Below are 106,946 nucleotides of genomic sequence, written 5' to 3'. Positions count from 1 at the left end.
TCTTGAGAGCTCATACATTTAATAGGATTTAAGGAAAATTCCAAAACAGAACCTAAGCTCCAACACCTGAAGATGACAAAGGCAACATCACTCAGCAATGTAAGCAATACAATTTTAATTCTGACCAGTGCAGCTACAGGCCCTCTTCTTTCCACTGTTCTGCTGGCATTAAAACATGTCGATATGACATCTTCAGGATAAAAAACAAAGGACACAGAAAGAGATACATAGCATTATGATACAAATGATAAATTATATTTATACAGTAAATAGTGTCAATAGTCAGCACAAATTCAAAAAAGCAGCCTGCTCCAGGATTATGAAAACAGTTTGGTAAATATTTCAGTTGTAACACTTGTAAAAAGTAAGCAAGGTTTGTGTGAGATTCCACTTGTGAAAAATAAACCATATAATTATTCCACAATCTGTGCAATATTAATACATACAGTACACAATTAGAAATAGTAACAGCAAAAGGGAAGATGGAGAATATCATGAGCTGTACTTTGTGTGAGCTCAGAAAAACTGTAAACAGCACAAGATGGAACCCACCCACCCAAAGCCCCCCCACCCCCGACCGGCAGGGTCCCCCTTCCCTTTCCCCCTCCTGTCCTAGGCCTCCTCCAGCACATACTGTGTTTTTCTATAGAGTATAAAACTGATCGAATAAATAACTGACGACCTTTAGGGTTCAAAGTCATACCAAGATTTTTTTTTTGCTTTTTGGTTTTTTTTTTATACAAAAGAATTACTAACACTATTTGAACTTCGGTCAATTTGACCAGTAAGGCTATTTTTGGGTCCCTAACATATCTGACCAAAGCACCTTATTGGGAAAGTTAAAATCCAAGAGGGGAAAAGAAAAACAAAACAAAAATTTCATTTAATTAAAAAAGAGGGAAGGAAGGTGGTTAAAGGAGAGGGAAAGGGAGAACTCACTTACATGATGGCCCATCAGAAGAGAGTAGCATAAGATCCTAAAATGGCTTTAAAACTTCATCACAAAGAACCTTTTTAAATCAGCTAATCCTGCCCTGGTCAGCCACCTCTGGCAAACACTAAGCAAAAACAGCTGAAGCTTTTCCACAGATCCAGGCTGGAAATGAAATAAGTTGCCCTGGAACTTACAGGAAGAATCTTGTTTTCCCATCTACCTTCACCTCAAACTGGCTTCTTGAGTAGCTCACAAACACTGCTTGACATAATTGCTTAAGAATGAATGTGATTTTTCTTGTCCTAGGAGATAAAGTAGTAGAGATTATTCAAAGTGGCTTGGATGAATGGTCTCAAATAAGAGCATGCAAGTAATTATTCCAGACTCACAGCCTTCTATTCCCACCACTACTATTTTCAGCTATAAAGCTCAGTTACTCTCCCCGATTCTAAGAGAAAATTATTTTGAAAAAAAAAAATCCCTAATACTCTTATAAATATTATGTGACTAAAAAGCCACTGAACTTGTAAGGACATATTTAAAACATACTAACAGAATTTTTTAAATTGAGAATTAATTTATGAACAAACCCAAAGAATAAAGAGTGAACCTTCTTGCCACAGCTCAACTAGAAAGTGCATTTTTCATATGCCAATACCAAGACCTAGAAAATTTCTACTCTTAGAAGTGAGTTGCTTCTGGACTACAACAGCTAACTTCAGGGGATAGTAGGGCAGGGCATAAAAAAAATTAATGCATTTTTGTTGATAATATAACATATTTTTTTCTCATGTAAAATCTCAGATGAGCATTCTTAAATCTGCCTTTATATATATATATATATATATTCAAAATTCAAAATTCATAGGTAGAGGGATCAGTATGTGTTAATATACACATTTTTAATATTTTGAGGACTCTGTAGGACTGACACCAGTGGCTATAGTAAAGTTTGGACTATTTTCTGAACCTCAGGTAAAGGGCACAGCTCAATCCCCTAGTTGCTTACTATACCTTCCTTCTGTGTCATGGTATTTTAGGTTATTTCAATATATACAGTTAGAGCACAGCTGCAAATCTAGTTCTGACATTCCCCTGCCTCTCTTCCCATTAAGCAATGTTCTGACAAGAGACTTAGTTGGGTCCAGAACTCTAAAACATGCACCTCTGAATGTAACTTGTGGAGTATTGGAAGGTGGTGAGTGAATATAATTATTGCGGGGAAAAGACTGGCCACAGTAGAGAAAATCAGTTTTGTATACAAATGTCATTAAATCCTCTTTAACTCAAGCAAGGATTAAGATAGATGAAATAAAAAATAATGCAGAGTTAAAGATGTGCTGTTCAATTCAAGTTGTAAAAAGAACTAACTGTTAATCTGGAAAGTGCCCTTTGTAAAAAGTAATTAGTTGATAAAAATTTAGAGTCACATTCATACATTAGAATTTTTTAAATTTCAGGTTGTTGATATCATAGTAAGAAAAATAGCCTCTCTCAAGATCTACCTACAAAGGCTAAAAGTTGGTTCAGTTTGGAAAACTACCAAAAAGGGGAAAAAAGGAAAAGGCAACTTGAGGCTGATTTTTTAAAATAAATGTCATATTAGTAAGTGTAATCAAATTACCATCTTTTTTTTCTATAAAGTCTCAAGAATTTGTTTTAATTTTTCATTATGAATTGTTGTTCAAAGTGTTATAGTGTTTTTCTTTCTTTTAAAATTCCCTTACAGAAACAGAGGTAAAAACCATAAATAAGAACATTTTAAACCATAAAAATGACACCTGCCAATATTTTAATTTCAGCCAGACCTGATAAAATTCTATCAAAACTAGACAGTTAAATAAGAACCACATTATAAAAATGTTAGCAAAAAGGACTAGTAGATAATTTTGCAAACTCAAATAAGAAACTGTACTAAAAACAAAATATGTGCAAAAGTATACAAGAATAACTGCATATAGCAAGGTTAAGCCTGAATTAGTTTTAAAACTTGCCCTAGTGAATTTAATGCGAGTTGTTTCATTGTATTTTTCTTTTAACTCACGTGTAAGTCAAATAAAAATAAAATACACACAAAACTTTCAAAGAGTCACTACTGGACAAGCACAGAGCGGAAGCCTCATGTAGCACAAGTGTAGCATGCCACCCCCAGAAAGTTCACTAAGAGATCCCATAGAGTAGTGTATAAGATTAACACTGCAGACATCATATCTTATGCCTGACAGCGTAAGAACTCTCAAGTGAAGTTTTGGAGCAAACCTGCTTTCCGCATCCAAAGTTATGAGAAGAAAGTGGCATGATTTTGTGTTGCAAGGTTTGATGTGTAAATCTGGTCTTCTGTATGCCCAACTATTCTCCTAAGAATAAGGACTATGGGTGAACCAACAGTCAGGAACTGTAGAGTTATGTGCAAAAAGCGGTCACTAGCACTCTGTCTTATATCTCCAATGATTAAGAGAAATGACTAATGCAGGGGACAATTTTAGAATACAGCACATTGTTCTGACATTTGTCAAAAAGTATAGAGGGAGATGAAATGGTGGGCTTTCTCCCTGGAGGGTGCTGATAACCAATACAGACAGATCAATTTCACTTCTGGGTCATCAGAACATGCCTGATGAACTGAAGTTAGGGACTATCTGCCAAGACTAGAGTTAGATGAACCAGTGGAGGCCAACTCTTCCCAAAGTCATGACTGTAAACCACAAATTTATGTTCAAATCTCTTGCACATCATTTAGTCCAAACAGAGTTTTGTTCATTTTAATCCAACGAAGACTTCAATCTGCAAAATGTTCTGGAAAGGAAGCTCTGTTCATCTGGGATGTTATAAAAGGAAAGGGTTGGTTGTACTTGTAGACTGGGATGCAGGTGGAGGAATTCCTGTACTATGAAGAGGTTGGGACATAGATCCTGACAGGGTTATCCCTTGGCCCATTCTAGTCAGAGACGTCACATTGCCCAAAGATGGTACTGGTGCCATTCCAACAGCTACTGGTGCCATGGAAGGCAAAGGTATTGGCTCCATGTTCATTGATGACATAGTACTGAAAGAAGGACTTGTTCCCATGATGGGGCTTGCTCTCATCTGATTTAATGTCAGGGGCTGAGGCTGATTCACCTGGAAAGGATTGATTGGAGTTGGTGCTGTGGAAGAACCTATTAAAATGGAAGAAATTCAAGATTAGTAACTCTTTGAAAGAAGGTACTGCCCATTGCAGAGATCTGGAATCATAAATATGTAACTTTCTTTGAGAATAAGGAAGAAAATAGATACAAGATCTCTCACTAAAAGTGAATAGCAATCCTTGCTACTAGGGAGGCTAAGGTAGTTGCTTGAATGTGGGAGTTCTGAATGTAGAACTAAGTCTGGCATCATTATAGTGAATCCATGGGAATTGGGGCCATTATGCTGATGAGAAAGAGGCAAATTGTTCAGATTAGAGACAGAGAAGGCCAAGGCTACTAAGGCAATCAATCAGCTGTGATAGAAGTCTCAGAGAAGTCACTATGTTTTCAGCTTGAGAAAGGGAGACCCAGTTTCAAAAAAAAAAAAAAAAAATCAACAATAACCAAAACCAAACCCACACCCACCCCAACTACACCTAGATTCACCACAAATGAGTTTTATTCTTCAAAGAAAACACCTTAGCTACACAAAGCTGGCAAAGTTAATAATGCATTCATAAACTGAATCTTAGACCTCTCAGAAGCAATTTAGTCAACCATACTTGAATAAGAATCTCCCCTACACACCACACACACACACACACACACACACACACACAGACACACATATATATCTATTATCCATTTTGGGCTTGTTTGAATTACAGAGGGCTACAGTTTATGTGTTAGCACAGGTTTTGAAAAAATCCTGTGGTGGAAAATCAAGATCTGTGTGCTTTTATAATTTTTGGCATGCATTTATTCTCTATCTTCTAAGCATTTCTTAATTTTTGTTGTTGATCTGTAGTGTTAACTTTTGAAGTTTATGTACTTTATTTTAAAAGACTACTATATCACTTTTGGAAGTCTCTTGGTGTTTAGATGAAGTGCAGATGCAGATTTCAAAAATAGCAGTACATTTAAAATGCAACTCTATTACAGATTAGACACTAAAATACACATTCTTCATTTCTTAGAGGATTAAACTAATTCACTTATTAAGTTTTAAAAAGAAACCTAAAACACAAATACATACACACACACATCCAGCAAGTGGTCATTCAACTTTTGCATTAATATCTCCCAAGAGATATTAATCCACTCCCTCTGGAGGCAGTTCATTCTACTGTGGATATCTCTTAATTTTTAATTTTATTTATTTAAAGCAATGAGGTTAAGTGATTTGCCCAAGGTCACACAGCTAGGCAATTATTAAGTGTTTGAGGCCAGTTTTGAACTCAGGTTCTCCTGATTCCAGGGCTGGTGCTCTATCCACTGAGCCACCCAGCCGCCCCAAGTTTCTCTTTTTATCAGGCATGGTTTTGCCTCACTACTATTTACACTTATTCTTAATTGTGCCTCAAGGGACAAATCTATGTGACAGCTCTATACCAAATACATGAAAACGGCTTTCTTTCCCCTCGAACTCCTCTCTTTTCCATTCCCTGAATCTGAACCTTATATGGCATAATTTAATGGCCTTCTGCCAACACAGCTAGCTTCCTCTAGCTATTTTATCAATGTCTTCCCTAAAAAATGTGGCATTTAGAACTGAAGATAATATTCTAGATATGGTCTGACAAGAACAGAGTACAGTTGGATTTTATCATCACTCTAGTCCTCCCTGGAAATTATTTTCAAGTCAAATTTCTATTTGATTACTTAGAGATTAGTTTACAAGCCACAGAAGAAATGTTCTGCCATTATTTTATAGCTACATTTTGGGGGGATATAACACAATTAAGAAAGGAAGGGAGAAGAGAGAGAGAACACCACCTTAATGAGGTGAAGTTTGTTCTAAAGGCAGATGAGGAAATCCCATACCATTACAGAGTTGGGCAGAGGGGAATGATGACATATAGATGCTACAACTACCTCAGGGATCCTTATGTACAGATTAGAGAGGCAACCTAGATTATAAAGGGCTTTGAATCATATGAAAGAAATGGGTGTGTGTAGCCTAGAGAAGACTAGGGATGTGTGTGTGTTGGGGGGGTAAAGATGATAGCTGTATGTGAGTATCTGAAGGTCTTTCATGTGGAGGAAGGATTAGACTTTTTCTGTTTGACCATAAAGAATAGAACTAGACAAGTAAAGGAGTGAAAGTTACATTGGTCAACATCTAGAGTAGTTGTCAGGAAAATCTTAACTGGAGTAGTCCAAAAGTGGAATGGGCGTCCTTGAGAAGAGATGACCTCCTTGACCTGGATAAAACTTGTCAGTTATGTTATAGTAGGGATTCCTTTTGTCAATGAGTTTAATTAGATTTTTGCTAAGCTCCCTGCCAACTTTCAAATTCTAACATTCCCTAATAGGATTCCCCAACCCTGATCTCCAGAATCACCTTCGAATGGCTTTCAGCTCTTTCAAAAATATTGACTCTCAAAACAAAAAGATCTCTCTCGAGTTCAGTTAGAATAATATGCATAGGCTTCTCTCTACCTCAAACTAACCAAACCTAGCTCAGGTCTTTTTCCAGGACTATCTCTATGTTCTTTTACTCTATCCTCTAGAACTACCAAAACTTCTGAAACTAATTATCATGCCACTCGGGCTTAAAATTTTTCCTCTCTTCCTATTGCCTATAGAATAAAAAGATAAACTTCTAACTTTTTAAAGTCTTCTACAATCTGGCTCCAATCTATCTTTCTAGTGTTATATTATTTTTCTCCCTTTCACATACTCTGTTCTGAATGAACCATAGAACTAGTTTTTCTTGACACCTCTGTCCATTCCCACAGGCCAATTGCCAATGTGCAGAATGAATGCTGTTGTCCTCTCTGCCTTTTGGGGTTTTTGATCTTAAAGGCATAGATCTAGGCGACCTTTTCAGTAAAGATTGACCTCATCTCCCCTAAGTGTTGGTGCAGTCCTCTTCCTCAGCCTTCCTAGTAATTTATTATTTATATTTATTCTGCAAATTTCACTAGAATTTCAGTTCCTTAAATAAAGGCAGAGACTTGATTGCTTTTTTCTTTTTGCTCTAGCACATACCACAGTACTTTGTACAGAGCACACCTAAAAAAATTGTTAAGTTGAATTAAAAACTATGCCTAAAATATCATTCCCAAATGTCTGTGCAACTTTCCAATGAGATTACTTTAAAAAATAAAACTCATTTGTAAGGAGAGATAAAATATTTGGCATAGTAGGCTTTAAATAAATGTCTACTTTATAGTCACACCCCATATATATCCCATTACCTGTAACATTCATGTATGTGGATAAATTCTAGTGTGTTTGCTTAAAAAAAAACAATATAAAATAAACTGTCCTCTAGATATAGGCAGTTCATGTCTTTACAAGGCAGGGCAGAGGGGAAATTATGTCATATAAGACCTGCACTGCTCCAGCTTGCTTCCTTCCTTCCTTTCTCAGTGGAAAAAAACATGATGGTGAAGTAGATGGGAGCCCCTGTGGACAATCAAGCTCAGATAGCAGACTGTCTACTTCACCTCTTTTTTGCATTTGTTAAAGTAACCAAAGAAAAAATTGCACAGAGATTACCAAAAGACTCAGAAGGAAAATGAGATAATTTGCCTGAAATTCTCTCTCTTTTTTTTTAGATAGCAAATAACAAATAAATTATAAATACTATGGCATGGAATTATTCTAAACATTTCAGTATTTACAGTGCCTGACAGACACATAGTAGGCATTTTCAATAAATGTTTATTGATGTTTAACCCAAATCAAATCTTCTAAGCATTTGCTCAAATTCTGTATAAAACTATAGCCACTGGCTATTGCAAAGCTATCTTCCCCAAACCCACCATCATCTTCACCAGCACTGACATGTACATATCTATTTGTCTCAGTTCTATGGAGCTAATTCAAATTTCTAAGCCTTCATTTTCCTTTTCTTTTGGCAGTATTTAATATTCTTTAATATCACCACTTCCTTATCCTTATCATTTCTTGGTTTCTGTGAATACTGCTCTTTCCTAGTTCTACTTCTAACTCTCGGACTACTTTTCCATCTCCTTTGCTTTTTTTATCTTCTTTTTATACTTTTTCCCTCTGGAAATACGTCAATTCTTGCACATTCAATTGTCATCTCTAAACAGATCACTCAAACTCAAATTTATATATCTAGTCCTATTCTTTCTCCTGTGGCTTCAGTTCTACAATGCTGGCTCTAGTTCCAAAACTCAGGTAGTCATTTCCCAAAGAATTTTCATAAATGGAGAAAGAGACACAAATTTGAGCTTTGAATTACTATAAGATAAATGCCAAATAACTGTGAAAATTTAAATAACCCTGTTTGAAAGAAGGGCATATCATGAATAGAAAGGTCAGATTTCTTGAGCCTTGCTCTTTAGCTCATAAAAGCTCAACTAATTCTTAGCATTAGAATGATCCAAGACAATTCCAAAGGACTCATGATGAAAAATGCTATTCACCTCCAGAAAATGGAGTCTGAATGCAAATCAAAGCACAGCGTTTTTCATTTTCTTTCTTTTTTTCTGTTTTCTTTCACATGACTAATATGGAAGTATGTTTTGTATATTGCACATATGTAAGATATATCAAATTTCTTACCTTTTCAGTGAGGGAGGAAGAAAAAAGAAAGAAAAAAGGAGGAGTACGGGGGGGAGAGAGAGAGAAAGAATTTGGAACTTAAAAAATTTTAAAATGAATGATAAAAATTTTTACATGTAATTGAGAAAAAAAGTAAAATATTATTTTAAAAAGATAAGTTCTTAGCTTTGATGCCTTACTCTGTTAATACATCTTCACGTATTTAACAATTATTAATGTCTTGGTTAAGATTTCTTCTAGAATCCCTTATAGGTGGATTTGCTTCATTTTAATTTGGCAAATATTTCTCCAATGACATAATTAATTGAATCAAGAGAACAAATTCAGCAATGTAAGGCTAAGCAACCAAGACCATAATGTGATTGAGGAAGATATGCAATAATTCATGGCCAGAAAGCAAGAGTGGAGTACTGTGGTCTACATTTTATGTGGCCTAGAGTACAAGTAAGTATCTATGACCAGAGTGGCAAGTCCATCTTTAACAGTAATATACCAAAAGACCTCCAGATGGAGTTGTGACTCCATCAAGGTATAATCTTTTCTATGAGGGGGAAAAAAGGGAGATGCAGTTTATAGATTACAGGATTGTGAACTGGATGGGACCCTCAGAGATTCTCTAACTCAAACTCAAACTCTCATTTTTTTAAGATGTGGAAACTGAAGCTCCAAGACATAAAGTGACTTGTCCCAAGTTTGGAGAACTGATTTCCAATTCAGTTCTTGTTCCACTTTATCAGAGAGCACCAAGCTTTAAAAAAAAAAAAAAATTTCTATGTTTCTGGACTTTAGGTAGAATTAAAATACTTTATAATGAATTCTAGTAACATTTCTCTATTCAAAATAAATTTTAAAACATTTCAAAAAAATGTCTTTTACAACACAATGTACATTAAGCTTTTTTTTTTTAGGTTTTTGCAAGGTAAATGGGGTTAAGTGGCTTGCTCAAGGCCACACAGCTAGGTAATTATTAAGTGTCTGAGAGCAGATTTGAACCCAGGTACTCCTGACTCCAAGGCCAGTGCTTTATCCACTACACCACCTAGCTGCCCTACATTAAGCTTTTTTTAAAAAAAGCATTTGATTCCATGGTTTATGGATCATGGTCACTGAAAGAAAAAAAGTTTCTCACTAAATTAAAAAAAAATTGAAAGCTTTGTTGGCTCTTGAGAAAACAAAATTAAAATTTACTTACAGCTTTGTTTGCTTTTGAGTAGTTGATAACAAGGGAATTTTGAGTTGGCATGCTAACCATTTTTTAAGAGCAAAGCAAAGAATAGGGTAAGAAAACAGTCTCTTGGCCCAACTGTGCAACAACATATTTGCCATTTAAAGGGCTAAAACATACATACCTGGAGCTAAGAATGGATTCAGTGAAGGAACAGGCTGTGATGGCTTGGTTATTAGAGAATCCAAATTTACTAAGGCTGCATTGGGACCCAAGAAGGACTCTGGTGTTTTCCGAGCTCCACTATGTTTGCCTGAGGCCAAATTCACAGGTTGAGAATCAAAGAGATCTGGACTTGATGTACCGTTGTTTTGGGATGGCAGAGAAGAAACTGATTCAGCTAAAAAAAACAGAAAGAAAAATTGGAATGTTTAGGTACAAAATTGGAGGCAGATATATATATACACACACACATACACACATACATATATAAATCCACACATACATATATCCCTTAAAAACAGAACCAATATCACTTACAGAACCTTCATAAAGTGTGAATAAAGACAAATGGTTCTCATGCAAAAATATTTTAAAATTATAAATTGTACAATAGAGATTTCAATTTAGTTTTATTACTTCACATTTAAGCAAAAACACATAAAACTTTTAGTCTGAAACTAACCTATAAAAACACCTGAAATACCTTTTTAAAATATAACCTCCCCCTCCTCCCAAGACCACAAGGAGTGGAACCTTCCATATAAATGACCTAGTTTATTTTTACTATGTAAACCCTAGTTTATGAAAGCCTTGCAGAGATTTCATAACCACCTAAGATATAGGTCCCTAACCTATTCCATACTTCTGATTGCCATTCCTCATAGATATTCTGCTAGGGAGGGGTAAGGGTGACAAGGACATAAAAAAAGATGAAAGTTGTCTGTTCTCTTTTCTGAGGTAGGACACTAATTATATAAGACTATCTTTTAAGATACCTTTGGACTTTTTGAGTTTCTACTTACTATCTGGTGTGCTTCTAAGATACCATTCTAGTCTTTCTTCCCATTTCCTTCCTTTCTCTTTTTTCCAAACTTACCTTCTACTAGAGAAATATCTACCCTCCCTGTCACATACGCACAAGGATATTTCTCCTTTGCCCAACCCTAGTGATGGCAGCAGTGGCTGCTGCCCCTTCTTCTGTGGAAGTGATGGTTTGGGGTCTACAAAGGAAGGTACTGCAGTGACAAGTCATGCTAGGAAGTAGCAGGGTAAAAGTGTTTACTGAGGTGATATAATCCTTGAGCAGCATGAGGTCAAAGGTGGTAGGAATACATGTAATGTTCATAGGCAGAAGAAAGTAAGGGAAACTACAGCAGGTTAGTTAATTTGGGGGAAATTTTATTTGGGTAAACTGAACCCAAGTGTTAGTTGTCTGTTAAAACCCAAACCAATTTTTTCTTAAAAAAACAAGAGCTGGGGAAGGAGGGGAACAGTTAGGATTTCTACCTGAGCCACTATTTGCCAAAGTGGCCTTGTAGGTGTTGTAGAAGGTCTTGGTGGCAGCCAGCAATTTTGAGTTAAAGGGAACAGCTCTGGAGGAAGGCTTGCTCAGGTCTCAATGATTTAGGGTGGTTAACAAGGCCCTGGTACATGTGAGCAAGGAGCTTCTGCAGTACTAGAAGAGAGGGTCCATTGCTGGGTACAAGGGAGAACATGACATCCACACTTTCCAGGTGGGTTTGGGTTACTGCAATCATAAACGAGGAAAGGGGAAGAGGAAAGAAATGAGGGCCAGTTTAGGTAGGAGAGAGATCAGAAAGTAATCTGCCCTGTCCATTTTTTACTTTGATTATGGGCTTTACTGGGTGACCTAATCACTCTAATATTTATGGATTCCATTTGCCTAAAGAAGCCAACAGAGGCATCTCTCCAGGGTACCATAAGACTGGTGATGGAAGAGATGAGAGAAAATGGTACTATGATGCAAAGTGGATTCAGGGCCTTGGATAGGTATGATCTGTGGTTTGGTCTTAGGAAAGATGGGGGGAGAAAAAAACTGAAAAATGCTTCCCCAAGCAGGAGCTCACACTTCCTGAAAACACTGAATACAAACAAGTCAGGCAATTTTTGATGAGTACAAGGTTGATTGGGATGGAAAAAACATATCTTTTAGCATCTAGAATTGGCAATTTATTTGACTACGTAAGAATAGTAAGTAATAATATACTTATGTAACACTTCAAAGTTTGTAAAGTGCTTTCCTTAAAAAGTTAAGTGGGTAGAATAAGCATTGCTACAAAGTATGAAGAATAAGCTTAGTAGTTAAATGACTTGCCCCTCGCTAAAGAGTGTTAGAAGCAGGAGTAAAACCTAGGTCATTTCCAACATTAGATCAAACACTCTTTCTCGCACGCCATCCAACTTCTCAAAGAAAAAGTCTTCTCGAATATGTGGCCTAAGCAAGAATCAAAGAAATCTTTGGTGCATTTGTCACAGTGGGAACAAGCTAGAGAAGAAAAAGAAGTAATTTCTGAGGCAGATAAAGCAGGGACTTTTTTTCTGACTCAATGAAATGTTATTTGGAGATTAGAGGAAGAATCTACAAAAGCATCAAAGGATAGGGAAATAAAAAAAAACGGATGTAAATCATATAATTGTGACTTGTTAAAAAGCCATTAAAAACATGATAGCAAAGGCCATACTCTGCTTGTTTGTGACTTCTATAATTAGAAGCTTTATAGCCTCAAAACAAAAATGTGCAACATACAAAGGTTTTTTTTTAGGTTTTTGCAAGGCAATGGGGTTAAGTGACTCGCCTAAGGCCACACAGCTAGGTAATTAATTATTAAGTGTCTGAGGCCGGATTTGAGCTCAGATACTCCTGACTCCAGGGCTAGTGCTTTATCCATTGTGCCACCTAGCCACCCTGCATACAAAGTTTAAAAAGATGAAATACTCCCTTCTGAACCCTGAATTTTTTTCTTTAAGCATAAATTAAAATAGTTCCAAATAAATATTATTAGGGGGATAACTAACCCTGTGTCCATCACTGTGTCACATACCTGTCTTTTTAGAAGTCCGGAGGTTGTCAAATTCGGAAAAGTCATCTTTAAGTGTACCATTCAAGTTATTGAAGAGATCAAAAGATCCTATATTAAAGAAAAGAAACTGATAACTAAATATACAACAATGGGGCTTTTACTTTTCTATATGTCAGGGCTGATCTTGACTACAAGCAGAATAATCAAAAATTTACATGGTATACTTGGAAAAGCTTACCCCCAAATATTGCCCTGCCAACAACTCCTACAAGTAAAGCACTTGAGTATTGGGGAGAGAAGAGAGACTAGAAGAAGAAAAAGGAAAGAAAATTAAAAAAAAAAAAAGGAACATGAGTAAAAAAGAACAAGTAGATCTGATTTGTAGTAGGAAGGAGGGGAATGAGGGAGTTCCCTAGGCAGTCAAAAGGAAGCATAAAGGCAATAGATCCCTAGGAGAAGTGAAAGACAAACAATTCTACAATCTGCCTAGCCTTGAGTAGAATTATCAACACATACCCATTCCTTTCTTTACTTGGATGTTGAAAGAATTGAGAATATTTATGAAACATACTGAGCTGGGAAAAAAGGTATTCTATAAACATAAAGGGTGGTGAGATCATTGTAAATGAGTGCCAAAATGTGGCATGTTGTGAAAGACAGACCTGGAACTCTGCTGTTCTATGGTATATGCCATTCAACGTATAAATAATGGTGAGCCAAACTTAAGAAACCAACTGTGTTTAGACATCAAGGAATTCAAGGAATAATAATAAATAAAAAAACCCTCAAAACTCCAACAAAAACCATGAATAAAATAATTCAAATGTAAAATTAACATTAAATTCCTTAACATTTCAATTTGGCAGCTGTGTGGTAAAACAAGTCAAGTACTGTCATAAAGTCTTACCAGAAGTGGAAACAGTTTTGTTAGTAGATGTTGGTCCCCAAGGATCTGTGGTAGATTTTGCTACTCCACTAGTTGACTGGGAAGGTACCCATGGATCTGTGTTCTTTGGAAGTGACTGAGCAGAGGATCCAGCAGACGCCCTCCATGGGTCAACAGGGACAGCAGGATTGGCACCTGTAGAAAGAAAACATTGCTGGAATTCAGAGAGACTCTCCTCTATGAAACTTAAAGCCTCTGGAGCTGTATATAACTGAATCTCTGTTCTATGGTGTGAATAAAATAACATGTTCCAAGGCTGTCACAAAAAAGAATATTAAGTAGCTCATTAGAAAACAGAAACTTATCAGGAGATCCATTGTCTCTTCCACTGGCATCAAAGCTGTTTGAGAGCAGGGATTGTTTTCACCTTTGTCTCCATACAACTTAAAAACCTGGGAGACAAGTGTTTAATAATCCCTCTTGAGCTGAATGACATTACCATATTATTCTGTCAAAAAAAAAAGTATAAAACTCCACAATACTCTTGAAAATTTCCCAACTCTAGCAACAGTTTATGAATGTAAAAAAATCTGAGTTATTTCCTAACATTGCCTAGTCTAATGCTTTGGAAATTAAGAGTACCAGATTCAAATCCTGTCATATGTGTAACTGGACAATTTGTTTAGCTTCCCTGAGTGTCAGTTTAATCATGTCTGACATGAAAGAGTTGGATTATAACGTTTTTGAAATTCCTTGAAACTCTAGATCAAAGTTCATTTCAGTGAGTAATTCACCCCACTTATGCAAAATCTGTCTCAAGAGAAGTGTCTTGGGACAACTGAATCCATAGCATGTTAAATTCACCAGGGAAGAGTATTTGCTAAAGGAATCAACAATTTTATAGAGACAGTATACCAGGTCTTCATTTATTTTTGACAGGGAGAGGAGAGTGGCTATCATGATAGCAGCAACTCCTTTCAGTCTCTGAGAAGCCCAGAGAAATAGTTTCCTGAGTCTTGAGCTTCTGGAAGCATAACAAATGGCAGTAATGAGAATCATGGCCACAAGTGCCTTTCTCTGCATTCCTGCACTAATTCACCACCCTCAGAAACATCCTCATCACTGTCTGTCTTGTCACCAATGGAGCTTCATTCCCCCCCCCCCAAGGTTATGAAGTTATTAAGGAATCAAAGATTCTGTCTTTGAAAATGCCAAATGGGGCAGCTAGCTGGCGCAATTGATAGAGCACCAGCCCTGGAGTCAGGAGTACCTGAGTTCAAATCCAGCCTCAGACACTTATTACCTAGCTTTGTGGCCTTGGGCAAGCCACTTAACGACACTGCCTTGCAAAAACTTAAAAAAAAATTAGTAAAGAAGTTGGTCATCCTTTAAAATTTTGTCAGCTTGCTCCTAAATTATCAGTGTGGATACCTAAGCAGGGATTGACAACCAGCTGAGAACAAGTATGGAACAAGGGCTAAATATGTGTTTATGGTAGAGAGGAAAAGGCAGAATGAAGAAAAGGAGACTCTGTATAATAAGGAGGGTTTGAAAGGCAAACTTTAATTTGTGATTTTGCCTATTTTTGCCACACCTACACCAAGCTATAAGTAAAAGAAAATAAATCTCACAAAGGAACTAGAAAGGTTAGGAGAGAAATACTACCTAAGCTTAAAATGAGCCAAAAATGTATTTTCAATTATTAACAAAAACAAATCCTTAAAAAAATTTTTTAAATACCAAGTAATCTTTAAGTTTAGTTCCCTTTGCTCTTAAAGCAAAATCCTACTTGTCCTCATAAGCATAAAGAAATGATAGTTTTATCTTTCTTCCTTTTCTGCTCTATTACATCTTTTGAAACTCTTCTAAATTCTTTCCATCTGGTACTTTCAAGGCCCTCCCTTCAGAGATATTATTGCCTTTCAAGGTCAAGAATTCTCCCCAATTCCCTCTGGTGCATTTAAAAACAAAAACAAAAATATCCAGAGTTTCAGAATCCGTAAATTAAAACCAGAATCCCATATTGTAAAAATCTATTTGAGCCTATTTTCATCTTAATGGTACAAATGTATATTTAAATAAATCTCACTCTGACAAAAAGTATAATGATATAATTGACAGAGCAACTGAGGGAAGGGGAGATAAACAAGGTAGAGATTTGGGTTTTAATTTCAATTCATCTCTGACTTGCTTTGTATTTTCTTTAAGTTTCCTTAGCTGTTGGTCATGATGTCTAAGACTCTGACTTTCCAATTCCAATATACTAAGAAATCTCATATTTATTTCTCTTCAAACCCTAAATCCCTGTTTTGGAATTTTCCTTTCTTTTGAACCTTTGGATTCATATAGCCCAGACTTAAATACTCTCTGGAATTCTTTATTTAGTAGAATGTTTTCCTAAACAAAGAGTAAACAGCATCACTCCAAAAAGGCACATTTTCCTACATCAGTCTCAGAATTTCTCTCCAGAGAATCATAAAATCTCAGAGTTAGGACCCTTAAAAGTCACGTGGTATAATTTTCTACTCAGCACAGGAATCCTTAAACATGCCAAGAGTTCAACCAGTTTTTGTTTTTTTTTTTTCTTATGGACTGGACCTGTGATTTCATTGGGAAAAAGTTAACTCCTGATTAGGAACCAGCTATTAATGTAGGTCTTCATTTATTCTAATCTCACAGATTGGGGGCACTGATAAAACTGATTTGCTTAGGGACTTACAGCCAAGTATGTATTGGAGCTGAGACTAAAACTTAAGTTCTTCCTGGCCTTGAGCGAAATGTATATCCACTACAAAACACTGTCATAGTCCAATTTTTACCACTAATCTAAAGAATTGTCTAATTCCAGTGCCAAAACTCTTAATTTTGTTATACAAAGACTTTATAACTAGGAACTCTTGGATTTCATAGTTTTAATGGATAGATATTTATCTTCCAAGTGATAGCCATTGAGGTATAATTTCAATATTCAAGACTTACCTTATAATTTACTACTACTGGTCATTCCAGTTTTTTGAATCCCCTCCTTCCTGCATTTCTAGCACTTATGTCCACAATATGGTGCGCTGGAAAGAACACTGGACATGGAGTAAGGAAGAATTGGTTCAAATGTTTTTTTTTAATTATCTAAATTGTATTTTTATTATTTTTGTTTAACATTTCCCAATTACATTTAATGTAGTTTGCAGCACTCAGGCTGAATTAGATACCTCTGGGATTGAATTATACAGTTTAAGTGATTATATATTTAGGTAGACTTGAAACTGGTTTAATGACTAGATCCAGAGAGCTAATGTCAATTTAGGGGGAGGTTTCAATTCAAATTGCCCTATCCTAAACCCTGATAAAATGAGCCTGGAATAAAAGGACCAAATTTGATCACTGATGATGACTATGTGACCTTCCTGGGCCCGAGTATTTTCATCTTTAAAATGAAGAGGTTGAACGAAATGAGTCTCTAAGGTCCCTTCCTGCTCTAGGTGTGATTTTACTTAGGAAACACCAAGAATAGCAGAAGGACAGCCTAAATTGCTGCAATCAGTACCCATATGTTAAAAATCCTAGAAGAAGCACTATGGAAAGTTAAATAAATTTATGGGAAGGAGGCACTACCCATATAATCCACCTAAGCATAAACTATATAATCAATAGGCTTGAGAGAACCACTTAAGGTTTTGTCCACAAGGTAATAACTAAATTAAAGCTCAACTTAAGGAGGATTTATCTGGCAGTATATTCAGGATGGATTATGAAATCCACCAAGTCCCAAGTAGTTAGAGCTTCTACAACAGTAACAGGAAATGTTTGCTGGTTGTCAAAGAAAATTATGGGGAGAGAGAGGTGATAAAGAACACTGGAAAAACCCACTGGAGGGCAGCTAGGTGACACTGTGGATACTGGCTCTGGAGTCAGGAGGACCTTAGTTCAAATCCAGCTTCTGAAACTTAATATTTGCCTAGCTGTGTGACTTGGGCAAGTTACTTAACCCCATTGCCTTAAAAAAAAAAATTGAAAAAACAAACAAAACACTGAACTGTGAATCAAATCTGACTTCATTTCCCAATTCAGCCACTAAGTCACAACACAAGTCTCAGCCAAATCACATCCCCTCTCCTAAACCAGTCTCTTCACTTTTAAAAGAAGAGGTTGACATAGAACATACATTAGGGTTTCTTCATTCTATTTTTCAGTCTAGCGAAGTCTATGGATCCCTTTCTCCAAATAATATTTTCATATTAATTTAAGATAACACTGACATTTCAGTTAGAGGTTCATGAAAATAGATTTTTTTTTTCTGATTCAAGTTCATAGAAAACTATCTTTCAAAGTATTCCAGGTTAAGAACTCTTATTGTTCTAATCCAAAAGGTCTCCTCAGAGCATCTTCTAGCCACTAGTTTTCCCATGGCTTTGAAAGTAGATGGAAAGTACTCAAAAGTTTTATTTACATTCTACTGCATACCTCCATTGCCCTGGGAAAAAGAGATAGGGCTATGATTATAGGATTGAGCTGAAATTTACTTTAAGGAATCATTCAAATTACAGAAGAAACTGAAGTTCAAGGAAAGGGAAGTGAATGACCCACATTTGTCCCTAGCTTCTACTAAACATGCTACTGAGAAGTACAGGTTCAAACCCTGAGCTCTGTAAGTCTGGTTGCTTCCAGGATTCTGTCCATTTTACAGATGAGGCAAATGAAGCTCAGAGAGGTGACAGCAACAACTAGCAAAAGGCAGAGCTTAACAGGTAGGCCTAGGGCAGGGTTCTGAGAGGTCATGACATCTCCCTACTGGCTGAGGTGGTCATTACCTTTTGTATGTTCCCCAGGAACATTTAGCATTTCAAGCCTATCAGCCATATGACTTTGGTTAAATCACCTTCTCCTCTCTGAACCCCAAATGACTAATACTTTCAGTGGCTCTACTTTCTATACAATTTCATGTGTAATAATTCTTTAGTTATTTGCATGAGGTAGCTAGATTGTGATGTAGACAGAAAGCTGGAGCTTAAGTCAGTAAAACATTGGTCCAAATCTTGCCTCAGACACTAAACAATCTTCTGATATCTTACTCTCCAATATGTACTCTGATCCAGCAATATTGACCTCTTGGTTGTTCCATAAACACACTCCATTTTGGGCATCTTCTCTGGCTATCCCCCATGACTGAAACAATCTCCTCTCCTCTACTCCAACTACTGAACACTTTGACTTCCTTTAAGTCCCAACCAAAACTCTGTCTTCTACAGGAAGCCTTCAGCAATTCTTCCTAGTTCCAGTGCCTTCTGTTAACTATTTATTTATCCTGTCTATAGCTGACTTTGTACATATTTTCATTCTCTCTTTCTCTCTCTCTCTCTCTCTCTCTCTCTCTGTCTCTCTCTGTTTTTGCAAAGTAAGGGGTGAAGTTAATTGCCCAAAATCACACAACTAGGTAATTTTTTCTTAAGTGTCTGAGGCCGCATTTGAACTCAGGGTCAGAGCTCTAACCACTGTGTCACCTAGCTGCCCCAGTATATATTCTCTTGTTGAGCTAGCTCCTTTACAGGTGAGCTCCTGGAGTTCAAGAACTGTCTTTAGCCTGGCACATAATATCTGCTTAATGCACACTGAGTCACTAAAGGGGGTGACCCTAGGGCAAGTCACTTAAACCTCACTCAGCCCATTTCATCATTTGTAAAATGGAGACAATAACAGTAACTACCTCACAGGCTTATGGAGGGGATAAAATATAAAATGGTACATCCTGCAAACCATTAAGTTAATCTTAAAGCTAATGCATAAATTTTGGATATTACTATGTACAAATACTCAGTCTCACTTATTCCTTTTAATCTGCTATAATCAAAGGTTGCTGGGCAAAACATGAATAATCAAACTAATGAAAATTCAATAATCTTAACTTTATAGGCAATAAAAACAAAGTAAACAGGCTCTGTAACTTCCCAAAACAACTTCCCACTCTTGATATGCTTTTGTATTCTATCCCCAGATCTTAAATCATTTTCATTCATTTTGGACCTTGACTCCACATCTCTCCCACAGGCTTTGGGATGCCCCACCCACCCATTCACTTCAGCTTCTGGCTGAGTTTTAGGTGATTTAAGTAGCTAGAAATCTGAGCACTAGCAAAGTATGAAATGACTATTTCTATTTTTAATCATTCTATGAATTCCAAAGGCAAGAAATGGCAGAGTGGTCTGCAGTACAGCCCAGTATGTACAAAAAATGTTTATTACGGATAAAACCTAAGTTAGAAATAGTGTGGTACAGGGATGAGTTGGTCTTAGAATCAGGAAGATCTTTGGATTAAATCATACTATAGGTATGTTACCACAGGCAAATCACCCAATCTCTCAGTAACTCTCTTTGTATTCTTTCTGAAGCTCCAGGTGATTTCCAATCTGTATTTCTGTACTGTTGCAATTGATAAGAGCATTGGCCTTGGAGTCAGCAGGACAGGAGTTCGAATCTGATCTCAGGCACTTAACTCTTACTAGCTGTGTGACCATGGCCAAGTAACTTAACCCTGACTGCCTCACATCCAGGACCATCTCCAGTCATCCTAATTTATATCTGGCCACTGGACCCAGATGGCTCTAGAGAGGAAAGTGAGGCTGGTGACTTAGCCCAGCATACCCCTCATTCAAATTCAATTCAAGGGTTGTTACCTCCCTGATGTCATAGCCTTGTTCAAAAATGAAAGACAAACATTATCCAAAATGGGAACTCTATTGATGAATTTTTTATCTGAACCAAAAAAACCCCCAAACAAACAAGAAATCCCCTCCAAAATCAGCATACCCCTCATTCAAATTCAATTCACAGGCTTGTCACCTCCCTGATGTCCAAAAATGAAAGCTATATAACATTCAGTTTACATCAGTGTATGGCATGGAAACAATGTAGAGACTGTCAAGACAGACTGGGGGGGGGGGGGGGGCAGGGAGGTGTGGGGGGGGGAAATTGTAGAATTCAGAGCCTTGCAAAAAATGATGGGTACATATTACTATTGTATATAATTGGGAAACAAATAAAATGTCAAAAGACTAAAAAAAAAAAATGAAAAGTAAACATTATCCAAAATGGGAACTCTCTCTTATTGATGAATTCTTGATCTGAACCAAAAAACCCCCAAACAAAAAAAATACCCTCCAAAATCAGCAGTAATCTATTCATAAGGAATCAGTTTTCTTTGTTGCCTCATTTTGCCCTATCTTTTATCTTCAGTTATATATTTACAGAGACAAAGAAAAGGATGAGTAAGAAAGAATGTTAAAAGCAGGAGAAACTCATAGGAAGCAATAAGTCAAAAGAATGGGACTTGATGCAAGAGGTCACTATCAAGTAAATAAGAACACCTGCTGCATACTAGGCTAAAAAATGGCCCTCTGTGCTCTTTTCTTAAAGCAGGCAAGGGGGAGGGGCAGATGAGAAATGGGAAGAAATTCATGTGTTTTCCTCAACAGGAAGGAGGACCGGAACTAACCAAAGACCTTCTGAATCACTATGTTGTTAGCTCACTTAACAGCTGGCGACTTTGCATTTCTAGAATAGAAAAGGAAATGCCACAATGACCTGGCTGACTCTGACTTCCTTTATTCCAACCCTTAAATTCTCCTTCAATTGCATTTGAGCTGAGTTATCTTCCATGATGTAATGCAAAAAAATGCTAATGATATTCCTTGTCACAAATAGTAGCTTTCAAAACATCTTTTGTTCTTTCATGAGCAGAGAGAAAAGAGAGAACAGTAAAACTAAAATCATTTATGAAGAGTTCCACTAATCTTTATAATTTATTGTATCACAGAAAAATGAAAAAGAACTAAAAAGAAGCTCAGTAGTGGGTTTGTCATTATTTAGACTCAGAAATTCAACATCACAACCTCTTAGGCCATTTAACATAACTGATGAGATGAAATAAAGGATCATTATGTGCTATAATGAAGTTGGGAGTCATAAGATCTGCCATGGATGATTTTTACTACTCTGAGGTTTTGAATATAATTTTTCAGTTTAAAAAAATAAGACTTTAAAATTGATCCTAAAAACCTCACAACTTCAGGAAGCCTTAGCAAATGAATTAGAATTCAGAAGCAGTTTGCCATAATGAATTGTACATCAGATTAGAACTCCAGAAAACAGATTATAGTTCTTGTGTGTTATTACATGCTATGTGACCATAGGAAAGCAGCCACTTCTCTTGGATCTTAAGTTTCCCAAAACGTATTAATGATAATGATAAGATGGGTAGCCACAGTTTAAAGGCACTAATAAGCTGGGCAAGAATTAAAGGTTTTGAGTCTGTATAAGACTTCTAGTCTTTGTGTATGAAATTGGGGGGAGGGGGAGATCAGATTTATTCTCTTTGGCCTAAGAAAACAGATTGCAAGGAGACAAATTTAGTCTTGATATCAGGAAAAACTTCCACAAGAAATGTGGAACAGACTACTTCAGGAGATAATAGATTTCTTCTTAAAGAAGTTTTCAAATAAAGGCTGAATGACTGCTTTGTGGCTATGTTATACTGAAGGGATTCCTTCTGGTTGGATAGCTTACTGAAGTCTTGCCAACTAAAATTCTGTGACTTTATGTATCTACTTTCTACTGCTTTAGATGTATTCTCTCCAAAGAACTTAGGCATTGTTTTTGATTGTCAATCCCTAGCTCAGTGGCTGGCATACAGCAATAGTGGTGCTTGCTTGATATAATGCTCAAACGAGTTTTAAAATATGAAAGCATTTAAGTTGTTACATACAATATAAAACTGATCAGAATTAAGGTTAGACTTTCAAGAGAGTGCTCAAGAATTAAGTAAAGGTTACTCTGTGCTGTGCAAAATACACAATAACTAGGTAGGAAAAATACAATATTTTTGTTAGGCATGTGTGTCAGCTGTCAACACTGGTGACTTAGTGTCTTTAGTGACTTTTAATTAAAATATTAATTAAAATTTAATTTCAAAATTAATTAAAAGCATCTCTTCTTGTCTGCTGGGCAATCTGGTATAACCCAGCTGAGTTACTGCAGGAAATTGGGCACCCTCGACCCAGCTAGTAAAAAGTCTAATTTTTTTTAAGCATTGTTCTCTGGATCTAGGCAGTACCAAACCTCCCAATCAAGGCAGTGAGAATTGATACTTTATGATTCATGCTAGAGGGGTGAGGAAAAACTTCTAGGGAACTGGAAGTTAGTTGATGTTCAAAGTCTTTGCTTTGGCAAGAAAAGGTTGTTTTTATTCTGTGGATGACTCCCCTGCCCAAGCATGATTTTTTTTGAGTTTCCCGCAGACTTCTTCTTTTAGTGAAAAAGGGAAGCACTGGGGTCATTACAATAGACATATGGTATTTCACTAATAATAACTCAGTTATATAATGCTTTATGGTTTGCAAAGTGCTTTCCTCAAAACAGCTATGTGAGTTAAGACAAGTTTTATTATTCCTGTTATATAGATGAGAAAGACAAGGCTCCAAAAAACTTACTGTCTTGTCCGTGATGATATAGCTAGTAAATATCAGAGAGGGGGTTTAAATACAGGTCTCATGATTCAAGATCCAAAACTCGAATGCCTCTACCATAGGGACTCTTCTAGAGAGTCTTCTTGGTGCTCTCTTGACACATTCTACAGCCATAAGGTCACAGGCCATTCCTCCAGAATGACACTAATTTTGTTCAATTAATTTTCTTTCTGTCTCTGTATTTTTTACCAATTCTTTTTGTCCCCATGAGAACCTACTGTTTTGGATAATGTCTGTCCTTTTTAAACTTACCTACTTTCTATGGACGGCACCATTCACACCCCAAGAAAAATAAACCAAAAAACCCCCCATAGAATCTGAATGGATACTATTTAAAAACTCTTAAGATTTTTCCTTACTATCCCTTGGCTTTCTTTCTTTTCCCTTAGTTCTAATTCCTCATACACAAAATGACTATTTTGTAAACATGTTAAACACAAATATACATAACACAACTTTCACCAGACTATTCCTCACTGAGGGGAGATGAGATGGGAAGGGAGGGTGGTAGAAAAATGTGTAACTTATAAATATGCAAGTAGATGAATGTTGAAGAACTTTCATAGCATTTAACTGTAAAAAACCCATTATTATTATTATTGTTGTTGTTGCTGTTGTTGTTATTATAAATTCTACATATCTTGCTACATTACATTGATTTCTTCCTTAAAAGTTCTTTCTAATTTCTGTCATTTCTTTTACTGCTACTCTGAAACCATTCAGGAAGATATTTGGAGCTGTGGCAAGAAACTAGAATCTAAAAGAGTAATGGTCATTTAGGGAGTGGCTGAAAAAAATTAAGGTATATTAATGTAATGGAATACTATTGTGCTGTAAGAAATTATGCTAGGGATGATTTCAGAGACCTAAGAATATATAGGAACTGATGTGGAGATAAGTGAGAACTGTTTCTATAATAACAGCAACACTGTAAAATTAAATATCTTCAAAAGTCTTAAGAAGTAATAAAACCATTGACCAACCTCTATTCCAAAGGACTAATAGTGAAGAATATTATCCATCTCCTGACAAAATGGTAATGATTCAAGAAAAAGAAAAGATACATTTTTTTCTTGGACATAGTTAATGTAGAAATTTGTTTTTGCTTGAATATATATGTTCAAGCAAAAGCAAAAAAATATTAGGAAAGTTTGGGTTTTTTCTTTTTTTTTCCTAATGGAGGGCATGGTGGAAGTGAGAGAAAATCAATTTTTTGTTAATTGAAAAACTAAATTAAAAGAAGTTTTAAAAAAAATCTGCTCTCTTAGGCACACACTCCTGAGAAAATAGATCATGGGTGTTTCCTGATGCTACAAAAGAAATTTAATGAAATCACATAATTTTGGTACTTGAAAATAGTAATTTAATTTATGCCTTATATATAGGATTTCCCTTATCAATATACCTGACAGGGGAGCATCCAATTTCTTCTGGAACATTTCTACCAACAGGAAGGGAGCTAACTTATTTTGCAAGACAGTTCATTTTGTGATTATTTTCATTTATATTATAGAATGAGGAAATTGAGGTTCAGAGACATTGAGTAATTTTCCCACATGCAGAGTAAGACATGTTGCTGAGACTAGAACTTGGGTATTGCAACTACTTGTGCAATATTCTTTGCATTATCTATATACCAAGTTGCATGACTTGTATTAGCAGTCATAACACACTGCTGATTCATAATGAATTTGCAGTCAACTAAACTCCCCAGGTCTTTTGTATATGAACTTTCCAATGACAGGTCTCAATTTATGCCTATGCTGTTACTTTCCTTTACATTACTATTTTACCTATTTATATTAATTCCTATAAATTAGTTTGAACCTCTAATTCTAATCTGACAAGACATTCTTGAATCTTACTTCTGTCACTCAGATATTTATCAGAGAATAATAAATCAACTATTTCTTTTAGGTTTAAATTATCTGCAAATGTGACATGTGGCTTTCTAGACCATTATCCAAGTTGGAAATGAAAATGTTCATCAATTCAGGGTCAAGGAAAAAAATCCTATGTTGTGCCATCAGAGACCTTTGTAATAGCTCTAGGATCAATTATAAAATCTTGGGTTTGGCTTTTAAAGCCCTTGATGATCTTGCTCCTTCCGACTTTTCCAATCTTCTTACACTATAAGCCTCTCCCACACTTTCTGATACTGTGATACTGACCTTCTTGCCATTTCTCAAACAAGACATCCATCTCCCAATTCTGAACATTTTCACTGGCTGCTATCCTGCCTGGAAATTTCCTTCAGCTTCTTCACCATCTCCTGTATTCATTCCCTGGCTTCTTTCAAGTTTCACTATCACCTTTCTCAAAAATGGAGGCTAGGGGGTGGCTAGGTGGCGTAGTGGATAAAGCACCGGCCTTGGAGTCAGGAGTACCTGGGTTCAAATCCAGTCTCAGACACTTAATAATTACCTAGCTGTGTGGCCTTGGGCAAGCCACTTAACCCCATTTGCCTTGGAAAAAATCTAAAGAAAAAAATTTTTTTTAAAAATGGAGGCTAACAGATTCAGTGATTTGTTCTAGGTCTGAGCTAACTTTGCTTTTGATCTAGCCTGAAATAAAAATACAGGATCCTCCTAAATTATATCCTGTTTTTATAGTTGTGTGTGTCCATCATTAGAATGTGACCTAGGAGCAGCTAGATGGAGTAGTGGATAGAGCAGTACCTGGGTTCAAATCCGGTCTCAGACACTTAATAATTACCTACCTGTATGGCCTTGGACAAGCCACTTAACTCCATTGCCTTGCAAAAAAAAAAAAAAAAAGAATGTGACCTCTAGAGAGTGGAGACTGTTTTTTTGCCTTCCTTAAAATCCCTGGCATTAGCCCAGTGTCTAGGACATGATAATAATATAATTAACAAGCATTAATAAATGTTTGTTAACTTGACTTCACCTACAAGTTGAAAATGCCCATTAATATCTGAATGAGCAGTTTGTCTTCACTGCATCTACAGGGATGTCATGAGAAATTTATTCATGTATTTGGCTACAATTAACATATCCAGAAACATCTGGTGGCTCAGCAGATAGAACACTGGGTCAAGTTTAGCCTCATACACCTACTAGCTCAGACCTAGAACAAATCAATGAATCCATTAGCCTCCATTTTCTCAACAGCAAAATGAAAAAAGTAGTAGCACTAAACTTCTCCAAAGTGCTTAGCAAAGTACAATATAAATATCTTCTCTTATTCTATCTATAAAATTCTTCTAAATAATGTTTATTGCCTTGTCTAGTACAGTAACTATTACCAACAAAGGAAATGAGTTTAGGTTATCATGTCTTGTTGTTAGTGTACCCATGCTGATGTGTATGTAGTGTGATACCTATATCTTTTTGCTTCAGTGCTTACAAAATATTTAATAATCTTTTCAAAAATTTTATTTAAGATTGATCTTGATGCACTGTCAACACAACAAAAAAGTTTTCATGTTTAAAATTGAATAATAGCACTAGGGTTGGGAGGCTAACTGCCAAGAAAAGATAGTATTTTTATTTCAGGGTAGATCAAAAGCACAGTTAATAACTTTATAATATTGCCATACACAACTAAATATAGTACAACTAACCACATGATACTATGCATAAATCATGGGTATTATTCTTGTAAATTTTCTACTTCCTATAAATGTTGCGCAAAAAAACAAAACAAAACCTGGGGTTAGTTCTGAATACAAGGGAACACTTGTCATAGGGAGAAATGAAGAGTTCAACTAAGCAATGTGTTCTACTCTCTTGGGTTCACCATAAACATCCTAAAGTGGGGGGGAACATTGGAAGAAAGGAACTTTATTTGCTGCTTTTATCTGAATTTGGAAAGTCAGGTAATATAATTTCTAAAGTGGAAGAGAACCATAAAAAAAAAAGAAAGAAGCATCTAAGCAAGACTCACGATGATAATCAAACAAACTAGAAAAAAGGGTATTGATAAGAACGATACAGCTTGTTAAAAAAAATACTAGAAAATACATGTTTATCTCTATGAGGTTCAAATAAATAATTCTTGTTGTTAAGTAGCCACAGTCAACTTCCAAAACAGGCCTTCAACATAACTTTTTGGGGTCATGTAAAACATTTCCATAATAGTCATGCTGTGAAAGAAAATACAGACCAAAACAAATCCCACTACCCTAACCCAAAAATAAAGTAAAAAAAATTATGTTTCAATCTGTTCTTTCTCTGGGGATGGATAGCACATTAGTAGTAATGTTAAGTAACATCATTGTAATGATTCAGATGACTAGTACTATTACAATTTCTTTATCTAAATTGCTGGTTGAAATATCTGAGATAGATGAGATAGATGAGACAGGAGAGAAACTGGAAAAGAATTGTAGACTAAGCAAGCCATTACTTCCTTCCACTAGGAAAAATAATAACTAAATGAAGACCGTTTTCAAAATGTAAAGAAATATATGTTTAAAATTATAGTCAACATCACTAGTTTTTTATTTTATAGTAACTGATTAGATCATTTCAAACTATTAATCATGAACCACTAAGTCAGTTTAAAAATTATGAACAAAGCAAGTCAATTAAGAAATAAGAGCTAAAAAGAAACTTGTTAAAAACCCAAGCCCTTTTTAATGTGCAATTATCAAATATGGCTAAAGGTCTTTTTTACCAAATGATTGCCAAGGGTCAGAAGTAGTTGATGTTGTAGTTGCAGTTCCTCCCCAGGGGTCAGTTTGGTTGGGTACAGTTGATGTTCCCCACGGTTCTTCTTTCTGAGGGGCAGCAGCTGAGTTGGGTAGGGCATCCATCAAATCCAACAGAGTATTATGCTGTGGGGGAGAGAAACCAATGCTTTCTTAGTCCAAACAAAACTCACAAAAACATCCAAAAAAAAAAAAAAATGAAACAAAATAAAAATAACTACTCAAACAAACAAAAAAAAAACATTGGTAGAGCTTTTGCTAACTTCAAACTTCATTAAAGTGATTCTTGCTTACAGAAGATAAAATTTTTTTAATGAAAACAATTCCATAATGTCTAAAATGAAATTCTACTAAGCTAAATTCAGGTAATTATAATTTTAGAAAACAATTATATAACCTAGTTAAATGTCAGGACCAAATGAGTATAAAGGCAGAGAATTTTTCACAAATTATTATTATTACTGAATTGCTAATTTTACCTCTTTCTTTCTTGGAATTTTAACAGTGTCTCTACGACTTTCTTCCAGAGCCATCTGTAATCTTAGATCATCTCCCCGTCTGAGACGTTCTTCCTAAAACATACAAGGACATTTGGAATTGATTTTATTACAATAATAAGTGACAACATTTAAGTTTTAAAAAACCTTATTCATATGAAGTTACATTTTTGCAAAGATTTGAGGACCATGATTTTTTGCCTCATGGAATTAAGACTTAGATGTTCATTGTGTTACCCCAATTTATCTGTTAAAGATTATTATTTTGATTATATTATTATTACTATTTTGAGTTTCATAATTTTTCCCCTAATCTTACTTCCCTCCCCCTATCCCCCACAAAAGGCAATTTGCCAATCTTTACATTGTTTTCATGGTATACATTTATCCAAATTGAATGTGCTAAGAGAGAAATCATATCCTTAAGGAAGAAACATAAAGTAGAAAAGATAGCAAGATCAGACAATAAGATATCAGTTTTTTTTAAAGTTAATAGTCCTTGGTCTTTGTTCAAACTCCACAGTTCTTTCTCTAGATACAGATGGTATTCTCCATTGCAGACAGCCCTAAATTATCCCTGATTGTTGCACTGATGGAATGAGTGAGTCCATCAAGATTAATCATCGCCCCCATGTTGCTGTTAGGGTGCGCAATGTTCTTCTGGTTCTGCTCATCTCACTCAGCATCAGTTCATGCAAATCCCTCCAGGCTTCCCTGAATTCCCATCCCTCCTAGTTTCTAATAGAACAATAGTGTTCAGGGCAGCTAGGTGGTGCAGTGGATAAAGCACCCACCCGGAAGTCAGGAGGACCTGAGTTCAAATGCTGCCTCAGACACTTAATAATTACCTGGCGGTGTGGCCTTGGGCAAACCACTTAACCCCATTGCCTAGCCAAAAAAAAAAAAAAAAAAGAACAATAGTGTTCCATCACATACATATACCACAGTTTGCTAAGCCATTCCCCAATTGAAAGACATTTACTTGACTTCCAATTCTTTGCCACCACAAACAGGGCTGCTATGAATATTTTTGTACAAGTGATGTTTTTACCCTTTTTCATCATCTCTTCAGGGTATAGACCCAGTAGTTTAACCCAATTTACCTGTATGTTCATTGTGATACCCTAATCTTATCATTAGTGACTTTGATTCCACTTGTTCAGAGACAGCTCTAGGAAATATTAAAATAGGTTAAGCTTGTTTTTTTTGGCATCCTCTTGTCATTTGTTTTGTACCCTTGTTCCTCAACCCTGTACCACTTAACTTCCCCACTAAACCCCTATGTCCCATTTGACAGAGCTTACTCTTAGATATAGCTGAAAAGCTTTAAGCTAAGCAAAATATCCTGCCCATGAGCATTCTTTGATGTCCATCCAAGGACCAATGCAATGGACAGTATTCGTTTAGAATGGATCATCAGAGAGTATTAATGTTACAACTCTATCTTAAAATGCAGGCTTAGGGAGGTATGCCTAATGTCTGCAATAAATCTAAATGAATAAAGAATGACTCATTTAATAGGGCTCTAATTCCCTTGAAAAATTACCCTTTAATAGGAGAAATTTAAAATACTTTACCAATTAACTTATTTTGGAGGAAAAAGTATTATCTTTTTTTGTAACAATGGTTCTAAAATATGATCTTGACTGTTTTTTTTTCTTTTTGCCTTTTCTCTCCTCAGGACTTACTCACAATCCTTACCTAGGTGCAAGCTCCCTTCCAGACAATTCCCATACAGTGGGGCTATGGGAATTATGAACACATGATCAATAGAAACAGAATCCTAAAACGCCTTCATTACAGAAGTTATGATGGCTCCTTCCTTTGTAATTTCATGTTGCCTAGAATACCATATGTACCCAAAAGCATGTAATAAATAAGTAATAAATTAATGAATGAATAGGTAAATAGATAAATAGATGAATGAATGAATAAATGAATAGATAGATAGATAGATAGATAAGCTGCTCAGATAACTGACCTGCTCTGCAACTTCTCTGCTCATTGCTAATGCGAGCTGTAGCTGAAGTTCCTCTTCTCCACTTGTCTGAGGTCGGGCCTGTTCCAGCTCTGAAGAAACACGAGGGGAGGTAGCTGTTGAAGCAACAAGACAAAAGTTACCACAGGCAAAAGATCATAAGGTGATTTAATGCAACCTACTTTTGTCCCCATTCCAAGAGATTTGCCAAATCTTTAAAATATAAATAAGTTTATAAAGAAAGTAATAATGAATCTCAAACGGTAAATACAGATAGTAGATGAATATGGATATATGTAAAGTACCTATCAAAGAATAAAAAGAATAATTATTTTTAAGATCATTAATCTTCACAATAAATAACAGTCACATGAGGCTGAAGGAAATATACAACTTCAAAAAGATTAAGGGTATTTACTTATGATAAAATCTACTTCCTGAAAGAATGAACAAAATAACCAAGCAATCAACAAGCACTAATAAAAGGTATCTTCTATATGTCAGGAACTATTTTAGGCTCTCGGGATACAAAGACAAAATCTGAACAGTTTCTGCCCTCAATGAGCTTACATTCTATCATGTGAAACTACATGTGTATATGAAGAATAAATACAAAATAAATGGGTGGTGATTTAGGCAGATCGGGCAGTGGATAGATGAGGCAAAAATATTTATGTAGAAGTTGAAGACTGAGTTCAGTCTTGAAGAAAACAAGATATTCTATGAAGCATAGGGATAAGTATATTCCAGGCAAATGGAAAAGATGGTGAAAAACCACAGAGATGGGACATAGAGTATCACAAGAAAGCCAGTGTAGTTAGACTAAAGAGTATATAGGAAGGGGAGAATCTTTTAAGATACTGAAAAGGTAAGTCTGGAATCAGATTGCAACAGAAGAGTTTGTTTTTTCCTAGAAGCTATAGGGAGTAACTAGAGTTTATTGAGTAGGTGAATCACATGGCCTGAGCTGTACTTAAGGAAAATCACTTTGGCAGCTGTATAGATGATTAGCAAGAGGAAAAACATGGCAGGAGACCATTAGGAGGCGACTGCAATAGTTCAGATTCTTAAAGGTGAAGAGGACCTCAACTAAGGTAAGTTTTGTGTATAGTGAAAAGGCAATGGAAACTAGAAATGTTGTAAAAGTAGACACAATAAAATTTGGCTATGCAGTATAAGAGGAAAGTTGAGGAAAATGCCGAGACCACAACCTGGAACAATGGAATGGTAGTGATACTCTTGAGAAAAATTCAAATGTGGGGCAAATTGGAGGTAAGAGATGAGCTGTTAAATAGACTAAGTTTAAGCTGTCTAAAAGGCATACAATTTGAAATAGGTAGCTAGTGATACTGGATTATAACTCAGTGGAAGAAGGTTGTATATATGGATCTGTCAGTGACAGAGATAACTAAGTTTATGGAAGCTGAAAAGGTCAGCAAGTGAAAGTATAGAGAGAAGAGAAAAAAGTTCCTAAAGAGCCTTGGGAAGCATCCAGAGTTAGGAGGTATGATAGCCAGCAAATGAGAACAAGAGTCAGTCCCCTAAGGGAGAAAAGAGGTAGTATCTCAAAACCTCAGAAAAGAGGGGCTATCTTCAACTCCAATTATTGAACAAATTATAGAACTCAAATTTGACTATCCTCATCATCTCATACTCAGTATCATTAAAATCACTCGTTTTCCTCATAAACTATTAACTCATAAACTAACTCATTTTTCTTAGTTACCACCATTCTTTGGGTTTCTTGAAATCAGGCTTCTTTACTCTCTCTGTCTAAAATTCATTTGAAATGTTTCATGAAATAATCTATACCAATTGCATACCACACCTTACTATATACACTCTCATTTAAATGCAACTTAAATTACTGCAACATTCTAAGTTACCTACCAGCAGTCTACCTCCCGCTATGCTAGTCCATTTGGCAAATCACTATTGGAAATAAAGATTGCTGTCCCCTGTTTAAGGTTCCTAAATGTAGAAGTGCTTTTCTTCTCCATAGGCATCAAGCAGACATTTTATTCAAGTCACACTCGCCTTTCTATCCCTCTCAAAATCTTCCCATATACTACAATTTTTCCCCCTTAATCTCTTTTGCTTATTCTCTTTCTACCTTGAAAGATGGGGAGGAAACCAAATTAGGAGAAATTTAGGTTTGAATCCTGCCTCTGCCCGCTACTAGTTGTGTGACCAAGACCCTTTATAAAATTTCCTAAGTTAACCTGATTGCTATAACTTGCTGCCTCTCATAGTTTAATGTCCCACCTCAAGGAAGCTGTGAGCTGTGAGAAATCAGTACTATTGTAGGGAAGGTGACTAACATTCCATTCTGAAGGTTTCCTTAGATCAAGGCTACAGGAAGACTTGTTTACTTTTAGACATAGTCTTGATCTCCTTCATACTTCTGGGCCTTGAAGTTTTTGCTGTGTCAAGATTCTATGCTACTTAGCTAAGTAATTCAGCTTACCCTTAATTGGCAAATCTACCCCCCTTTGGATGGGGCTCAAAGAACTCCTTCTTAGAAAAAATTTGGGGAAGCAAAGGATGGAATTGTTAGGAGGCACAACTGTGAATAATCATTAACTCACTTGAAAAAAAACAGGAATTCACCTAATAGATTTTGTGATGGACCCAGTCCTTGCATGAATTTGAGTAGTATTCATTCAGCCCTCACAGGGAAAAAAACCCTCCTCAAGTAAAGACCTCAAAAAAGGCAACAATTTAGCATCATCTCCCTAATAGTGCTCCTGGGAAGGGGAGGTCTTGGCTGGTGAACCCATCAATACTGATGAATAAGGGGTGAGTCTCAATAAGAAGAGGTTGTACATGGAAACAATGTAAAGACTAACAGACTGCTTTCTGGTGGGGGGGGGGGCAGGATTAGGGGAAAAAATTTGTAAAATTCAAAATATCTTTTTTATTTAAAAAAAATGGTTGTAGGTATCTTAGCTACCCTACTATAGATGACCCTAACTCTTGATTGGGACTGCTAACTGTGTTAGAATCTATCATTACTGCTTATGGTCCTGATGTTTCTAATTGCTGCCCTGTTCCCTACTGAAGTTTTCATTGAGACTCACTGTAAATTGCCCCAGATATTAAGATTTTTTAAAAAATTTTATATTGTCCTCCACGAACTACACTGCTTCTTTGAACTTCATCATGTCCCAACAAGAGCTATTTCCTAGCTAACCTCCCAAGAACACCATCAAAAATACCTTCTTGAATCAGACCCATGGTCCACCTAACCCAAGTTTTTGCTTCTTACAAAGGTTCACAACTTTGGTATCATTTGTTTCTTCATTTTCCATGTGTGATTTTTTTTTGCTTGACTTGTACTCCAGGGAACATCATGCCTTCCCCAGGAAGGAGCTGATCCCAGAAATCTTATCACCATGAAGATTAACTTAGTTTCTGATATTCAACACTTTCTCAACTCCTTCAAGCTGCCTGATTAGAAAGGGTTGGAGGATAAAGCAATAAACTACTCCCAAACCTCAGAACTTTCTGAGTAACTTCTCATTTTACATCAGTGTTTCTATTTGGTTTGGAATCCATAAAATATCATGCCCCTTTGTAGGGTATCCTTTAGTGGCTTCTTCCCTCTATCCCTTTTAGCATTCTTTTCTATATTGTCTTATTCCATTTGACTGTAAAGATCTTGAGGGCATGAACTTTTTCTTATTTATATCTGTAGCACATAGCACAATGCTTGTGTATCCCTATACTTAATATTGGTTTGTTCTCTTTTGGTCCTTCATTTTCGAAGAAGACCATCATGAAGGTAATGCCATGACAAGCACATAAACTTGAATGAGTGAGGGGGATGTGCTAAGTTGTTAGCCTTACTTTCTCCTCCAGAGCCATCTGGGTCCAGTGACCAGATATGAATCAGGACAACTGGAGATGGCCCTGGTTGTAAGAAATAATATTAAATGACTTGCCCAAGGTCACCCAGCTAGTAAGGGTCAAGTGTCTGAGGTCATATTTGAATTCCCTTCCTCTTGACTCCAAGGTCAGTGTTCTACACACTATACCAACTAGGTGCCATTCCCTATACTTAATAAATGTTTCTTTTTTTTCAGATTTTGCAAGGCAATGGGGTTAAATGGCTTGCCCAAGGCCACACGGCTAGGTAATTATCAAGTGTCTGAGGTCAGATTTGAATCCAGGTACTCATGACTCCAAGGCCAGTGCTCTATCCACTACGCCACCTAGCCACCCCTTAATAAAATGTTTCTTGACTGACCAATCTAATTTTGTAGCCCAGGTGAATGCAAAAGCAAAGAAAAGTATTATCTAATGTATATTTAGTAACTACATCTTTTTAAATCCTTTCTTACAACTAAAATTTTTAAATTGAATTCTTTGAACCATTAATGTCTTATTTCATTACTTTCCAATCCCAAGCCTGAATCATTAGCATGAATTAAAACTAACCCACAATAGAGTTCTGCAAAAATTTTATCTTTTATTTATTCATTCTCCCCTATAGTATCCCAAAATCTCAGGACACAAAGCTGGTATTTAGCAAATATCTATCTATACAACCTATGTGCTATTTAATTCAAATACATATGCCATAAGTGCCAAAAGTGATATCAAACATTATATAATCTTCCCACTCCGTTCCTGACAGAACTTTTCACTATTTAAATACATGAACTTTTCTACAGCAATTCCTAGACATGAAATCACAAAAGGACAAAACAACCACACCCCTGTAAACTGAGAAAGATAACAAAAGAAAAAAAGTCAATATTGGAGGGGTTGTAGAAAGATAGGCACATATTATAGAAAGATAAGCATTATTGGTGAATCTATGAAGCCCTAATAATCATTTTTGAAAGAAATTTGGAATTATGCAAATAATGGGCCCATATCCTTCTAAAGATCCTATTAATCCTAAAGTAATAGAATTAATCTCTTAAACCCCCAAGGAGGCCTCATAACACCCAAAATATTTAGCACAGCTCTTTTTGTGTTAGCAAAGCAATAGAAACAAAGTAAAGGAGCCCACTGTTTGGAAAATGGTTAAACAAACTGTGGTACATGAATATAATAAAGTATTACTGTATCTCTGTAAGAAATAACGAATACAAAGGAACATGGAAATATCTCCATGAATAAACACAGTGAAGTAAGCACAGTCAAGAGAGCAATAAAAGCGAAGACTACAGCAATGTAAACATAAAGAATAACCACATAGTGAATGTTGTAAAATTGTAATGAATAAGCATAGTTTGAAAGGGCTATTAGAAGATGCCCTCACCTCACATTTTTGACTGAAGAGATAATAGTTCATAACACTGAATAGATCTTTCTTTCATCTATCTATCTATTTTTAAGGCAATGGGGTTAAGAGTGGCTTGCCCAAGATCACATAGCCAGGCAATTATTAAGTGTCTGAGACCAAATTTGAACTCAGGTCCTCCTGACTCCAAGGCCAGTGCTTGATCCTTGTCAGCACCTAGCTTCCTCCATTGAATATATTTTCAAACTTTTTTGATGCACTGATTGGTCATGCTGATGTCTCCTGTCTTTCCCCTTACTATATGGGATGTCTCTCTGAAGTTAAGTGGGGCAGCATACACACTTTTTGTAATTCCTCTCACTAGAAAGAAAAAGGCCGGTAGATCACTTGAGTTTGGGAATTTGTGCTATACAAAAGGGCTAAAGCTGAGATATCTTCACCAAGTGCAGCATCAATCTGGTAATACCCTAGTCTGGGTCACCCCAATCTGGTGATAAAAGAGCAAGTAGGGACTGGTGAGAGTACCAGGCTAAGGAAGGATGAGCTCACATAGGTCAGAAATGGAGGTCAAAATTTCAGTGTATGTCAACAGTGCAGTGAATCCCATGTATGGCTGATGCATTTCCAGCAAGAGTAAATCTCGATAGGGAGAGCCAGGCTTTAAGAAAAAAAGGAGGGAGAGAGAAAATATGCAGGAGTCGAAAAAGGAAAAAGGAGTTAATAGGGAAGGCAAAGTTGGGAAATGAATAGTCACAAAAAACCTTAAGTTACAGAAGACAGATTAGAAAGGGAGCATTAAAAGAAGGCAAGGCTAAGGCCCATTAATTTAAATCTGAGGATAAAGAACGGAAAAGACAAAAGAGTAGACTATTCCAAAAAGTAGCATTAATCCTGGTTTCTTCCACCACCTTTTTTCCTTATAATTTGAGGCGGGGATAAAAGAGGAAAGAAAGAAAACATTATATGAATTTATATGATGCAAGAAAAAACACAACTATTTCAATAATCATAACTATGAATAGCATGAATTCAAAGAGGAGAGTAAGAGACTGGAATCCAACAATGTGCAGTTTACAAGAAACCCACTTGAAACATAAGGACTCACAAAGAGTTAAGTGAGTGAATGAGAATCAAAATGAATATATGTATTTCTCAACACATTAACAAAAGCTGAAAATCTCAGAAATAAATGCAGAAAACCAAATATTAAATATATCTTACTGGGCACAACATAATAAAAATTATCACCAATAAAAGTAACTAAAAGATTGTGATGGGGCAGCTAGGTGGCGCAGTGGATAAAGCACCGGCCCTGGAGTCAGGAGTACCTGGGTTCAAATCCGGTCTCAGACACTTAATAATTACCTAGCCATGTGGCCTTGGGCAAGCCATTTTACCCCATTGCCTTGCAAAAACCTAAAAAAAAAAAAAAAAAAATTGTGGTAACCACCAATCTCAGAGAAATACATGATAAAAAGGGCTAAGCAGGAAAATATTATGTTTAAAGATACCATAAATAGTAAAATAATATCAATATGAAAAGTGTGTGTGTAAATACACCAAATAACAAAGAATCTAAATAAAGGAAAGGCTAAATGAACCAAAGGGATAAACAGACTGGAAAACCTTATTTTTAATGTGCCCCTTTCGGATTTAGATTAATCTGAGTTAAAAGTGCTTACTATGTGCCAGCTACTATGCTGAGTGAAGATAAAAATACAAGCATGAGGAGAAAACAATAAAGTTGGAAAGGAGGTGGGTCAATATGTCATGGTGTAGAAAGTGTTTGGCATGGGATCCAAGTTTGGGATGGGTGGGTAATGGTGAGACAGGCCAAACTATAGGAAACTATAGGTGACTGGAAAGGTTAACTGTAAGCTCTCTGGCAATCAGTGAATGGCAATCAAAAGGAATATATATATATATATATATATATATATATATATATATATATATATATATATTTCTCAGTATATTTGCAAAAACTGAAAACTCAGAAATAAATGCAGAGAAACAGATATATTAAATATTTCTTACTGACCATGACAAAAAAATTTATCAACAAAAGTAACATGAAGAAAAATATTCAGATTTAAATAGTATAACCCTATGTAGGTTACATTATAAAAACAACAAGAACATTCTATCAATGGAAATGGTAATATACCAAAACTTTTAAGACAAAGTCAAAACACTGCAAAGCAGATAAATTTATCTCTTTAAAAATAATTTTCAACAAGAAAGAAGCAGGGGCAGCTAGGTGGTGCAGTGGATAGAGCACCAGCCCTGGAGTCAGGAGGACCTGAATTCAAATGCAGCCTCAGACACTTAATAATTACCTAGCTGTGTGGACTTGGGCAAGCCACTTAACCCCATTGCCTTGCAAAAAACAAAAAAGAATAAAAAGAAGAAGCAAAAGATTAATGACTTAGGCAAGCAACTTTAAAAAAAAAGGGGGAAAACATCCAATAAAGCAAAGAACCCTAAAAATAAAAATGCTAAGAACAAAACAAATAAAACTGAATTCATTAACAAAATCAGTAATTGCTTTTTCTTGTTTGCATTTACATGTAGAGATAGTTTTCATCATTCTTTTTTTGTAAGACTGAGTTCCACATTTTTCTAGCTACCTTTTCTCCTCCCACCCCCCACTGACAAAGAGAAGAATTGGATTTTTTTGCAAGGCAATGGGATTAAGTGACTTGCCCAAGGTCACACAGCTAGATAATTATTAAATATCTGTGGCTGGATTTGAATGAAGGTCCTCCCAACTCCTAGGCCAATGCTCTATTCACTGTGCCACCCAGCTGCCCCCATTTTTTTAAGAATAATAAAATAAACACTCTATTAGCTAATTTCATTTTTTTAAACAAGGATGCCCAAATTACCATAAAAAGGAAGACAGAGTTCATAACAGATGGAGCCAAAAAGACAAAGAACTGAGTAGTCCTTTATGTTGTTTTTTTTAAGAGAATAAAGAATTAAAAAAGAAAGGAAATGGAATTTTTTTTACAGAAAAAGACTAGAATATCAGTTTCACACCTCAAATGCCTTGAAAAATTATAATCATTTCCCCCCAGGAAAAACATCACTTCACTATTCCCTACTGTAAATACCATTCAACAATACCAGCAGTTAATTGTAGATAATTCTGAATAGAAACACACTAGACAAATGAGACCTCTCTTATCTTCTAAGTTTATTGGCAATCTTGAATTTACTATAAATATTTTTAAATGTTCTATTAGCAAAATGAATTGCATTTAAAAGATGCTCGGAACTATACCATAAATGGCCTAATATATTAAAAGAGAAGTTCCATGAGAATGTCCTCATTGTTACAATTTTAGTCAATTAATATAGTTTTAAATTTCACTGGCATCAGTATTCATAGTCATCAGCCCTTGTATATCAGCTGAGCACTACACAACATGTCTTAGTTGCAAGGATTCTAGCATAAAGGTTATTGCCTTAGTAACAGTATCTTTATCACACAAAGAACCTTTTATGCCATTGCACATGACAGTTAACTCAGATGTTTATGTAAGATGGGCCTGAATAGATCAATTCTGACCTATTAAGCCCAGCTTTGTAATTGTTTTTAAGAATTCTAAGGTTCATTACTCTCTACACTACATGGAAAGAATAGTCTAGAATAGTTGTTACCACTGGGATAAATGTTATTGGCCTGATTTCTCCCTAACCCACTCTCTGGGGAGTAAAGAAAGCTTTTCCAAGTTCAGCCAATCACTAAAAGATTCAATCTTCTCATCTCTTTCTGCTACCAGTTATGAGGACTTCTATACAATGTTTACTGATGCTATATTTTTTCATGACTTAAAACCATCTGGAAACTGCTAAAGGCTTCAATTTCTATAATTAAGGAATGATTAAAAATTGCAGTACTATTATTTACAGTTTAAAAATCAAAAGAAAAAACTAAAGATATTTTTTCTATTTTTCTCACTAACATTAATTTATTCAGCAATAAAAGACCTCCAATATTATACCAGACATTTTTTCATATTTAGGAAAATTTTTTTTCTATCTGATCTCTACCTTTCAAATTCAAGAGAGATATATCCTTCATATTATTTAATTTGAATTGGGTCACTTATTTGCCTACTTATCCACTAGATACTTACTTTCAAGATCTATAAATTCATTATTGAGAATATTGCATCCACTGATGAGAGTAAAATAATTCTCTATTCCTCAAAGAGAGTTTAGTTTTGTTCCCTTCTTTAAATCTTAGGAGTTTGTGAGCTATTGCAGTCCAGGTGAGATGTGTGTTTGTTTATACATACATAAGTTTATGTATATACACACATTAAAGATATAATTGATATAACTATAGATATATCATCAGGTGATAACCTTCTATGGATCTGGCTAAACCAAATCTCAAATGACAGACTCATTGCACTGGGCCTGTACTTGAAACCTTCTTGAGCTTTGCTCGAACCCACTAGAATTTGTGTTTTGCTAACAAATCCTTTGAAAACTCATCATTATCTCCATTCCCACAAAATGAGGCGCTAGGATGAGAAAATTCAATGGCTTCAAAGTACATTTAAAGACTACTGATTTCTGCCTTAGTTCTTTCTTTCCAAGGCTAACCCCTCCACTTGTTCAAGTAATCTCATTCAATCCATTTCTCCAATAAATTGCCCCCACTGACATCCCCCATTTTTTCACTTATTTTCAGTTTCTCCATCTCTATGGACTCATTCCCTATTGCCTACAAACATGATCTTATCTCCCTCATCCTGAAAAAACCTTTTTTTTTTTAGGTTCTTGCAAGGCAAAGGGGGTTAAGTGGCTTGCCCAAGGCCACACAACTAGGTAATTATTAAGTGTCTGAGTCCGGATTTGAACTCAGGTACTCCTGACTCCAGGGCTGGTGCTCTATCCACTGTGCCACCTAGCAGCCCCCCAAAAACTTTTCTTGATCCTTCTATTCCCATTATCTAGTACCATATACATGTCTTCTAACCTTTGTAGCTAAACTTCTCCAAGAGCTAGTTAGCATCTCCACTTTCTCTCCTCTCACTCTCTTTTACAATCCTCCTTACCATCTTACTTTTGACCTCATCATTCCACTGAAATTCTCTCCAAATTACTAATGATTTCTTAGTTGGCAGATCCAATGGATCTTTTTAATCAATTCTCCTTCTCTTTCACCTTTCTTCAGACTGGAGGGTAGTTTACTTTCTCCTTGATATTTTTTCTCTCTAGGTTTTTGGGACATCAGTCTCTCCTGGTTCTCCTGACCATTCCTAATTTGCTGAATACTCTTCCAAATCATGTACCCCATTCCTCAGTGTTCTGTCCTGGGCTCTCTTTTTTTCTCCCTATAAACTACCCTCACTTGATCTCATTATTATGGCCTGTATTTCACTAGCATTCTCTTGAATACACACACCCCCTTCTCTACTCTGCCTCAACTCTAGTTGTTTCATATCTGGATGACTGCAACAGTATGCAGGTGGGTTGTCCTGCCTCAAGTCTCTATTCTAATCCATCCTCCATTTGATCTTCTCAGAGTGCAGATGTGATCATCCTCCTATGAAATGGCTTTCTATTGCCTCTAGGATTATATATAAAAGGCACTGAGATTCAAAATCCTTTAATCCTAGCTCCCCCTACCTGTCCAGTCTTCACACCTTACTCCCTGTTATATGTTCTTGGATTCAGTGACACTGACTTCCTGGCTGTTTCAGGAACAAGTCTCTTCCTTAAGTCCCAACAAAAAAAAAATTCTATTTTTTAACTGGATTAACTTCTTAATCCTATCTGTTAATTATTTCCTATTTATTCTGTCAGCTTGTTTTGTACATGTTTGTTTGTATACTGCTCCCCTTAGTGTGTAAGGTCCTTAAGGGCGGGGGAGTCTTTTGTCTCTTTTTTAACTCCAATACTTAGCACACTATCTAGCATATAGCCGGTACTTAAAGTTTATTGATAAGTTCCACAAACAAAAATTGCAATTCATAGTTAAAAATTTACAAAACACTTTCTCCAAAATAAGCCTATGAGATAGATAAGTAGCAATCAGTACTTCTGTTTTTACAGGTGAGAAAACTAACCTCAGAAGTTAGCTAATTTGTCTACAGTTAATTAGTAACTGAAATTGGGATATGAACCTAGGTTTTCATACTTCAAATTTGCTGCTCTTTTACTGTGTCATACTGATTCTCAGTTACTCCATGATAAGTTTTATCAATTTTAGCTAATTTTGCATTTAAAAAACAACACAGTAAAGGTGACAGAAAAGGAAATTCTGTTTCCTCTTGCTGAGTTTGGCAACTTCCCCACAATGTGGTTAACCAACATTTCCTATTCATGCATCATTAAAGAGGATACCTGAGGATGTGACTTCATTGAGCTAAAGTACCAAGTACCTAGAACTGTGTTCCGCACACAGTAATCCCTTAATAAATGTGAACTAAATTGAAAACCAAACCAACTTTGAATGAAAACACTTCTATTAAAATGAAATTGTAGGTATGGACTAAAACTGGAAAAAAATAAAGTAAAAGGCCAGCCACATGAATTCAGTAAAACAATATTATAAATGCATGTAAAGTCTAAAACATAAAATACTTTATTTGAAAAAAATTAGCTTTTCCAAAAAATAAAACCTATTGTCTATGTATATCATTAGTCTTCCCTTTAATCTGTGCTCCAAAAAGAGCTGAAGATATAGATTTTTAAAAATTATTTCTGAAATTAAAGTTGGAAATTTTAAAAGTTTCAATCTAACCTAACGAAAAAATAAAGAGCAATACCATTCCCACACAAATAAATGGTCACAGAATATGAACAAACTTTTCTTAAAAGATTCACATGAAGGAATGCTCCAAATCTCTAATAATAGGAGAAATACAAATTAAAACCTCACACCTTACAAATAGTCACTAGTCAGTACTGGAATAGTTGTACAATGACAGGCACACTAATAAAACACTGTTAGTGAAGCTATGAACTGGTCTATTTTGACCAAAAAGTCATTTTAGCTGCATAATTCCAAACTATTTTCCAAAACTGTTGAACCCTTTGAACCAGATACCCCATTACTGGGTTTTTATATCCCAAGGAAGGCACTGACATGAAGAAAGTCCTCATTTACACCAAAATGGTTGATAACTACAAATTAGAAACAAAGCAGACGCTCATCAAGTAAAGAGGGCTAAACAAACCTGAATATAATGCATTATTACTGTAACCATAAGAAATAAAGGGTGTAATAAATAAAGAGAAGCATGGAAAGATCTATATGAAATGATGCAGAGTGAAGTATGGTCAAGAAAAAATACTCATATTAACTATGACAATGTAGATAATAAGGACTACTACTGTATTCTAAAAAATAAAAAATAAATGTAAAAAATTACTAAGTTCAAGTAGGACATGAATGAAATCCCTTTTGTGGTCCATATTTTAATCAGTTGTGCTGATTTTTTTCTCAATCTTAAAAAAAATTACAATTTATTATGTAAGATGGCTCTCTGAATGAGTTAGAAGGGTATTTGGAATATTTGGCCCTGAAGTCAGGAGTACCTGAGTTCAAATCTAGTTTCAGACACTTATTACCTAGCTGTGTGGCCTTGGGCAAGCCACTTAACCCCATTTGCCTTGCAAAAACCTAAAAAAAAAAAGTTAAGGGGATAATTTTATTGAGTATTACTTTTTTTTTCCAACAGTGTGTTATATCAGTCTCTGAATGATTACTGAAGCTAAAATGTTAAAAAGCTCTATTATACTAAGAAGCAAATGTGACAATTAGATATCACTGGTAAGAAAAGCAGTTTCAGTGGAATGATAAGGTTGGAAGGTGAATTGTAATGAGCTAGAGAGAGGAGAGAAAGTATCTACTGGAATGGCCTTTCTGAAATTATATTATGATTACCTTTGTTATTAAATTCTTTTAAGGGTGCTTTTTAAAAACTTCAAATAGTAAAGCCCCACTAATTTATAATAAGAAGAAATAAGTTAAGGAATTAAAAATTAAGTCTATCCTACTTTTTTTGCTGAGAACTATGATTTTTATCAATATCAGGGGCTCCTAGGGAGGAACTTTCCACCCACACAAACTGGCACTTTCTCTACCATTTATAAAACTATTTGGAGCACTGAGTTAAGTAGCTTGTGCAGGGATCAGTCAGTATACAGCAGAGAAAGAACTTTTAAACCCAAAACTTCCTGATTCTGAGGTCAACTCTCTATCCACTATACCATGCAGTCTTTCCCAAAATGTTCAAGATGACTAGATGACCTTCTAGATTTAGAGCAATGATCTCAAATGTCCCATTGAATTCATCTCTGAATAAGCTTCTCTGTCTCAGTAGAAGATAATTCAGTTAAAACACCTTCTGCATCCAAGGTTCTGTGGCTAGGGAATAGAGGTAGTATGCTACCAGTGGAGAGAACACTGTCTGGAGTAAGAGGTTCTTGCAATCAAATGCTACCTCTGAAAACTAACCTGTATGATCTTAGACATATCACTTGACCTCCCTGCTTCATTTGTAAAAGAAAGAAATTGGACTGGGTGGAAACTGAGGTTGCTTCCAGTTACACCACAATCATATTACTCACAAGCTGGAAAGTTTGGAATTATTTGACTTTTCTCCCTATCCCCCAGCCTGGAGCAACCCTTTCCAGGACATTCCTATTGCTGCCATCCTAGTCTTAGTAACTGAATAGAACATCTTTCTGTCCTTCTCTCCATTACTGTAGTGCTGGCTGTCAGAATGATTTTCCTCAATTGGCATTCTTACCATGATTCCAAGCCAAATTCTCCTTGCCATGGTTTTAATTTCTATCATCTTAACCAGCTTGAGGTCCAATCCTGTTCCTTTCAATTCCCATTTCTTAATGGCCCTAATGAAAACATTTTAATAATTTCTAATTCCATGAAAGGTAGATCATTAATATAATAATAATAATAGACCTTCAAGATCATCTAATAAACCTGCACCTATCTTTTCAAATGTACCTAGTCTCTGACTGAAGAATTCAATGAAGGGAAACCTATGTCTTCCTGAGGCAGTCCATTTCATGTTAGCTCATAACTCTAAATTTATGAAGTTGCTCCTCACAAGTCTAAAGCTGCTTCTCTGCAAAATTCCATTCAGTGCTTCTAGTTTTTCCCTATGGTCACACACAAATCAAATACTTCCATAGGATCACCCTTCAAATACTAGATCATTCCAAGTATTCTTTTCCTAGTCTCCTTTAACCAAACCACCCATGAGCACCTGCACTGCTCTCTTGACCCTAAACTGTCTTCTCACGAGCACTCTCCAGCTAGTCTCTTTCCTAAAGTATGGTACCCAGAAAATGAAGTGCTCTAGATGAGTTTGCAAGAGAGTTTTGTCCTATACACATGTCTCTAAATTTAGTCCAGGTTAGAATTGGTTTCTTTTGGTTTCCCTATCATATTAACTTCTCATATGCCTCACCCAAATGACCTTTTTTCAGTGGAACTGCTGCATAGTCTTATATTTGTGAAGCTGATTTTTGGATCCCAAGGGGAGAAAAACGAGCATCAAAGTTGAAAGGGATCTCAGTTGTCATTTAGTCCAATCTATACCTGAATTAAGAATTCCTTCCAGGGGCGGCTAGATGGCACAGTGGATAGAGTACCGGCCCTGGAGTCAGGAGTACCTGAGTTCAAATCTGGCCTCAGACAATTACCTAGCTGTGTGGCCTTGGGCAAGCCACTTAACCCCATTACCTAGCAAAAACCTAAAAAGATTCCTTCCAAGAAGTAGAACTAACAAATTCAGTCAGAGAACCCACTAACCTCCTGAATTTCATAGTTCTATTAAATGCTATCTCATTCCATTCAATTCAATCTTTCTCCAATTCAATAAATCCATTAGGATTTGGGTTTTTGAAAATCTGAATTCTACTATCCATTTTATTAGCTATCCCTCCACTTCTTAAATAGTTAGGATAATTGGCAAACAAGTCATCCGTGCTTTTATTTAAGCCAGTAACAGGTGCCTAAGTGTTCTCCAGGAGATCTAGGCTCCCAGAGCAACTCTTTAGGTCTGGCCAACAATCAATAAGCTTTTATTAAGCACCTACTACATTTAAGGAGAAGCAGCCAAGTGATGCAATAGACAGAGTGTCAGGCCTTCAGTTGGGAAGATCTGCATTCAAATTCAGCCTCAGACACTTACTAGCTATGAGTTTATACTTTTTCTATTGGTGTCAAACAAATTTCCTGCCCAGTTGTCTACTGACTTAGAAAACTACAAACTAACATTATCTATGTTGTATTTATTTTTATTTTGTGTTAAACATTTCCCAACTACATTTTAATCTGGATAGGCCATAATAGACTTCTGTTCTCTAGCATTCCTCTGATATACTAGTCTGTGGCTCTCTCTATGCATATTTGTGATTTCATTAGTATGACAAAGTACTGGTGAGAAAATTCCCTCTAATAGAGTAGAACAGCACCTTTTCTAAAACCAAGGTCTTAGATAATTGTCTGGCACTCGAAGATTAGGTAACTTGCAAAAGTCACTTAAGAGACATACAACCAGGGCGGCTAGGTGGTGTAGTGGATAAAGCACCAACCTTGGAGTCAGGAGTGCTTGGGTTCAAATCTGGTCTCAGACACTTAATAATTACCTAGCTGTGCGGCCTTGGGCAAGCCACTTAACCCCGTTTGCCTGGCAAAAACCTTAAAAAAAAAAAAAGAGACATACAACCAATATGTAACAGCAAAGGAGATCTGAATCTAACCAAATCTTCTCACTCTGAAATTGGTTTTCTCTGCATTTTACCACACTTCCTCTTACCATCCAGTTGCCCTATGAATAAAGTAAATTAACTTAACCTACCATGGGATGTTTTTAAAAAGCCTTGATGAATTTTTCACTCCTTTAGTAATCAATACTCAATACCCATCCTCTTAATATGTTTTAGAATTCTGACAGAAATAAAAATCAAGTTCACTGGTCTATAGCTTACAGACTCTACCTACTTCCCTTTAAAAAAAATTAGGATAACATTTGCCCTTCTCCAGTTCTGTGGCATCACTCCCATTTACAAGGATCATGAACAATGGCTTAGCAATCACATTTGCCAGTTCTTTCAAGGACTCTAGATGTAGGTCATCTGAGACTGGTGACTTGAATTCATTGAGGGCAGTTAGATGCAAACACTCTCTTGATTTATCTTGGTTTTTGCTTCATATTAACCATTTTTTTGTTCCTTTTTAGCCCAAAGATTATTCGCTTTGGAAAGTAGTAAAACAAGAAAACATAATGAAGTCAATCTCCTTATCATCGTGTCCCATCCACCTTGAACAGTAGTCCTAGTCCTTTTGAGTCTTTTCTTCTCCCCTTTGTAGGTTTAAAAAACAATGAACCAGGGGAGCCAAGATGGCAGCAGAAGATCCTCTCTTAGATGCTCTCTTTCTAATATTTCAAAACTTATAAAATAAGGACTCAACTAAATTTTCGAGAGACAGAACCCACAGAGGAATCCAGTGAGGCAATTCTTGAGACCAAGGTAAACTGGAAAATAGTGGAAAGGCCCCACTCCACAGGGTTAGAGGGGTGGCCACCAGACTTCAGCCTTCCAGATGCAGCCCCAGAGCACCTGGGAGCTGAGGCAGTGGGGGCAGTTTCCTGACCTACACCCCAGGAAGCACCAGGCACAACTTGGAAGATCAGCAGGGGGGCCTCTGCCAGAGTGAGGGCATGAAGACCAGCCCTCAGGGCACTCAGCAAGCAGCCCAGATCCTGGAACCAGAAGCAGGTGGAGCCCTAAGCAGGAGCCCCCAGGCAACTTAGCCTTGAGTGATCAACCTAGGTAAGGGAGTGGAGAGAGACTTCCAAGGTCTGTTCTCTATACTTGAAAGAGGACTCTGGGGCTCTGACCATATTCAGATCCTGATCACAGTCTAGCCGCGCCATAGAATAGCAGGCCCCCCCCCCCCAGCCCCGTGGCAGAGGGGTGCGTTTGTGGTCATTCACAGACCAGGAGGGAAGACAGAGTTTCACACACAGAGATCCTTGAGGGGGGGTGGGGTGTCCAAATAATACTCAAAAGCTCAGGTAGCACCCCAAAGCCAGGCACAGGCCAGGAAAAGAGTAAACAGAGAAAAAAAGAGGAATACCATTGACAAATACATTGTCTCAAATCTGGCCTCGTTTGCCTTGCAAAAAGAAAAAAAAATACATTGTCTATGATCCCAAGAAGGATCAAAATACTCAATCTGAAGATGAGGAAGTCCAAGCTCCTGCATCTAAAGACTCCAAGACAAAAATGGAAATTGGGCTCAGGCTATGACAGAGCTCAAAAAAGATTTTGAAAATCAAGTGAGGGAGATACAAGAAAAATTGGGAAAAGAAATGAGAGATGCAGGAAAAACATGAAGAAGTCAGCAGCTTAGTCAAGGAGATCCAAAAAATGCTGAAGAAAATAACATGTTAAAAACCAGCATAGGTCAAATGGATAAAACAGTTCAAAATGTTATTGTGGAGAAGAATGCTTTAAAAAGCAGAATTGGCCAGATGGAAAAAGAAATAAGAAAACTCTCTGAGGAAAACAAATCCTTCAGATGTAGAATGGAATTGAGGGAAGCTGCTGATGTTACAAGAAATCAAGACACAATACTTCAAAACCAAAAGCATGAAAAATTAGAAGAAAATGTGAAACACCTCACTGAAAAAACATCTGGGGGGTGGCTAGGTGGTACAGTGGATAGAGCACCAGCCCTGGAGTCAGGAGTACCTGAGTTCAAATCTGGCCTCAGACACTTAATAATTACCTAGCTGTGTGGCCTTGGGCAAGCCACTTAACCCCATCTGCCTTGCAAAAATCTAAAAAAAAAAAAAAAAAAATCTGATCTGGAAAACATTCAGGAAAGGTAACCCAACCCCCAGGAATATTATAGCCAAGTTCCAGAACTCCCAAGAGAAAATATTACAAGCAGCCAGAAGGACACAATTCAAATTATCATGGAGCTGCAGTCAGGATCACACAGGACTTAGCAGCAACTACATTAAAAGCTTGTAGGACTTGGAATATAATATTCCAGAAGGCAAAAGAGCTTGGAATGCAACCGAGAATCAACTACTCAGCAAAAATGAACATCCTCTTCCAGGGAAAAAGATGGACTTTCAATGAACCAGGGGAATTTCAAATGTTCCTGTTGAAATGGCCAGAGCTGAACAGAAGGTTTGATCTTCAAATACAGGACTCAGGTGAAACAGAGAGTGAAGGAGAAGGGGAAAATATGAGGGACTTAGAACTACATGTATTCCTACATAGAAAAATGGTACCAATAATATTCATATGAACCTTCTCATTTAATAGAGCAAGTAGAAGGAGCCTTTATAGATGAAGCACAGGAGAGAGCTGAATTTGAAGATATAATAAAGTGTAAAAATGGAGTCAAAGGCTAAAAGGGAGATGTAATGGGAGTAAGAGAAAGGAGAAGTGGAATAGGCTAGATATTTCATATAATAAGATTTTTTTTATTACAATGAGCTATTGCAATATGGAAGGGGAGAAGGCAAGGGAGAATGAGGGAACCTTTGCTCTCATCAAAGGTGACTAGGAGAGGAAACAGCATATATACTCAATGGGGTATAGGCATCTAGAGTAAGAAGGAGAGAAGGGGGAGACAAGGGGAAGGGGAGAGACGGGGGTGAAGGAGGAGAGGGTGGACCATGGGGAGGAGAATGGTCAGATATAACACATTTTCTTTTTTTTTTACTTCTTGCAAAGGGCTGGGATTGGATGGCCTGTCCGGGACCACAGGGCTGGGTGGATGCTGGGCCTAAGGGGTGGTATGTGGGCTCAGGGCCTCTTGGCCCCAGGGCTGGGGATCTGTCTGCTGTGCCTACCGCACATTTAAGAAGTGGGACAGAGTGAAAGGAGAGAGAAAATATAGTATATGGTAGTGGGGAACTACAGTAGAGTGCTATTTTTTTTTAAGTTTTTCCAAGGCAATGGGGGGAGGGGTTAAGTAGCTTGCCTAAGACTACACAGCTAGATAATTAAGTGTCTGAGGCCAGATTGGAACTCAGGTACTCCTGACTCCAGGGCAGGTGCTCTATCCACAGCACCACCTGGCCACCCCTAGAGTGTTATTCTTTTGTATTTATCTTTGATCACTGATATTGGTTCAATCTTCTATACTTGTGTTTTTAAAATCTATATTTCTAGATGAATTCCCTCTATAGATCTCTATAGATCAGCTTTCTTTTTTCCTCCTCACTGGAATCACTGCTCCTTCTGTCTTCACAATGTCATTCCTGAGAGCTTTCTATTCTTCTTAAGACAACCTTCCCTGTAAAACACTAAGGGGTAACTGGATCCTAATTATTCCTTCTTTAACTCCTTGGGAAATAGGCTCTCTCTCTCTCTCTCTATATATATATATAAAATCAGGACATACATACAGTTTCATCTCCTCCATCACAAGCTCTATGATGGAATAATTATTTGCTCCCAAAGTTCTCATTGTTTCTATTTTAGTAATCAGCAACATCTCATTTGTCAGGATCAAGTCTAGAATAGCATTCTTTTTTTTTCACCTTTTAAAGAATTAAACTAACATGAAGGGAAGTCATAAATCATTATATCTTTGATTTTTATATCTGTATCCAGAACATTTAGTACAGATCTTGAAACATAGTAAATACTTATTAAATACTTCTTCAATAATTGATAATTTTGTTCATTTGCTCATTATAGGCTCTGCTTTTGGGAAAAAGTGTCAGCAGATTTATAAAAAATAATAGCTAAACTTAATATAGCAATTTAATGTTTGCAAATGCTTTATAAATATTACCTCATTTTTTTTTGCAAGGCAAATGGGGTTAAGTGGCTTGCCCAAGGCCACACAGCTAGGCAATTATTAAGTGTCTAAGACCAGATTTGAACCCAGGTACTCCTGACTCCAAGGCCAGTGCTTTATCCACTACGCCACCTAGCCGCCCCCTTATATTACCTCATCTGATCCACACAACAACCCTGGGAAGTAGGTAATATTTCCATTTAACATGAGAAAATTGAAGTAGACCAAAGTGTTAAGTGATATGCTCTGGGTGATACACATAATAAGTGACTGAAGTCAAATATGAACTCAGGTTCTCCTGATTTTGGAACCAGTAATATCAAGATATGTCACTGGAAGGGGTAGCGAGGTAGCGCAGTAGATAGAGCATATACCCTGGAGTGAGGAGGACCTGAATTCAAATCTAATCTCAGACACTTAATAATTGCTTAGCTGTGTGACACCTTGGGCAAGTCACTTAACGCCATTGCCTTAAATATAACTTTTTTTTTAAAAGATACATCACTAGATACTTGAGTCTCTTATCACTATTGCCTTCATGCCAGGTTTCTCATGTTTCCCAAAACTCATCTAAATGTAGAACTAGACTACAAAGCATTCAAGTAATCAAATGAGGGGGGCATCTAGATGAAAAATGGGCCTAGAATCAAGAAGCCCTTATTCACAATCCAACCTTGGGGGCAGGTAGGTGGCACAGAGAACAGAGCTCCAGCCCTGGAGTCAAGGGGACCTGAGTTCATTTATTTATTAATTTTAGGTTTTTGCAAGGCAATGGGGTTAAGTGGCTTGCCCAGGGCCACACAGCTAGGTAATTAATAAGTGTCTGAGGCCGGATTTGAACTCAGGTACTCCTGACACTAGGGCCGATGAGGACCTGAATTCAAATCCAGCCTCAGACACTTAATAATTACCTAGCTATGTGACCCTGGACAAGTCACTTAACCCCACTGCCTTGCAAAAGCCAAGAAAAATCCCGCCTCATCTATTTATTAGCTGTGTGATCCTAGATTAGTCACTCAACCATTATTTGCCTCAGTTCCTCATCTGTAAAATATAGCACCCATCTCCCAAGGTTGTTATGAAGATCAAATAAAATAATAGCTATAAAGTGCTTAGCATGGTGCCATTATTATAATCCCTTAATTTTAAAGATAAAGCTACTGAGGTCCAGAGGTTAAATTATTTGCCTAGTATAAGATAAGCAGTAAGTAGAAAAACTAATGATCTCTTTATTGTTGTCCCACAGGGCCTATATTACTAAACTTTTCTTCTATTTGAATTCCATCTATCCTTCAGGTCATATTCAAGTTCTACTTTCTAAGAGAAAACTTTCCTGGAAAAATCAACTTCCCCTCAACCATTTGTTCCTTCTTTAAATGATTCTTGAGTAAAAAGTCTGAGCCGCAGTACTTTTTAAAATAGCACTAGGGCGGCTAGGTGGCACAGTGGATAGAGCACCAGCCCTGCAATCAGGAGTACCCGAGTTCAAATCCGGCCCCAGACACTTAATAATTACCTAGCTGTGTGGCCTTGGGCAAGCCACTTAACCCCATTGCCTTGCAAAAACGAAAAAAAAATGAAAAAAATAAATAAAAAATAAAATAGCACTAGCATTATTATTGTTATTATTGTTATTACTAACTCTCCAATCATTTGTTTTATAGGCTAAAACTTAAGCTCCCCTAAAGAATTTTTATCTCAAGTCTTTTCAAAATGCCTAGCAGAGTGTTGATGCTCAATCAAATAACTTCCTGACTGACTGCCAAACACAGAGTTCATTCCCTGTCCCTAGACCAGCCACATACATGCCACTAAAATTTCTACCTTGGCTTCCAGGTCAAGTCGGGGGTTGTCACCACCAGGGAGTACTGAAATAAAAGTCAGATATACAGAATTATCAAAACTTCCCACTTAGCAGAATCTAATTTGATTTTACTACAACTAATAGTTGGTTCTTGTCCCTTTTATTGTTTCGTTTTTGCAAGGCAATGAGTTAAATGACACAGTTGAATAATTATTAAATGTCTAAGGTCAAATTTGAACTCAGGCCCTCATTGACTCCAGGGCCAGTAATCTACCCACAGCATCATTTAGCTGCCCCTTATCCTTTGTTCTTGAAGATCAACAAAATGACATCACTAGATTAGCATCAAGTTACAATGAGCTCAGAATGATCTACCACAGGTCGGGCACAAATTGTCCATGTGAACACCTGAGGTGGTTACTCTAAACTTTCACATCTCATGTTTCTTTGAGGTGCTTGAATTCTGCCTTGCTCGCAGAGTGCAGCACCCTCTCTGATGAGACTAGAATAAAAGAAAACTACAATTTAAATCTAGGTTAATTTCCACTAAATCTAATAACAACAAAAAAACTAAATATGAACACTTACTGGATAAATGTTTATGTACTGTACAATTCTGTGGTTTTGGGGGGGTAGGAAGGATATTTTGATTTTTTTGTTTGTTTTTTTCCTTGTTCTTTATTTAATATTTATTTATTCTCATTTTGTACAAATGTTTTTTATACATTAATAAAATATTCTTGTTTAAGATTAAACAAAATACCCCCTCCCCCCAAAAAAATTATGGACTCGCTTGAGCGATAAAGGGGAGAGAGAAAAAAATTTAAATTTAAATTTAAAAAATAATAGTAATAATTGTAGGTATGGACAGGTGGCGCAGTGGACACAGCACCAGCTCTGGAGCCAGGGGCACCTGAGCCCATATCCAGCCCTGTACACACAATCACCCACCCAGCTGTGTGACATGCAAGCCACCCCATCCCCAATGCCCTGCAAAAACCAAAAAAAGAAAAAAAAAGACCCAAAATAAAATAAAATAGTAATAATAGTAGGGGCGCCCGGGTGGTGGACAGAGCACTGGCCCTTGAGCCAGGAGCACCCAGGTCCAAATCTGGCCTCAGACATCCAATGATCACCCTGCTATGCGGCCCCAGGCAGGCCACCCAGCCCCATTTGCCCCGCACCTCCCAAATAATAATAATAATAATAATAATAATAATAATAATAATAATAATAATAATAATAATAAATGTGCTTCAGTCTGTGTTCCAACACCAACAACTCTAGCAGGTGGATCACATTCTTTATGATAAGTCCATGGCAAAAGTTACTTCCATATTTTTCCACCACTGCCATTGCTGATCACAACTCCTTCCCTTCGTACTTCTTCACTACCATGTATTATATTTTCTCTCTCCTTTCACTCTGACTCTGCTGTAGGGTAGCTGAGTGGCACAGCAGACAGATCCCTGACCCCGAGCCCACATACCACCCCTTAGGCCCAGCATCCACCTGGCCCTATGGTCCCAGACAGGCCATCCAATCCCAGCCCCTCACAAGAAGTAAAAAAGAAAATGTGTTATATCTGACCATTCTCCCCTCATGGTCCATCCTCTCTTCCATCACTCACATCCCCACCCCTTCCCCCTGTCCCCCCACTTCTTACTCCAGATGCCTATACCCCATTGAGTATATATGCTGTTTCCTCTCCTAGCCACCTCTGATGAGAGCGAAGATTCCCTCATTCCCCCTTCCATATCTTTGCAATAGCTCATAGTAATAAAGAAAACTCTTATTATATGATATATCTTGGCCTATTCCTCCCTTTTTCTTTTTCCCATTACATTTCCCTTTTTTCTATTGACTCTATTTTTTACACCATATTTTATCTTAGGAAGGATATTTTGAACTAAGTTAAAAAGATTGAGAGAACTAATCATTGCCCCCTTCTTAATGATTCTGCATGCTTTCCTCTGAGAATACTCTTAAGAGTCAATAAGATTTTCTTTTTAAAATTTTTTTTTGGGAGAAGATTGGGTCTACCTACATACATAGGCTAGAAATAAGTTAAGTGACCAACCAATTATACAACCCACCTGATCAGCATGAGTTCTGAGCTGCTCCACTTCCAAAATGGGTCAATTTAACCTTCTCAGGCAGAATGGCAGCCCCTATATTCGTGCCAAACTTAGACTTTAGCCCTAGCCCAACACAAGAATTTTCTCATTCACCAGCTTCAACCTTCCCAGAAGCAAGGATCACAGACATGCATCATCACACTGACTCTTCATTAAATTTCAAATCTCTGCGATTGAAATTCAGGTCTATTTCTAAATCTACTCTCAGAAATTCTTAATTGTTTTGTGTATAATGGATTCCTTTGGCAGAATGGTGAAGCTTAGAAATTTCTCAAAATAATAATTTTAATACATCATATTAAAAAAGAAACCATTTACAATTAAATTATCAAAATTAAAATATAAAAATTTTTTAAAACCAGTTCACAAACTCAAGCTTAAGAACCCCTAAATTAGAGAAATAAAAATCTTCTTCTTTGATTTACTTTGATTATTCATGAACCCTTCTTGATGACAACTTCTATAACAAAAAGTTATCTAATACATTATATTTTCAATAATGACTATCTTTAAATACTTTAAGGTTTACAAAGCTCTTCCTTCACAACAGCCTTGCAATAAGCCACCCTCTTTTCTCCCTCTAAATTTCACTTAGTGATCTCATCAGCTCCTCCCAAGCTTCCTTTAAGTCTCAACTAAAACCTTACCTTATACAAGTCTTTCTGAACAACTCTCAAATTCTAGTGCCTTCCCTTTGTTAATCATTTCCTATTTATCCTATACATAGCTTGCTTTGCAAATATTTGACTGCATGCTGCCTTCTCCATTAGACTTGAGGGCAAGCTTTCGCCTCTTTTTGTATCTCCAGAGATTTAACACAGTGCTTCACACACAGAAGGCACTTAACAAATATTTATTGTTGCCCTCTTTTACTTTTAAAAAGACAAGAATTAAATAATGTTGACTATCACATAGCAAACCACGAAAGAGCAAAATGTTATTTTTTAAAGATGTTTTTTAAAATGCTAGCAAGACATTTCCCAAAAACTCAAAACAATATTCCCTAAAACTGTAAAGTACATCTGCTTAAGAGTGATAAAATAACAGTTCAAATGATTTTTGTAGCTTAGTCTGCTAATAAAGAGGAGTAATTTACTAATTTAGGTTCTAATATCAATTGGGTATGAAGAGAATTTCAAAGTCAATATTATACTCTTTTACCAAGTTGAAAAACCTCTGGCAAAATGGAACAATGTAAGTTAAGATCAATGACTCAAGAATAGAATTTAAGGGCTGACCTGTTGGTTATTACCAATTCTCATTCTATGTGGGAAACCAAAGAGGTATTTGGGGGGAGGGGGTCCTGGCAATGGGGCACTTGAAGGAAAAGACTAGAATACCTTCTTATTATCTCAAGCTCTCTCGGAAGCAAAGGTTCATTGTACAGAATGGCATGTATTAGTGGATTTATGTAAGTTAAATTCATGTTATGACAAAATTCCTTTCTATAAAGGGTAAGTACTCTTTGATTTGGTGCCAATACTATTTGGTGTATTCACTGCTTCGTGGCCACATAGCAATTTAACACTGCTATTTGTTGGTCACTATATTTATTGTTCCTTTAGTTCTGCTATATTTTACGTATTACTTCTTTAAAAATTTTCCCTATTTCTCTAAATATTTCCTTATATTCATTTTTTCTTACACTGTATTCCATTACATTTTAATGTACCACAATTGGATAGATAAGCTATTCTCCATTTAAGAAATTTCTTAGCAAGCTTTTTGTTTGAGGATGGTTTAGAATGTGGCCAATGTTATTTCTTCAAAACAGAAATAGGACCATTGAGGCAAAATAATGTTCCTTATATATGAATCCAGTTTTATAAATCTTCTGCTACATTTTTTCCTAATAAATATCAAGTAAGGTTCAAACTTCTTTGCTTGGTTTTCAAGACCCTACCATTCTAGTCATATGTCTTTTTCCTCCATGTCAACCTATGCTCCAACCAAAGTGACCTGCTTGTTACTCTTTCTTTCCCTTACAATCTTCTCAAAACATACACTTTGTGCTTTCCTTATCCTTGCCCTTGCCTATGGCATACCCTATGCCTGGAATGTCCTCTTTTTCTCTTTGCCTTTGGAATTCTATCACACCTTTTAAAGGTTCAACTCAAATGCCACTGTTTATTTATATGAAAACTTCCTTTGATAAATCTCTTTCCTTGTGAATTTCAAAGTACTTTTTTGGTGTTAAGTTTCATGAGTACAAAGTAATTGTGTTTTTCTTGGTTTTTGTTTTGTTTTGTTTTTTAGGTTTTTTTGCAAGGCAGATAAGGTTAAAGTGGCTTGCCCAAGGCCACACAGCTAGGTAATTATTAAGTATCTGAGGTGGGATCTGAACTCAGGTAACTCCTGGCGAGGGGGGGAGAATTATGCAAATAACTGGATATACTAGGTAAAGCAAAGAACAACCTGCCCTCAAGAAGCTTACACTCTAATGGGGATATTATATAAAAGAGATTCATGATACCTACCCACCCATAAATGGAAGATAATCTTAGAGGGAAGGCCTGGCAGGGTCTGGGAAAGACATCTTCTATAAGGTGGTACTTGAATTGAGTTTTGAAGGAAACCAGAGACTCTAAGAGGTGGAGGAATAGGATGAGAGCATTCTAAACAAGGGAACAAGATGGAAGAGCAAGTAGGCCATAAAAGTCTACTCTACAGAGTGTAGAAAGAGTAGTAATGAGCAAGAAGACTGGGAAGATAGGAAGTAACCAAGCTGTGAAGAGCTTTACATACAAAAGTCAAGTCAAAACATATTTAATAGACACCTATTTATTAGTGGCAAGCACTGAGGATACAAAGGAAGGTGAACAATAATCCTTGGTCTCATGGTGTTCACAATCTAATGGGAAAGACAACAAGCAAACACAGGGTACAAACAAGCTGTCAACTGGATAAACTGGAGAGAATCAAGAGAAGAAAGGCAGTAGCGTTTAGGTGATATTTCTGCTGTCACCTGAAGGAATTCAGGAAAGAAGGAGGTAAATGTTAATAGGGGAGCAGTTTATGAAGAACTTTGAATACCAAATATAGGATTTTACATTTAATCCTGAAGGTAATAAGAGAGATGTTGGAGTTTACTGAATGGGGGAAAAGAGGTTACAAGGGAAGCCCTGAGCTTTAGAAAGAGCGATTTGAGAACTAAGTGGAAAATGAAAATAGAGAAAAAATAAGGAAGACCTACCAAAGGGGTTTATAATTGATAAACAACCTACTGTTCTGCAAACAGGTGTTTTATGAGTGAATGAGTCAGATGGTAGAGATAAATCAGATGGTAGAGATATATCAATCATTCAAAAGACAACAATAGAATAAGAAACATGCAAAGTTGGAACAATATATAAGGTAAGAAAAGATATTTCTGCCTGAGTTTTATATATAAATCTTCCAACAGAATTAGTTGCTGCAGAAAATGGGTGTAGAGAGAATTAAGACATAAAATTAAGAAGATTATGCTGCTTTTATCTATTCTTTGTGAGGCAATGAAAGTTATAATCTGTATTTTTCAAAAAGTAATTTGATGCATCCCAGACAACAGAAAAGGTAAAAAAAGGATTTATCTTCACCCTCCCACATATACAATAGCCTCATCAAGAACAAAAATATCTAAATATCTGTCTCCAGCTCACAAACATGCCCTTATAGAAAAGATAGAGAAACTTACTACACTACTTGAGTCTCACTTAGTTCCTCCAGATGGAAGAAAAAAGGGGCAAAGCTGGAATCAATTTTACATTTCAATTAAATACTAATTTAAACATGTGCTAAGATATTTGGTTTTTATTTTTATCTTTATCTTAAGAAAAAAAGTATCTGCTCGTTCCATCAGTGCAACAACCAGGGACAATTTTGGGCTGTCTGCAATGGAGAATACCATCTGTATCCAGATAAAGAGCCATGGAGTTTGAACAAAATTCAAGGACTATTCCCTTTAATTTAGGGAAAAAAAACCAGATATCTTATTGTCTGATTTTTTTGTTTCTTTCTTAAGGATGTGATTTTTCTCTCATCACACTTAATTTAGATCAATATACAACATGGAAACAAAATAATGACTGACAGATTGCTTTCCATGGGGGGTGGGGGGAGGAGTAAGATTGGGAGAAAAATTGTAAAACTCAAATAAAATCTTTAATTAAAAAAAAGTATCATTACTATTTTTCCTGAGGAAGTCAGTCACAAATCTAAGTAATGTGGGTAAATAACAATTTTATAGCTTATGACAATATTAAAAATGTCATGTAAAAACAGGGCACATTTGGAGATGTTAGTATAAATATTCTTTTTTTTTGGAACTCTCAAATAAAATCATCATCTTCAAATTAAAAGAAGAAATGTCAACAATGACAATGAAAAATAAAAATTTCTACTAGAGCCTTAATTCTAACTTTTTACAACACAATGTGTCTTCTCAAGATATATAAAATAAAGTATTTCTTGGGAATCTGTGTGCAAGTCAAAGCAGGAAAGAGCAGAGTCATGAAAATCTAGACAAAAAATATCAAGAAGAACAGAGTCAATGGCAAAGGCTGCAGAGAAATCAAGAAGGCTGAAGGTTGAAAAAAGTCTATTAGACTTGGCAATTAAGATCATTAACTCAGGAAAAGTAATTTTGCTGAATGATGACACTGGAAGAAAGATTGTAGAGTTAACAAAAGAGCAGGAGAAAAGGAAATGGAATTATCTATATTTTCAACAGAAAAGAAGAGAAATATAAGATGATAACTATTGGGGGTTGGATGGACCAAGTAAGAACTTTTTTAAAATTTATTTAAGGCAATGTGGTCACACAGGCAGGCAATTATTAAGTGTCTTGAGGTGACATTTGAACTCTAGGCCATTCTGACTCCAGGGCTGGTGCTCTATCCACTATGCCACCTCGCTGCTCCTCAAGTGAGTTTTTTGAGGATGGGGAAGATAGGAGGCTTGTTTGTAGCCAGCAAGAAAATAGTCAATAGACAGGAAGAGGTTAAAAAGTAATGAAAGGTGGCATTACAGAGTTAGTAATCCCCTAGAGAAGATGGGATCACTTATTCTTGTGCAAAAAAAAAGGCACCTATTAATGTAGAGAGTGGCAAAAGGCATCTGAGTGATGTCAAATGAGGAGTGGAAAAGAAGGAGCTCTCAACTAAAAACTTCAATTTTTTTTCAGTAAAATATGAGGCAAGGTTCCAGGGGTCTTGTAAGGAAGGTGCCAAAGATATTTAAAAAATGATGAAAAGGCTTAGGATAGTGAATTGACTAGGGAAGTATAAAAGGATTGCTCTACAAAAGCTCATTTGTCCTTATGAAACAAATTTGTGGTGGAGCTAGTCAATTTGGTTCTGAGATTTTCTCCAGTTCCAATCAGCATTATGAGAATAAACTGAATGATAGAAGGTGGGCTGGTAGGAGTAATCCAAGGCTTGGGATTTGCAGGGTGTGTCAGGTGATAAAATAATGGGACAAGGGATTTGAGAGTAGAAAAATGTATAGAGTTTAACTGGTTCATCAAAAGATCAAGTCAGTGTAAAGATGTTGGCCTAATAATGAACTAAGGGTATAGAAGGCTTAGAAGTCATCTGAGAATAAAGAATAGGGTTGAGGCTCTAGGGCTGATAATGCTGAGGGAAAGATGGAATGATAAAAATATCATCAGATAAAAGGAATTTCAGAATTCAAAATATTCTTCATGGAATAAAAAAAATAAGTCAAACTCCAGGCCCAGCACTTACTCTCTGACAATATCCACAGAATGTTAGAGGCATTACTAAGGCATTATTAAATTATATTGGTGTGAAGCAAAATTTGGGTCATTTTCATTTTTTAAGAATTTGTTTTTGTAACAAATTAAAGTAAGCAAAGTTAACACTATGGTAGTTAGATACTCAGGAAAGGCAGAAGGGCACAGGTGGAAAAATATTTCAGACATAAAAACATTTTCATTGACTTTGAATCAAACAAATTAGTAATATCAAGGAACTATAGCTGATTTTGAGGTTGAAAAAATGTTTACTTACTAAGTTTATAACATGTTAGGTTCAGACCAAAATATATTAAGTAGTTGGCCAAAAGAAGAGATGAATTTGCCACCAACTGACCCTATCTTTAATGAATATGAATTAGAAATTTAAGTACAGCTAACTCCCATTTACCCATACTTATTGAGGATTATAAGGAGGAAGGAAAGTAGGTAATTGAAATTCACAAGTAAACAAACACTAACTTCATCTTCACAAAGCTACCAGTAACAAAGATGACAAAAAGTATTTAAAGGACTTCTACTAAGTACCTAGCACCATACTAATCTGAATTTTAAATTTCCTAGTGGGTTTTGTTTGTTTTTGCAAGCCAATGGGGTTAAGTGGCTTGCCCAAGGCCACACGGGTAGGTAATTATTAAGTGTCTAAGGAAGAATTTGAACTCAGGTACTCCTGACTCCAGGGCCAGTGCTCTATCCACTGCCACCTAGCTGCCTCCCAATACTAGTGTTTTAATGTAACAAAATTCAAACTGGTTTTTGAAAACCATAGGATCTAAGAATTGGACAGGACCCTAAAGATCAAATCCAAACCCCTAAAAAGAAGTTAGGAAATTATGTGTAAATTTATTTAGCATTCATTGACAAAATGGGATTAGAAATCAGGTTCTTCTGAATCCTACTCAATCTAGTTAGCTCCTTGTTTTCCATAATAATGGAGAACAGGGGCAATATGGATAAAAAAAATGTATGCCCAATCCAAACAATTCTTCCTCAATTAAATCTTTACCAATGCATCTAACAAGTAATTGCTGACTGTTTCACTTATTTTTTATTTTATTTTTTTTTAGGTTTTTGCAAGGCAATGGGATTAAGTGGCTTGCCCAAGGCCACACAGCCAGGTATTTATTAAGTGTTTGAGGCTGGATGTTAAGTTAGGTACTCCTGACTCCAGGGTCAGTGCTCTATCCACTGTGCCACCTAGCAGCCCCTTGTTTCACTTTATTTTCCAGTGGCAAGGCTAACAATTAGCAAAATGAACAAATCTAGGAGACAGAAGTGAAAAAGAAAAGCAAAAGGACCCAAATAATTTCCAAACCACACATTCCACCTCTGAATAATAAAGAGTTGACTGTATTTGAAAGATATGCATAAGATTAGCAAATGTGCTGATCATTTTTACTGGAAGTAAAATTAACAGCCATACCACCCTGGGCTGTGAGTTAAGCAGGATTGGGACCAGTCATTATTTGGATAGGAGGAAAACCCAAAGTGCTGCAGGAAGTGATGGTGGTGATTCAGTTGATGGAGTTCCTTACTTTGATTCAAAAGGGCACCTGCACGGTGCTGGGGACACAGTGCAGCTTCAGGTGCGGTCATTCAGTACACACACACACACACACACACACACAGATATAAAAAGAAAAATGAGATTAGCAACCCTGTGGGAGTTCTTCCAAAAGATGAGAATTCATGGTTGGCCATTTAGACTTAAACTTACCACCTCCAGCCTGTACTTCATTCGGAAGTTCTGTTTTATGCCCAATTAAGTACAATTAACTTCCATATCATAACAATTTTATTTTAGTGATTAATCCAATTGTTTTAAAGCTAGTTCAATCACTTCATTTTATATGTGAGGAAACTGAGGCCCCAAGAGAGAATTTTTCCTAGTACTCATGCTGTTGCACCATGCTATCTTTTTGTCTATGATATAGTTATGTAACTATGATAGTTAACTCTGATATAGTTAGAAAGTACAAGTCTTTTAATATTGTGCCCGATAACTCCTTTACAGCAAAGAAAATGTTCATTGTGTCAGAGTTCTATCAGAAATAGGCATTAATCAATCAGATATAACACTTAAGAACAAATAAAGACTCTAGGCAATAATCTCAAGACAAGGAAAATAAACAATGAAAAAATACAGTTTTTCTGTTTCTTCCCACCTTTAATTTTTTAAATAGTGGTTTATTTTTGTCAGGGGTGGGGGAACTTTTTTTCTAACAAGGACCATTTGGATATTTATAACACCTTTAGAAGGCCGTACAAAATTATCAATTTAAAAAATTGGTCTGCAATATTTGATCAAATATTTAATTAATTCACCCCCCAAAGTGCCTAGATTTATTGAATTTCAAGTCCCACTTGTGTCTGCCATGTCAATGTCAGACCAGATTTCACTGGCCCCATATAGCCTATGGGTCAAACATTCCTGCCCCTGATTTATGTGATTGTCATAGCTCCCTATGTGAAGATACATGTAAAGATTAGCAGAAAATTTTCAAGAGGTTAAACTACTACTTTTGTTTAAATATCAATGCTCAGATTAAAAGGGGAAAACTGTAGTGCCTGAAATTAAGAAGATATAAACATGATTTGAACATGTTAAAAGCATGAATAGAAAGTCTGTTTCTATACCCAAACCATCTACTTTGTACTAGGCATAAGAAACTGGCTTAAAATTAAAATTACATTGTTCAGTTAGTCAACCATGCTATTTAAAAGATGGGGTTACTTCCTGTAAAATGTACTAGCATAATGCTATACAGATGCAAACATTCACATATTGTCTAATTACATCCATCTGTCCAAACTAGTACTACTTTATAAGAATTACCTAAAAGAAACTTAATTCTTTTAGACACTTAATTCTACTTTTCTTCCTGCGTTCTATTTACCAAGAAACAATGCTTTAGCCGAGAGCCAAATTAGTTCAAATGTGCAAAATGAAAAATCATTTCAGCTTTCACATTTCAAACCCTGAAATAATTCAAAATTTCCATAATATTTTCAATAATATAAAAAATTACTTTCTAAATCAGGATGATTAGTCATTTTAATGAAAAAACTGGACAAAAAACATTTGTTCTCTGTCCATTGTGACAATGAAACAAAATATGGAGGTATTAAGTAGTCTTCAACCATTAGAAAAATTCAAGATTAAAGAAACACAATCTTTAAAACCTATCAATTTTCTCCTAAGTATAAAAGAATGTAAATTCTCAATTTGCCTGAGGAGGAAGATTATTCATTTCCTTGTGGCAATCCCATTTTGTGGGAACTGGGATGCCAGGCTTTCCTTTCAAATTTTGTTGACATTATTACAACTTTTGTTTACTCTTGGTCCTAAAATAAACTGGAAAGGAAGTTCCGCTTATAATTTAGCTCAAAAAAAGAGCTTTTAAACAAAAAGCAATATATTGCCTCCTCTAAGGAGATATAAAATAGATCTAGTCACATTACATGTTTAGCCAAAACAGGATTAGCTATTCTCAAGGTGACTGCATGTAGAGATGATGTTATCATGTACCTCCAAAAAAACAGTGGACAGCAAAAAGGATCTGCCTGACAGATTCTGGGGCTAAAAAAAAAAAAAAAAAAAAAGCTGGAGATGCTTCTAAATCCTCCAGAATCAATTTTTCACTGTACTTCCATGACTGTTCAAATGTTAGTAACTCAGAGATTATACAACTACAACTTTACAAAACAAATCTTAAATCAAATATAAAATGCTTTTGGATTATATACTGCTTTGGATGACTGTCACTTATTCCATTGAATGTAGCAAAAAAAATATTTCAAATGTTATATATAGACTAAATTCACTTTCTTTACATGAACACAGACTACTACGGTACTTACAGCCATGATAAGATGCTGGGGAGCCTCCAGACTTCCCATACTCTTGTTCAGAGTAGCTAGTTGATAGGTTGGGCTGACTGGAACCTCTACCAAAGGTAATCTGGTTACTACCAACCCCAGTGGCCACCTGAGCCATTCGCTCTTTGGTCTTCAGGGCTTGGGCCCTCTCAATTTTAAGTCGTTCATCATCTTTCAGAAGGGATACCAGCTGCTTAGACTTCTCCCTTACATTAATACCTTGATCTTTACCATCTCGATCAATGTACTGGAAATCTTTTAGTGTCTGGATAGCAAATATATTTTCCTTACATTGCTGCGCTACTCGTTCTGAGCCAGTTTTAATAAGGTAATCCAAGAGCGTCAGGGCCTTATACACATGTCTCCAGTTCTTCCCATGGTCATTTAGCCGTTTCCAGATCATACTCATGATTTCAGAAAATGCCACCACATTGTAAGTCAGATCTGCTATTTCAGTCATTAGAGAGCTAGAAGGACCCCAAGGATCATTGGAGGTGGCTTCCCGAACTTTAATTTCAGCCCAGAATAATTGTTCACAATGTTTTTCATCTGCCGTCTTATAGACGAAGTCGTCATTTTTGTTTTCTGTTATACTTTTAAAGCCCTTCAAAAAGAAACAATTTGGTAGTCAGCAAGTTTATGTCCTATGGTATTTCAGTGAATGATCTGAAGCAAAGACCTTACAAAATCATTTTCTTCTGAGTCTCAGAGACAAAAAACTGGAGGCCATGACCTAGAGAAAGAATCAAAATTATTAAATCAGTTTTAACATTTCTATGCAGTTAAAAATCTTTTTACTAACAATTTAAACAAATTCTTGGTGCTTATACACATCATTCTTTTCAGCTTCATTCAAAGTCATTTAAGTTTACTTAACATGTACAATATTAGCAGCACGATACTGACTCTGGAGTCAGAGGACCTAGGTTCAAATCTAACTTTTGATGTTTAGAACCTAACCTTTGATGTTTACAACTTCTGAGACCTCAGGCTAGTAACTTAATATTCCTGGATCTCAGTTTCCTTATTCATTAAATGAGAAGTTTTAACAGTGTAGTAACTCTTTCTAGTTTTAGATCTGTGATCCTAGAAAAAAGTTTAAGAATTTAATGGAAATTAAGACAAACTATCAATATTGCTAACTCATTCTATTACTAAGAATTTAAGATATAATTCAACTAAATTTTGGCATTCAGTTAAAAAATGCTCATAGTCTCACAGAATTTTAGAATTTGAACCACCTAGCTGCCCCTGGAATTGGAAGAAATCTTACAAGTAGTCAAATAGTTTCATTTTACAAAAACCTTTCTCACAAAGTGAAATGATTTACCCAAGGGCCTGACTAATTAGCAGATTCAGTTCTGGAACTTGGTCTATATAATTCATATGTATCATAAATTCTTTCAAGGTTCAATATAAAACTATTCACTAAGTACAATGCAGCTTGGGTGTGATGTTCACTAGATTCAAATTTATTTAATAATTTTTGATTAACTGTGAAATAACTAGGGCTACTGACACTTCTGAGAGATTTTTGCAAAATGAGAATATTAAGACTAAATAGCAGATCCAGAAAATCAATCTATAAAAGGACAGAAACATAAAATCAACATTTAAATATTTAATAATCAGTGGAATGACTATCAATATCTGCAGATCTATGATGAGGTATGTTACTATCTAGCTTCTGACAGAGAGGTGATAGACAAAAGATATAGCTATGCATTTTTGGACACTGTATAGATTTTTTTGTTAATTATGATTTTCCCCCCTTCCTTTTTCTAGGTTATTTGGGAGGTCTTAAGTAGAGAAGGGGAACACAGAACAAGGGAGAATTAGTAAAAGTAATGCCAAATTAAAAGGGGCCACAGTTTTTTAAATGCCCCAAAATAGAAATTTATAAGGAAGCATACACATAATAAGTGTTTTTTCATACAGACTTAAAAGATATGAATTAAGATATTTATTTCAGTCTCTATGTATTCCAATGGAAATAGAAATGTCATCTCACCCCTCCCTTCATTAAGGACCAGTTCCAGTTCCCAATTTAATTCCAAAATTTCTTCTTTTCTCTTATCTGAACTATTATAGCAGTCTATGCCATACATTTTAATATCTAATTGTTTCACATTTATTCAATTACCTAACTAGATTATAAACTTTAATTTTTTTCTTTTTTATTGTGTACCTAAAATCTTCAGCACAAACATTTCCATATCCAAAGATGACCAAGGTATTTGGATTAATGTACCATATAAATGGATACATGCATACACACACACACACACACACACACACAAACACAGAACATATAAACAAGATAGAAACTTCAGACGTTTTAATTTTCATTTCTATGAATAGTAACTTGGGAGCTTTTTTTGTGAATGCTGATAAGCTTGCCATTCATGAGAATCCTCTGTACAAGACCACTTATCTACTGGAGAATGGCTCTTGATTCCTACACATTTACACAAATTTTTTAATATAATTTGGATCTTTAACAGAGAAATTTGCTATTAAGATTTATTCCCCCAATTAACTGCTTCTGACTAACCACTTTTATTTTCTTGGGCAGAAGTTTTATCAATTGCAGTTCAACAAAACTTTCAGATCTTCTTCACATGAAAGGCAATCCTATTTTGTATTCAAAAACTTGACCTTTTGAATCCAAATATACAATTGTACATGTAATATATTTTCTTAGATTTAACCCCATTTGCCAATCTGCAGAGATCTTTTTCTGGAGATTAACTCTGACAACAATTGGTTACTCTCTCTCCCAAATATGGCATTGTAAATTTGACAAGTTTGCAATCTATTCCTCTTTTTCTAGGCAGATATAAAAATGCTAAACTGTATAAGGGCAAGCATAGATACCGAGGGCACTCTACTAGAAACATTATCCCATCTACTCTTATTTTAATCCAGTCACTGAACCTGTCCTAAGTGCACCTAACTACTATCACTTGGTCTAGTTTTCTCCATCTTGTCCACAAAGACATTGGCAAATGCTTTGCTGAAACCTTTGTAAAATCTATCTACACCTATCTCTAGACCTACACCTATCCATTTATTCCCCTATCACCTCTTCATAATTGTAGACAGTTATCATTTACGTATGTAAGCTGTATTTAACAGAATGTCCTAGAATTTTTCCCGAAGTCAAAATGAAGCCACTAATCAATATTTTGTGTTCTGACTCACTCTCCTTTCACTCTCAAAAATTAGAAAACAGTCATATTCAGTCCTATGTCATTTTTCCTGAGCTCTCTATAATCTCTCAAAGGTCAGTCATTCATCCATCTGATAGCTGAGATGTAGTTCAATTTAGGCCTGATGATCTAAATCATCAACTACAGTTGGGTGCATTCTCATCCTGTTTCAATTCCTTATTATCTTTTTTGTTCTGTCTTTGCCAGTCTAAATATTACTCTATATACCAGAGAAAACAAAAACAAAGTAAGACTTGACTAATTGTGCTATCTTACCATTATACACACACACACACACACACACACACACACACACACACACATATATATATCAACATTCCTTCTAATCCAAGAAGTGATCCTACCTCTTTTCTTAATCACTCCTTTATCCCAAAATAATTGAAGGGTTTTTTTTCCTATTGTTTCTAGGATTCATCATAAACCTCAAGTTTTTCTGAGTTTTGGTGTCTTTCTACTATTTTTAGAAGACAATACCACACTTTCATATTTAGCCTCTGCACTGTTACATCTTTCTAAAATCTAGGTTGATTGATAAGGTCATTGCATTCACATTTCTCCTTTTAGACAATGTTTCCTTCTCTCCTTAAGGGAATTATGCCCTTATTTGTGTCTTAGAAACATTATCATTGAGATTTCCTCTACCCTCCTAGGATAACTTCTCCTAAAGAATTTTAAGAAACTCGAACTAACCTATTGTTTCTCTGAACTCTCTAAAATTCTATTTCCATAAAAATAGAAGATAACTTATCAAATTATGCCTGGCTTTCCTTTCTCTGGCACAAATTCTAAGACTCAAAAGCTCCCAAATTTTTTTTCTACCTGGGCAACTAGTTCTTCCTCCTTCAATAATCAGATCCAGAATATCAGTTTTCCTTGTCCTTTCCACAACCTTTCAGGAAATGAAATTATCACTAAAGCAAGCCAAGATTTTAGCTCTTTTGCTTTTGACAAATGGAAAGAGTCCCAGCAAATGTCCTCTCATTACTAATACTGTATCATTTCTCCAAGTTAAGATTTCTCTGTTTCTGAATTCCTTTTTATTACCTTTTCCTGGCTAGGTTGTGTCTAGTAAATTCATACTAACCATTATTTTTCCTAAATTCTAAATATTCCTCTATATGGTTCTTGGATTTCCTCATATGAATTTATCTTCTTAATATGCAATGCTAATCTGCCCTCTTCTTTTTATCAGTATTTGAAGAAAGTATTCTACCCCTGCCCCTAAGAACCATTTTCCAAATTTGAGGTTTATCTGACCAAGTCCCATGGAACACAACTTTGCTTCCCAAAGTTAGAATTAATAGTTCACCTTGCTTTTTTTACCTATATATTGTACATATGTGCAAAAGCATTTGAGACTATTACAAAAATTTAACTACTAACTCTTTTTTTGGATTTTTTTTTCCTATGAATTGCTGGGTCTTTCTACTGATTATTCTTCCTTCATTGGAACCACTCTAATTTGGGAGGTCAGTAATTTTCTTGTTTCCTTTCCCCTTTAATGCCCACTTGGATCAGGTTTGTAATACCAGGGCAAACATTTTTTACCAGTTCTCATTAAGTCTACCCATGGTCAAGAACCATCATTCCTATATTTTAAGTAGTGGTCTGAAAATTGAAATCCTTTTCCTCAGAAACCAAACAACAAGAATCTATTAAGCACCTACCATGTGCCACAAATTGTGTTAAGCTTTGAAGATACAAAGACAAAAATGAAACTCTGCCCTCCAGGAATATACATTCTAATGGAGGAGACAATATGTACACATAAAAGTATGTATAGAATATACACAACATGGATACCAGGTAGTTTGGGGTGAGGTACATCAATAACCTGAAGGGAATCAGGAAAAGTGATGTTTGAGTTGGCTCCAGAAGGAAATTAGGAATTCTAAAGAAAAGAGAAGAGATTCCAAATGTGAGAGACATTTTGTCAAAGACACAGAGATGAGGGGCTGCTAGGTGGCGCAGTGGATAGAGGGCTGGCCCTGGAGTCAGGAGTACCTGAGTTCAAATCAGGCCTCAGACACTTAATAATTACCTAGCTATGTGGCCTTGGGCAAGTCACTTAACCCCATTTGCCTTGCAAAAAACCTAAAAAAAAAGAAAGACAGAGATGGTGCATCTGAAAAATGAATAAGCCAGTCCCAGACTATATGAAAATTAAAAAAAATAAGGGGACTTCAAAAGGTAGGAAGGTACCAGGTTGTTAAGAGCTTTAAACATCAAAAGGGTTAGCTAAGTGGCACAGTGGAAAGAGCACCATCCCTGGAGTCAGGAGGACCCGAGTTCAAGTCAGCCTCAAGACACTTAATACTTACTTAGCTGTAAGACCTTGGGCTAATCATTTAACCCCATTACCTTACCAAAAAGAAAAAGTCAAGGACATTACATTTAGGTAGCTAGGTGGTATGGTGGACACAAAACTGGACCTGGCCTTAGTCAGGAGGACCTGAGGTCAAATCCATTTTGAGTTCAGTCCAGCCTCAGAAACTCACTAGCTGTGTGACCCTGAGAAAGTCACTTTACTTGTTTGTCTGTATTGTCATCTTTAAAATGTAAATAACAATGCCTTCCCTCACAGGATTTTTTGAAGACTGTAAAGTCCTTAGGACAGAGTCTGGCTCATAGTAAGCCCTACATACATTAGCTATGATGATCAAGGCATTAAGAACTCCACCAGGAATTTGGTGAGAAGGGAGAAGAGGAAGAAGGGAGATTAGATCAGACCTGCACTCTCAAGAGTCTGAATTAGAGCAGGAATGGAGTCTGAATTAGAGCAGGAATGGCTTGGAGCAAAGTCAAAACAGCTACTGAAATAGTATTGGAGAAAAGTGCTAAGAGGCTGTGTTGAGAGAATGGGATATACAAAGAGATGATGTGTAGCTTGAGACAACTGGATTTGGCAACTGGCTAAATGTGAAGTTAGGAAAGACAACAAAGCTGTGAACTAAGGTGACTAAGAAGGTGATGCTAAACAGTAATTGGGGGGTCAGTGGACAAAGCACTGGCCCTAGAGTCAGGAGGACCTGAGGGCAAATCCAGCCTTGGACACTTAAAAGCTGTAAGGCACTTCCCTGATTGCCTTGCATCCAGGGACATCTCCAGGCTGTGTTACTTAAGCACAGCACCTTCTTACTCAAATCCAACTCATTTTTTTGTCATGGCATCACCTCCCTGATGTCATGGTTTTTGAGAACAAAGGACAAACAACAATAGACAGTAATTATATGGAAGAAAGATAATTTAGATGGAGCAGAGAGGGAGAAGGTAATGGATTGTTTTGGTATGTTGAGTTTGAGATGCCTATTGGAGATAGTTTGAAATGTCAGATAGGCAGTTAGTAAGGTGGGACTAGAGCTCAGCAGACTGACTAGTCCAGGGAGTCACTTATATATATAGGTAAGTGAGACCCTGGGAGTTGATGAAATCATTCAGATGAATAATGGAAAGAAAAAAGAAAAAATGCCCTGAGACAGAGAATATGAGTACATCTAATTAGGCGGTATGTTATAGATTATGAAAAATAGCTAGGGGCAATCAGACAAATAGAAGAACCAGGATCTTGTAGATTCAGGAGAAAGTAGTCAACAATACCAAATGCAGCAGAAGAAGATAAAAGCTCTTAACCAGTTATTCACTTCCCAAAACAGATAAATCTCTTTTCTTTAATGCATAGCAGTGAAGGAAAAATAGCAATGTTTTCAAGATTCCCTCTCAAAACAATTATCCCTCACTTCCCTTCTCCAGGTCTCAATTTCCTCATCTCATGTAATGAGAGGATTGGTTTAGATAAGGTGTGTCCAACCAGTGACCCTTGAGGTCCCATTCATGTGGCCCACTTCACTTTCGTTTTTGTGCTCTGAGCTTGTGGGTGGTATGGGTTGCACTGTATTCATGAATGGATAGAGAACTCCCTATGCTGCCCTTGACAAGCTTTTGTTGCAGCCTTGCAAAGCTAAAAGGTGGGACACACCTGGCTAGATCAAGGATTTTTAACCTTTTTGTGTGTGTGTCATGGACCTCTAATAATCAGGTGAAATTTACAGACCCTTTCTTAGAATAATTGCTTAAACACATAAAATAAAAAATATTATAAAGGAAACCAATTATACAGAAAGTTACCAAAATATTTTTAATTGTGATATTAGTGATAGATAAAAGCTTCACATATTAAGTTGAAATATTAAAATATTAAGTTAAATATAAATTTTATTTTTTGAAAAAATGTGAAGGCTGTTTTACTTCGTTTAAATAAGAACATTACACTTGAGGGGGGGCCTTTGACAAGGCAATATACATATATAAAATATCTCATCAATTTTTCAATTGTAATTGATATGAAAATGTAAGTCATAAATACCATCTCTGTGGTTTACTATCTAAATTTATAATGTAAAGAAATTTCAGGTAGAAAATTAAGATATCATTCCCTTTCCCCTCCAAGTTCACAGAATACCAGAAATCTATTTATGACTTCTTATCCCTACTGAATTAAGTAAGAATCCATGGATCTATATAATCTGTAAGATTCTTTTAAGGTCTAAAATTCTAACTCATCTGCCTGTCCATATTTTTTCCTTAAAAACTCTAAGACCAGGAATGATCCTTAAAAAATCTTGGGGGGTGGCTAGGTGGCAGTGAATAGAGCACTGGCCCTTGAGTGAGGAGTACCTGGGCTCAAATCTGACCTCAGACACTTAATAAAGCTGTGTGGCCTTGGGCAAGCCACTTAACCCCATTTGCCTTGCAAAAACCTGAAAAAAAAAAAACTTGGGGGAGGGTCACAGACACTCTCTCTCTCTCTCTCTCTGTGGCTGCATTTCTTTCTGGACTAGAAATAGCTTAAGTTCATGACTCTAAGGCACCTATGTCCTCAGAAGATTTTTTTCCACTCTCATGTTATGAGGTCTCCATTTTCCTAAAGCTATATAACAGAATTAGAATTCTCATTCCAAACAATATAGAGATTGCTAGAAATAAGTACTGAAAAGGTGTTAAAACATACACTAACTGCTAATTCTAAAGATAAAGTAAATTTAGGATCAAATTGTTAGTTTTTACAAATAACACCCTAGTCACATTAAATGGCTTTTAAGTTCCCTTCTAGTTCTATAATTTTGTCATATCCACTTTAATCATCTAAAGCTTGACTTCCTTTGGATTCCTATTTCCAAGTTTAGGTGAAAAGCAATGAACATCCTAAGAGTGTTGATGGAATTAGAGTGTGTGCTCTGTGCAAAGCAGAGTTTTAGATAAGACACAATCTCTGACCTCATAAGGCATAGAAATAGCTAAAACATATATAAGCAATAAAAAAGCAAGAGCAGTCAATCTGCAGTTGGAGGGTTTAGGTTTGAATCACAGATATGCTGCTTTATGGCTTGTGTGGCCTTAAGACAAATGATTTCATTTTCTTTGAGCCTCATCTTTTTTAAACTGTAGAATGAGGGCACTGGATTAAATTTTTTCTTCTAGCTCTAGATATTGTGATCAAGTGCCAACATTACTAAGTAAATAAAATGACCCATGAAGAATTGAGATAAAAGTCATTACTGACTAGAGAAACTGAACAGGGCTCATGGCAGAGGTGTTATCTAAGTTGGCTTTTAAGGAGTAAATACAAAAATCAAGAGGTAAATTGAGAAAGGGAGAACATTCCAGGCAAAAAGCAATATGAGCAAAGACTGAAAATAAGATTTTAAATATGGGAGATTTAGTTTATGGTGCTACTATTGACAGAAACAGTCAAGTTAGAAGAAAGAGCAACTTCTGAAGAAATACAACAATATTTTAAACTCTGACTGATATGGTTGCTACTAACTAGAGCAAAGGCAGAGAAAGAAAAAAATCTGAAAATTCCTTCTGTAGGAATTTCTTTACGTAAAATTATGCAGTGTACAAAATTTATTATTAGAGACTGTAATTTTGGAAATGGCATTGGTTTGGGAGTCAGAAAACACAAGTACTACTCCCTAACACTGCCAAAGAATAGCCACCTGCCTATAAATGAATCATTTTTCTTCCCTGAACTAGTGACCTCTGCTCAGTCATCATCTTTCCTGACCTCTAACATGTGACATCACTCATCACCCTTTCTTCCTGCACACTCTCTTCTAAGATTTAGAACTATAACTAGTCTTTCTCTTTGCCTGATTTTTACCTATCTGAATAGGTACCAAATCCTTTTTTATTCTTAATTCCACAACCTTTGATATACATATATTGGTTTCTCTTGATTCATTCTAGTTCAGCCCCCTCATCAATTCTCACTTGTCTCTCGCCTATTAATTAATCTCTCTGATTCAGGTCTCCTCCTCTACTTCAACCAAAGGGATTTTCCAACAGTACAATTCTGATAGTGCTCCTCTACTCTCCTACACAATAAACTCTAGTGGTTCTCCATTATCATCTCAAAGATTAAATATAAATTCAGCCAGGCATTCAAAGTTCTCTGCAACATGGCCTCAACTTATCTTTCCATGTTTTTTTTTTAATACATTATTATTTCCTTCAATGAACTCTAAAAGTTTAGCTCTACTAGGCTTCTTTACTGTTCTTCAAAAAGGACACTCCATTTCCTGACTTCAGACCTGAAATGCATTTCTCTCCTAACTCTTGGACTCATAGAATCAACCTCTAATTGACTTCAAGACTTAGTTCAAGGATTACCTTCTACAAATCAACTCAGTCAGTATGGCAAACATCGTATTCCAATGAAAATTCTGAGCATTTATTAAACCCATTCTATGTAGATAGGAAATACAACAAAGGCAGTCTCACTCAATAAGCCTATATCTAATGAAAAGTTTATAAATAGAGGTCTTTCCTAAAAATACCAACTGCTAGTACATTTTCCCTCAAAAATTTTCCTTGTAGTTATTTTGTATAAATCTTTCACTGTATATATTTGCCTTCCCCTCAAGGGAATATAAATTCTCAGAGGGAAGGATCTATTTCATTTGTATCTTTTATCTTTTATCCTAGCCTAATCCCTGGAAGAATAAATCCTAAGAGATTAATTATCTGTAAAATAAAAGATGATACATTAGATGATCTCTTAGGATCCTTCAATTTCTAAAATTCTGATTCCTTAAATATGGAATCCTTCCTCTATCAATTCTCCTCAGAGATGACATGCTAGAATATTTAAAAAGATGTCAATATTTTCACTTCAGAAAAATGAAAGCAACACCTAGAAATTGCTTTTATTATCATTAGCATCTACCATCATTTAGTGTCTTTTCTTTGTAAAATCTTGCAAAAAGTGCTGTTTTGTCCCCAAATGCTTAATTAAACCCATGAAGTTATAATTTTTGTTTTTTGCAAATGTTAACTTGATAAATTTAAATATCTTCTAACTTAAAAAAGAGACATTAGTAATTTAACATCAGCTCCTACAAACTGCCATTTTCCAATAAAAGATGATGCTTAATTCTATTCATTCCTACAAAATTCCTAAACTATTGAATATATTCATCCAGACAATATAACTGCTTGAACAGGAGGAAGACAATAGATTTCCCATATACATATTCCAATGAAAACCCTGAGTAAATAATGATGAAGAAATCCAATGGAGAACTATAATAAATAACTTCTTACTCTCCAGAATAGCACAGAAAGTCAGTCAGAAACTAAATGGCAAAGCTTCCATTAAGTTTGCACATCTGGGTTATGCAGTGCTATGCTCAGGTTCTTTTCTTTCTAAATATCTGCTTTTTTTTCTCCTGGCCCCTACCATCTCCACTTGCCCAAGGCACTTGACTTAGGTATCAGACAAAAAAAAAAAACCAAAGAGCAATATGAAAGGGGGACCAGCCAGCTTCTTAGTTGGACATGGATGGTCAGCAGAACTTATCTACAAGCATCAAAAGCAGGAAAGGCTGTCCTGAGAAAGTGAGTACTTTAGAGGCCTTGAGGGGCAGCTAGGTGGCACAGTGGATAGAGCACTGGCCTTGGAGTCAGGAGTACCTGAGTTCAAATCTGACCTCAGACACTTAATAATTACCTAGCTGTGTGGCCTTGGGCAAGCCACTTAACAATGCCTTGCAAAAAAAAATCTAAAAAAAAAAGCCTTTGGTGAATGGCAACCCACAAAAATCTCCATAGCCTTCAGATTCATATAGCCCAAGGCCTAGAAGCTCTAGGGCCCATAACATTGTTCTGTAATATAGAAAACCCAAACTCTGAATCTCAAAGTACAAGATCTAACCCTAGGTGGTGGAAATCAATGCAAAGGCACAAAAACTTAATTTATGGGGGGGCAGCTAGATGGCACAGTGAATAGGGCAGCACCAGTCCTGAAGTCAGGAGGACCTGAGTTCAAATCCATCCTCAGACACTTAATAATTGTCTGTGTGACCTCAGGCAAGTCACTTAATCCCAGTGCCTTAAATAAAAAATTTAAAAAAAAAACCAAATGGAGAGATGAAAAAATCATGTCAAAATGGCACTATGAAGAACTCTGAATAGCTAGAAGAAAGGAAGCAAGAGACAAAAAATGAAATAAAACCTCTGGATGAAAACTGAAAGAATTAGTTTTAAAAAATGGAATACACATTACCCAAGAAACGGCTTCCCTGAAAATAATAAACCAAATAAAAATCAATGACTTTCTGCAATAAATATCTGAACAAAATCAAAAGGAAAAAAATAGAAGAAAATTAAGATATCTCCTATAAAATAACTGATTTGGAAAAGATGATTTAAAGAATTCTGGAGTCCTTTGAAAATCACAATAAAAATGCTGAAACCTATTATATCAAGAAATTATAAATAAAAATTGCCTTGAGCTATTTTAGAACCAGAGGAAAACGTAAAGACAGAAAGAATCCACAAAAAACCTGAAAGAGACCCCACAAGTTCCAAGAATGCCAGTCAAAATCAAGACTTCCTACATGATATAAAAAAATTTTTTTAGTATCTACAGAGAAATTATGATATAAATTATTTTTTAAAATGAACAGTAACATAAATGTAATAGAAGATTATTGTATTATAAGAAATGACACAAGTATTCAGAGGTACCAGCCTTGGAGTCAGGAGTACCTGGGTTCAAATCTGGTCTCAGACACTTACTAATTACCTAGCTGTGTGGAACTTGGGCAAGCCACTTAACCCCATTTGCCTTGCAAAAACCTAAAAAAAAAAAAAGTATTCAGAGAATCTTGGTGGTCAAAGCAAAGTGATCAGTATCAAAACAATTACAAAAGGACAGCAAAAACTGTAAATGAAAACAACTGTGAAAGTCTTAAAGATATCTCTCTAATCATGGGAATGTCTTCAGATGAAGTAACTTCTGCTAGAGAAGTGATGGACAACAGTGGAGAGATATGCATTTTTTGGACCACTGTGTGGATTCATTTTGGTTGACTAAGCTTGTAATATGGGTTGTTTTATTTTTCTCTTCAAAAAGCAAAAATATCAAAAATAAAGTCAGCAAGTATCAAGTTTTTACTGTTTGACTAGTATTGTGATAGAGAAGGTATATTTTCTCTTCAGGGCCAGGATCATTATAATTACACAGTGTTCAGTTTCAAATTTTCATTCTGTATATTTCTTTAACAATTACAGTGGTCAGTTTCATTTTCTGTTGTTCTTTAAATTAATAACATTGTTATAGTCATTTGTGCACACTGTTTTCCTACTTCTTCGCAATGGTGGCAGACTAGAAGTATGGAAAAATGAATATACCATCATACTTGATTATTGATTAATTTTATTGAACTGCTTTTCCCATCTCCTTTTTCATTCTTTGTTACAAGGGAGAGCTCATGAGGGGAGCAGCAGGAGCTATATTCAGAAATGCAAGTTATTAAAAACAAATCATGTCAATAAAATTTTTAAAAAAAGAATTTGTCTGAACTAAAAGGCTATATGAAACTAAAATAACAAAATAACTAAATCAAGCAAGCACTTCAATTAAGAATCTAGAGTAGTATTATCCAATTCATTATTTATTAAACACTTACTATGAGAAAATTATTCTAAATGCTAAGAATACAAAAAGAAATTAGAGAAATCTTGCTCTCCATCTATAATCTGAAGGTTGAAGAGGCAGATGGAGAATCAGAACTTCACATTAATGCTGAGGAGTTTGGGTCCTCTGAGAAGATTGTATAGTCTTGATGATGGTCCCTTATGAAATAAGGCAGACAAAAGAGATGAATGTGTTAGCACAGTTAAGTCAATAAGCATTTCAAAAATTTCATTTAGTTTGTATTAATTTACAATATTATAATCTACTATAATTTACTGTCCCTCAGATGTCATCAGAAGATTCTAACATGAAACTATCAAATGGTTATCAAGTGGTATCTAGAATTGAGGGCACATTTGAAAAAACTCATGAAAAGGTCTTAGCAGAAATTCTCTATGGTCAATTACTTTAGGTTGAACATGCAGTCAGATATTAAAATAATTTAGGGAAAATTTAATATGGATAGGTTAAAACTAATCTTAGACAATAGGATAATGTTCAATATAATGTCTGAGGGAGTATGTATCCTAAGTCAACAGATCAAAAAATACTCAACTGAGATATGAACAGTTTCATTTTTGTAATTGTGCCTTTTTGGATTAACCTCAAAAAATGAGGGGTAAAGTATTACTTTTGTTTGGGTTTGCACTATGTTAAACAGTCCCTCAGGTTTATGTAACCCATGGTCCCAAGCCTCAGGTCTAAGTAAATATGGCCTATATCCAAGCTTGAGAACTTTCTCATGAAGATCTTTTTTGACTTATGTCCTCACTCAAATTTTCCACTAGAAACCTCAAAATTTATTTCCTGTATTACAGGTTTCCATAGCCAAATAGTCTCTCACACTAGTCAGACCTACAAAATACTGAATATAAAACAATTTTTATGTAACCCAGCAACAACAAAATTTAAAGAACATTCCCCACCAAGGTTCCCAACAAGTCAAAATATCTCTTCTTCCCTTTCCAATGAACCTATCTCCTAAAGAAGCTATAAGTCTTCCAGACTTCTAGAACAACTCTAAGATTGAGATCTTCTACCAAGACTGAACTAGAGAATGGTTAGAAAATAGGTCTTCTCCCAACCTGTACAGTTCAACATTACTTACAACATTAACAATGGCAAAAGTTAATTAAGTTTACTCCTCCACAATGATGGCTCTGTATCATGGTATTCCTCCAACCAAATTTTTATCCAGGAATTTGGCCCAAGAATTTCTTTCACTCAAACTTTTGTTAGCTCAACTACCTTTGATTCTCAGCTTGTCCTAGGAACTTTGGGTCACTCTCTACAGCTACTTCATCAACTACCTTAGTTCCTTCTCCTTCCCTGAATAGACCCTCAAAGATTCACTTTTCCAAACTTCAGATCTTCCTCTCCAGTTCCTCTATTTTTGCTCTCACCTTTAAAGCCAAAATCCAAGTGTAGCCCAATTTTATGAATTAGTCTTCCATCAATCAATTATTCATCTTCAACATGGTGTCAATTCCATTCACATGCTAGTGAATGGAGCTGAAGAAAATCCCAGAACATAGCTGATTGGATCTACTACAAATTTATGTTAATCTCAACTGGGTTGTTAACACTGCAGCAAAGCAATCCTTTTACACCTCTCTAATCAATTTATTATCCCACTCACCATAGTGGCTTTTCCAAATCTTTATATGCCTTCTCAAATGTCTTATGGCTCTTCCTCCTTTCACCCCACTCAATGAACCTTCACTTTATATTTCACTGAAAATTTAAGTCAAGAGCACCCCCTTCCCTCTCCTTCTCTTATCATATCACTCAGATGACTTCTGTCATTTCTTTACACAAAGAAGTGATTCTTTCTCTTAGCAAGGCAAAAATACTCTATAGGCAATAGGCACAAGTGATTCATTTTCATCCCATCTTCTCTAGCAGATCATGCCTTGTATCTTTCCCACTCTCATTAATCTCAAATCTCTCCGTCTATTATGAACTTCTCTGATTTTTACAAACAAGCCCATTTCTTCTCGATGTTTAAAAAACTCATTTGATCTATCCAACCCCAACAGCTATCATCCTCTACCTCTCTTCTCTTCTGTGGTTAGATGGCTTTTAAAAACTGCCTACAATAAGTACTCTCCAATTCCTTCCCTTTCTATTCATAACTCCTGGCAGTCTAGCTTCCAAACTCATCATTCAGCTGAAATTACTCTTTCCAGAGAAATTAAATTTTTTTTTTCTCAAAACTTGTATTTCTTGACCTTTGCAATTTCTGGTATTGTTGACCAATCTCTTTTCCTTAATACTCTTTTCTCTGTTTTCATGGCCCAGCTCTCTCCTGATTCACCTATCACACTATTCTGTCTCTTTTGCTGGCTCTTTATCCAGACATTACCTACTTAATGTGGGTATTCCACAAGGTTTTGGTCCTAAGTCTTCTACTACTCTAACTTGATGATTTCATCAGATACTGCAGGTTCAATTATCATCTCTATGAATATGATTCTCAGATACATGTATCCAGTCCCATTCTCTCTGTTGACCTCCATCGAGTCTCATATCTCCAACTACTTCTTAAAAAATCTCAAACTGGTAGTCCTAAAAACATCTTAAACTCATTAAATTCAACTCATTAATTTCTCCCCAAAACCCTCACCTTTTCCTGACTTCCCTATTACTGCTGAAGGCACCATCCTCCTCCTCCCAGTCACCCAGGTTGGCAGGTATCATTCTTGACTCCTAATTTTATCTCATCTCCTATATCCAAGTTGGTTGCCAAGTCCTGTTGATTCCATCTTTGTAATACAGCTTGTTTAAATATATCTTACCTCTGACATAGTAATTATCTTATTGCAGATCAGCATCATTTCAAACCTGAACTACAGCAAATAGTCCTCTGTTTGAACTTCCTTACTCAAATCTCTTTAGACTCCAGTTCATTCAGCTTTTTTTTTGCAAGACAATGGGGTTAAGTGACTTGTCCAAGATCACATGGCTAGGTAATTAAGTGTCTGTCGCTGAATTTGAAGGGCCTGTGCTCTATCCATCTTGCCACTTAGCTGGCCCCCCCTTCAGTTTTTATAACACTCTTACTAAAAAATGCAGATGACTATGTCTTACACACACACACACACACACACACACACACACACACACACACACAACCTCCTCCACTTAATAAACTAAAGTAACTCCCTATTTCCTCTAGCATCACATATAAAATGCTCTATTTGGTTTTCAAAGAAAGTCCTTTAAAAAAATAACCTGGTCCATTCCTGCCTTTCCAGTTTTTTTATACCTTAGTGTCCTCCACTTACTCTATGGTTTAGTGATACTGGACCCTTGGCTGTTACTCACACAGACAGTTCATCTCCAGACTCTACACTGATCGTCCCCCATAACTGGAATGTTCTTCCCCATCTCCTGGCTTCCTGCAAGTCTCAACTAATCCTCACCTTCTTCTGCAAGATGCCTTTCTCATGTACGTCTGTACCCCAATGCTAGTTCCTTCCCGCTGAGATTACCATTTTTTTTTTAGGTTTTTGCTAGGCAATGGGGTTAAGTGGCTTGCCCAAGGCCACACAGCTAGGTAATTATTAAGTGTCTGAGACCGGATTTGAACCCAGGTACTCAAGAAATACTTTTCTAACCCCATCAGCTTTTAAGATCTTCATTCAAGATTCCAGAAATAATTAATAATATTATTCATAACTAAGCAACGAGTCCCTGGCATTTCAGTCTAGATATATATGCAATCACTGAAAACAAGCACAAAATGACACATCAAGTTTTTTTTTCCTCTTTTGACCAGGGGAAGATAATCGAGCAGAATACCTGATCACCTAAAATGGTAGACAGTTTTGCTCTTAGTTGCAGAATGAAGAGGGATGTGATCTGAACAATTAAAACAACTGTCATCAATTTACCAATTTTGCCAAGGTTGATCCTACTTCTTTCCAGTGAAAAGGAGAAAACCATCTCTCTTCACAAAGGTTATTTCTGATGTGAAGTTCTAGTTGATAGGAAGTACAGTTGAGGCAGATGCCATATCATCTGTTTCAAATACTTTTTGAAAAATATTCCACCACAAACAACTTCATAAAGAAATCGAGAAGAGACAATATCAAAAAGTGCCAAATGCTACAGAAATTAAAAAAGAATGAAGACAGAAAAAAAAATTGGATTTAAGAATTCCTTAATGACTGTGAAGAGTTTCAGTAGTGATGAAAATAGAAAGAAAATTGAAAAGAGCTGAATGATGAATGGGTGATGAGACCTGAAGTAGAGAATGAAAACTACTTTTTCTGGATGTTTGGCAGTGAAGGAGAGATGAGAGATAGGCACTAACAATTCAACAAATATATTTTGTTAATCATGATTCCTTTGTGACCAAGGTTATTAACAAGATCCCTTAGTCTCCACTTCTAGGTCAGAGGAAACTAGAATGGTATGAACAAACTAGTTAGCAACCTATATATACACTGTCTGGCTCTTTAGCTTGGATTGTAGTGTAATAGAATAACAAACAATAGATTAGGCTTCAAGAAACTGGATTTTTAGTCCTTATTCTTTCACAGGATCATAGCTAGAAGCTATCTCAGAGGCCATCTGGTCCAATTCTCTAAATTTACATTTGAGGAAGGTGAGACAAATGAAGATTAATCGACCTGTCAAAGGCCATATGTGTATTAATTAAAGGATGCAAGATTTGAAAGCTGGTCCTTTGACTCTAGAGCCAATGTTCAATCCATTGTAACATATATTAAATAGTTACGTTAGCTTTAGCAACATACTTAATATTTTATCTGTTTCTTCATCCATCAAATGGTGATCAGTCCTGTTCTAATTAGCTATGTCTGAGGTAGTCCTGTTTATCTGACCACAAGAATCAAATAAGAGCACTTTGCTCTCACTTATATTTTGTTAAATGCCTGCTGAAATAAAATGTTATCATTACCAAGAGCATTAGGTAAATTCTTTTTACAAACTGCTTTAAAAAGAAGTCCTCAAAGTAATAATGAGGTTTAACTATCAAATAGTCCTCAGTAATGAGAAGCCTCAAACTAGTGAGAAGTTTTAAATATATATACTCAGTAAGGTATGTAACAACTAAAAATACAAAAGAATCCTGTATTATAATGAAAAAAATTTGAAAATTAGGTATTTACTGTTTGTGAGCAAATAAGACTTTATCATATTATTTTCAAGAACTCTAGAAATAACTACTGTTACTATAAAATTAAAAAAAACACACCTTAGAAGAGAAGCATATCTTATACCTCTGACAGAATTAGGTAGAAGATGTTTCTTATAACCAGAGGCAATTATAAAATATTAAGACAGAACATTCTGATTATATGAAACTGAAAAACTTCAGTACAAACAAAATTGATGTGCCTAAAATAAGAAAAGCAATGGTGAAATGGGAGGGAAATCTTTTCAAGTTAATTTTCTAAGCTATATATTCACAATCAAAATTTATTCCTCAGGAGGTAAGGATATGAGCAAACTGATCTCAAAGAATTGCAAACTATTAATAACTATAGGAAAGAATTTGTACCAAATCACATGACAAGAGAAATGCAATTTAAAATGATGTTCAAGATTTACCTCACTTGAGGTAAACTGGCAAGGATGATAAAAGGTGAGACTAGTCACAATTTAGAGGAGTTGTGGGAATAAAAGTACACAACATTCTTGGTCATAGTTCCCCATTCGCTCTTTTTTTGTTTTTAAAAGTTTTTTTTGCAAGGCAAATGGGGTTAAGTCCCCATTCCCTCTTGAGGAGCACCATGGGGAAGGCAATGCTACGACTTGCAAGTGAATAAGATTTAAATAAAGGAAAACTGTGCAAAGTCACCAGCCTCATTTTCTCCTCTGGAGACTTCTGGGTCCAGTGAGAAGATGCAAATCAAGACATCCGGTCCTGGATGAGTAGGATACCTTGGTCTTTTGGTCACTGGTAAATTGGTACATCCACAGTGGAAAGCAATTGGGAATTATGCAAAGAAAATGATTAAAATGTCCCTTCTCTTTGACCCAGAGAGTCCATCTTGGTTAATACCCCAAAACAAGTTATTGATAAGAAAAAAGTCCCCATATACACCAAAATATTTATAGCAATACTTTTTGTAAAAGCAAAGAATTGGAAACAAACTAGATGCCTACTAGAACTAAATTAAGAAATCACATATATGTGGAATACAGAAAAATATGACAAGAGTTTACAAAGAAAAAGACATTAGAAAACATCCTTACAACCAACCTTTGCTAACATGGGGGGGGGGGGTTCTACAAGTATAGTATACTGCATATATTTTCAGACTCTTCCCCTCTTTTTTGACATTTAAAAATATTATTTGTTATATAGAATGGCTCTCTAGTGGGAGCAAGAGAGAAATTGTTGAGAATTATGATTTTTTAGAAAAAGAAATCACATCAATAAAAACTTATTTTTTTTTTAAATCTTAACTTTTCTTTTACTCAGGTCAAATTTTTCTTGACTCCCATTCCTTCTCATCTCCTCTGAAAAAGATATAAAGGTTTTAGTGGTTCTACAATTTATTACCCTTACCTTTTACTCTGTAAAATACTGTCCTAGAAACTGGGAATACAAAGATAGAAATGAAAAAATAGTCCCTGCTCACGAAACTCAATCATATTCTACTGTAAGATACAAACAAATAAGTGAATACAAGTTAGTTTAAGGAGGAACATGAACAGCTAGGAAATGGTTGGGGAAGGTCAAAAGAGTCATCTGGAAGGAGGGTAGCACCTGAGCTGAATCTTAAAGCAAGTAAAGTTTTTTTTTTTGCAAGGCAATGGGGGTTAAGTAATTTGCCTAAGATCACACATCCAGGTAATTATTAAGTATCTGAGGTCGGATTTGAACCCAGGTCTTCCTGATTCCAGGGCTGGGGCTCTAACCACTGTGCAACCTAGCCGCCCCACACTAAAGATTTTAGGAAACACAAGTGAGAAGAGTACAAACTCAGTCAAAAGTCACAGAAGCAAAAGACAGAATGATCCCTTAACTGAATAATTAGCAGGTAGACTATTCTGGCTGGAATACAAAATACAAGAAGGGGAGTCAAGGGAATGCAGTCCGGAAAAGCAAACTGTGAAGTTATAAAGTCTATGGCTTACCCTAAAGGCAACTGGGAGGTACTGACTATTTATGGTAAGGAAAGTGAGGTGGCATGGTCAGACCTGCCAGTCAGGGTAGACAAGAAAATGCTAATACAATCTTAAACTACATTAAGAGTGGCATAATATCCTAGAACTAGGAAGGCCTTAATGCCTTTGCCCAAGGCAGATCATGTAGTGAGTTCACAGTTTGAGGGTTCGTACAATTAAAAAAGAGAGATATTGAGAAGCTGGAGCACTTCCTTAGGTAAGCAACTAGATCAGTGAAGAGCTTCAAGATCACTGGAGAAAAAGTTTACTTCATGGGACATAATAGCTATTCCCAGGAGGCAAAGATATTCGCTTTTGCTACTGAACTCATATGGCAGTACTAGGAATAGTGGAGGTTATAGCAAAGATAGGCTAGTTGTGAGGAAAAACTTTATTAGAGTTCATCATAAATGGCAAGAGCGTCCCCTAAAGAGGAGAAAGTGGCATGAGTTCCCTAAGGAGGGAGTAAGTTTTCCCTTACTTTAAGTTTTCAGGTGTAGTTATAGAGGATAGATTGCTGTCCTGGGGCTGACTGGACTGGATGACCTCTGAGGTTGCCTTCAATTCTGAGATTCTATGGGCCTTGCTTCCATAATCATCTTCTTTGCAGCATGTTCAACTGATCCTTCTACCTTCAAATAATTTTCATGCCCCTTCTAACAACCACCAACTTCCTTTCTTTATTTCAAAGCCAAGCTTATCAAATATGTCTGCCCTGTCTGTTTCCACTTCATGTACAAACATTTCCCTTTTTAACTTTCTACAATTTGACTCCTGTTCCCACAACTTGGATGAAGTCTTAGATTCCATTCTGATCTGTCACCTTCTACCTGGATGACCTTGGATAAGTCCCTTAACTTTTCAGGATCTCAGTTTCATGGTCATCTGTAAGATGAGGGTATTGGAATAAATGTCCTCTATGGCTTCTTTCATTCTAAACCTAGGATTCCATATGTATGTTTCCCAAAGTTCAGTTCCCCTTTTCATTTCTCAACACTTTCTGCTTCCATAAGCTTATTCCTCTAGGTCTCCCAAATCTCTCTATAATCTTATTAATCTTGTACTACAGATATATTTTTTCTGGCAAAAAAAACCCATTTAAATTGTATGTACCCTGTTATCACAAATTCATAATTTCCCAAGTTGAACTTATTCCTCTTACTGTCATCCTACTCTTTTTAGCAGTACCACCATTCTTTTAGCTTCTCAGATTGAAAACTTTGCCGTCATCTTTGATGCTCCCTCATCTCCCTGCCCATCATGTAATCTACCATTAAATTTTGTCATTTCTTCCTTTGAAATACAATTTTGGATTTTCTCTTTCCTCTCCATTTTTTCACTGCCAACCTTTTGACAATCTTATGCTTAAATTGATACCACAGCATCCTAGTTATTTTGACTCTTCCCTCCCCCTCCAATAAATTCTCATCTAAATACCAGATGTCCTAAAATACCATTTTCATTATTTTACTCCTCCAACTCTTTTGCCAACTGAAGTTCAACTATTTTTTTTAACATTTTACTTTACATATTCTTTCATAACCATTGTCACTTCCCAATGACTCCTGTCCACAACCAAACCCCATTTATAATATAGTCAAGCAACACAAATGAACACAGTCAAAAAATCTGTGCCTCATTCTGATCCCATAAGACCATCAATTTTCTACCCAAAAGCAGTGGGTTTTCATTATCCATCCCTATTCCAATGAGGCAACTAAGTAAGTATATTCAGCAACCATTTGGTGACTTGGGACTAGAGCTCAGGGAAGAAATAAGGGCTGGATGGATGGATTTGAGTCATCTGCAGATATGATCACTGAACCCAGGAGAATTGATGTGATCACCAAGACATAGAAAGATGATAAAAAAAAAGACTAATGATTATAATAGCTATTATTTAGATAGTCCTTTAAGGTTGGCAAAATGCCCTCTATTGGTTAATTTCTTTGGGTCCTCACAACAAATTTGATTTATAGACTTCAAATTGCTGGAAAAAAGATATGATAAAAGGACATAATATAGAGCACTGGGATATGGTCAGGCATTGAGGGTAGGGTAAAGGGAGATGATCTAGCAAAAGAAATCAGATCATGCAACCAGCAGGAAGAAGGAGAATCTGGAGATAACAACATTACAAATATTACCCAAGGAGAAGGGTGATTCCAAAAGGAGGGATTGACCAACAGAAGTCAAATGCTTTCAGATCAAGAAATATAAGAACTGAGAAAAAGTTGTGGGATTTAGCAATCAGGAAAACTATTGATTGGCAACCTTAAAGAAAGCAGTTTCAATTTAATGCAAGATTCAAATTGCAAGGGATTAAAAAAATGGAAGGGGGGGGTGGGGAAGTGGAGGCTAACAATAGATGACCAAAATAAAGAAAAGAGTCACTGACAGCATTTTAGTCAAATGAACAGATCAGAAATACAAGCCAACTTTGATAGTTACTTTAAATTTCATATATACTCAAAAGAAAAGCATCTTGTATAATTAAAGAGATTCATAGTTTCATGTACAACCCTTTTTCTATTCTACTTTATATATGGAAATATTTGAAGGTTATTAAATTCAGAATTTTAAAAAAATTTTAAGAGAAGGCTTTCTTAGAAGTTTGGTTTCAAAAAGGAAAAAAATATATAGGATAGTAGCTTAAGAGGAAGTGAAAAGCAAATCAAGTGGTTTGGTTTTTTAAAGAGTGAGGGGAAACAGACCTGTTTGTAGATAACAGAAGAGCCACCAGTGGGTAGAGATGAGGAAGGAAAAGACAGCAAGAAATCAAATAGGTAAATTAAATTCTAGGGAATGGGATTAACAGGGACAAAGAAAGGGTTAGCCTGAACAAGAAAAGAAGTAAACTACACTCAGAGAATGGAGTAAAGGAGAGAATACAAGATGTTGAGGGGATTGAAGATGTACAATCAGGGAGAAAGGTCAAGACAGATAAACCTCCACCTAATCAAATAAACATGATGAGGAGGAAGGAACCCAGTATTCTAGGTGATTTTGAGAAAAAGTTTGGAACATGGTCTTTAACAGGTTAGGTTTTTGTCTCCTTACTTAGACTATAAGCTTTTAAGGAAAAACCGTCTTAGTCTTTTATTACGAAATTAGCTCAGAGTGGAAACAGTATTAATAGGCAAATACTGCTGCCTAGTTTTTATCAATTTCTGCTCCCCACCATTATTTCTCTTTTACTTATTGTTTAACCCTTTTTTACTATCATGTATTTATTCTCCTCTGTGTTTTTAAAGAGGTTATAAAGGTACAATTATAAAATCCTGGTTGGTTATAGCTAGAGGGTAATAGTAGGTATTAAATGACTGCTATTTGCCATTATCTTTATTTTAATACCTTTAGGCAGCTTTCAATCTAAGTAAAGGTAATCATATTCCACTTTCAATTATTTTGTAAATCTAGCTAAAATTTGCATATTCAGCATTTTCTTTATTTTTCCATTGATGCAAAAACACTTATTTTAACATTAATTTGATAAAATAGCTACATTAGGATTCAAAATTTATCCTTTAAAAAAAACTAAAGTGCCAAGAAAAGCACGTTATCTCTTCTTAAAGAATTATTTATGCAATAGTAAAATACACTTATTTTAAAATTATGCAAAAACCTTCTATCAATCACCTGTTAAAAATTATCTTCACGCATGTTACCTCAACAACTCATAACTATAGTATTTTTAGCAGCTGCTATTTATCATTTGGGGAAAAAAAATATTTACCACCAAAACTGATGCCAATCTAGACTGTAGGAGAATGAGATTTCAATCAGTATTATTATTATTATTATTATTATTGTTTCCTTAATGGAGAATTACCTCTATTGTGTCCTAATTGTTCATACCCTACCCTCAGGCCTCCACAATAAGGATCTTTTTACTTCAAAGCAGAAGAAAAACATCAATACAAGTTTTTAAAGAAAAATTTTTAAGGAACTGTTTTTAACTTAGATTCCACTGTAATGCTGAATCTATATTGATGATTAAGGAATATAGTTCAAATAAGAACTCTAGAAAATTGAAAAATATCCTAAGAGTGTGGGTTTCGAGGCAGCTAGGTGGCTCAGTAAATAAGAGCACCAGCCCTGGAGACAGGAGGATCTGAGTTCAAATGCAGCCTCAGACACTTAATAATTGCCTAGCTGTGGGATCTTGGGCAGGTCACTCTTAACCCCATTGCCTTAAATTAATAAAAAAAAAAATTTTTTTAAGTGTGTGTTTCAATTTATAGAATTATGTCCATCTTTGATACTAAAGGGAACTATCAAAATAAAAATAATGGCAAACAGCAGTCATTTAAATGCAAGAGTGTTGAAAAATTAGAGTTTGAGAATCACAAACCCTAATTTTTCAACACTCTTGCATTTATGGTCATTTTTAAAGGACATAGGTTTCCTACAATTTCCTCTTCTAAATGGAAATTAAAAAAAAATTAATACTTAAAATTCTCTTAATACTTGAGGCCAGTCAAAATTATAATCAGAAAATGCCAAAATTAAATTCCTCTTATGAAACCAAATTTCATTCCTCCTGAATTTGTTGCTCAATTTCAGAGGAGTAATTAGGAGCCTTTGATCATTATATTTTTACCATACTATACTTATCATTGCAATGTTTACTTTGGAAGAAGCAGAGAAATAACCTGTACTCAAAGGTAACTATAGCTTAATTAAGAGAGTGTTAAATACCCAGCATTTATGATAATCAATAATTTCTCAGGATGAAACTGATCTTGAACTTATCTATTCATCATTAGTGTAATCTCAAAAAATAAACATTGCATTTTAAAAAACCATACATATATCCCCATTCCTTGAATTGCATAAGCTGCTAGGTAGCCTAATGGATAGTGCTGAACTTGGAATAAAGAAAACCTGAGTTCAAATCTTGCCTCAGAGAGTTATTTAGCAGTGTGACCCTGAGGAAGTCAATCTTTCTTAGCCTCAGTTTCCTCATTTATAAAATAGAAATAATAACTGACCTCAAAGTGCTTTTATTTTTTATGAAACTCAAATGAGCTAATATGTCAAGCATATTACAAATCTTAAAACTATATAAATTGTAGTTATTATTAAGGTACTAAGTTACTTGTTCATTAGAACATTTTAAGGCAATATTCTTCAATAATACAAATTCTGACCTATATTAATATCAATAGCTAACATTTATATAGTACTGCCAGGCACTATGGTAAGCATTTTACAATTAACTCATTTGATTCTCACAGGTAGGAGCTATTATTACCCCCACTTTACAGAAGAGAAACCTGAGTCAAACAAATTAAGGGATTTGCTCAGGGTTACAGGGTTAGTAGATGTCAATATCAAAGGTTGATTTTGAATTCAGGTCTTCTTGACTCCAGGCCTGGTGCTCTATCTACTTAACCATCTCACTGGCTCACATAAGTTGGTATCTGGAAAAGAACCGGGAAATAGCATTATATACACAGCAAAAAAATCCCCCATCCCTGTTTGCTATTAAGTGGCATAGTAAATAAATCTCTGACTGAACTCTGAATTAGAAGTACCTGAGCTTAAATCTTTCTTACATTTATTAGCTATGTGAACCAGAAAAATTAAATGGGCAACCACTGTCTTTGTTCACTCATTTGTAAAATAGGGATAATAGCAACTACTTTTATAGAGTTGTGAAAAATCAAATGAGCTAATATATGTTAAGTGTTTCCCAAACTTTAAAGTGCTATACAAAAGCAGTAGTAGTTATTGTTTTGAATGACTCTCTGAGAAAGTTGTTAGCATTTTAGCTAGAATGAACTGTTAGAATATCTGGAACTAAATCCCAAGAGCTTTGTGGTTGTTTTGGTTTGAGTCCACACCTGTGATTTCATTGGTATAGGGAGTTCCTGATGAGAAAACTCAAGAGAAAAATTCAGATCAGCCACTATTGTGTAACTTGCTATCTTATGAAGAAGTCTAGGGCACTGAGAGGATAATAAGTGACTTGCCCTAGATGGCACAGGGAACAGGTATTTGTCCAAAGTAAACACTTGAACTTAGATTTTGTTAACTCTACAATCTGCTGGCCTGCTGCTCCCTAACCACTCCACCGGGCTGAATCTCCTCAAATTGATTTTAAAATGAGCTAAAAGCCTTTTCAATATTAGGTGGACTACTATTCCTGGGTCTCATTTGCCTGTCAGCTACAAAGGATTCATTTAATCCTGGTCATTCAATTCCCAATTTATGACCCACCACTTCTAAAACAAGCACAAATATTCCCGACGAAATCTAGGCTGTGCGGTTTCTGAATGAAAGGGCTTGGTTTAGAGTCGAAGGATATGGTTTGGATTCTAATTTTGCTTCTGTCAATATCTGTCTGACCTTGGACAAGGTACTTAAAATTAGGTTCCTCATCAGCAAAATGAAGGGGTTAGACCTAATGTTGCCTTTAAGGTCACTTTCCTTACTGAATCTATGATACAGCTGAATGATTCTTTCAAGTTTTAACAAAATTTTTGTAGTTTCTAAGACAAATTTTGAAGTCAAAAGCTTAATCTATCAATAGAATTAATTACCACAAGAGTTTCTTCAATATATTCAAGTAAAAAGTTCAGCCTAAAAGCTACACATTAATAAGCAACGTGTTATTAAGTATACATGATTAATCAAATAATTCCATAAACAGAAAGTGCTCATGTTTGTTAATTTAATTTCAATTATTCTTTCTCAAATAACTTTCTATATATTTTTAGCTATGAAAATACTAGGGGCAGTAAAGAGGCTCAGCAGATAGTAATGCTGGACCTGGAGTTAAGGAAGACCTGAGTTTAAATCTAGCCTCAGATACTTATTAGAGGTATGATCCAGGGTATGTCACTTAATCTATTTGCTTTAATTAACTGGAGAAAGAAATAGCAAAACACTTCTCAGTATCTGTGCCAAGAAAATCTGTTGGACAATATGGTCCCTTGGATCACAAAATGTTGGACAGGACTGAACTATATGGGAAAAATGACAAAGAAATTCTAGAATTTGTTTGAAAAGGTATCAATTTTAAAATAATACACCACCTTACAGAAGCAAAAGAGATTATATTCAAAACCCTTTATCCAAAAACTGTAAACTATTTTTAGAATAGTAGCTCTAAATTTATTTTGAACAATGCAACTATAAAATAAATTCCTTGGGGGGGGGGGTGGAGGTTATGGTCTCAGGATAAAGTTCTCAGAAATGTTTTATCCATATAGTTGGAGGAATTTCAACAATGTAACAGCTATTACTAAAGATTATATCTTAGAATTTAAAATTGTACATTTGAGCAGTATGGCATAAAGCAAAGATGGTGGATTCACAGTTTTCACCTTTGAGATCCTCATCTATAAAATGAAGGAAGAAGACTACATAAACTCTCAGATGCCTTCCAGGTCTAGATACTAAGATTCTATTACCCTAAGCTGCCTTTGGACACTTGAGAGGCAGCCTTTAACACTTAGTAGCCTGGTCACAAGTCATTTGCTGTAAGCAACACTCAGAAGCTAAAACACAGAGAAGTTTTGAATCTATTTTTCATGGGTGAAAACAATTCACTATGCTAAATGAAGTTAAAAGATCACAAGATCACAGATTTGCAGTTGGAAGAGGTTAGTACATTAAGTTTAGTCTCTTTCTTTCTTTACAAAGGGACTGAAGGCAGAGATTAAATAATTTGAACGCAGAAATAACGTCAGTTTTCTCTTCATTGAACCAAGAGGCACTTTATCCACAGGTGCCAAACTTCCCACTCCCTCCACCCCCAAAACAATAAAATGGGACATAGAGTGTGTGTAGCTGAAATTGGTATTTCCTTTTATAAAATTTTACAAATGCTACATTTAATGTCAGAAAAACAAAATGTTTAATATTAATAATCAAGTGAAAAAATTTTAAGATTCTTATCACTATATGAGTGAAGTCATAACACTAAGAAATGCTCAATTTGCCAGAGAAGGCGCTGTTAAAATCTATTTCTACAAAGGAGACAAATGTTAGATTTAGTTAAAAGTCAGATCTTAAAATACTTTAACATTTTATGTGTTTTACTTTATAATACTTCAAGTGATAGGGACTAACTAATCTTACTACAAAATACTTCAAAAAAGACACCTGGCTTTGCAGATAGTAGGCAAAACTTTGCCAACGAATGAAAGTGATATCCTATTTGTCAATGGAATAGAAAAAAAAACAGCTTTCTACAAAACTCACCAAAAACTCTAGAACGACAAATTTACCCGGCAGACTCACTTTATGAATCTGTGACAAAATCCCAAAGACAACAGCGCATGACCGCACTCAAAGCTTTTGTAGATTACCAATTTTTCTTGAATGAGTAAGAGTTTGAGAAGAAATTTGAGAGGCAAAATTGAAACCAGGTCAACGTTTAGTTAAATACAGATGAAAACTTAATTACCAACGTAAAAGACAGAAATTTTCTGTGTAATTTAGGTCTGCTCTATCACCTGCGGCGGCGAGAACGCCCGGCAGAACCTCCGTTACCCGGTGGGGAAGTGGGGACGCGGAGACTGTCGGGGCGGCCCCGCAGTCCCCGCGGCGCGCCCTGCGGAGGTGTGAGCAGCCGGAGCCTGGCCCCTTCAGCGGAGCCGGCCGGAGACCCGCCCACGCGCGGCCGGGCCGCGTCCGCTCCGCACGGCGCTCTCCGCCTCCCGCGCCCCGCTCCGGAGCGCCGCGACACTCAAGCGCGAAGGGGCGGCCCCGAGGGGCTGTCGGGCGGCCTCCGGGGCCTGGAGGAGCGCCATCCGCGTGGGGACACGCACAAGCCGCATTCGGGGAAACTTCCGGGCAGGGAACGGCTCTAAGAAAGAGGGCTGCGCGGCGGCCCCGCGGCCCGGCTCACCGGGGGCAGCGCCCGGCCCGACCCCGCCGGCTCTCTCACCCTCGGCACCAACCAAAGGCGGCCCGGGCCCCGCGGGGAAGCGGCCCCTCCCACGCCCCCACCCTCGGCCGCGTGGGGGAGGGGCCCGGCCCCGGCGCCGCTCCCCGGCCGAGGGAGCCGAGGAGCCCCGGCCGCCGCCCCGAGCTCACCTCCGTCTTCTCTCCTCCTCCTCCGGCCCCCCCCGCGCCGGAAGCCCGGGGGCCCTCGAGTGCGGGGCGCAGGGGAGGACAGGGCCGGGGAAGGCGCCGGAGCCGGGTGGGGGGCAGCCGCCCAGCGCGCTGGCCGCCGCGTCCGCCTGCCTGCCTCTGACACCCACACACCATCCAACATGGCGGCCGGGAGGGGGCGCGCCGGCCCGCTGCGTGCGCGCTCCGCACGCTGCGCGCCCCCGCTCCTCGCGCGCCCCCGCCCCCCGCCCGCCCCCTCGAGCAAAGCCGACCGGGGGATGCGCGCGCGCCCGGCGCCGGGGCCGCCCCCTCTCCGCCCGCGGCGCCCACTCCCCCCCCCGGGCCGGGCAGCGGGGCCGCCCCCCCGCGCCCGCGGCGCCCACTCCCCGGGCCGGGCAGCGGGGCCGCCCCCCGCGCCGCCGAGAGGCCCGCACCGGAGGAGTCGGACCTGGGGAGCCGCCTCGGGCGGGGACCCCGCGCCGGGCGCCCCGGGCCGCTGCTCCCCGGAGCCGCCGCTGCCAGGGCCGGGCGGCCCCGTGCCACGAGGCGCGGGCTCTGCGGCCTGTGGCTAGCGCGGGGAGGTGGGGGCACAGGGTGAGGGCTGGCAGGAGCCGCCCATCGCCGGCGCGCGGGGTGCCCGGAGGCTGCGTGCCCAAGCGGCCCACCCGAGGCCTTGCCGCCCGCGGTGCCCGGCGCCCGTGCTCGTCTGCATCGCACTACCGAAGCCTCACGTCGGACGTTACAAAGCGCTATGCGGCGGAGACAGCACCGGCCCTGGAGTCAGGAGGACCCGAGTTCGGATCCGGCCTCAGACACTTAGCCATGACCTTGCCGCGTGGCCCTGGGCAAGCCGCTTAACCCCATCCCTTGCAAAGGAAAAAAGTTTATTTACACGTAACATAGCAAGGATGTGTAGTAAGGACACAATAGCCCTCAGCTACCACCCTTCCCTGGTCCATCACACATGCCTGCCAGTCAGCCTCTGTTTGGGCAGTCTCAAGATGGCAGGATTTTAGTTTTAACTGTATTTTCACGGGCTGAAAGGATAGAGTACCCGGTCTGGGGAAAGGAAGAAGGCAAATCTGACCTCGGACACTTACCAGTTGTATGAGCTGGGCAAGTCATTCAACCTTCTTTGCCTCAGTTTTATGAACTGGAGAAGAAAATGGTAAACTCCAATATCTTTGTCAAGAAAATCCAATTGAGGGGCAGCTAGGTGGCAGTGGATAGAGCACCTGCCCTGGAGTCAGGAGTACCTGAGTTCAAATCCTGCCTCAGACACTTAATAATGACCTAGCTGCGGCCTTGGGCAAGTCACTTAACCCCATTTGCCTTGCAAAAAACCTAAAAAAAAAAACAGCCTCAGACAATAATTATTACCTAGCTATGGCCTTGGGCAAGCCACTTCGGCCCACTGCCTTGCAAAAGCAAACTTAAAAAATAAATAAATAATAAACAATTGGTCACAAAGAGTAGTATAGCATGACAAATAATTTCTACTCCCCAGTAATGCTGTTAATCAATTAACCCCAGAAAACTTATCCTATCCAAGACAACGTTAGACTGAGGACTTAGTGATGTATGTCCTGCCCTCATAAGAAATCTGCAACTTAATTGTGGAGATCAGACAAGAAATTCTAGGAACCCAAAGAGTGTAGGTCAAGAAAATCCTCTTGAGAGAATGGATCCTAGAAGACAAGTAGGATTACAAAAGTAGAGAAGATGAAGAGTTGGGCATTCCAGATGTCAAAATAACAATCCACAGGTATATAGCATATTAAAATTTTCACAGTATTTTGCATACGTTGTCTCAAATGAACCTCACAAATGTAGTTATCCTTATTTTAAAGTTGGAAAAGGATTAGAGGAGTAAAGGGAAAGTAGGGCTAGAAAGGTTGGCTGGAGATCATGTCAGAGGAAGGTTTTCAATTTGAAGCCAAATTTGGACTTTGAGGCAATTTACAGATGAGATCAAAACAATCCATAATCATATGAAAAATTGCTCTAAATCATTACTTATCAAAGAAATGCAAATTAAAGCTTCTTTGAGGTACCATCTCACACCTCTCAGATTGGCCAATATGACCAGAAAGGACAATGATCATTGTTGGAAGGGTTGTGGGAAATCTGGGACACTATTACACTGTTGGTGGAGCTATGAACTCATCCAGCCTTTCTGGAGAATAATTTGGAACTACTCCCAAAGGGCAACAAAAATGTGCATACCCTTTGATCCAGCAATACCACTACTGGGTCTGTATCCTTAAGAGATGATGAAATAGGGTAAAAACATCACTTGTACAAAAATATTCATAGCAGCCCTGTTTGTGGTGGCAAAGAATTGGAAATCAAGTGAATGTCCTTCAATTGGGGAATGGCTTAGCAAACTGGTATATGTATGTCATGGAACACTAATGTTCTATTAGAAACCAGGAAGGATGGGAATTCAGGGAAGCCTAGAGGGATTTGCATGAAGTGATGCTCGAGAACCAGAAAAACAATGCATACCCTAACAGCAACATGGGGGTAATGATCAACCTTGATGGACTTTCTCATTCCATCAGTGCAACAATTGGAGACAATTTGGGACTGTCTGTGATGGAGAATACCATCTGTATCCAGAGAAAGAACTATGGAGTTTGAACAAAGACCAAGGACTATTAAGTTTAATTTAGGAAAAAAAACTGATATCTTATTGTCTGATCTTGCTATCTCTTCTATTTTATGTTTCTTTCTTAAGGATATGATTTCTCTCTTATCACATTCAATTTGGATCAATGTACAACATGGAAACAATGTAAAGACTGGCAGATTGCCTTCTGTGGGGGAAGGGGGGAGGTAAGATTGGGGGGGAAATTGTAAAACTTAAAATAAAAATCTATACAATAAAAAAAGGGATTCATGATGATAAAAAAAAAATTGGACTTTATGAAGTCCAATGAATAAGGAGTCACTGAAAAAGTTTTAAGATGGAAGTGAGATTATATGATGAGGACTCTGCATTTTATGTCACCATAAATCTCAGGGCTAGGCAATGCCATTTTGAGGGAAATTAGTAGACAAGTGCCTTTGAATACTCTAAAAACTGCATTCAGTAAAAGCACCATCAATCTGAAAGTATTAGTGTATTTTTCTTAAGTATCTTTGTGGAATTCACATAAAATCTAATGAGTCATCCCATCTCAGATTCAAACTTTTGAGTTGGGTTTCTAGAAGGCTGGCTATATCTTCTCGCCTCAGAGTTGTAGGGGTAACCCTAAGGGATCTGAGTATCCTATTACTGTCTGAGCCCCCAAATAACACTTCAAATTCCTGTTTAACCTATTACCCTCAATTAGCTTTAAACAAGAGTATTAACCAAGGTGATATAGTAAGAACAGTTAAAAAAAAATACCCCCTTCTGAATCAGGGGCATGTTTTCCACTATATCACTTCACTCTCAGGAGAATAGACTTAGACTGAAAGAAATCACTACAAAATATTCTACCAGGTTCACTTCTAAATGTTTAAACTTAGTCCTTTACTTACCAAACCCATCATCCACTTTCTGGGCTGGAGTCTTCAAGTCATTCCTCAGGACTGTACTCTTTGCTAGGGTTAACTTGCCAACAAAATTGGTAATATAATCCAGTTTCTGGTCCTGTTTTGAGGCTCACTCTTCTGACCCTTCAAAGTTAACAAGATCAAAGCTATATTTTTGATAGTACCTCACCTCAGTGCTAGAAAAAATACTTCAGATAGAAGTAACAAAAGGATCACATGCTTATGGACCACAGCATTCGTGAGAAAGTGTTCATAGCTCTTGCCACAACAGAAGTTCATTTAGTTGATCAGTACCTTTTTGCATTCACATTCAGTTCCAGATTAGAAGTTATTACAAGGGGCAGTTAGGTGGCGTAGTGGATAAAGCATCGGCCTTGGAGTCAGGAGTACCTGGGTTCAAATCCGGTCTCAGACACTTAATAATTACCTAGCTGTGTGGCCTTGGGCAAGCCACTTAACCCCATTTGCCTTGCAAAAACCTAACAAAAAAAAAAGTTATTACAAGTGTGTCTGACACTAGTATTAAGTTAGTTCAGTTTCAATGTTAGGATGTAAAGAGGCAATCCTGTCACTGAATATTCAACAAAAGTTTATTTAGATATAATATAGCAAGGATATGTAATAATACAATAGCACTCAGCTACTACAGATGTGGCCCTCTCCCCAGTGTCCATGTGAACTGCAAAGAAGTTGTGATTAGTCTTTTAGCATTTAGATCTCCACCAAATCAGAAAGGTCCCCTTCATGGAGGGGCTGAGTGAATTACCTACTTTAGGTGACTAGAAAGTCAAGTAGACAGAGGCCATTGGGAAGCTGTATCATTAGAGGCACAGCTTTTAGTTTTGCCTTTCTCCTGAGACAATCAGGTCTTAGTTTTGTCCATTTTTCCTAGTCCACCTTGGGGAAAGGGTATGGGGAAACTTGATAGGCAGTGGATCTATTACAACAGTCAATAAAAAGGCTCTTTTGCCACATAATAAGAGGATAAGAAACATACTTAGAAGACCTATGATTGCACCACATGAAAGATTACACCAGGTACGGCATACTGTGCATGTTCATGAGGACTGAAGTCTCACTGACCAGCCCCCTCTTACACGAACTTCTGAGGAACAGTTTGCACATAAGTATGCTGCCAAATACATAAAATACAAGAAATCTAATGCAGCAAATGAAGCACTTAATTTTCTTCCCTTTTTTCTGTCTCATTCTTTTCCTGTGTGACAAAAAACACTAAGGCTAAATTACATTTCACTCTCTAATAAGATGCTTTATGAATTCTGGACCCCCTAGTGTATAAACCAGATTCTATCTTGAGGGATCTCAGTCCACTAAAAATAGGAATCAAACTTTTTCTTGAACTTTTGATCTCGCCATATTGGAACCCCAGGGAGAGTAAATTACTTAAAACAGGTGTCTTTAGTCATTCATCTACATGAACTGATGCAGTGGAGCAGAGTCAAGAAAACAATATATGCAATGACTATAACACTGTTAAAAGAACAAGCCACATTAAAATCAAAGGTGAATGTTGAAAAATTATAAAGCAAAGCATCAATCAGAAGAGATAATCACATAGATAAGGTCAAAATGGATACCAGATTTAAACATAAAGGGTGATATAATTAGAAGAGCAAGGAATCATTTACCTATAAGATCTATAGAGAGAACTTATGTCCCAAGAAGAGATAGAGACGATTATGAAATGCAAAAAGGATAATTTTGATTACATTAAATGAAAAAGGTTTTTGCACAAATAAAACCAATGCAACCAGAATTAGAAGGACAGGAAAAAACTGGGAAACAATTTTTACAGCCAGTGTTTCTGATATCTCATTTCTAAAATAGAGAACTGAATCAAACTAATAATGCAAATAATTTTCCATTTGACAAATGATCAAAAGATATGAACAGGAAGTTTTCAGATGAAGAAATTAAAGCTATAGTTATTTGAAAAAAAAATGCTCTAGGTCACCATTAATTAGATAAAAGCAAACTGAAACAACACATGTACCACCTCATACCTATTGTATTAGCTAATGTGTCAGAAAAGGAAAATGATAAATATTGGAGGAGATGTGGGAAATCTGGGCCACTAATGCACCATTGGTGGAGTTGTGAACAGATCTATTTTGAAGAACTTTGGAACTATGCCTAAATGGTTATAAATTGTAAATACCCTTTGATTCAGCAATACCGCTACTGGATCTGTATCCCAAATATAGCACCAAAAGGGGAAAAGACCCACATGTACAAAAATATTCATAGAAACGTATTTTTGTAGTGGCAAAGAATTGGACACTGAGGGGATGCCCACCAGTTAGGGAATGGTTGAACAAGTTGTGGTATATAAATGTAATGCGAGCAACATTATATGATGATCACTATAAATTGATTTAGCTCTTTTCAATAATACATTGATTAAAGACAATTCCAAATGACCTGCAATGAAAAATCATCTACATCCAGAAAAAAAATATGAAATCCAAATGAAGATCAAAGCATATTATTTTCACCTTTTTAAAATTTTTCTTTGTTTTTTTCCTTCTTATGTTTTTTCCTTTTTCTGAGGATTCTTTCACAGAGTGACTAATATGGAAATGTGTAACAGGAGTATAGATGTGTAAGCTATATCAGATTATTTGCTATTCTAGGAGGAGGAGAAGGCATAATGGGAGGGAGAAAACTTTACAAAAATGAACATTGAAAAATTATCTTTACATATGATTAGAAAAATAAACTTTAAAAAGAGATATAAGACATTCTTATTCTACTCCTTTTTAGAAGTGAAATGATTAACAAAATATTGTTTGTCCAATCAAATATTTGTGACTCAGGCAGTTACAAATATTTCTAAACCGAGTGATGGTTTTTCCCAATTCATTTGAACCAATAGAAGGTAGAAAAGAAAGCCATGAAGCCCCAGATGCTCATGCTATTATAACTTCTTATGGCTCCCAATCTCTAAATTCTATTTCTGGTTGAATTGAAAGGGTAAGAGTGAAAAGTGAGAAAAGTGCCCCTGTGATTCCCTTGACTCTTTCAGCTGGAGGTAACCTATTACAGGAGAAAAGCTGAAGACAATGGGGGGGGGGGGAGATCAGGACTTTTACTGAAAATAAGGTTGGATGACTTTGAGAAGGTCATTTCCCCCTATCTAGATTTTAATTTCCTTTGTGAACTGAGGGGGCTAATTTAGATTCTCTCTGTATTTCCTTCCAGAATGTGATTCCTATAAAATCCCATGATTCTTAAATGTCTTGGTCTTGATAGAACAAGGACTAGTCTTTCTGTTGTTATAAGATTTAATTCAAATTGCTTCAGGGTTGTATAACATGGAACCAAGGTAAACACTAACAGAATGCCTTGGGGGGGGGTGGGAAGGGAAGCAAGAATGGGGGGGATTCACAGACCAGGAAAAGAAATGCTCTGGGTCACCATTAATTAGAGAAAAGCATGAGTTATCAAATCTTTATCTATTGAATATAAGTTTTCTTTTGCAGCACATGGTAGCCATTTGGTTAGTCACTAAATTTCAATTTATTAATTTATTAAATGGTGATGTCACTTGTTACTAATGTGATAAGATCATATAAATGAAATAATATTGGAAAAGCTTTCCATACTGCTTGATCTTTTAAAATTTTTTTTATTTAAGGCAATGGGATTAAGCGACTTGCCCAAGGTCACACAGCTAGGTCATATTTGAACTCAGGTACTCCTTATTCCAGGGTTGGTGCTCTATCTACTGTACCACCTAACTGCCCTATCCATTCCATACTGCCTGAAAAAGAAATTTCTAAGCTAGGTCAAATGAAAGATTTCCTTTGGAGCAGAGATTCTAAAAGTTTTGATTTCATAAACTCCTTAGTTTGGTGAAGCCTATAGATTCTGGAAGGAGATGCTAAATTTCAGTAAGAGTTTAATGAAAATAAAGAGGTGTTTTTTCCATTTAAGTGTGTAGAACCCCTGAAATTTATCCATGGATGCTTCAGACAATGTGAAAGTCAGGTTAAGAACACCTTATTTAGGAAGAGGGAAAACACTAGGATCAGAGATCATCAATTACATTTCCAAATGGCTCCTGACAATTGTTTTAGAACACTCTCAGGTTTTTGTAGTTATAATATTAAATAAATTGATTAACAAACTAATAATTATAATTGGTCTGCATAGTATTTTCTGAATGAATTCAAAACATCCTATGAATGTAATTCTCCTAAGCTTTTTCATCATTTCTCTCTGGGCATTATTCATTAAGTATAAAAGCATTTAAAATCCATGTAATAAACATCTTCTCTAAAGTTTTCCTCTATTGGCTCACCATCATAGCAGAACGACAGCCCTGGGTTCTTAAAGGGTATGCAAGAAGAACACAAGCTCTGACAGATTCCATCAACTGAAAAGGATTTATATTTCTTATCAGGGACTACACATGGGCCGCTGAAGGAGCACCAGCTAAATCATCATATTGGGCTACAGGAAAAAGTAAAAATAGTATGCTACAATCTGTATTGAGATTCCATCAGTTCTTTCTCTGGATGTGGATAGCATTTCTTTTCTTTCTTTCTTTCTTTTTTTTTGGATAGCATTTTTCAAGAGTCCTTTGGAATTGCCTTGAATCATTGTACTGCTGACTTATTCATATTTGATCATTGTACAGCATTGCTGTTACTCTACAATGTTTTCCTGATTCTGCTCATTTCATTTTACAAAATCAAATTATTTTCAAGTTAATCCTATTTTAAATGTGCCACAGAAGCTCTTTCTCATAGGAATGTTATAGTGATTGCTTTTATAAAACTAAGGAAACCTTAATAAAGCAAATCACCAGCTCCCTAATTTAGCTCTTTCCTTGAATCTGAATTTTCATATGCTATCTTCAGTTTTCTTAAAGGAGAGCAGACATATATTCGGTGGTGTGCTGGTAACTGTATCTTTAAAAAAATTCAACTCAATTGAATAAAATTAAATAAAAATGAAATTAAAAAGAATGCAAATAAGAAAGACAATCCCTGTCCTCAAGGAGTTTACAGTCTAATGGGAAGACATCATACAAAGGAAGGTAGAAAGGGAATCAGAGTAGGAGTTTAGGGAACCAAGAGGTATGATCTTCTGTGGAGTTAAAATCAAAGAGATCTGCTGATAGAAAACGAGGACTTAACTGGAAAATTCAGATCTGAGTCCCATATAAAGGAAAGTTTTGGGAAGAATTTATTATTCCATCTCCTTTGAATCAGAGAGTAGAGTCAACTGAGGATGATGAGGTGTTAAGAGTAAAAAAAAAAAGATTGATTCAATCAGCATAGTGAAGAGATTTTAGGAGATCAGGATTTATCCTGAATGGGGCTTATAATCTGTGGAGTCAAACCAAGCAGAATTGTTGTTGGAAAATGGAAAGTAATCATTCAATTTAAATTTACATTTTTTAAGCACAAACTTGTGAGGGACACTGAGCAAGACACAATTTTTTTCTTTCTTTTATGTTATTTTATTTTTTCCAATTACATGCAAAGATAATTTTTGACATTTATCCTTTGGAAAGCTTTTGAGTTCCACACTTTTCTACAACCCTGCCTTCCCTCCCCCTCCCTATGGTATTGAGTAATCTGATATATAAGTTGCACATGCTTAATATAGTTCCATATTAGTCGTGTTTTGAAAGAAGAATCAGAACTAAGGGGGGGGGGACCACAAGAAAGAAAGAAAAATGATAAAAGACATTTTTAAAAAAGTGAACATAGTATTCTTTAGTCTGCATTCAGACTCCATAGTTTGTCCACTGGATGTGGATGGCATTTTCTATCACAAGTCTTGTAGAATTGTCTCAATTCTGAACTATTGAAAGGAGCAAAGTCCATCATAATCGATCATCTAATAATGGTTCTATTAATGTGTACAATATTCTCCTGGTTCTGCTCACTTCACTCAGCATCAATTCATGAAAAAGTCTTTTCAGATTCTTCTGAAGTCCATCAGCTCATTATTTCTTTTCTTTTTTTTTGCAAGGCAATGGGGTTGAGTGGCTTGGCCAAGGTCACACAGCTAGGTAACAATTAAGTGTCTGAGGCCAGATTGGAACTCAGGTATTTCTGACTCTAGGACCAGTGCTCTATCCACTGTGCCAACTGGCTGCCCCAGCTCATTATTTCTTTGGGGGGATTTTTAGGGTTTTTTGGGTTAAGTTGTTTGCCCAAGGCCATACAGCTAGGTAATTATTAAGTGTCTGAGATCAAATTTGAACTCAGGTACTCCTGACTCCAGAGCCAGTGCTCTATCCACTGTGCCACCTAGCCGCCCTCTCAGCTCATTATTTCTTACAGAACAATAACACTCTCTCACTCACATAGAACAATTTAACTATTCCCCAAATGATGGGCTTCCCCTTGATTTCCAGTTCTTTGACACTAAAAAAAAAGTTATAAAATTTTTTGAACTTGTGAATCTTTTATGATCTCTCTTAGGGAAACAGACCTAATAGCATCAAATAGGATCAGAGCCTATGCACAGCTTTATTAATCTTTGGGCATGGTTCCAAATTGCTCTCCAGAATGGTTGAATGGTTTACAACACCACCAATAATGCATTAGTTTCCCAATTTTTCCACATCCTCTCCAATTGATCATTTTACTTTTTTGTCATTTTAACCAATCTAAGTGTGAGGTAGTATCTCAGAGTTGTTTTAATATGTATTTCTTTAATCAGTAATGATTTAGGCTAGAAATATTTTTAAGTTTAACCTTAACATTTTCTCCATCATTTTCTTAACCCCAAGCAATTAACAAAACAATAAAATCAAGCCCTGATTTGCCAGTTTCTGAGGTGTGTTTCATACTGTAAATTTAACAATCAGCTTTCCAGTTCCCAGCTAGCTCCCACATATCCCTGTATATGGACTAACACCTTCTTTTAAATTTTACTGAGCTACATTTAATTTTTTACTTCACCCTAATGAACTCTTCTTTCCTTCTGCCATATTTGCAATTCTAAGTTTTGCTTATTCTGAATCAATTTTCTGTATTCAACAAACTGACAAATTTCCAACTCCATTCTACACAGTTCTTTTCTCCAGGGCCTGCCTCAGGTGCCAACTCCTTCATTTAGTTGAATTTGACAAGTATCTATTTGGGGTAAGATATTGTGCAAGACAATGAACATATAAAAATGAAGACCAAAAACTCCCTTACCTCATGGAACTTATATCCTACTCTTGGAGAAGAAGGCAGGATGCAATGTGTACACATATAAGTAAATATAAAGTAATTTTAATAGGGAGAAGAGACTACAGAGGCAGGAAAATAGTCCTTCAGCTGAGTCTTGTTGGAAGATAAAGGCAGAATTGAAGGATTTCATTCTAAGAACAGTTTATCTGAATGTATGGGGATAAGAGTGTAATGTCTGGTTTGACAAACAGCTACAAAAGCAATTTAGTTTGGAAAATAAAGTACATGAAAAAGAAAAGAGTAAAACACAACTGGAAAGGAATATTGGATCTAGATTGTGGAAAGTTTTAAATGCCAAGCTGAGGAGTTTGCATTTTATCCTAGACAGAATAGAGAAACTGAAGATTTTGGGATATGGATGTGACTTGATCATAGCTATAACTTAGAAAAATTATTTTGACAGCTATGTGGAAGATGGATTGGATAGGAGGAAGCCTGGACTCTGGCAAACCAAATAAAAGTCTATTATAATAGGCCAGAAAGGTTGTGATAAGGGTTTGAATAATGATAATTGCAGTGCCACATGGAAATTGCTTCTCCAAATGTAAATAATCTCTCTGCTCCTCAGGTAACCAAACTTTTTTGTAGCTCTGTTTTATAGATATTCTAATTTTTATTATGGTTATTTGTGAGTCTTTTTTATTTACCCAACTATTTTGTAAATTGCTTGAGGATAAGAGTAGTATATTTTTTCATCACCTTTATATCCCTATTTCCCAGTATAGGACTCTGTACATGATATGTCTTTATTAAATGTTTAGGTAGCAGGCATGGCTGAAGTGGGGAGCAGATTGCATTTCCCATGACATCTGGGCCTAGAGAGTGGTTGCTCATTTAATAACTGATATATATGCATAATACTTTAAAGTTTTCTGGGTGATTTATATTTGTAACTCACTTCTTGGCTTTGCCCACACTCTCAGAAGTCTTGGGAGAGGGAATCACATACTAGCTGGGAGAATTTAGACAGCATCCTCCAAGTTCCTAGAGTCCATGCTCTTAACTTTAAACTGAAACGGCTTTGGGAAGAAGAAAGAAGATGCCAAGAAGTCATAGAAGCTTGGCTGCTACAGAAAAGTCATAGGAGCTGATTGCTAGGGGACAATAGAGAAATTCCAAGCATGAATTCTGAACTAAACAAGGTCTGCATTACTGATCAAGCATGGTCAGGAAAGGCAAGAGAGATTCCCCCCCTTCCTTTCTCTCTCTCAAAGAAAGAAGTTTAATTTCCCCTTTAGCTAGTCACTCCCTTTTACTTCTAGCTGCCATTGTCTCTTCTCTTCTATTTGAGTTGCAGCCAGTATTTAGAAGCTTTGTTTTCATCCTAAAGAGTTCACCTTCATTCTTAATCCATTAATCTATGCTAAATGTTTGCCAACAAAACTCAGGTTGTTTAACTGTGTTTATTAAAGGCACAGTACAAGAGAATATTTCCCTTTTCAGAGATGAGGGACAATTTTCCTTCAACAAAAGCTGATATGGGGAGAGTCAGAAAGAAACCATCTTCTGTGAGCATTATAGACTTCATGAGTCCTGATACAAAAAAGATCAGTATATTATGAGAAGTTTTGTCACCATCACTTCAGTATGAGAGACTTTAGGTTAGAGGTAGAGTTATAGTTGAGTGATATTGATTTTGTAGGCTGTCTGCTTGGTATACATTTGTTATGGTATATGGATGTAGTTATAACTGTTGTATTGCTATTAATTGAACATTTTTTGTATTAAATTGTAATTGCATGACCTGTTTTTTATTATCATTAGTACTAATTTGCTACATTTTATGTTTACATTAGCATTATCAATTTTCTAAATATATTAATTATGAATCAACCTATTGGAAAAAATGATGATTGATTTGTTTGAAAAGTACTATAATGCTATGGGTGTCAAAATCCTTAGAGGCTTTTTGATATTAGAAATAGATTTAGTTGGCAACAATAAAAACATTTTAAGAGCATTAAAAAAAAAGATGAAAGAGTTGGGGAAGTAAGGGAATTAATAGCAAGTTCAGACCTGAGGAAACAATTTTTCAGACACTCTATGAATCATCTGATCAATTTAATAATTCAAAAATACTTGATACCTGATATATTTTTATAGTACAAGACAGCACAATTTATTATTTCTATTTTACAGATAAGGAAACTGAGGGTGAGAGGTTAAACCTCTTGCATGGTCTTCTAAGGAAGCAGAGGTAGGATCTAAATCCTGTTGTTCTGAAACCTGAAGAGTCAGGATCTTTCTGACTCCAAGTTCTAAATCTATTAAACTGCATTGGAAAGGTTTCCAAAGATTTTATTTGCTGTGGGAATATAGGCCTGCAATCCTAGGAAATTTTATATGTAAGGGAGAAATAGTGATTGATGTAAAAAGACTTCTGGGGCTAGAGAGGGAAGTGGAAATGGAACTGTCTTACTGGAAATCATAACAAAATCTTGAGTCATTAAGCTGACATATATAAGTTGACTGAGACAGACTGCTAGGAAGAGGTGAGCCAGTGGAACTGTAGAAATTTCCATAATGAGGTAAAAAACTGCAGACCCTCTGGTATGTTCTGGGAATGCTGAGCCTGTAACCAGTTACTTTCAAGAAAACATGTAATTCATTTCTAAAAATGACCTGGTACTTTGATATGATGAAACAAACACTTGAGTAGTTCCTTGTTCTTCATGTTGCCTCATAACCAC

At 36.5% G+C, this 106,946-nt stretch overlaps 1 protein-coding gene across 1 annotated transcript; it reads right to left on the bottom strand.

The window, feature by feature from the left end:
• Positions 1-593: 593 nt before the first annotated feature.
• EPN2 (epsin 2) lies at positions 594-93,654 on the bottom strand. Its single transcript, XM_074203620.1, is given in 10 exon segments — positions 594-4,092; positions 9,993-10,208; positions 12,874-12,960; positions 13,760-13,933; positions 27,892-28,051; positions 28,405-28,497; positions 30,404-30,516; positions 64,043-64,582; positions 64,585-64,793; positions 93,473-93,654. Coding segments are annotated over 9 exon segments (1,767 nt in total). The 5' UTR covers positions 64,637-64,793; positions 93,473-93,654; the 3' UTR covers positions 594-3,760.
• Positions 93,655-106,946: the final 13,292 nt, after the last annotated feature.

The sequence above is a fragment of the Macrotis lagotis genome, chromosome X (genome assembly GCF_037893015.1).
Source record: "Macrotis lagotis isolate mMagLag1 chromosome X, bilby.v1.9.chrom.fasta, whole genome shotgun sequence".
Classification (NCBI taxonomy): Eukaryota; Metazoa; Chordata; class Mammalia; order Peramelemorphia; family Peramelidae; genus Macrotis; species Macrotis lagotis.
Note: the sequence above shows the minus strand (reverse complement) of the source record. Positions and strands in the feature narration are given on the sequence as shown.